The 104,174-nt window shown below is 37.1% G+C and overlaps 1 protein-coding gene and 1 long non-coding RNA gene across 8 annotated transcripts; one reads left to right on the forward strand and one right to left on the reverse strand.

Annotated features, from left to right (window-relative positions):
• Positions 1-14,421: 14,421 nt before the first annotated feature.
• Positions 14,422-26,614, reverse strand: LOC125923152 (uncharacterized). The gene is made up of 3 exons (XR_007457922.1): positions 26,361-26,614; positions 25,501-25,610; positions 14,422-14,599 (listed from the first exon to the last, which is right to left on the reverse strand). It is a non-coding gene; the product is annotated as an uncharacterized LOC125923152 (long non-coding RNA).
• Positions 26,615-26,680: 66 nt separating this feature from the next.
• Positions 26,681-89,574, forward strand: TMEM144 (transmembrane protein 144). 7 transcript variants are annotated; one of them, XR_007457921.1, is made up of 15 exons: positions 26,681-26,809; positions 40,968-41,139; positions 43,511-43,633; positions 45,607-45,706; positions 47,643-47,723; positions 53,845-53,926; positions 55,838-55,914; positions 58,122-58,240; positions 61,043-61,162; positions 62,282-62,379; positions 65,696-65,749; positions 71,712-71,917; positions 88,384-88,460; positions 88,834-88,975; positions 89,306-89,574. XR_007457921.1 is itself a non-coding variant. In XM_049631231.1 (14 exons), exons 4-14 carry the CDS (start codon positions 41,031-41,033, stop codon positions 71,793-71,795), a joined length of 1,047 nt encoding a protein of 348 aa, XP_049487188.1. In that variant the 5' UTR covers positions 26,681-26,809; positions 36,642-36,792; positions 37,475-37,608; positions 40,968-41,030; the 3' UTR covers positions 71,796-71,974. The 7 variants fall into 7 exon arrangements, 6 of the variants coding, with proteins under 6 accessions (XP_049487188.1, XP_049487186.1, XP_049487187.1 ...); XM_049631231.1 differs by lacking the exons at positions 88,384-88,460; positions 88,834-88,975; positions 89,306-89,574 and adding exons at positions 36,642-36,792; positions 37,475-37,608 and having other exon boundaries at positions 71,712-71,974; XM_049631229.1 differs by lacking the exons at positions 88,384-88,460; positions 88,834-88,975; positions 89,306-89,574 and adding an exon at positions 37,475-37,608 and having other exon boundaries at positions 26,681-26,975; positions 71,712-71,974.
• Positions 89,575-104,174: the final 14,600 nt, after the last annotated feature.

Here is a 104,174-nt window from a genome sequence, read left to right on the forward strand (position 1 = left end):
ACTGACCTCTCAAAATTAAAAGTGCACCTCAAATTAAAAGCAGACGCCAGGTTGTAACAAACAGAAGCCTCTGCTGGCTGTTTCTAAAGCAATTTAATTTTTAGTGAAGAACGTTTCAGAGTTAGATGAGAAGTGCATGAGTTAGTAAATTTGCTTGGCTGCCACTCTCCCCAAAAAAGGTCTTTTTACTAGAAGAAGACCAGTGCATTGCTTCCCCTTACAGCCACAAGAGAGATTAGTAGAGGCTAAAGTGTAGGATATTTAAAGAATGGGCTCCAGAGAGTAAAAGCCTGGCTTCTAGCCCTTCTTCTCTTCCTAGCTGTGGTCCCTTGTGACAGGTAGCCTTACCTCTCTAGCCTCATTTTCCGTCTTTAAGAGAAGACCAATGACAGCACGTACCCCATTGGTTTCTTGTAATGGTTAAAGGAGATAGCGGTGATGGAATGACAATTTGAAATGCTAGTTAGTGTTCTTTATTCCTCTAGCACTTGTTTGAACTTCTCAGAGGCCCTTCTCCTAGCCCAGGCAGCTTAACAAGAATCACCATTGCACCAAGGAGGCAGGGGGTCGGGGGAGGTATCATGGTAGATTTAGGAACACACTCATTGAATTATTGGTATAGTCAACATGTGGATATAACCAACACAGTGGACACGAATATCCGTCAGATGTAATCAGAAAACAGTTTTCATCATTCTCCCCATTGCCTATTCAAACTTGCTCTGTGGCTTAGTAGTGCTTTCCCACTCCCTTGGGTAAAAAACCCAGATATGACTTTTCTAGTCATACTTGGATTTTTTAAAATGTCTCCACTCATTTTAGTCACACACACACACACACACACACACACACATAATCTGCACCTAACCTGATCAAAATGTTTGATCCAAACAGGGTCAAAAGTTTCAAATTTTGTTTAACTTTTCCTTTTCCAGAAATCACCTGTCCCTCAAAAAGCATAGCCAAAACCTACTGAAAAGGGGGAGGGAAAATTCATCCTGGATTGCTTTTTTTTTTCCTGTTAAGACCTTCAATTCCTCACCCACATGCCCACTCACCCCACTCCGAGTCTCTCTGGCTATTCCCGAGTTGAAGGGTAGTGGGAACAGAAAAGTAGTAACAGTAGAAATGTGTTGCTACTCCATTACATTGTCGTGAATTGATTTATAAGGTCTCTGGACTTTAGTGCAGGTATATAAAGCTGGTCATCTGGTGGGCATTTGCAGTTGCTTCAAAAACACCCCTATTACTGTCTCTCCCGCTGGCTGTTGATGTCTCCTCAGTCCCTTGGGATCTGGTAGCCCTCTGTTCTGTTGAGGTCATCTCTTTTCAGGCTGTTTCTCAGCATTCAAAATGGCCAACACGGTGGCTTTCTCATTTGGGCCTGTATATATCGCCCACAAGTGGCCCGATACACACAACCACAATCTTTGGCCTCAGCAACCCCTGGCTTCCCAAGGCAGCAACCTATTTCCCTTGGCGTGGTGGAGCCTCATTCTAGAAGGGGGAAGCAGTGGCAATCTATTGCTCATGGTCACTGTTGACACTGAACAGAAAGGTATATTCTACCATCGGGTGTTATGTGGCTCAAGAGAGAAGTTTAATTTTGTTTTGGAAAAATAAACCTCAATTCCTTGAATGAGTACTGGCATGAAAATTTGTTGCCACGATATAACAGTCACATATGCCTATAACATGTGCGTGTACATATAACACTCAAAATACTTATTACTGGTATTAATATTATGTGATCAGAGAGACTGATCAAATCCTCATATGTAAAGTACTTTGTCTCTATTAAAAAAAAAATCCATGAGGAAAACAAAGTGCAAAGACAATTTTTTTATTTTTTTATTTTATTTCATTATTTCTTAATGTTTATTTTTGAGAGAGAGAGACACAGTGCAAGCAGGGGAGGGGCAGAGAGAGAGGGAGACACAGAATCGGAAGCAGGCTCCAGGCTCTGACCTGTCAGCGTAGAGCCTGACGCAGGGCTCGAACTCACAAACTGTGAGATCGTGACCTGAGCCGAAATTGGTCGCTTAACCAACTGAGCCACCCAGGCACCCCAAAAGACAATTATAAGGCAAATTAAAATTACCTGGGAAACTCTGGGGTGCCTGGGTAGCTCAGTTGGTTCAGTGTGCAACTTCGGCTCAGGTTATGATCTCACAGTTCATGAGTTCAAGCCCCGCAGTTGTCAGCGCAGAGCCTGCTTCAGATCCTCTGTCTCCCTCTCTCTCTCTGCCCCTCCCCACCCTCTCAAAAATAAGCATTAAATTTTTTTTTTTAATTCCCTGGGAAACTTTTTATACCTTTCTGGAGGTAAGAGAAGGTAGTGAGGAAAAGCAACATGAGCAGGAACTGGAGCCTGTGGTAGCATTTGATTTCTTGACCTGTATGGTATTTGTGAAAGGATGTTTATCTTGGGACAATCTATTGGCTATCCATTTATGATTTATGAAAGAGGTGGTAGGTAGACAAATAGTCTTTTTATATTTTTTATATCTTGCATATGCTCTGCCTCTGTCTAGAAAAGGAGAAGTAATAATTTTTACATATTTTTATTTACAATGAAGAGTCTATGATACTTTCAGCATTTAAAATTAAATTTAAAAAAGTTAAAGAAAAATATCATTGAGAACTTTTAGAATATATAGACACCTAGGCCCCATCCACCTCCCCAGAGATTCTAATTTAATTGGTCTGAGGTAGAGCCCAGCAATCCATAGTTTGAAAAACTTCCAATGTGCGGTTTTGTAATTCACTCTTCTAAAAGTTAAATGGCTGGGTTCAGAAGCAAATTAACACCTTTATGCAGTTAAGTGATAAGTCTTAGGTTTCATCAGCAGTAGAATAATCTTTAAATCCTTCAAGGCTTCCAGTTGTAAGAACCAAACGCAATAAAGGCTGGTTCTCCTTGAAGCTGGGAAAATTCCAGGACCAGATTGGGCAGTGCGTAGGGCTCCAGATTTCTCACTCACATTTCTCATTTCCCCACTCCTGTCACGTGTACCTTTTGCTGCTACTGTGGGCTCAGGCTCATGTACCTCCTCAGAGCCATTCAGAAAGTGAAAAGGAATATATGAGGACTCCAGTCACTGAAAACCTAAGTATTAAAGTTTTTCCTTGTTGGCCCGTGCTTGTTACATAGATTACACACCTACTACAAATGGACATTTCGTTCCTGGATCTGTGCTGACCAGATCCTTCCACTGGGTTCCTAACCCTTGCTCACAACTTTCCTGACTCTCTAGGACCTATAGCCTTCTAGAACTATAATCCTGGCTTTAGCCTAGGTTCTTGGGTACCCACTCTGTCTTGCTTGTCATACAGAATTTGCTAATACTTTTGCTATCCATTCTCCCATCCAAGTACTAACCAGGCCCGACCCTGCTTAGCTTCCGAGATCAGACGAGATCGGGCACGTTCAGGGTGGTATGGCCGTAGACTGTTGCTATCCATTCTAACACCAGGCCTGGGCATCCCCGAGCTGGCCTGTCCTGACCCTGAAAAACCCTTAGGCTTATAGTCTTTGAAATGTTGTCATAAAGGTGTTTGATTGCTACCAAGAAGTTTGTAGTTCCTTAAATTGTGCTCTATATTATATCTGCCTTTAAAACTATATGCAAAAGAAGTTACAGTTATTGTGTTATATTTGATTTAAAAATATGTGCACTTTCATCTGATGTTAGATTATTTAGTCACTCCTAAGGACATCTTTCCTGTCGACCCACATCCACTTGCTGTAGGTAGAAGAAACACTCGAAAAGAAAACTGCCTGTCTTCTCAGAGCCTGCCTTACAAATCTGTGAAGTGACGCTGAGTGCCATAACTTGACCTCTCGCGTGTGACCAGGAGGGCACCACATAGGCACATTTCCAAGGGATGAAGGGCCTGACATTTCATTGCATTGGGTATTCTCCCCTCTATCTACTGTTATACCTGGCAAAGAGGAACATGAGCCTCCTTGCCTTTTCCTGCTGTGGAAATCTACCATAATCATCCCTTTTGCCTCATTTCCCTGGGAGGATTTGTTCTATTTACATAAACTTGTGTCTGCATCAGGATGCCCCTGCCACATGACCAGAAACCAAGCAATGTTTATATGGACAGAGCATAATACAAGGAACAAATAAAATGTATGACAGCCAACCTGACATAAATTTGAAAGAGCATATTTATATGGTTCTTATTTCCCTTCTGGATAATTAGATGATTTACACATGTTATAATAGCCAGCATTTTTTTTCTATAGTTCTAAACCCCAAGAATGCAGAGTCATCATGGAGTCAGAGAAGAATTAGGTAAATCAGAAACTCCCTGAGGTCCCTCTAAAAGCCCCTGGACAGTCTAGACAATTAAGCTCCTCTTTTTCAGCCATGGGTGCTGAAGGCCTCTATTCCCTACCTCCCACCTCCACTCCCAGGCCACAGACAGAAATGAGGACAGACACGCCAGCCCTAGGTAATTTGTGGCTTGGGATAGGAAAACCAAAACCATTTGAGCCTATGTCGAGGAGTGAAGATTGGATAAAGCCATCTGAATCCTTGGGCTCCTTGCAGAAAATTATGCAGAGCTACAAATTATCTATTTTCTCCTCACCTAAGGCAGAGTTTGTATAAAAGAAAGAAGCTGCAAAGTACATTCAGTGGAAGAAAGTCCCCCTGGCTAGACTAGATTAAATTTGGCATTCTAGAAATGCAACAGGATTATAAACAAACACCTTAAAAATACAGGAGAAGAAGCTAGACAGAAATTTGGGGTCCTTTTTTCATTTGCATCTAGCCGTTCTGAGACTCAGCTGTGTCCCCCCACTGCGATTCAGACATGTGTTGCATATCTGAGAAGTCGTTGGGGTGTGAAAACTGCACACACACGTTTCATGAACTGATAGAGAAGCCGGGTTAGAAAAGACAGAAAGTGTTAATATCACATTCTCTGCCCAGCCACCCATTCCCACCTTCCCAGTCCTGTAGATTCAAGCCCCAGGAAATAACCACAGACAAACACAGATGGATATATTTTCACATCTTGTTCTGTGATATGTCGAGGCATCAGCAGCCTGCTGTGGTTTCCAGGCAAGGAAATGTGAAGCAGATCAGGGATGACCCCATTTTCCTGACCGCTTCAAGGTGTTGGCAATTTTGGGGAGGCCTGGCAGGCGGCACCCCTGGCACGGACCCTCATGCTTCACGTGGAAGGCAGCAGCAGCAACAGCAGGCTCAGCAGTGAGTCAATCACCCTAACTAGCTGCACAGACAGAAAACATCCATGAGAAGCTGGAATGTGGTAACTGCAAATGACTGGGTGATAAGCATTTGAGTGACAAACCCTGGCATTCTGTGACACAGTTGCATGCTTGTTTGAGAGGTGCTGGAGGTCTTGTTTTATGCAGGAGAGGGTAAGAGTCCGTGCAGTCCTCCCACTAAAGAGTGCTTGGTACCCGTAGGCTGCTGAGACTCAGGGAAATGCACAACAACTTACCATTTATTAAAGACCCACTAAAGGCCAGTGATATCCCAATAAGTGTTGACTGAATGAGTGAGTGAATGAAATAATGAATAAATGAATGAAAATGTTAAGATGATAAAACACAATCTCCAGACTATCGTCTCTCAGAGTGTGGCCCTGGACCATCAGCATCAACTGCACCTGGGAATTTATTAGACATGTGAATCCTTGAGCCACCCAAAACCTACTGGACTAGAAACTCTGGAGGAGAGGGTCTGCAATCTGTATTGTAACAAGCCCTCCAGATAATCTGACATATGCTAAAGTTTGAGAACCATGGCTCTAGTTGAGGAACCCCAAAAAGAACAGGGCAGGCCAGCAAGAAGATAGGAAAATGCCAAAAAAGGAAGAATAGAAAAGAGCAAAAAGTTGTCGTAAGTGTCAAAACAGCATTTGTAATTTATGTAAAGTTATGCTGTACTTTTTTCCTCTTTATGAGAGTTCATTTCCTCTTTGGCACTTCATTCCTTGGTTTGGAAAAGACAGACTGTGCTAATATCATATGTTCTGCCCAGTCAGGCACCCTCACCTACCCAGCCGGACTGATTCTAGCCCTTTCTCAAAGCAAGGTCATAGCATGTAGATACTGGGAAAAGAAGAAATTTGAGAGTGACAAAAATTCACAAACCATAGAATGAAAACCAGGAACACTCCTGGGTGTGGAGGGACTGTCTAAGGAAAATTACAGGAAGAAATCAAATCCTCTGCAGGCCATCGCCAGATCTGTACCCATAAAGACACTTTTTATAGGAAAATCACACTGTTTTCCAAAGGCGGTCCTAGGGTTCCCATGGCCACATAATGTGTAGCATAGACAAAAATTATAAGCCAAAAAGCTTTGGTGAGAAGCCTGGAATGGGTTTCTGAAACATAAAAAAATGAGCAGATACAAAGTAGTGTGACACACAGAAGAAAACTAAATATTTGTATAAGAATGAACATGTCATTTCCCTAAATATAACACACCCCAATTCTTTTTCCACAGGAAATTACCAATGCTTTGGTTTAAGAAGGCACATTATTTTGCAGTTTTTTGGGCAATAAAGCAAACTTGATTGAAGTAATCATCAGCTCAAAGGCAGCACTCCTTTTTTTTTTATCTCTGTACTAATTCCTCATAATATAGAAACAGCCAGAAATACAGTTTATGACAATAGATCTACATTTAATTCCACTGAGTTGAGGAATTTGTAAACAAAATATTCTTAGCTAGGTGCTTTTGGTAAGGGCTATTAACTGAATGTTTGTGCCCCCTCAAAATTCATATGTTGAGACTCTAATTACCAGTATGATATAAATGGAGATGGGAACTCCAGGAAGTAATTAGGTCACGAAGGTAGAGCCCTCATGATGGAATTTTTGCCCTCGTAAGAAGAGACAAAGGAGAGCTTGCCTCCTTTCTCTGGTCTCTGCCATGTGACGACCCAGAAAGAAGGTAGCCATCTGTAAACCATGTACTTGCTCTTTTTTTCTTGGAAGGATGATGCTAATGACTAAGCACTCTCTAAAGAGACCAGGGAAAGAAAACATTGATGGGATAAAGCACTGATGAATACATAATTGCAGGTTCAAGAAATAGTGGTCAGTCTTACCAAGTTACCAATGCAGCATGGTATCCAGGATTTGCTCACTATCTCCCTCTGTACGTAACAAAAGACTTCAAAATTAAGCAGGAGTATATTCTGCTAAAATTAGTCATGCTACTTTGGGTTCCAAAAAGATACTCGGTGGTCTAGCAAGTCAGGCAGCATGTAGGACCCGACCTTCCAGACTGGATTGCTTTTAAAAATTTTCAGTTCTGTCAGTTCTCCACCTTCTCGCCCATGTACCACCCTTAGAATCTGCCCACATCTAATAGACACATCTTCTACGTTCAGATTTCAAGTCTTCCCATTGTTTTCTAGATCATGCCTATACCCAGCATCAAATATGGCAATTCTAATCTGGCCAAATTTGTCATCTGCCAAGTAATGGTACTAGACTGGCTTGATTAGTTTCATAGATTATTCATTTTCATTTAATGAATAATTTACGTACCAATCCATCATAAATTTCAAACTGAACCAAAGCTTATTTTCACCTATTCTCTTATTGGATCCTGGAAAAGGCATTTTTCTTTTCCTTAAGTAAGAAAAAAAATCCTTTAAAATTGGTTGAATTTCTGCTAGCAAGTAGGTAACTTTCCCTCTCAAATACATAATTTTTTTAAATAAATGTTTAATAGATGGGTTTGGAATTTCTGTAGCTAAGGCTTTCAAATGTCTAAGAAGCATGGTGAATCTAAGTATATCACTAAACATTTGTATTACTTTTCTAAATTTTCCATGGAAAGCATAATTTGAGATTAAAATATATAACTTCTGCCTCAGCAGTATGTAAGGCTAGATACTCAAAGGCCTTCTTACTTTAAGCCTAGACCCATAATAAATAAGGAAAAACATATATAATCCACTGTTTACAAGTTTTCTAAAAAGGAAGGATTCTCAAATTTAAAACTTCCACAAATTATTATCAGTTTATATGAGGTGAATACAAAAAATCACTAAGCATGCAAAGAAGGAAAAAAAAACAAATTTTAGAATTGTCAGAATCCACATATAAATTTATTATATATATATGTATATGTATATATATATACATATACATATATATATATAAAATGTTTAAAGGAAGACAAAGTGAGCATGCAATAAAAAAGGATTAAAAATAATGAGGACATATTTTTAAAAAGTTTTTTTAATATTATTCACGGGTGGGGTGCCTGGGTGACTCAATCAGTTAAGGATCTGACTCTTGATTTTGGCTCAGGTCATGCTCTCAGTTGTGAGACTGAGACCAAAGTCAGCCTCCATGATGGGCATAGAGCCTGCTTAAGATTCTTCCTCTCTCTCTCTCTCTCTCCCTCTCTCTCTTTCTGTCTGTCTTTCTCTCTGTCTCTCCCCTACTCACATGCATGCTCTCTCTCTCAAAAAATAAAAATAAAAATAAAATACCACTCAGGTGATAAAACAAATTGTTGAAATTAAAATTTAATGGATAAAATTTTTGGCCCTGGACCCAATAATGTAGCTTATGTTGAACTAAATCTTATACCAAAAATAACTTTAAAAGTTGGGAAAACATAAAAAATTCTTTGAAAGCATTGGAGAACTAGCTCAAGTAACATTGAGCAGCAAGAATCCTTGAGAAAAGAAAGCACACAAGGTGCACTCCTCAGAATTTTTCTGAGGGCACTTTCCCAGTGTTGGCAAGAGTGAAAAGAGCTCAGGAAGAAAGCAGCATGCTGCTAGGTCTGAGGAGTCAGAGAGTGAGTTTGGGGATGCCCAAGGAGATGGGATTTGAGGAGCAAAATATTGGAGAGAAAGGAACTTCGGAGGGAGTGCCCAAAAATCTGCATTCAAATTTCCCTCAAATGGCTGGTCAGCTTCTGAACTGTGAATGTGCAAGGCAATCCTGAATAAATTAGCAAACAGCAGACAGAAAGCTCAAAAACTGAGGTAGATTTCAGCAACCAGACAGCACCAGGGTGTTAAAAGATTGTTATTCAAGATGGAAGAGACTTGAAGCACTGAGACCTAGGCATTCCCTAGGGCTAATGACCACCCCTATGAATAAAAGCAAAATGGAAATAAGCATAACAAAGCTGAAAAACAAGTCTTGACTGGATCAAGGTCATTCACTGTAACTCTTTGACTAAAAATCTTAATACTTTTTGGAAGAATATTCTATAAAGCCTCTACAGTTTATAATTGATAATCTGAAAAGCAACTGAAAATTATATGCATGCTAAAAATAAAAGAAAATGACCAATATGAAGAAAAAAGACAAGAAATAAAGAGATATAGGTGCCATCCACAGGGCCACCACAGAGTCACTACTGCTGGCCCTGATCACCTGGAGAAGCCCAGTCCAATGCTATTTGGCCACTTTTTGCACCTGGGAGCACATCTCACTTCACACTGGACTTCCTCTAGCCCAGGCTACTGCTTGACCATTCTTCTTCCCATACACCTGTGCAAGTCAATGGCTTCCTGCACCAAATGTCTCCAACAGTAGGCTGCCAGTGGTCATCTCCCCCAAAGGCAACTGAAAATTTCTTGTCAGAAGAAATTTGGCTGGAATCCCCATAGTTCCATAAAATAAGACTTGACAACTTTGTCCTTCTCTCTGACTTGCGTAAACTTTGTTTGCATCATACATTAGAAGGCCAAAAAATGGCTGCCCATCACATTTTTAGCTGCTGCGAAGTACTCCAGCTTTAACCAGGAGGTGACCTGTACTTACAAGATTCAGACTTTTTAGAAAGTCATTTGTTCACTGTAAAAAGAGATTAAAGAAATCATGACAGAAGGCAATAAACTTCATCAAGTATAGTAATCTTTATAGTATCCACATGACTAGAGCGTGCTATAGTCTTTATAGTATCCACATGACTGTTCAAAGTATAAACACATTTATTCTAAGAACTAGGTAGTAGATAAGAGCCTTTTGTAAAGTGTTGCTTATTTGTAAGATGGCATATATGAAATAGTCCTAATGAACAGTGAGGGTTAGCTAGATTTACTTAAAACAGGGAACTTTGTGCCTGTGAAAGTTATACACTTGGGCCCGTGAAATAAATACACTTCTTTCAAGTGTATTACGGTGCTCACTTGCATTTTTTTTTATTCTTTAAACATTAAAGTATGTCATACTATAAAGTACTATAATCTTGTTACTGAAACAAGAAAAAAATATTCATAACGATTCCCACTTCTGTATAAAATAAGATGTTCTACTACCACTGTTCTTCTAACTGCCCAATGTATTAACGATCCCCTGATGTGCTATGGGGCAAGCCCATGAACTGGCAGACTTTCTGCTGAAATTAATTTAAGAGAGTCTGATTACATGGTGAACAAATAGGCTGAGGAAAACCTCAGGTGATAATGTCATTATTTTTTTTTTTTTTGCTATGGTTTTAGCTTGATAATTAAGGTATATTTTTGTTTAGAACCAAATGACGTTAGTTTTTATGTTTCTGAAACTGGAAATCTTTTTCAGTCAATATTTTAAAGAAATAGAAAACCATAATTATTTTCACTCTGGAGAGCTAGTTAATGAATGCAAAGAGGTTAGAGAAATTTAGAGCTACTCATCATTTAATGGTATTTAATGTTTATTTTCAGTGTGTTTAATATGGGTAATTTCTGCAGGTCCTCTAAAAAAGGAACAATGCTTATTGATTAAACGTGGGAAATGATAGTCATTACACCAAATTCTACTTAAGACCTGTGACTGTATTACACATTATACGGTGGAGTTCATTTCTCATGCAATGTCTTATTTTTCTGAACTATAAAATAGAGACAATCGTTTTAAAAAGAGTGACAGGGGGATGCCTGGGTGGCTCAGTTGGTTAAGCATCCTACTCTTTGATTTTGGTCACGTGACAATTTCACGGTTTGTGAGTTACAGCCCAAGCCCACATTGAGCTCTGCGCTGATAGTGGGAACCTCTCTCTCCCTCTGTCTCTGCCCCTCCCTTGCTTGTGCATGTATGTGTGCATGTGCTCTCTCTCGCTCTCTCTCTTTCTCAAAAATAAACTTTTAGGGGTGCCTGGGTGGCTCAGTCGGTTAAGCGTCCGGCTTCGGCTCAGGTCATGATCTCACCGTTCGTGGGTTCGAGCCCCGCGTCGGGCTCTGTGCTCACAGCTCAGAGCCTGGAGCCTGTTTCAGATTCTGTGTGTCTCTGTCTCTGCCCCTCTGTTCACGCTCTGTCTCTGTCTCAAAAATAAATAAACATTAAAAAATTCTTTTTTAAATAAATAAATAAATAAACTTTTAAAAAAAGAGAGAAAGAGATAAAGAATCCACTGGTGATTCAGACTTTAAAATACTAAGATTAGAAAGTTAAAAAAGCAAAAGATGAACAAAAAAGATGAAGAATGAGAAAATTTCAACAGAAAATTGGAACCATTAAAAAGAATCAAATGAACATTCTTAATCTGAAAAAAAAATATCTACAATGAAAAGTATTTATTTGGGTTTAAAAGGCAGATTGGACAAGGTAAAAATGCAAGGTGTGTAAAATCAGAAACAGGTCCCTAAGAAATATAAAAACTGTCAGAGAAGAAGTTGGAAAAAAATAAGAACTGAGTGTTTAAGAGATACATTGGACACAATTAAAAGATCTAATACATAACTGGATGCCCAGAAGAAAAGAGAAAGACAATGTGGCAGAAACAATATTGAAAGAGATAATGACAGAGAATTTTCAAACTGGCAAAAGACATCAGTTCAAAGTTCCAAAAAACTCACTGAACTCAAGGAAAGATATGTCAAAGAAAACCAATAACCACCTCTTGGTCAGCTTACTAAAAAACAAAATAGAGGGGTGCCTGGGTGGCTCAGTCATTTGAGCGTCTAACTTCGGCTCAGGTCATGATGTCGCAGGCTGTGAGTTCGAGCCCCGCATCGGGCTCTGTGCTGACAGCTCAGAGCCTGGAGCCTGCTTCGGATTCTGTGTCTCCCTCTCTCTCTCTGCTCTGTCTCTCTCTCTCTCTCTCTCTCTGTCAAAAATAAATAAACATTAAAAAAATTTTAAAAACAAAATAGAGTTGAGAATTTGTAAACTGAAAGGTGGGTCAGAAAACAATATATAAACTGAAACACAGACAGTTACTAGGTTAGAAAATACATAAAGGAGTATAAGAGACTTCTTAGACATGGTTATGAGAAAGATTTAAGACAAGAATAATTTGAGGTATAGAAAGAAAGGAGAGAATCTGACAAAAGCAGTATTTGAAGAAAAAAAAAAATGGCCATGAGAGTTCAGATTCAAGAAATGCTACAAACTCCAGCAAGGATTGTTTCAAACAAACATTTTTATATAAAGGAAACAATACCAAGTTTGGATAACTGAAACATACTTGTATTTTACAGTGGAATCTTAGAACCAGAGGAGGCCTGAGAGATAAGCTGATATGACACACTGATCTTAGAGAGGAAGCAGATCGAGACCTGCACAAGCAAATGACCTAAGGAAAGGCACAGATAAGGCACAGCCAGAATCGGAATTCTTGAATTCAAATTAGACAATATGTTCACTATACAAGACCTTCTCTCTCATTTAACTTTATATGTTCAGCAGCACTATCCAAAGATATAGATCATTCTATCATTTTTAAATTATGTTTTCTTAATTAAACTCTTTTTAAATCTTTCTTGCTGACTTCCATATTACCAAACAGATTGATAGTGTAAAAAAGTAATTCTAGGTCAATCACTTACTCAGGTTGCTTAATGTTAGAAGTAGAGCAGAACAGAAATTCAGATTATTGAACTTTCTATTGCAGAGTACTTTTCATCTCCAGCTTGGTGGTGGTGGTGTTTGGTTTTTGGTTTTTGGTTTTGTTTTCTTTTTTTTTTTTAACATTTATTTACAATTGAGAGACAGAAAGACATCGAGCATGAGCAGGGACAGGGCAGAGAGAGGGGGAGACACAGAATCCGAAGCAGGCTCCAGGCTCTGAGCTGTCAGCACAGAGCCCAACACGGGGCTCAAACTCACAAACTAAAAGATCATGATCTGAGCTGAAGTCAGATGCTTCACCGAAGGAGCCACCCAGGCGCCCCAAGTGGTGGTGGGTTTTGTTTGTTTGTTTGTTTGTTTGTTTGTTTTTTAATTTTTTTAACGTTTTATTTATTTTTGAGACAGAGACAGAGCATGGACAGGGGAGGGGCAAAGAGAGAGGGAGACACGGAATCCGAAATAGGCTCCAGGCTCCGAGCTGTCAGCACAGAGCCCGATGCGGGGCTCGAACCCACGGACTGCGAGATCATGACCTGAGCCGAAGTCGGCTGCCCCACCGACTGACCCACCCAGGCGCCCCGGTGGTGGTGTTTTTTAATAGCACTTACACACTGCATGTAAGACCATGAAACTCCTGTTCTTTTACCTTCACCTTAGCAATTATTATCTTGTGACTCAATTTCTGTTTCTTTAGTGCTTTTTTTCCCAGATATATTGGGGTATAATTGACAAATAAAATTGTATGTGCTTAAAGTGTACAATGTGATCATTAGATATATGTATACATTGTGAAATAATTTACACATGCAGGCATTTGCACATGTGTGCACATGCACACACACACACACACACACACGCACACACACACAGCTTCTGTCCATAGGAGCTGGTCTAACTCAGCCGGATTTCACCTTTTTTCTGCACTCTTCCAGTCTGGGGATGTGCCGTGCTAAACTGCCAGGAAGCCTAGTTCTTAGTGTTCAAGGAAGAGATGAGAGCAGGGAGTAGTTCATTGGGGTCAAATATAAGGTCCAGGTACTTGATGGGGCTTACCAGGGCTTAATAGAAGCCAGAAAAATATAGAAATAGTTCAATGGTGCCATCAGCCCACCTCCACCCTGCCCACAGCCCAGAAACACTACCAGATTTTAGAGAGTGACCTTTAAGTTAGGACAATCTGCCAATGTGTAGCTGGGCCTGCTACTTTGACCCCAGACCCAAAGGGGCAGTGTAAGTGAAGTGCACTAAAGCTGAAGCCTCTTTAGGTTCATGCTACATCTATGTCATGAAGCTTGGGTTAAGAGAGACCTATTTTGCCAGTAGCCAGAAATCCTGGAGAGTTAGACAATCAGGCACTATGCTGACAGAAAAGTTGGATTCTGTACCTCACAATACAGGAAATAGGATTTTGCTGCACTCCTTTCTCCAAGATTAAGTTAGTTTTTACCTACTCTTTCTCCCTTTATTTATTCTTTCTCTGTACATCCAATAATTCCCTCTGCTTATTTCCATTATTTCACCCATCCCCTGGTATTGTCATTTGACATTAGTGGATACTCTTTTCGGTTTCAGGCAACAGAAAACCCAGAGACCCTAGTCAAGCTTCCACAAAAAGAATTTTATTGGCTAGTTTCCCTCAAATATCCAGAGGTAGAGTAGGCTTTAGCTCAGTTCAGCCATGTCTGGCTAAGTTTCTTTGTGGTCTTTTTGGCTGTATCCTTGGCTGACTTTCCTCCTGATCACAAGGTGGCTTCTTGAAGAAACAGCAGACTGCATGATCCCTCTTTCGCATCTAGGTAAAAAAGATTAGAAGCATCTCGCAACCATCAAACAAGATTTCTGAGCTTTGTCCAAAAGACAATCACTATAGATAAGAGTGTCATAGAGGTTTATACCCTGGTTACATGCTTATTGCTAAAACAATAGCTGCTGTAAATGATTTTGAATTGCCCCTGGAGCTGGATGTGATATCCATCCAACACAAATCCTTAATCTCCTGGCTGCAACACAGTGGGAAACAGAATGGTGTTAGATAGACAAACGAAACATCCATTATACCTATGGTGGACTTTTATTCTATCGTCTCTATAAAGCCATGGCAACCTGGAAGATAGAGACATCTCTGTGTCTTCAGGCCCTACCTCATAGCTGCCATAGAATCAGTATTCAATAGTCACCTGAATGAACAAATAAAATAACTGATTCTCCTCAGAAATCTATTTGTCATCAGCCATCCTGTAATTCTTAAAGCATATTGTATTTGTAATAATATTTGCACAACACCTTATTGTTCAATCCCGCCCTTCGTGGTTATAATTTTTACCTATTGCTTCCTGGGTGTTTCACTTTGTTTCAACACATTACTGATTATTTTTAGAGCTGCTATTAACACAGACTTCAATTGCTGACAGTCCTGTTTTCCCCTTGAGCAGTGAAGCAGTTGCCATGGAAACAGAATCCAATATCTCTCTCTAGAGCCTCACATCAATGCAATTTGATGTGGGGGACTAACATACTACCTCCTACCTGTATTTTATAAGTCTGAAGATATATTACCTCAAAAGACACAAGTCATTACTGGGTTAAGGCATACTCGATGAAGTATGGGTTTGACAGCTTGTCCAAAAGATGTATCAGAGCCCTCATCTGGAAATAATACCCTAATCAGAGTTGGAGAAAGGTTTTCATGCTTGAATCACCTAAAAATTCTAAGTCTCCAGGTAAATTTTATTTAAAGACGGGAGGAAGGATCATTTTAATTGGCAACACTCATTCAGCACAAAGTCACAGACACATAACCTTTCTCAAAGAGCCATGTATAGTGATTACATGGGCTCTCCCCCAACCCCCGGCTTCAACCTGATCCTACACAAAAAGTGAGGTTTGAAATCGAATCCAGGTTGACTGGTAGGAGAAGAGAGGAGTAATTTCCCAAGTATCTCAGCTGAGCCAGCTCCCATCAGCCAAGGGCAATCTCTCAAAAAGTTGTAGATCTAAGCCTTAGCTTCAGTGCTCTCAGCAGCTGAGGGAAGGATACATTAGCTGAGTGGCAGACTACATAGGGAACCAACAGCTTGACTGCATGTGAGTAGAAATGGTTCATCACCAGGTCCTAAACTCTCAGATAAAACAAATTTTTGTAGCGTAAAACCAAGCTTTGACTTTGTTGGCACTCCATAATCTTTTATTTTGTGGCCGGATATGTTATGATGGAATTTTCTATCCTGCAGTGAGATATTTACATAGTCCATCTCTGTAGGTATATATCTGAGGGTAATCTGAGTTACCATCCCAAGGACATGGAATGGAAGAAACCAGGATGAGGTAGATGCAGGTGAGAACAAGGCAAGCAAGAGAAACATTAAAATATTAGGTTCAACTGTATCAGCAGGAACCTAAAGCATAGAGACCTAAGCAAAGTGAGTAGTGAGTACACAAGGTACAGCCATTTAATCGTAAGGGATATTGAATCTTAGCAACAAAGAGATAACAGTGAGCACATGGATGAGAAACACAGCAAAAAAGGTACATGTGCAGACTGCAACAGCATTAAAGACTGAAATCAGCACCAGAAAAAGAGAGGAGCCAAGGGATGAGGCTAGGCTATAAGACAATAGTCAGGATCCCACCCTGATTTTGTTGTAGGATTCCAAAAGATTCTGTTACAGGATCTTTTTCTTAGTGCAATATTTTTCAGTTGGAGAAGCAAAAGACTTGTTTTTTGGATTTGCTTTGTTTTTGACTATCTGCTTGTTTGGTTTACAACCCTGGCCCTATCAAGATGACATTTTAAAGATGAAACTCGGTATAATCTACTTTTGTGCTATGCCTTCTCTTCTCTGAAAAAAAGGAAGTTTATCCATGAGCTAGATCAAGCCTAATTCTCCAAGTTCCCTGTTTTCCAGTTTTGCTCTTTGCTGTGTTAACCCTTGCCCTCATCCTAGTCTCATCCCAGCTGCTCCCAAGGAACATTCAGTTCTCATCATTTTTCTAGGAGAGAAGGAGGTCAATATTATTAGTGGAGTGTATTCTGCATACCACCAGGTTTGGAAATATTTTTTGTCAAGACATGCATAGGCTTTCTCATGCTGAATACCTACCTCCACAACAAAGCCAGCCCACACTTGGCCCAGTTCTACCCAGGACTCAGGAGCATTCAAGCTTGCCAGGTTCTCTGCAAGGTATTAGTTGGGGCTGCTTTTTTGGCTCCTTCATACTAGGCCCATTTCCAAGTGGCTGGGTATAGATCTTGTTCTTACTTGATTTGCTTTGGAAAAATTTCTGACCTTCTCCTATTCTGACTCTTTCTTGGCTGCTCTGTACCTACTTAAACTCAACCCTCCACACCTGCCCCCACTTCATTCACTATGTCCGTTCTTACTGTCATACCTATTCTTATTTTCACAATCCTACTATATTTTCCTCTCTTAGTCCATTATAGAATGGCTAGACGGGCCATTGAGCAAGAATTGAGTGAGGGAATGTCATAGAAAAAGAGTCAGAGGACAGCTTAGAGTGGGGCCAAGACCTTGTAGGCCATTGTGAAGACTTTGTCTTTTACCCCTAAGGAAATGGGGAGCCATTGGAAGGTTTTTCAGCTAAGGAGTTAGCATTGTGTAAAAATGATGGAAAAGGATCACTCTGGTTGTTATTTTAGGAACAGACTAAAATAACAGGGAGTTGGGGGGTGGGTAGGAGGGGCCAAAAGAGTGAAAGCCAGAAAAACTATCTGCTGACCATCATCAAAACAATTTAGATTGAGATGATGGAGGCTTGACCCAAGATGGCCATAATAGAGGTGATAAGATGAAGTCAGATCCAGATATATACATATATATTCAAGGTAAAAGGATTTCTTGACAGAGTGGACATAGGGTATGAAAAAAAGGATAAAAGCAAGGTTAATTCTATGGGTTTCTATCCGAAATTATTTAAACGTCTATATACTACGTCAGGAAATCATGATTGTGCCAGGCATTATCCTATGCCTTTTGCCAATCATAACTCATTTAATCCTCATAACCCTATGAGACAGATGTTATTAGTATTCCCATTTTATAGATGAGGAACTTGATACACAGGTTGCTTAAATGACTTGTGTAAAGTCCTTGTGACTGTTGTTGCCATTAACTGAGATGGATCAATGTAGGAGTGGAACAGGTTTAGAACCCTACTTTTCTACTTTTTAAGGCCTAGAGACCATTAACTGTCCAGGCTCAGTCCACCTTTGCTTTCAGCTGCTATTAATCCATGGTATCTGTTTTTCACCTACGAGGATTATACCAGGTACTCTAGGTTGGCACCAGGATTCCCACATCTGGGTCTTCTACTGGAAATAGGGTTGGCTGGTAACATTTACCAGTCCTTCAGGGGGAGGGGGTAAGTAACATTTTCTGAGTATTTGCTGATTTCTGTGATGTAAATATTCTCACCATAGCCAATTTCAAACAATATGATTTTATTGAATGTGGAATTTGGAAGAGATGCACACAATTTGCCCTCAGCTATAACATACCACTAATTGAAGTCTTGACAATAATTTTAAAGCACTAGTAACTATCTAGCAATCATAATTCGGGGCTCTCAAATGAGAGGGAGAATTTGTGATTGGAGATATAGCCAAACTAGTTGAGAAAAATAATTTATACTTGAACTAGGAGTTGAAGTTGAGATGATAAAGCAAGAATAGAATAAATCCAAGAATGGGGAATAATGAAGGGGCTATATAACTATAGGAGAGGTCAATGGTTGAAATAGCTGATTCCCAATTGATGGCACAAAGGTCTAGAGCAGGGATGACTAGGATGTAAACCTAAAGAGACTTCAAAGACAGTTCAGCCAATCAGAAGTCTCAGGAATAGGTAGAGGAATCAGAACTTCAAAAGCAGGCAGTAGCAAGAGATACTCAAACACAGTGTCAGCCAAATGAATGCTCTACAAACCATCTGTTTCTGAATCTCTGAAAGGCATTTAAAAAAATATTTCTGATGCAGCCTGGAGCCTGCTTCAGATTCTGTGTGTCCTTCTCTCTCTGCCCCAACCCTGCTTGTTCTCTCTCTCTCTCTCTCTCTCTCTCTCTGAAAAATAAACATTAATTTTTTTAAATAAATAAAAAAATATTTCTGATGCAATGTGTCTGGGTTGGGTAAGGACCAAGCTCCATAAGTGATTTATGTGTAACAGTACGTTTGAGAACCTGGTAAATAATAAAGGCAGAAAGAGTCAGGTTATCAAGGCATCCCAAGAGCAAATAAAAGACATCTGATTTGATATTGGCGTTTAGGACAAGCTTTGCAGCAATGCTTGCAAGGAATAGGACAAAGATAATACAAAGCCAATTAATGGGACACACAAGTAAGAACGGATGCGAAGACCTGAACACCGAGGGACACATGAGGCATCCTTAGCTGAAGTACACAAAAGCTCCTGTACACATCACCAAGAAGTTTTTAGCTTCTTAGCAGTGAGTGCCAAGAAAAAATTTTATTCAGAGAAACGACACTACCATTTTACCTGCACAATAGAGTGGAGGAAGGAATGCAAAAAACAAGACTGAAAGTAAGAAGACTAATGAGGCAGCAAATCAAGCATATGATGATAAAGGCATGAAGAACAGTGGTGACGATACGGATGGAACAGTGAGGTTGGTTGTAGAAATATTTTAGTGAGAACTCACATAGGATATTTGGGTATGGAGAATGAGGAATAGGCAGAAATGGAAGAGGATTCCCACATATCCAAAAGGGTGATTCAGCAAACACTTCCATTCGGGAAGACAAGCACCTAAGGAAAAGAGAGATGAAAAAATGTATATGCATCAAGACTCTTGATTGCAAATGAAAGAAAATAACTCATTTGGCTTAGGGCAAAAAATGACTTTTCTTGCTGCATGGAATCCAAGGATTAAACCAACAAAGGGTAGTGAACTGTGAGAGCTATGGTGCTGTCTTCCTAGAATATATTTTGATATCCATTCTAATAAGACTTTTATGTTTTGATTACAGCTATGTCTGACCTACCCACGCACATAGAAATAGCATAGGAACTGGGTCTGGCCAATCATAGCACCCATGCTTTTGGCCAGAGTGATTAGCTCAGAGGTAGTCCTAAGACCTGAGCTAAGCCAATCAATCAAGGGACCTCAGGAGACTTTTCATTAAAACTAACAGAGATTTTCTCCCTAGAGCTTTTGTCTTTGGGGTCACAGTTTAGGATAGATGAAAGAATGGAGCAGCTTACAACTGTCTTCCTCAGCAGCCTAGAAAAAGCCTAATTGCGGGGGTTCAACTGAGACCAAGTCAAAAGCTGAGGCAAGCAGAGATGCAAGATGGATAAAAAGAGATCTGGCAGTTCTGAAGTGTCAGTTCCAGAAATAAATAGAGGCCTGGTTAATGCAGTTATTTCACTGATCATATTAGCTACTGTAAGCTCCTTCCCAACCATATAAGAAAATAAATTCCTTTTTTCTCCCCTAAGCTAGTTAGCAATGGGACTCTGTAATACAAAGTATACTATTCTCCGTTAATACCTCCGAAAGGCCAGAGATACAACTGAGCCTCAGGGAAACTAGATCCAGGGACTGAAATATCACTAGTCCTCCCCCCTTTCATCAGTGCCTCTCTCTGGATATTGGTTTCATTCTCTGCCACTACAGACTACTTTCTTTTACAGAGTTGGAAATGTGGCCACAACAGCTCCCTAGTTTCACTTTTCATAGGTTCCATCCCTATTTTTGAACTTGGTTCTATCTCTATTTTTAAACTAGGTTTTTATCTCTATTTTTGAACTTGGACGCACAGAGAGTAAATGGCAGTTTTACTCTCTGCCTTTTACTCTCTGTGCGTCCAAGTTCAAAAATTCTAAGAAAGGATTCTAATTGACCCACCTAGTGTCATATAATAATAGATCAGTTCATTGTAACTAGGGTTTTTAAAGACTATGATTGGCTTAGTTTAGGCCAGGTTGACATCCCTAAACCAACCAAATGAGGCCAGCGGGGCAGACTCACGTAAGAAAATAGCAACGCTCAAGGAAGCTCAGGGAGGAGACAGAGGAGTAATTCTGAAAAGAATTGCAGTACTAGTTCTAGAAGAAGCAGAAACATAGCTGTCAGTGTCCCTTCCTGGAAAGATGATGTTTTAGACATTGTTGAATTTGAGGCCCAATGCAGGGCCAAAAGAAAGCCAAGGAAATGCGGCCAGTTAAAATTATCAGTCAAGTCTACAGAGGACAATTGATGGATATAATTGATTCTGATGAAACAGATCACCTCAGACTATAAACTGCAAATGTAAACTGTAAACTATATATAATTTTACCCCAAGATGACTCAAAACTCCAGTTTTCAAAACAATCATGTGGTTATGTGCTATAGTAGAGTGACATTGTGAGGTAAGAGAAGAGAAAGTGTTGGGAATCACAAAGGCAGGACCTTAGGAACAAAATATCCTAATTTCTGTCTCCCTCGTATTGGGCACGAGACAAGGTCATGGACTGGCAGAATCTCAGGACTCCAAGATTTTTGGTCTGAACAACTGGAATAAGGTTGCCACTGGCTAAGAAAGGGAAGATTACAAGAAGGGCAGAGTGGGGGTAAGTTTGAGTTTTCTCTCAGGCCTTTAAGTGGAGTTGTCAGGTAAGCTATTCAAAATATGGGACTGGATTTCAGAAGAGCAATCTGGGCCCTCCAACATTAAGAGGTCAGGGATGAAATGAGAAACCACCCAAGCAGACTGATGAAGGAGCCTTTGGAAGATAGGAGACAAACCCAGAGAATGTGGTGTTCTGGAAGCCATATCAATGAAAAATAGCAAAAAGAAAGGAAAAATCAACCATGACAGATCCTGCTGAAGGGTCACGTAAATAATGACAGAGACATAATTGTTGGATTTAGCAATGTGGCTGCCACCAATGATGCTGACAGTCTCCATTAAGTGATAGAAGCAAAAGACAAAAGTTACACTTTGACCATGAATGCCAGCAGAAAATACCAAAATTAAATTGGATGTAGTTCTGGAAACTAAAGTTACACTTTGACCATGAATGCCAGCAGAAAATACCAAAATTAAATTGGATGTGGTTCTGGAAACCAGAAGATGCATAAGACATCTCAGGACTCTTGACACTTCATGTTCATGATGATCCATAAGCCACACCCTTCCCCTATAGCCAGTGACACCATGAGAGAGAGAAATCGGGGAACTGGGAGGCTATTTGATAAACTGGGCACTATATGTGTGGCTTTTATTTTGCTAAGAGAGACCAAGTATTAGATAAAGCTTCTGCTTAAATGAATAGATTGGACTCGGCTTTTAATTAATTTTTTATTCCTTCTCATGAGCAGTGGAGAGAAAAATCAAATCTACTAAAGATAAAACTAAAGGAACTACATTTATATTCATATTGGATTTTTTGCCTGTGCTAAATGTTTCACCTTCATGGGTCCTTTTTAGTATGGTTTTTCCAGTTTTACTGAAGTATAATTAACAAATAAAAATGGTGTGTATTTAAGGTGTACAATGTGATGATTTGACGTACGTATACATTGTGAAATGATTACCACAATCAAGCTAATTAGCATATCCATCACACTTACAGAAAGAAGTTACCTTTCTGTGAGTGTGTGTGGTGAAAAGGCTTAAGGTCTCTCTCAGCAAATTTGAAATATATAAAACAATATTTTAACTAGTCACCAACTATACATGACATTTCCAGAAGTTATTCATCTTATAACTGAAAGTTTGTACCCTTTGACCAACATTTCCCCATTTTCCTTGCCACCCTCTCACCCCGGCCCTGACAACCGTCATTCTATACTGTGCTTCTCTGAGTTTGAGTTTTTTAGATTCCACATACAAGTGAGATCATGCAGGGGTTTTTTTTTTTCCCTTTCTGTGACTGGTTTATTTCACTTAGCATAACATCCTCTAGACTTATCCATGTTGTATCAAATGGCGGGATTTCCTTCTTTTTTTACGGTTGAATTCTCTTCCATCACTATATATATATATATATATATATACACACACATATATACATATATATACATATATACATATATACATATACATATATATACATATATATATACATATATACATATATATATACACACACACACACACGCACACACACACACATAATATTCCATTATATATCACATTTCTTTATCCATTCATCTGTTGACAGACACTTAGGTTGTTTCGTTGTTTCCCTATGTTGGCTATGCTGCAGTGAACATAGGAATGCATATCTCTTTGAGATACTGATTTAATTTAATTTGGATATATACCCAGAAATGGGGTTTCTGGATCCATTATAAATTTTCATTAATACACTTTGCACATCAGATGCATAGCTAATGGTTTACAATTTTTTTCAAATATATCTAATATTTTCCTTGTGATTATTTAGCAACCGTAAAGCTATCTCTTACTAGTGGTTCTGGTCCATGAAATTGAATTACATCCAATTTTCATCCTAAAGGGAGAAATCAATATGATAAGCTTGAAAATGAGACATCTACCCGAAAAATACAAGGATAGTGGTAACATAGGAAAAATAGGAGGACTCATAAGTCAGAAACCAAAAAAGTCAAGATGTAGCTGATTATATCAGTGAAGGAAGCAAGCTTAGAGAATTTTTGAGTATGCGTGTCAAGACACATAGATGTATTAGTTCTTTACCTGTGTCAGATACTGACTTGCATGTGCATTTCAGGTCTATTTAGTCAGAAAAAGGCACAAATCTCATGATATTTTGAAAATTACATTGAGAACTAATAACTCCAAGTACTGAAATCACAGATATTTTGGCTTACAACTGCCACTGTCACTTACTACAGCTGAGTGATTCTGAGCAAGTTACTCTTTGAACTTGGGTGTCCTCATCCATAAAATGGAGATAAGACTAGCATGTGCCTCCTCAAGGTGTTCTCAGTCTGGAACAAGATAATGAAGATAAGGGTCTTATGTGCCGTGCCTGCCCAAAGTAAATGTTCAATAATTATTATTTGTGTTGTTTTTATACTCCATCCGGAAGGCTTTCTTTTAGATCCCCATCAGCACCTTTCTTTCCTGACTTAGTTCTCTACCTTACTTAGAGCTCTTGCTAGATTTCATCAATGATATGCTCATCAGCACCCCCCATGATCTTTCTCCTTTGTCATTCCACCATAAGTATTATGCTGACTTTCACCTTGTGGAACACTGTTAAAGAAATATCACATGGTCAGACCAACCAGCAAGGTATGAGAGGCCATATATGTTCATTGGAGGGCATGTTAAAGATTATTTATGCAAAAGGATTTCCTTTTAGCTAAGATTTGAGTCAAGAGATTTTAAATTTCTGAAGAGTAAAATTAAGCAAAAACTTTGAATGTAGCACTATAATAAGTTTTGGTCTTCTAAAGATGTAGCCTTCAAATTACCTAGAAAAACCATTCCTTTGTTTTTAGAAAATCAACAGGTGATCCCTTTAGCTATATAAATGTAAGGCAAGTTCTTTGTTCTTGACAAAATTGTGGCACTCTGTAGCTGAAGTCAAGTGTTGTAGTTTGATCCATCATGCAAGGTAGGATCAGATTTAGATCTGTAAGAATATGGACTTCATTTCTATTATTATTATTATTATTGTTATTATTATTATTACTGGTTGACTTATTTCTCTGTTTTTTTGTTTTCTTTTTGCTTGTTATGTTTTTGAGGATTATTTGCAAGAGATGAGGCACAGAAGAGAGAAGCAGCTTTCCTGAAAGACTTAGCATGAACAGAATGCTCTAAGACCCAGAAGATATCATAGTGAGAAGAGGCATCCCCTGAGGTCCATATAGAACCATTCAATGCTCTGCTCCCTTGGTGAGCAACAGCTATGAGAACATGGCTAGGGTGCCACGTACTCATCAGTCACAGCAAGAGGAGGTCTTTCTCAGACGACTTGGATGGTAGTGATTGTTAGCCTGGGGAAGCTAACACAAGAAAGGAAGAATACGAAGATGTCACACTGGGAGTGTGAGCACTTGGGAGGCTCCCTTTGGAGATTGCCAGACATAATTGCAAGACTCTTGGATGCCGAGGTCTTGTCAACATACTGTGGGAGGCATTGTAATTTGGTCATTAAAAATAAACGAGGCTTAATCTTACATACAAAGACTGATGAGGATTTCTCCCAACATCCTTACACTACATTTTTTTTTATTAGATACAATCTCTTCAAGTGTCTTGAACAAGATTACCTGGGAAGAGACAGCGACTTAGGCCCCAATATTTTAAACTATAGGAAGTTGTAATAATAGCAACGAAGAAGGCAAAACAAAGCAAAAATCTTCTCTACCATTCATCAGTCCAGAATCAGAACTGTAGATAAAGCCAAGTGAAAATTTATCAGAAAACAACATTTCTCCCAAATATATGCTGCAGCCATAAAGTGTCATAAGAGCGCAAATATTGGAGCATCTACTGATTTCTTACTGAGAAATCTTTTTCTCTAAAATCATAGACTATCAGAAACACTTTTGTTTGAAATGATTCAGCAGTAATAAAACATCCCACTCTTGTCTGGAAGAGTTCAGCTGTGACACAGCAAAGCAGCCTTGATTTACAGGCCACGTGCAGAGCTTCAGATAGCAGGTCTCTGCAAATAACACTTGACATCTATTTTAACTTTCTTTCCAAGAAACGTCCACTTTAGAGGCACCTGGATGGCTCAGTTGGTTAAGTGTCCAACTCTTGATCTCAGCTCAGGTCTTGATCTCAGGGTTGTGAGTTCAAGCCCCAACTTGGGCTCCTCACTGGGCATGAAGCCTACTTAAAAAGGAAAAGAAAAAAAAAAGGTACATTTCACAGTCCAGAACTGATATTGGTCCCTTTACATACTGCCCATCAAAACACTGTTGCATTTACACTGCACCCAAACTCCAATCTTTGGTAAAATCCTTAACTCTTTTCCTTCCTTTGCTGAAACATCCCACAATTCCTTTGTTGTGCTGTCTCCCACATCTCAATGAGTCTGTACATCTGGCTTATTTAGTGTAAGGTTTGTCCCACATGGTCTCAGGCTGATTGGGCTAGGAAAAGAACATGTCCCACATTTTAGAGTCTCCTTTAAGCACATTGATCTGTCTGTATTTTATCCTATTCCGTAAGCAGAAGTAAAGAAAATAACCTAATTGCAAAACAAAGTATGTTTATAGATAAAAGTTTCCATATTATAAACATAGAAAGGTCTTGAGACCAAAGAGGAAAAAATCAGACTTTAAAATGAAAAACAAAAAAAAACAGAGTTGGTTTCCTTTCACTTTACTAAAATGTGGTCTGTGCCTCTTAGAGTACAACAATGGTCAAAAAGAGGGGTTTTTCTTCTTACTAATATAATGAAACAAGTAATATGACAACGACCACCGTATCACTTGAGTGACACTGAAAACTTTGAAATATGAACCTCAAAAACCTCTTCCCAGTCCTCATTCTTGGCCTATGACCTTGTTTTCTATCTCACTGAGAAGCAGAAAAAAACAAAAAGCCAGAAAAGAGTGTGGTCAAATTCCCACTTCTCACCCTTTTGCAATTGCACCGATACACTGTTCCTATCAATGACTTCTCTGCACCTAACAAGGGCTATTCCCTCTGCTTCTGTGCCAGATCCCATGTGCTTGTGCCCATGCAAGGGCATTATTTCAGTAATTCTCTTCCCGTTTTCCCTGGCAATCAGCATCTAAGTCAGCCCCCAGTGATCCTCAGCTCCTGGTATCCATATGCCATTTACGTAGTCTCCTCTCTCACTGGATCAGGGACGAACTGCGTGACCCATAGAATACTGCAGAAGCAATGGTGTGTGATCTCAGAAGCTAGGTCATAAAGGACAATGACACTTCCACCTTTTCTAATTTCTCACACTAGGGAAAAATGCACCATGTCACGAGAACATTCAAGCAGTCCCACGGTGAAGCCCATGTATAGAGGAACTGAGGTCTTCAACCATTAGCTGGACCCAACTTGACAGGCATGTGAGTAAAGCAACTTGAATGTAGACCTTCTAGGCCCAACTACATCATCAGATGACTGAAACCTCATCCAACATCTGACAGCAACTTTATGAGACATTCAGTGAGAGTCTACCCGAATTTACTCCTGAATTCGTGACTCACAGAAGCTGTGAGAGATAAGTGTTATGTAAGCTACTACATTTGGGATAATCTGTTATGCAACAATGGATAACTAATACATCCACTGTGATCAAAATACTTCAGCGGTTCCCAATTTTCCCCAAAGAAAGCCAGTCCTCCCGATGACTTCCATCCTGTTCACCACTATTACCTCTCTAACTTCATCTCCTACCACTCTCCCTTCTCTCCACCTTAGTCCCAGCCATAGTGACCTCTTTGCCATTCCTCAAATATGCCTCGGGGCCTGTGCTCACCAGTCCCTCACCCTTCCCCCACCTCATTCATGCCTTTACTCAAATGTCTCTCTCTGAGTGAGGCCTTTCCTGACTACCCTTCTAAAAATGCAGCTTCCCTACGCACACCCACACCCAACTACATTCTGCATTTCCTTCCTCCTTTGTTTTTCTTTTTTTCCCTTCCATATATTACTATTTAATATACTATATATATCACTTATTATCTGGCTCTCCTAAGGTGAAAGCTTACTTGATGCAGAGATTTTTGTCTACTTCCAATCTCTAGAGCAGTGCCTGATTTATTATAATACATACTTCATAAAGATTTATCCAATGAGCATATGAATGGTAAAGATATAAGAAAATTCAATTAATAGTAACATTAAAAATGCTTCAAACACAGACCTTTTGTGACCCACTCCAAGTTTATAAAGCTGCTTCTAAAATGTGCTGTTAGTACCTTTCTTTCCTGAATGATTGTTTTACAAAAATAGCAGTTAAGGGGCGCTTGGGTGGCTCAGTCAGTTAAGCGTCGGACTTCGGCTCAGGTCGTGATCTCGAGGTCCATGAGTTCGAGCCCCGTGACGAGCTCTGTGCTGACAGCTCAGAGCCTGGAGCCTGTTTCGGATTCTGTGTCTCCCTCTCTCTCTCTGACCCTCCCCCGTTCATGCTCTGTCTCTCTCTGTCTCAAAAATAAATAAACATTAAAAAAAAAATTCAAAAATAGCAGTTAAATGGCAAACTATCCTAACCAATTGTTTGCCTTTTTCTTTGTGAAACTCAGACCGAAATTGAAATTAAATTATAGTAGTTATATGAGTCCTTACGATCTGTACCTTTTATTTTGTTTTATCTTGATTTTTTCCTAAGTTCCTTGTTCTTTTTTTCAAGTTTATTTATTTGTTTTGAGAGAGAGAGAGAGAGAGTGCACACATACAAGTGGAGGAGAGGCAGAGAGAGAAGGAGAGAGAGGATCCCAAGCAGGCTTTGCACTGTCAGCACTGAGACTGATGGGGGCTGGATCCCATGAACCCAACCATAAGACCATGACCTGAGCCAAAACTAAGTCAGAGGCTTAACCCACTGACCCACCCAGGCAAGCCACAAGTTCCCTGTTTTTTATCCTTTATTCTTAACTATTTCATTTTATGTTCTCATTCGACACTGCTTTAAAGACATTATAAAATTAATATAAATAAAAAACAAACAAGCAAATAGTGTTTGTGTTTTCTTAAACTCAGGAGATTAAAACTATCACTGGTTTAGCATACTTACAGAATTGTGAACTTTTTAAGGAACAAAGCTTTAATTTTTGTGAACCTTTCTAAAAAGTCAACATAAGGTAATAGTTTTATTATTCAACATGATAAACTTTATTATAAAATATTTAACATGAAAAATATGCTCTGGATCAAGATAGGAATATCTATCTCAGTATAAGTCAACAACACTCAGTACCATAGTGTATTTTACCTAATATTACCTAATAATTTCAAATTATTCTTAGAAACTTTTGTTTCATTCTGTAGTAAAACTCTTCTTGAAAATTATTCGTGTTAAATTGATTCCATCTTTTCCAAAGAACCAGGAAGAGCTCTTTTAAACACTAAAGCATATGATTACAGGGGCGCCTGGGTGACTCAGTTAAGCATCCGACTTCAGCTCGGGTCACCACCTTGCAGATCATGGTTTCAAGTCCCACGTCAGGCTCCGTGCTGACAGCTCAGAGCCTGGAGCCTGCTTTGGATTCTGTGTCTCCCTCTCTCTCTGCCCCTCCCCTGCTCACTCTCTGTCTCTCTGTCTCTCAAAAATAAATAAACATTAAAAATATTTTTAAAGTACATTACATTATCTGATGAATCAGCAGGTTTTTTTCTGCCTTCACACCATTTGTAATTTCTCATTATAGAGATCCTCAAAATGTACCTTATAGGAGCCTCTAGGATCACTTAGCAACTAGGGGAAGCAGAGAAAATAACAGATTTTTTAAAGCTCTTACATCCATACATACCCCAAAGGGTCGTAAAATGATAAACGTGAGTTCTGAGATTACACACGGGAAACAGTGGTTTTGATTCTTTAGGGAAGAATAAAATAGTACTTGACAGAAGTCTCACTTTAGAAGTATTTCTCATATTTAGTGAATGGTTGTAAAAGATAAATAGCGCGCACGTGTGTGTGTATACACATATATATCACTGTCTTTTAAATTTAATGTAGTTGGTATGCTTCACCTGACTGAGGAAAAGAGTGTGGCTGCTATAAAATAATCACAAACTCAAAATAATAATATTTTTGTAGATTTTATTTTTTGGAACAGTTTCAGATTACAGAAAAAATGAGCAGATAGGACAGAGTATCCAAATACGGCCCATCTCTCCCCTCTCACATTTCCCCTATTATGAACGGGTTCATTAGTGTGCATCTTTGCATATTAATGATGCGTTGCCTCATTACAATTGATGAGCCAATATTGATACATTACTATGAACTAAAGCTCAGAGCTTATATTAGGGTTTACTCTTTAGATTGCATAGTTCTGTGGATTCTGACAAATGTCGAATGTCATATACCCACCACGAGAGTGTCATAAAGAATAGTTTTGTTGCCCTTACAATCCCTGTGCTTCACATATTCATCCATCCCCTCCTCTCCTTGAATTCTTTGAAACACAGGCCTTTTTACTGTCTCCCTGGTCTTGCTTTTCCCAGAATGTTGACTTTTAAGAGTTTTAAATATTTTTAGATAGAAGTTATTATCAGATATGTGTTTTGCAAGTATGTTCTCCTGTATGAGGGTTGTCTTTTCATTTTTTAATAATGTCTTGGAGAGCATACATTTTTTTTTCCATTTTAATAAGTCCAATTCATCAGTTGTGTATTTCACTGATTGTGCTTTTAGGGTTGTTTATGAAAGCTCATCACCAAACCAGAGTTCACCTAGATTTTGTACTATGTCATCTTCTCCAAGCTTTTAAGTTTGTGCTTTACATTTCGGCGTATGGTACATATTCAGTTGTGAGAAGTGTAAGGTCTGCCTCTAGCATTGTTTTGCACATGGATGTCCAATTCTTTCAGCACCATTTGTTGAAAAACTGATACTTTCTCCACTGAATTGCCTTTGCTCCTTTGCCAAAGAACAGATGATTATATATGTTTGAATCTGTTTCTGGGCTATCTCTTCTATTCCACTGATCTATGTGTCTATTTTTTCACCAATACCACATGGTCTTCATCGCAGTACTGGATAATAAGCCTTGAAGTTGGGTAGTGTCATTTCTCCAACTTGGTTCTTCTTCAGTATTGTGTTGGTGAGTCTGGGTGTTTTGACTTTCCATATAAACTTTAGAATCAGTCTGTCAACATTCACAAAATAACTTGCTAGGATTTTGATTGGGATTGCATTGAATCAAGCCCAACTTGGGAAGAAGTGACATCTTAACATTACTAAGTCTTCTATTCGTGAAAATGATATCTCTCCATTTATTTAGTCTTTCTGTGATTTCATTCACCAGAATTTTGTAGTTATCCCCATATAGATCTTGTACATATTTTGTTAGATTTATACCAAATTATTTTGGTGAGTGCTAATGTAAATGGAATTGTTTTAAATTATAAATTTTATTGTTCATTGTTGGTATACAGGAAGACAATTGACTTTTCTATATTAATCTTGTATCATGCATCATTTCTATAATTGCTTATTAGTTTCAGTTCTTTTTGGCAATTGTTAGGAATTTTCTATATGTACAAACATATCATTTCTGAACAAAGACAGTTTTATTTCTCCTTCCCAATCTGTTGCCTTTTATTTCTTTTTCTTGTCTTATTATATTAGTTAGGACTTTTAGTATAATGTTAAAAAGCAGTGGTGAGAAGGGTCACCCGTCTCTTGCTCCTGACGTTAGTGGGAAAGTTCTAGTTTCTTGCCATTAAATATGTTTGCTGTGGTTTTCTTGTAGATATATCAAGTTGAGGAAGTTCCCTCTCTATTCCTAGTTTGCCGAGTATTTTTTTATTATGAATGGGTATTAGATTTTGTCAAATGCTTTTGCTGTACCTATTGATAGGACCATGTGACTTTTCTTGTTAAGCTATTGATATGATAAATTACAGAAACTGATTTTTGATTGTTCAATCAGTTTTACACAGCTGGGATAAATCCCATTTGATCATGGCATACAATACTTTTTTATACGTTGTTGGCTTATATTTGCTAATATTTTGTTGAAGATTTTTGCATCCATGTTCATGAAAGATATTGGTCGGTTATTTTCTTTTCTTGTAACTTCCTTATCTGGTTTTAGTATTAAGATAATGATGGTCTCAGAATAAGTTAGGAGGTTTTTCTGTTGCTGTTTTCTGGAAGATATTGTAGATAATTGGTATAAGTTCTTCTTTAAATGTTTGATTCACTGGTGCACTTTTCTAGGACTGATGCTTTCTGTTTACAAAGCTACTAATTATTGATACAATTTCTTTAATAGATACAGGCTTATTCAGATTATCTATTTCTCTTTGAGTGAGTTTTGGCAGATTGTGTCTTTCAAGCAATTGGTCTGTTTCATCTAGGTTATCAAATATGTGGGTATAAAGTTGTTCTTAATATTCCTTATCTTTTAGCATCCAGAATATCAGTAGTGATGGCATCTTTTTCATTTCTAGTAATAGTAATTTGTGTCTTCTTTTACCTTTTTTTAATTAGCCTGGCTAGAGATTTCTTAATTTTATTTCTCTTTTCACATAACCAGCTTTTTGTCTCATAGATTCTCTTTATTGATTTCTGTTTTTCAATTTTATTGATTTACACTCTAGCCTTTTTTTTTTTCTTTTCCTTACTTTGGATTTAATTTGTTTTTCTGTTTCTGGTTTCCTACTGTATACACTTAGATTATTAATTTCAAAGCTTTCTTCTTTAATATATGAATTCTATCCCTCTAAGCACTGATTTCACTGTATGTCATACATTTCATACATAATATTTTCACTTTCATTTAGTTTGAAGTATATTTTATTTTGAGAGCTCTTCTTTGATTCATGACTTATTTATATGTGTTTTTTATATTCCAATATTTTGGGATTTTCCAGCTCTCTTTCCATTATTTATTCCTAGTATAACTTCAGTGTGGTCTGAGAGCATACTTTCTGTGATATTTATTCTTTTAAATTCGTTAAGATATATTAAATAGTCCAGAATGTAGTCTCTCTTAGTCCGTGCTCTATGTGAGCTTCAGGAGAATGTGTAGTCTATTGTGGTTGGATGAAATATTATATAACTGTCAATTAGATACAGAAGATGATACTGCTATTCAGTTCAACTATATCTTTACTGATTTTTTTTTTTTTTTTTTTTTTTTTTTTTGCCTGCTTGGTCTGTCAATTACTATGGAGGGGTGTTGAAGACTCCAACTAGAGCAGTGAATTTGTGTCAATTTCTTCTTGCAATTTTAACTGTTTTTGCCTCACATATTCTAATACTCTGCTGTGATGTGCATACATAAGAATGTCATGTCTTCCTGGAGAGTTAATCCCTTTATCATTATGTCATGCCTCTTTTTGTCCCTGATAATTTCCTTGTTCTGAAGTCTTCTTTATCTGAAATTAAAATACCTATTCCAGCTTCATTTTGATTAGTGTTAGCATGGTATAGCTTTCTCCACCCCATATAATCTGTGTCTTTATAATTAAAATGGGTTTCCAGTAAACATCATGTAGTTGGGTTCTGTTTTTATTTGCTCTATCTTTTAATTGTTGTATTCAGACTATTCACATTTAAGGTGGAATAATACCTACCCTACACTATTTTCTATTTGTTGACCTGTTCTTTGTTTCCTTTGTCTTCTCCCCCTCCCCCCTTTTTTTTCTACTTTCTCTGGTTTCATTTAAGCATTTTATATGATTCCACTTTCTCTTCTCTCTTGGCATATCAACTATACTTCTTTTTACCAGTTTTTTAGGAATTGCCTTAGATCTTGCAGTATACATTTACTACCTATCTAAATTCACTTTCAAATAACACCTTACCTCTTCACAGATAGTGGAAGTACTTTATGATAGACTATTCCTAATTCTTCCCTCCTGTCACTTCTGAAATCGCTGTCATTCGTTTCACTTGTGCTATAATCTATATGACCATATAAGCTATAACTATAATCTGTAACCACCTAACACACTGTTGCTCTTATTGTTTTGTAGTTATCTATTAGATCAATTAAGAATGAAAAATAAAAGGTCTTATTTTGTCTTCATTTCTTTCCTAATGTCCTTCCTTTCTTTATCTGAATCCAAGTTTCTGAACTATATTCTTTTCCTTCTCTTTTTTCTTTGCCTGATTTTTTTTTTTTTTCAATTTGAATGTGACATGCCTACATGCAGATATTTTCTGTTTTTATCCTAGTTGGTGTTTGAGTTTCTTGGATCTGTGACTTGGTATCATATATCATTAATTTTGGAAAATTCTCAGCCAATATTACTTCAAATACTTCTATTCCTTTCTCTTTTTACTATGGGTACTCTCATTACCCATATTTGACACATTTTTGTAATTTTCCCGTAGTTTTTGGATATTCTGTTATGTTTTATTTTAATGCTATGTTCTCTTTACATTTAAGTTTACAAACTTTCTGCTGATATATCTTTAAGCTCATTGACGTTCTCAGCTGTAAAAAAGCATTCTTTGGTTCAGTTGCAGTGTGTCTGTTTTCTAGCATTTTCTTTTGATTCGTAAAGTTTTCATCTCTCATATTACACATCTTTTCTTGTATATTAACTTTTTCCAGTAGAGCTCTTAGTATACTAATAATAGGTATTTTAAATCTGAAGTCTGAAAATTCCAAAATGTCTACTGTATCTGAGTCTCGTTCTCAGGTTTGATTTATCTCTTTAGTCTGTGTTTTTTTCTTGCCTTTTACTATTTCTTGTAATTTTTTTATAAGCTGATATGATGTATCAAATAATAGACACTGTTCTAAACAGGCCTTTAGTGTGAGGTTTTCTTTTTACATAACCAGGTGTTAGGCTGTGTTTAATATTTGCTACAGCTGTAGTTGTCATGGGTTTCAATTTCCCCTAATGTCCTTCCTCTGTCTCTTCTTTTGCCTTCATGTTTTCTTAGAAACTCCTGGTTTTTTTTCTTTTTTTTTAATGTTTATTATTTTTAAGAGAGAGAGAGACAGACAGACAGAGTGTGAGTGGGGGAGGGGCAGAAAGAGAGGGAGACACAGAATCCAAAGCAGGCTCCAGGCTCTGAGCTGTCAGCGCAGAGCCCAACGCAGGGCTCAAACTCAGGAACCACGAGATCATGACCTGAGCAGAAGTCCAATGCTTAACCGAGCCACCCAGGCGCCCCAGAAACTCCTTCTTAAACAATGTCTGTGTCTTCCAGCTCTCTCACTTGTAATCCACTGTTACTGAACCGGAACAATTTTAACATGGTGATAAGATATTGGGGAGTGGAAGCACTCTAATCTTATGTACTGCTTAATTTTAGTGAGCCGGAATCCCTGGACCCTTTTTTCTTTCTCCCCCAATGAGACACAGGAAGACTAAAAAGGGCTTAAATCACCCAATTGCTCCTCTTCCAAGCCAGGTAAAGTTCTGACAAAGAAGCTTACCTAGAAGGCTAGTTTTTATTTCAGAGAGCAGAAGGCTCTGGGCGTGTTTCATAACGCCCTTGCCTTCTTGATCCCTTGCCAGAATCAAGAGGGAATTTTTCTCTGATCCTCATGGAGAGAACCTGGCAGGACTCCTGAAGGTAAACTCATTACAGTGTGCGTGCTCCCCTGACCCTGGGTCCTCACCACTACTGTTGAAGAGCCCTTACCCATTACTGGCTCTAGTGGCTCATAAGGTGCAATTCTCTGCATTCACCTACCTCTACCGTTTTTTCAGGGAGGTGATTTACCTTGTGATCTCAATGATCTGGTAGATCTAAGAAGAGTTCTTGATTTTCAGTGTGCTTAGCCTTCTTCTTGTCCTGATGACAGAAGTGATAATGCCCAAGATCTTTAAATGCCATGGCAGAAACCAGAAGTCCTAATAGTATTTTTTATGCATTTTATCTTTGACCACATAAAAGGATGAGGTACACAGATCTCGTTGTGTCAGTAATAATATATAAAAAGAAACAGGTTTAGAGAGAGTAAGTGACTTTTCCAGAGGTAAATGGCTAGTAGATGAAGCTAACCTGAACTTCCTAGTGCTCCTCAACACAGACCTTTATGTTTAGACATTAGTGCATAGGAAACAACCTCAAAGGAAAATTTGAGTTTAGAGGATCATCCATGTTTGGGTTGGATCTGTGGCATGGTGTGAAAAGCATTGGCCCTGGGAACATCCTCTAACAAATGTCCTCAGGCCTGACTCAGCCCCCAACTCACTTTAAGATTTTAGGGAATTCGGGGGTGCCTGGGTGGCTCAGTTGGTTGGGCAGCCGACTACAGCTCAGGTCATGATCTCGGGGTCTGTGAGTTCAAGCCCCGCATCAGGCTCTGTCCTGAGAGCTCAGAGCCTGGAGCCTGCTTCTGATTCTGTCTCTCTCTCTCTCTCTCTGCCCTGTCCCTGCTTGCTCTCTGTCTCTCTCAAAAATAATAAACAATGAAAAAAATTTAAAAAAAGATTTTAGGGAATTCACAACAATGTGAGTCTCAGTTTCTCAATGCAAATCCGAAGCAAGGATAAAGCACATGATCATTGAGGTCTCTTGCAATCATGAAGTGAAACAATTCTAGGTTGGCTTTCGGCCCTATATTTTGTGGGGGAGAGCGTTTGTGAGGAAAGGGGAACTCATTTCCTCAAAAATTTTCTGAACCGCTAAATTAATCCTTTCCCTTAGGTAAGAAGCCTTAGCTTTCTTAATTCTTTCAGTGACATGATGCTTTTCCTTCCCATGTGCTTCTTACACTATCACTTATAAAAGTGAATAATGTTAAAGCAGAATTTCCTTCCAGGATAAGGCCTCCTTGGGCAGGCCTTATGCTTTCTCCCACTTGTAACTCTACAATCATTACCAACCACTGAATTGTCTCAGTTAAATGTCACTTCCTCAGAGAGGACTTCCTTGATCTCTTCGACTGGGACAGAACCCAGCACTTCCCCTTTCCCTTTTCTGAACTTATTTGTTCATATCTGTGTCACTTGCTATTCTGGAATCTACATGAAGGAAAGAGTCTCCCTAGGCCACTGCTGCACTCCCAGGGCTCTTGAGTCTAGAACAGTGCTGTCCGACAGAACTTTCTGCAATGATAGAAATGTTCTATAATCTGCACCTGTGGCTACCGAACACTTAAGAAGTGTCCAAGTGAACTACTGAATTTTTAATTTAAGTTAGAATAGCCACATGCAATTAATGGCTACATATCAGATGGTGGAGGACTAGAGAAGTCTTTCTCAAAATCTAAATCGAGATGTCAGGAATCTGTATTTTAACTCATTCTCCAGGTAATTGTTACCAGCAATAAAAATTTGACAACTATTGATCTAGAATATGATTCTCGAGGCTGGCTTCACAACAGGATCACCTGGAGGAGAAAATGATCCTCAATCCACATCCCCAGAGATTCTATTTCAGCTGGTCGGCCATGGGGTCCACGTATTAGTATTTTAAAAACTAAATAAAACAGAAAACCCCCTCAGTGATTGTAACACACAATCAAGTTTAAGAGATACAGAACATACATTCTCACAAGGTACTCAGTACCTATTAGAGAAATATACAGATAAATGGTCTGGGTGCATTTACAAAGGATTACTGATTATACTGATTACAAGTGATATCTTGTGATGTCACGAGATGTTAGTGACCTTAGTGGTTGAGATGAATTTCTTGATAGTGAAAGCAAATTCAGTTTTCACATAGCCTTTTACGATTGTGTGAAATTCCTTGGCCTTTTGTTTCATCCATGAACAGTACAAGATACTACCAAGCCCCGTGACATTTAAAGGGTGACACACAAAGAGCTCCCTGAGCAATCACCTCCTAAAATACACAAAAGTCTTTCTAGTTTGCTGGTTGATTGACAGATGGTCTGAGGACGCCTTCTCGCAGCCACGTGAGTCACAAGACCTTGCACTCCGGTGCTGGAGGAAGGTGTTTCCTAACCTGCTGCCCTCGGCTGCCTCCGGGTCTCTTTTATTAGAGCGCTTCCTCCTCCACTCGTCGGTCTGTCTGTAATTGTCCCCACAGGAAGTAGTGGCTGGCCGGGCAGTCAGGTCGAGCCGAGGCAACAGACTTCTGAGTCATAGGTGCTAGAACCCTCCCTTCTCCCGCCCAGCCACAGGTAACTGTCCCAGCAGGAAGTAAAGGCTGGCCGCGCTGGCAGCAGAGAGAGCAGGCGGGCGCAGCCGCGCGGTGGAGGCTTCAGCGGGGGCTGTGCTGGAGGGAGTTTCATCGCCAGCCCTGAGCGCAGTGAGTACACGCAATCAAAGGAAACCCAGAAGCTTTGCAGTGGAGTGTCTCGTGGTTTTTCAGAATGCGCTGATGATTCAAAAGAAAAGATCAGATCTCTGAATATGTCCTTTCCGGCGCTGCAAATGTTAGCCACGATGCCGGCAGAGCTTGCCAGGGGAGTTGAGGAAATTAACATGAAACTAAAACTGAACTCTTGGTTGAAGAATTATTGATCAGAACGTGCCAAATACTAACAATAGAAGTTTAAATTGACAAGCAAAATGAACAGAAAAAAAGTATTCACTAATAAATGAAACAAAGGTACTAAAAATACAAATGAATGAATGTAGTTTAATAAAATATCAGAGGACACCTGAAAAATAAACATTTAAAAACTACTTTTGTTTAAAAGTGGTTTGAGACTTGTTAACTCAACATGTCCGCATTAAAAAGAACTGGGAATAATGTGCTAAACGTGATGTGGCTTTACCTTTTCACATAAATTTCATTGATTTAGATAAAGATAGTGCATATTGCCAATCCTCTTTGAAATTAGATCACTTGCTTTCTGAAACATACCAGACAGAGCTGTATGCAATAAATTTCATTTATCAGCAGGTAATAACTTTAAGTAAATTAACATTGATAATGTTCGTTCAGCACTCAAAATGCAGTTCATGCACTCTGATTAGCTCCTCAAATTATTTCAACTGGAGTGAAACCTAAGAGGTTTAGGGCTGTCTATAGGCTTTCATAAAGGCATCTTTTCACTGAAATAATTTTCCACTTTTGAAAGTTAGGCATTTTCTTATCAGTGTGCTTGTAAAGGTTTTGTTTTGTTTTTGTTTCAATTTAAATGGGGGGAAAAAAACTAATTTCTTAGATAACACCAAACCATGTGTCTTCTCAGCCCCCTGATATCCAGTTCCTCTGACCTATTACTGTGCTGACATCTTAGCAGCAATGCACCTGCTTGACTCTTGAACAATAGCCCGTGTAAGCCATCGCAGGGCCAAAACTTTCTTTGCGCTTCACAGTAAGACTATTATTTTTATTGAAGTAGTGTTACTATGTCCGTGTTTCTGTATGTCTCAACATCTCTTCCTCAACTACATCCCCATGGGAGAGATTGTCTTACCAGCATTTGTTTGGGTTTGTTTTAAGAAAGCACATACAATTTCAAATAGATGTTTTTCTTACTAAGATTCATTGAGCAGTTTTGAAGCTATCCCTGTTTTCAGTGAAATTATCCGTAATGATGCCAAAGAATATATATATATTGTTGGTAGGGTTTTTTTTTAATATTCTCTGCAAGAACACATAAGGAACAATAGATGGAAAAATGAAACACCTTTAAAGTAAATATTATCACTATAAAATAAAATATCAAGGAAGGTCGATTTCAGATATACTTTATTCCATACATATCCACAAGAAGTCATCACAGCATTAAGTTTGGAGGAAAAGAAAGGCTGGATTATCTTAAATTCTATTCCAAAGGGCTTAAAGAGGTGAGGTGAACCAAAATGTCAAGGTGCAAAATGTGATTTCAGAATGGTATTGTGGAAAGACTGATTACCTCCTATGATAAAATGACTTTTTTGTGTTATTTTTTTCTCACATAACCTCGACAACTAAAAGGGTGAATTACGTTCAATAGCCTTTTCCAAATGTTATGAAAAATATCTGATTCTTGGGTATTTGTGGCTTTGGTCCTTTTCATCATAGGGAACCAGAACTTTTTTTTTATTTATTTTTGAGACAGAGAGAGACAGAGCATGAACGGGGGAGGGGCAGAGAGAGAGGGAGACACAGAATCGGAAGCAGGCTCCAGGCTCTGAGCCATCAGCCCAGAGCCCGACGCGGGGCTCGAACTCACAGACCATGAGATCATGACCTGAGCCGAAGTCAGACGCTTAACCAACTGAGCCACCCAGGCGCCCCAAGGGAACCAGAACTTTTTAATAAGCTTAGCAGTGCAGTCCAATAGAACTTTCTGCAATGGTGGAAATGTTCTATAATCTGCCTTGCCCAGAATGGTAACTACTGGCTATCTGTGGCTATCAAGCACTTGATATTTAGTTAGCTTGGCTAAGGAACTGAATGTTCTATGCTTCCTTTTAATGAAAATTTAGCTATCTATATGTGGCTAGTGGCCACCAGTTTTCACAGGTAGCCGAATAGCTGTCTCACATAGTTCTGCTGACCAGGTGAAGCTATTTTGCATCATACCACTGTTGATCTTATACTGTAGGAGATTCCTGAAGGGATTCTTCAAGGATGGAAATCTTGAAGAGACTTAAGAAATTCTTGAAGAGATCTTTCAAGGATTCTTCTATCTGTTCATTTTTTTTTTAAGTCAGAAAGATACAAAGTTTCATGAATCGCTTAAACAAATACAGACAATGAGGGCACTACTGATAAGTGCCTTTGCCTCTAGGTGATCCTGAGTATGTAGCAGCAATAGAACCTAAATGTGTCCTCAGGCTCCGATTTGCTTTTGAGGCACTGAGAGTTCTGAAAGTCTTCACATGTGCTCTTTCATTTGATTGTCACACAACTAACTGAAGTAAACTGAGCCCTGGCCCACAAATCTTTTCATTTTACTAGTCAGCCTACACAAGAGAAATTTTTTTATAATATAATAAGAATAGTCTCCAGATTTTGGAAGAAATAAGGTTTTTGAGCTCTGAAAAAAGTTTTTCTTTTGAGTTTTTTTTTTTAATTTTTTTTAACGTTTATTTATTTTTGAGACAGAGAGAGAGAGACAGAGCATGAACGGGGGAGGGTCAGAGAGAGGGAGACACAGAATCTGAAACAGGCTCCAGGCTCTGAGCTATTAGCACAGAGCCAGACGCGGGGCTCGAATTCGCGGACCGCGAAATCATGACCTGAGCCGAAGTCGGCGGCTCAACCAACTGAGGCACCAGGCGCCCCTGGGTTTTGTTTTTGAGAGAAAGAGAGAGAGAGAACGTGAACAGGGAAGGGGCAGAGGGAGAGAGAGAATCTTAAGCAGGCTCCATGCCCATCTCAGAGGCTGACTTAGGGCTCGATCTCACAACCGTGAGATCATGACTGATCTGAAATCAGGATTCAGACGCTTAACCTACTGAGAGCCGCTCAGGCGCCCCCAAAGTTTTTTTTTTTTTTTAATTGTAGATTAGTGATCAAAAAGTATCTGTTGGTAAAATAAACAAAACAACAGATGAATGAACATGGAGTGTAAACAGAATACATAATTTCATAACGTCCTAACTTTTTATTTGGAGGAAGGAATCTTAGCATGCTTTGGAAAAGCTCAATAAATATCACATATAAGTCACAATTTGCTCACAGATTCACAACTTCTTAGTTGTCTTATTTTTATTTTATTTCAGAAGCTCTTGAAAAGTACATCAAGTCTAAAGTGAACCGGCTCACTCTTGGGTAGTACTGGAACCATGAGCAATAATGGAACAGACTTAACCACTGGTTTCATCTCCTCTTCTGTGGCTGTCCTTTTGTTTGGCTCAAACTTTGTACCACTTAAAAAATATGATACTGGTGATGGTAATTATTTTTCCTTAATACGCTAACTTTATATTCTTTTCAAACGTGAAGTTCCCTTTTTCAGTCTTTTGTTTTAATGATGGCTACCAATTTTCTTGTACCTGGTGCCAAATGAATAGAGCTTAAGATACATCATTTGATAATGCTCATGCCAGTTGATCTGAGATTTAGTCAGTATAGGATAATCTTAAGATTGTGTGTCACGGTAAAGCTAGGAGAGAGACCATCAGGAAGGCTTTTTAGCCGTATCTCTTATGTTTACAAAAAAAGGAAGTTAGTGCTACTAACATACACTTGTTTCGAAAACACGAATTTCAAACAAGCTTCGTATGATAGAGAACAGTTTGAGCACGAAATGAATTTTGTGCTTAGGTATGATTTCGACTCTGCTACAACACTAGGTGAACACAGAAAACTGCACCCAGAGGAATAAAGATGCACGGTAAGGCGCAAGACGCACTTGCCCACGCACCCCTCAACATCTCTCAGCTCCATCGGCACCACACCCATTCACGTCTGGTGTTAGGACCCCCCCATCCACCAACTTCACAAAAGCTCACAAGCTGCCACACTTGCAATGCCCACTTCTATAAGCAAACCTCAAGTCTTTTTCAAGTTAAAGTGCCACGTTTATTGTAATACTTGTGAATTTCTTCACCACTTAGCCAGTGTAAAACTGTACTACCATTTTTATTAGGTTCTTGTCTTTGCTTTTCATATGTGTTGATGAAACTTTTGAGTTTTGTACCCTTTTCCCCATAAAAACTCTGTAGTGTTTATTATATGACCTTGCATAGTTCAGTGTTTCTAGACATGGCACACTACAGTCGACTTGACAGTAATGTGAACTTCAGGGAAGGAGAAGCAAGAGGGTTTTTTTTTCCTTTTTTAAAAATCTACTTGCCTTTATTATTTGTTTAATATTTGGTTACTTATTTTTGAGAATGAGAGAGCACAAGTGGGGGAGGGGCAGAGAGTGAGAGGGAGACAGAATCCGAAGCAGGCTCTAGGCTCCAAGCTGTCAGCACAGAGCCCTCCGTGGGGCTCAAACCTACCAACCGAACCATGAGGTCATGACCTGAGCCAAAGTAGGTGGCTTAACTGACAGAGCCACCCAGACGCCCCATATTTGCCAGATGCCCCGTATTGTAGCCAGGAGAAAGAACTGGAGATGTTACACTGAACGCCCGGTGGGAAGCAGTTGTGTTATCCCCTCAGTTCCTTAGACCTTGTTACTTAATTAAACAATAGAATTACAAATCTTTTTTCTTCCAGAGCCTTTCTTCTCTTTTTCTTTGGAGTTAGGATGGAAATGGAAACTACTAAAAGAAGAACAAAATATATTTGAAGGGGTAGAGGAACTGGCTTTTAGGTGTCTCTCAACAACTGTGTGATCCTGGGCAAGTCTCATCAGTTCTTTTGTTCTCAATTTCTCATTTGTGAAATGAAGAACTTGTCAAATGAAGTTCCCTCTCATCTCTGCGATCTTCCGTTTTTGTCTTAGAGGTTAACAGCCATTTTTTTTTCTTTCCCCCAACATGAAATTGAATGGAAATAGGCAAAAATCTTCCCCAGTTAGAGTCAGAGGAGCTACACTGAGTTATAACTGCCCTAGTCTTTCTTCCAGTGTAGACTTTTTCTTTAACCTTTTAATCCCTAAACGCTTGATGGTACAGAGGCGTCAGGTAGAGATATGCCTCATATCTCCATGTCATCTTCGGATAACTGGCAGCAAATGGCAACCCAGAGCCCAGAAAGAGAATTCCCTGACCCAGAACGCTCATTCTCAGGTTTGTAATGTCTGGCTTATCACAGGCATTCAACGCTAACTGTAGGAGGTCTATGTGTGGCCATACATGGCTTTATTTTTATCCCAAGGGTGGCACAAATGATCCCTGAAGGTTTAAATTACTGTTATGCTATTCTGTAATTCTTAATGCTGTGTTTTGGTGAGAGGTGGCAATAAGTGCAGCATCTGAATAAACGTATATAGACTTGGTCTTGCCGATACTCTTTGGTAGAAAATTCTTGATGTATCTAACAGGTCAAACAAACAAACAAACAAAAGAATCTTGGGCAGGAATGCACTGTATTTGGTAAGCTTCGGAGTCAACAGCCTAGGTTTAAGTTCAAGGTCTACAAACCATTAGCTGTTTAGCCAAGTTGCTTCATCTCACATTCATCTTCTCCATCTTCAAACTAGGGTTAATTATGATGCTTAGCAGTTGTAAAAGTTCAATGTGCGAAGTACCCACGTACAGGCATTCGATAAGTTGCAGCTATTCCTATAATAATATCTCTTTGATATTTCCAACCATTAAATTTATTCGAATCAGTTTGAACAACAGAAACCAATTTCTCTTATTTCCAGGAATGTTTCTCCAGTGGGTACTTTGTGCTGCCATATGGATGATTGCCCTGGCGGTCAATCTGATACTACATTGCCCTAAATTTTGGCCTTTTGCAATGGTTGGGGGCTGCATTTGGGCAACAGGTAATGTATGATATAATTTATTCTTTAATCATTTAATACCGATCAAAATGACTCTGATTCATACTAAAAGAAAATAGCATCAACAGCAATTCTGAACAATCCTTAGTCATAGATACTAGAAATTAATTTTGTTTCTTTCATTCAGATGCTGCATAAATATTTTGGGTGCATTTCTTTTTTCCTCTTAATGATTTCTTTCTTAGTTCTTGGTAGACAATTATAGCAAACATATTTCAGTTGTTCCCTATCTATTCAAGCATAACTCATATATTAGTTTAAGTGCTCCAGCCTTTTTTTCTCTATGTTTATCAGAAAATATTTTTTAATAGTAGCCTCTACTAATATATATTTTTAAGATTTGTCCTTAAATGTAGGCAAACAGGCACACATTATTATTTCAAAAGTACTGGCAAAAAAATAAAAGCAAAAATATTCCTTCTGTTGCTTTATCAATTCCTGAAACTATATAAGAATGTGTACCTTTGCTTGGACAGTCAGGATGGTTTTCTTCCATTAATATAAATACATCCCAGGAGATTTCTATTCCATCTGGCAAAACGAATTCAAAGTATCAAGGCTCTTCAGGGGTTAATTTGATTAAAAGCAAATAAATTCTAAAATGTTAACAATGTATTGGGTACCCACTTATTTTGAGTCTCTGCAGAATTAAATGATTTAGTGAAGTTCATGAGTTGGAGGACAAAAGAGTTCACTTTTAAATTTCCATTCACATGATCATGTTTATTATGTTTAATAGGGAGAGGGCAAGAGAGAAAGCATCCATCTATCCTCCAGATCTTTATCACAACTATAGTATTTATAATCACCCAGCAGTTTCCTTTGGGATTCAGTGGAGAGGGCTATAATTTGAGAAATGTTGCAGATGTGGATGAAATAGGTCATAGTAACTGAATGGATATGGGGAGTTGAGGAAAGGGAGCAACGAGTGATGATGTAGGGATTTTATTATAGGTGATGAGGAGGGTGGTGGTACCATTGACATGAGTGCTGAAAATACAGAGAGGTATGTGTCCAAAAAGAAAAAGGACAGTTCAGCTTAGGACCTTTTGAGTCTGAAGTTCCTGACATTCCCACAGTGGAGGACTTCTGGTTGGAGGCCTCTCATAGTGGTGGGAGCATAGCACTAAAACTCTGGAGAAAGTCCAGGCTAGAACAATACCACTGGGACTATGTGTCTCTGACAGCTGAAATCCTGAAATTAGGTCAAGTACCCAAAGAAGAATATAGCAAGAAGAAGAGTGTGTTCAGGGGAAAATGCTTAAGGGGCATCTAAATCCAGAAAATATGCCGAGAGAGAGCAAACAGTGAAAGAGCTAAAGAGAGAGAGGAGGGAATCAGGAAATGAAGGCATCTTGGAAGCTACGAGAGGAAACCTTTTAAAAGGCGATTGCAGGACTGAAGCCAGACTGCTGAAAGGTTAAAAATTGTAAAAAAAAAAAAAAAAAAAAAAAAAAAAAAAAGTCATGCATTTGGCCTTGAGTGACCTTCCAGAGCACAAAGCAATGAATGCAGGATTCCAAAAGACAAGTCAGTGAGCATGGAAGAGCAAAGTCTGGGGCCATATTGGACCAGAAACTTCTACCAGTGGTGGCCCTGGTTCAAGTCTAAGACTAATGTTACTGTTGACACTAATTTTATCATTGACAGCTTCTGCAAAAAGTTACAGAATAGAGACCTATGTTAAGGATAAAAAGCATTGATGCTACTAGGCAAAGAGCTAATTTAATATTTTTCTTTGTAAGATTTTGTCTTATGTTTATTTCTTTTAGCAATCATAACCATGAGTTCAATGCCAAAAATGTAGTTATTTTATTTAAAAAGTAAGGAATTGTACTTTACTAAATTTGTCAAAATCTCATAAGCTTCAGTTGAAGTTAAAAACTAATTCAATTTGTCAATGTATTTTTTTCTATTAGAAATAACATATTTTTTTCTGTATGTTACATCTACAGGGAATATTGCTGTTGTCCCAATTATCAAAACCATTGGTTTAGGCCTTGGAATATTAATCTGGGGATCTTTTAATGCCTTAACTGGCTGGGCAAGCTCAAGGTAACAGAAAACAATTTCTGTAAGATTCTCTACACTCATGTAAGACAAGTCGTAGGGATTGGGCTAGCTGAGAGGAATAATGGTTCTTAACCTCACAGAGATTATAGCTGGTAAGCCATACACATAAAATATGCTACTTATAATTATTCTTTGCTCTAACTTCTAATATCTGGTCTAGATATTGGTTATGATATAGTAAAGAATTATCTCCTTAGAACAGAAAAAGGAAGAGAGGAAGGGAACTGGTGTTTATTTTCCCTTTTTGTTGTGTGACAATTTGCTGGACACGTTATATGCATCATTCTCCTCTCATTTTTACAAAGATGAGGTAAGCACTACCTTATTAGAGAGCTACCAAAGAGGTTGAATAACCTGCTGAATATCACAGAATGAATAAGATATGCTTCAAATCCAGACCTTCTAGTCTTAAAGCACATCTTCTTTCTAGAGCCTGGGTCAGGGTCACCAAACCAGCCATTTTTATAAATAAAGTTTTCTTGTAACACAAACAAACCCATCCATTTACGTTTTGTCTATGACTGCTTTTACACTATAGTGGTAGAGTTGAGTAGACGGTCTGGCTCACAAGAGACAATCTGGCTCCCAAAGCCTAAAGTGTTTACTCTCTGGCCCTTTAGCAAAAAGTATGCCAACCTCAGCTCCAGAGGGGTCCAACAGGGTCACCAGAAGCCATATGTGTCCATTTATATTCAAAGTTAAATTAATTAAAATTTGATAAAATTAAACATTCAGTTTCACAGCCACACTACCCATATACCAAGAGCTCAATAGCCATATATGGCTAGAAATTACCCTGGTATATACAGTGCAACAGTAGAAGTGACCCATCATCATAGAAAGTTCTATTTGTGTTGCCCTTGTTAAGCATTAAAATGAACACTTAAGTGGAGTTTGGGAAGACAAGTAGAAGGGAAGATGTCAGGGTGCCTGGGTGACTCAGTCGGTTAAGCATCCGACTCTTGGTTTCAGCTCAGGTTATAATCTCACGGTTTGTGAGTTCGAGCCCCACATCGGGCTGTGTGCTGACAGTGCAGAGCCTGCTTGGAATTCTCTCTCTCTCTCTCTCTCTCTCTCCAAAAATAAATAAATAAACTTAAAAAAAAAGAAGAAGAAGCAGGGAGGATGTCATCCTTACCTTACTTTTTGTTCTCCTCTTCCCTCTCAAAGCATTATAACAACCTCAGTAATAACAAAACAAACTGACCTCCAACCTTACAAGTGCTATTTTCTTTTGCTTTTTGTTATTGCCTCTTTCACTCTTGCCCTGAATGGTTCACAGTGATTGTTGGTAATCATCGCTATAAAGTCAAGCCATGAAAAAAAAACAAAACAAAACAAAACAATTAAGGTGATGCCAAAAAGGAGTGATCTTTAACCAAGCAGTTATTTAAAAGTCTGTTTCATAAAAACTGAGAACAAATTGAGGGTTGATGGGGGGTAGGAGGGAGGGGAGGGTGGGTGATGGGTATTGAGAAGGGCACCTTTTGGGATGAGCACTGGGTGTTGTATGGAAAACAATCTGACAATAAATTTCGTATATTGAAAAAAAAAAGGCTGTTTCAATAAACCCTATACAAAATTGCAGCCAATGAATCGGCATTCAATTACTCAATCATTTATTTTGTCTTCCTTCTTCCTTAGTCTTAATAAGAAAAGAACATCCAATTTTACATATACTAACTCATTGAATCTTCATATGAAGGAAGGTATATGTATAATAATTATACCGACCATATGGGTACCCCATTTTAACATGGGGAATTGAGCACAGTAAACATAGTTAACTTATTCAAGTCACAGTTAGTAAGAGAGGGATTTAGGATTTGAATCCAGGAATCTGACCCTGAGTCCATGCTCTTAAACACTATGATGAACACATTTTCAAAAAAATGTGATGTAACTTTCTCAATTCTAGGTTTGGCTGGTTTGGAATGGATGCAGAAGAAGTGTCAAAACCAGTGCTAAATTACATTGGAGCTGGATTATCGGTAGTAAGGTACACAGTCATTTCTAATTTAACCGTTCTTCCAGACATCTAGAATATCTTTCAGAGATCTCAGTGTGTTTACATTTTTTTAAGACTGCATTTCATAAAAGTGACATGATTTGTCCTCAGATTCTTTATCTATATTCACAGATTTTGAGGACAAAAAGGGTCAGGTCTGGGGTCACAGGCCCTGTTTTAGTTCTCCAAAGCTCTGAGACTTCAGGAAAATCAGCTGCTTTGAAGCTCATTTTCATTATCTGTGACTTTTTAGAAAAATCACAGTACATAGCTCATGAATTAGAATCAAATAGCACATTATTTTGCAAACTAAAAAATACTATATAGGTGTGCCTGGGTGGCTCAGTCAGTTAAGTGTCCGACTTCAGCTCAGGTCATGATCTCACAGTTCGTGAGCTCGAGCCCCGCGTCGGGCTCTGTGCTGACCGCTCAGAGCCTGGAGCCTCCTTCAAATTCTGTGTCTCCCTCTCACTCTGCCCCTCCCCCGCTCACACTCGGTTGCTCTCTCTCAGAAATAAATAAACATTAGAATTTTTTTAAATACTATATTAATAAATGTTATGATGCCCCTGGAATAGCCATTGATTCTCTCCTCTTAGCATTACTTGCTTATTCTTTGCCACCGAGTTTCCACATTCCTGCCACCTAATCTCCTCTTCTTACCCCAGTTAGATAACTACTGTCTCATGTATGAAAACACATACTCATATAAATATGTATTTTTGGATGTAGCTGTATCTAGTGGTATGCACTATATGAATGAGGATGAAAATGACTTTAAATCTCTGTATGGCAGTGGTCAATCAATAAAACTCCAGCAGGAATTAGGTCACCTTAAATTCAGTCCCCTTTCCTTTCTCGACTCCATTTATATACCCTGTCAGTGCTTCACATAATGGATGGCACTGCCTGGAAAGATTTTAGTACTTTTTTATTCTTCAGGGACAGAACACTATATTTCTCTTCCTCCTGCAATGATGGCTTTTCCCCAGCCACATTCAGGAACAATCTCTTTGTCATTGAAATGTTGCCTAAGAGAGTGGTTCCAGGCCAATTGGAGAAGAAATAACATAGATTATTCTAAAATAGCAGATTCCTGACATTTTTGGCTAGAGGTGATTTTATGTATTTTGTACAATTCATACAGCACACTAGCTTTGAACATCTCTCTCAAAAACAATTTCTTTACACCCCCAAATTGTAATGCAGCAGGCCTTAGGTTTGACTTAATGGTAATTTCAGGCCAATTTACTCAGTCCATCAGGCATTGTTTCTCTCCATGTTTCTTCTTTCTTTAGAAAGTGCACATTCTCTAAAATTGCAAATTATTCATGTTCTACCACTTCTACACGTATGACCTTGGGCGAATCTCTTAATTTCTCCAAGCCTTGGTTTCTTCATCTGGTGTTAAAGTGGGGATAATAATTGTGCCAGCTTTGTCAGATATTTTGAAGAGGAAATGAATAGAAATATGTTACATGCTTTGTATATTGCTAGACACATGGCTAATCCTCTATAAATTGGGTAATTTTTATTATAATAATCATACTTTTATTAATAACTAGTTCATGTTCAATCACTGTTTTCCCCGTGGGCATGTGTTGTTCAACTCTGTGGTAAACTAGTCAGTGCACCTGGGGGATCACGCGGCTTGGTTTGAAGCTTGGTCTGTGGTACAGAAATGTAATGCTCTCTTCCTGCAGTGCATTCCAGCTCCCTTCTATGTTTCTTTACCAAGCAGCCCTTCTGGAAACTTTCGTTTCATCATTTTAACTCAGTTAAATCTCAAAGGGCATCCACTGAAAAATCTTGGAGTTTCATGGCCAGTATAAGGAAATTTGGAATGCAGTCACATTTGTTTGGGATATTGCTTTTCTTTTTAAAACTGAAGCCATTGCTCCTATTGTCTATACAGTCCAGTTTTTAAAGGATTGGTTAGATTATTTCTAACCTTACATTTTTCCTATATGTAAGGTAAGTATCAGTCAGGTTCTACAACCAAAACCACTCTGTGTATTTTAAACAGCAGAGGATTTCACATAGGGAATTTTTTTACAAAATTGTGATAAGGCCCAGTGAAGCAGAAGGAGAAGGGGCTCTTCCCAAAGCCCTGGGGCTCACTCTCCAATCAATACGGTTACCTCTGCCCTGAGTTACCACTGCTCCTGAAACCACCAGAGCCACCATCAAAACAAAATGGCTTCCCCCAACCTTTAAGCCTATCTGTATGCCTCCCCTTGGCAAACCTAACTGCTAATACAGTTTGGGAAGATACAGTTTTCAGCCTTCTAGTATCCATGGTTCGGGAGAGAATATACAAGGGTGGGTGATGGGAGTAGAGCTGAAACTAAGAAACAATGTTCTCTTAAACTTTAATGAAGATCCAGAAGTCAGAGTTCATAAAAAAGCAGATTTCCTTTCCAATTAAAAAATGCTTTGGATTATCCTTGAGTCTGTGCCCCGTTTTTTTCTCACTTAACTTGCTTATCCTGGAGAGTCGTGTTGTGAGGAAATCCAATTTTTGTTTCTGGCCATTACTTTTCTTCAGAGCCACAGTCCTTATATCTAACTACGGACCAAGCTATACATTTCTATCTCTACATAGATGCCCCTCAGGCACCCCTCACACCCATTCTGAAGTGAGATAAGGCACGGAAGAGGACCCTGGTGGGTCAGGCACATGGTCAGCATTCCACAAACACTAGACTTTTAGTTCTTTTCTCTCTGCCTTCAGTATTTCGCAGTCCGAATTGCTTTTCTTTTTCTACCCTTCCCTGCAGACTCTTTCCTCTTCCTGTGTTTCCCCTCTTGTAGAATGTATTAGCCACAGTTATTCAAATTCAAAACCTTAGTCATCTTGAGTTTTTTTTCCTTTCATACCCCATCCTGTATCTAATCCTGCTGCAAAATTTTTTCTTAATGTTTCACAGACTCTTCCTCTCCTTTCCACCAATTCCCTATGATATATCCACCTATATATGATTATAAAAATCTCTCACATCTACTTTCCCTAATTCCAGTTTTTCCTATTGCCGGATTAACTTGCTCGTATCTGCTATCAAATCAGTCATCATTCTTCTGGTTAAGAACCTTGGAAGACTCCCCATTGGATTCAGAATAAATCTGTCTCCTTAATCTGGCATGTCCTCCACAGTTACAGATTCAACCCTTCTTCTTAGATCAGCCTTGTCCCTGTATTGTCAAGTCATTGAGTCACGATTATTTAGCACAACATGCTGCAGACATTTCCCTCAGCCCTAAGACCCTTTCCTCAGCCTCTGTGGCCACCCTTACACATCAATGGAGATTTTCCACCTTATGTGTTGTTTTCTTGATTTCTTCCTAATTCAAATGAGTCATTCCTGAACTTCCACTGCATTTTGTATTTCTTCTATTACGGAAATTCTCAGGGTCTGTTCTGTATTATTCATACAGTTCCTTTATCCTTGAACTTCGAGATCCTGAAGGGCAAAGTCTGTTATTTTCTGTTATACCATCTCTCCCACCATCACCATTAGACTTTGCCACAGTGCTTGACACTTAATAGCTGCTCAATAAAGGTTTGTTGAATTCAGTTGTGAGTGTAAAAACAAATACACCAGTTTTACTAATAGTAAGATGTATAGGGTCACAAATCTAGGGGAACTGGAAAGGTTGAAAATTTAGAGAAGCACCCCTAGGTGAAACATATTGATTTTTTTTCCATGCTTTTGACAATATTCATAGACTTTATTGTGAAACTTTGTGTCTGGCACACTGTACCAAGTTCTGTAAGTCTGTAGCCCAAAAGACCTTGTGATCTATTTGGTTTTATGTTCACATACATAAATTAAATGTCATTACCTTGTCTTAATTTAGTGCCCTGTACCCCCTCTTGATCTAATCGAGATGACTTACCTATTTTATGACAAACACTACTCACACAAGCTAAGAACACTGATTGCTTAGTCTTGATTTTTTTTTTCTCATGCTCAAAACTCCCTCTTCCGTCCAATAGACTCTTTATATACTAACCTGTTTTGAGATTTTACCATGTTCCAAAAAGTACACTGAAAATTTTATGAATTCTTTTCTATAAAGAATTAAGTGGGTACACCCCCATTTCCTTAGATGAAAAAGTGGGTACATCCCCATTTCCTTAGATAAAAAAAGCTGAGGGTCAGAGAGGCTAACGGAATTGTTGCCGAGTCGTACAGTTGTTTGAAGAAACACTCAAAGACTTTCATTGGTACCCTTCAAGTATTTCTACCATACTGTACTGTTATTACGAAGACACACTGGTCGATACAAAGTAGAGGGTTTTTACTGTAACTTTGTGAGGAAAATGCAGTTGAAATGTCTAATGATAGCTTTGCAAATTAACATGTATGTAAGCACATGTTTAACTAAGAAATACACATTTAATTAGGTTTTATGCATTCGTTTTTACGGAGTGTTAAGTACTTTGAGAACTTTGAAGGATATCACATCTTCCATTGAATTAGAAAACCTGTAGAGAAAAAAGTTTACAAGGACTTGTGGTAAATGGTCTGGATTATGTGATGACTATCCTTAGTGTTGTGGGGATTCAGAGAAGAGGAAGATTCTGTGAGGACTGAGCTGGGAGGGAGGAGGGTTCTTCTCAAGTTCAGCACTTCAATTCTTTAGTTTGGATAAGAAAAGGGGAGTTCGTGGTGTGTCTAGCTAAGGAAGAAACACAAGCAGGAGCAGGTGGTTGGAGAGGGTGAAAGAGAAGCTGAAACAGGGACCGGTCAGGGATGAAAGTCCATGTGGAGAACTATGTCAAGTAGGTTGTAAGGAACATAATGCAGAGAGTAATAAAATTCAAAAAGGAAAGTTAAATTTGCAATCGAAAAGAATATGGAACCATTCAAGATTTTAAAGCATGTGAGAGACTGAACTAAGGAAACTAAGAAATGTTAATTTGTATTTAAAAAATAACACATTATATGCACTATTGTGCACTTAGCTACCTACACTATTTCAGCATCATATGTACTTTGAAAGCTTATCTTGTCTTAACTTTTGAACAATGCAAGCATGTTTTTAAAAGGAATGCCAAGGGGCATCTGGGTGGCTCAGTCGGTTAAACGTCGGACTTCAGCTCAAGTCATTATCTCACGGTCCATGAGTTCAAGCCCCACATCAGGCACTGTGCTGACAGCTCAGAGCCTGGAGCCTGCTTCGAATTCTGTGTCTCCCTCTCTGTCTGCCCCTCCCCTACTTGCACTCTGTCTTTCACTCAAAAGTAAATAAATAAATAAATAAATAAATAAATAAAAACATAAAAAAAAATTTTAAAGGAATGCCAAAAGTATACCAAAGGTGTCAATTTTCTGAAGTTCATTCAGTATTTTAACACATTTTAACGTATTTGCATGGTTCAAAAGTCAGTGTTAAGTGAAACATTTGTTGCAAAGATACTGGACGCGAATAGACAATGCATTATGAGAGAATGCTAAACGGGAAAAAATCATCAGGCTTATGTGTGTGTGTTTTATTTGTTAAAATATACTCTGGAGATCTTTCCATATCAGAGCACAGAGGTCAGCCTCATTTCTTTTTTTGTAGCCATGTAGCATCCCATTGTGTAACCATGTGGCCTCACCTGAGTGTGGGTGTACCGTGTTCTAGGGCCCCAGAGTCTCCTCAGTGGGGATTGTATAGTTCTGCACTCACATCAGTGGTTATCTGTCTTCTATTGTTTGTCCACCTGAGGATGCTCTTAAACTTTTAGGGTTTTGTTGGCATAATAGGTGCAAAATAGTCATTCAAGGTGGTTTTCATTCAAGGTAATTTTTTACCATGTGATTCCAGAGTTAAGTAAGAATTAAAAGAAAGATGCAGCTATTGGCTGAAACAATAAAATCAAGAGAAAAATCTGATTTGAGGGGAAATCTTATAAGTTAAGCCTCTAACTTGTTGCAATTAAGGACAATGAGAGATGTCAAACAGAATGGCGGTTCTAGAGAAATGGCAGGGCCACTGAAGAGGCAGTTTGGAAGTAATCATATCATCAGGACTAGATTTAAGCTGTTTTCTCATAAAATGCAGGCAGTTTGATATGAACCAGGCTTATGATAACCATCACTAAAATTTACTTTTGTTACAGTGCTTTCATATTTTTGTTCATCAAAAGCGAAATACCAAGTAGCGCGAGTTCTGTGGACACCACACCGTTAATGACAGAGCATGTGAGTAGAATATGAAAAACCATATGATTTGAAACATAAAATTAAGGTAAAAGGGAAGTGCATAGATTTGAAACACAGATGGGAAAGTAGTTCTTTTTTTCCTTCATCCGGGCTGTCTAAAATATGTTTTCATATTACATATTTATTATAGTTAGGTCTAGGTAGTGATCCATCAAGATTGCCATAGGAAAGCTTTTCACCAATCACAGAGACCTACTTCTATCTATTATTGGTAGATCCCAACTGGGAGATGTATAAACAAGCCCATATTTTGGAATGGCTTAAGGATTTCTGTAATAAGAAGACCCTAAAGGCTGAAGAAGAATGTGAAAGTTACTTTAGTAAGAGAGAGGAAGGAGGTCTGAAAGTAAGGCCCTGAGAGAGTAGTGGGAAATAGATCAAAGGCAGCCAGTGAAAGGATAAATCAAGTCATAGGGAAGTTGGAGTAGGACTTGATTTTCTTCCTTTTTCTCTTTTTGCCACATCCTTTTCCACTCAAAGATAAAGACAAGAAAGATGTAACAAATCACTGGTTGAGTTTGAAGAACCTAAATGAGTCTGGAGTAGCAAATCTAGATTAAATAGGGACAACATTTATAAGAGATCTGACAGAAGACAGGTTCCAGTGACCACATACACAGAAATGACTTCAGGGCGAACCCCATTGCCATGAGCCCAGACTCTAGTCCTTTCTATTTCAAGTAGCTCTCCTAGCTGCCATGGCTCCATTGCTATCCAGATGCCCTCTGAAACTGGAATCCCACACCCCCACTGACGTACTGCCTCCCTGAGGGTGCTCCCTGTACTCCTTACTTCAAAATTAACATTTTCTTCTCTCTTCCCTCTTCCCCTATCAAAACCATCATCAAATAAGGTGACTGAACCCTTAGTTAGGTTGAAAAAGTTAACTAATAATTAGCTGAAGTATAAGGGAAAGAGATTTGCTAACCCATAGACATCTCTATTCTGGAAAATGTCACAGAGAGAAGGGACAAATTGAGACTGAGTTAAGGAGCATTCCCATGTTCCTTACCTACCCTATGGATTCGGATACCTCCTGAATCTTCAAACCACTCTTCAAGCCAAGGGAGAGAACGAGAAAAGAAATGCCACCTGGTACAAGATAAATTGTAGGCTAACTGCCTTAGATTTTCCTAAGCAAGATGGAGGGATATGAGCAAACCAAGTGTAAAGATACATAAGCAGCATGATTGGGTATTACACAACCATACATTATGAACTCCTCATCACAAAAGAAAGCAGTATTGCCAAAGGAAAACTTGACTTAACACATGATAAAGAATTCAAATCTTACTTCTTATCTCTTACAAGAGCAGTAAGAGTATTACATCAAGTAAACTTTAGCCAAAAGGCAAAGATGATCCTATTCAATATTATAAATATTATAAATTTGCCTATAATTTTTATTGACTCAGAATATTAACCTAATCATGAAACATGGCTGGACATGTTTTATTAATTCAGTTAAAACAAAAACAAAAACAAAAACAAAAACTAAGAAAACTGCCTATCAATCTTAGGTATTCCGTAGAAGAGTCTGAGTTTTCCTTGGTTCTAATTTTTTTAACAGATTACTAAAATATGCAAAAGAAACACAAGCATTGTTAACTTCTGTTACTTTTGATAGGTGTATCAAAGTAGCCATGTATTAAACTGAAAAAATTTAAACAGAGAAGTTGCCAACTGCCAAACCATTCTGAATGAAAGAGGAACAGAATCAGAAACATTTGAGTCTGGAGATATCCACAGAATCAGAATGCATAATGTCAATTGTTCATATTTTAAAGTATGTTTGGGAAAGAAGAGAAAAACACTGAAAATCTTTTTGTCACCAATGTGATTATCAAGGAATGCTGTTTTTGTTTTGGTTCATGCCAATATTTTCAATAGGTGATCAACAAAATTCAAGATCCCTGTCGTGACTATTCCTGGGTGGATAAACTCTCCACACTGCAACAGCGCATAGTGTAAGAAGAGGTTCCGTTATTCTCTTTCATATTTGGGTAAAGCAAGGATTACTGGAGTGAAGTGATACTCATCTGAGTTCAAGAAGAAAATGGTAACATAAGCTCTGACTCCTGTAGTTTGATGGTGGAGAGACCTTCTTGTCCTCTGCTGAGTTTTTAGGTACAGAGGTCCTTGATCTCAGTGTTTCATGGAATTCTTAAGCTACTGCAGTATCTCTGGCCAATAAGAAGCTGACTAAAGCAATCTCATTTTGCAACAATTTTGTGCCTAAAGTAAAAGAGGTAATATAGGCCACAGCACAGAGTGACCGATATGCTCTCAGCAATCACAGTCGAATTAGGCAATACACTTCTCTAATACTGCACTGCCCAGGAGGCCTGCCGTCCGCTGGAAGTCCCTACACTCATGTGTTAGACGATTTTATAATCTCACGATATTCATTTTCAAATATAGTAGTATACTCTGGGTCCATGTAGTTCTACCCCCCATAATCATAAAGACTGAGAGAGTTTGGCTTACCATCAGCCCCTGTGTTTTAGAGTTTCTTGTGGGACGTTTTTGGATTCACAGAGCAATGTGAAAATGTGTAAGCATATAGCTTGCGATTTAGTCAATGACTGTTTTGGACCTTCTGTGGTGACACACATAAGCACTTTAAGAATATAAAGCATTTCCTCTGTTAGTATGTACACTATTCTCACAGTGGGAAAGAGGCAGTGCCTGGTGCATAACAAATGCTCGATGAATGTTTAAATCAGTTGAGTGAATGAAAGAATGAGCTCACAAATACGCTTTGGAAGATGAACATGTTGCTGTTTTTGCTTCGAAGTAAAACCGGTCTCTCAAAAAAACCACATTTTTTCGCAAAGTTTCTCCCTTCTTAAGGGATTGTTAAGAAAACCATTTTTAATGTATATTTATTTTTTAATTCTCAAGTTAGTTAACATACAGTGTAGTCTTGGCTTAAGGAGTTGAATCCAGTGATTCATCACATACATATGACACCCAGTGCTCCTTCCAATAAGTGCCCTCCTTAATGTCCGTCACCATTTAGCCCCCACCCCCATCAACCCTCAGTTTGTTCTCTATATTTAAGAGTCTCTCATGGTTTGCCTCTCTCTCTGTTTTTCCTTCCCTTCCCCTATGATCATCTGCTAAGTTTCCCAAATTCTACATATGAGTGAAATCATGTGATACCTGTCTTTCTCTGACCATTTTTGATTGTCTCATGATTGGCTAGACCTGATCTATTAGTCCAGTCTGTGCCTGGGATACCCCTTTCAGGACTATGTGCTCCAGGCTTCACCAGGACACAGGGATTTCCAGTGTGGATAGAGCTGATGGGCCCTGTGAGCTCCTATTAAAATAAACTTTAAGAATATGTTTTAAGCTTGGAAAGAAATGGGTTTGGTTTTTGTTTGTTTGGCTTTGTTGTTTGTTTGGTTTTGGGTTTTGTTTTGTTTTTTTTTTTTTTTTTTGCCTAAAACTTTCCTGTTTCATGCCATTATCCTTTGTATTAACTTAAAGGGATTGTTCCAAAATATTAATCATCTCTCCTTAAGATTATTGGGAATACTTGCTTCATGTGAATAAGGCCCAAGTCTGAGGAGTCAACATGAACCCCGTGCTAAGATGAAATATTCTCTTTTTACAAAAAGTAATGTTTTACTGCAAATATCCAAATTATTTTATTAAATCAGCATTTCTTGACCATGCCGTAGTTGACTAAGGCATAGTTGACATAGGCAAGTCTGTGGATTTCCATCATTGTTTTGAACAAGCATGCATTTAGTATTTTGTCTATCCTAGCCCTGTGCTGGGTGTTATTGGTTAAAAAAGAAGCAGAGGGCATAGCATCAGTTCACAAATCGTTCATATTTAGAGAGCCAAGTTTATTATGATGGCAATCGTCCTATCTATGTAATGACAATTTACAATGCTAATCCATTATAACTTCTGTAAATTGTGTACATCCACTATTAAACAGTGGGGGACCAAAGCTTCAGTCTGTGCCCTGATGCTGCTCTGACCCTGCAGGGTATTTCTTTGACTTTTGACAGTCATGGAGCTTGAGATAGATGAGTGATTTCTGCTTAACTGCTTGTGATTTATACTCTGAAGCATGCTTTCGTTATGATTCCATTTGTGTGTTTGTCAGAAATACTGCTGTGGGTCAAGATTAGCAGTGATGTATTTGTTTTTTAAGGGGCTGCAGTCTTGCAGTGATATCTGGAATACTCTACGGGTCTACGTTTGTGCCAATCATTTATATAAAGGACCACAGCAAAAGAAATGATAGCATATACACAGGGGCAAGCCAGTATGGTAAGAGTAAAACATTATTTTACTTTATAAATAAACTCCACACCTGTTTTTCTACTTAAGAATATAAAAAGAATGTGATTACGTAGTAAATCCTGGCACATAGATTTGATATTTTTCATTGTAAATGGTCACTAAAGATTAAAAGTAATAAAGGACTGTTTGCGTATTTTCACATGATCATCAAATATAAATATAATCAACTTTAGTCAGGATTTATATCAGCTACTTGGATGTTAACACATGGTTCCTGGCTTTATAGTAAGATTTAGAGATTATTTTCCAGTTAGTTAATCTCTGGGAAAATATGTACTCTTCTCTTAAAAAAAAAAAAAAAAACTGAAGTGCGGTACATATCACTTTAAAATGAACTAAAGGTCAAAGTATAGCCTCGTTAGAGGATATTGTTTTTAAAGCATAAAGTAGTGCATTGAAAAGCCCAACATAGGCTCCCAAGTTATCTCAGTTTCTAGTGATAGAATTAGTCTCTCTGGTATAAACTTAACACTATATGAAATAGCCTTGTACAGATTCATCAGGAGATGAAAGGGTGTCTACTGCAGAAGTCCTATCATTATGTTACAGCATAGTTTCCATCAATGAAATTATAAAAGAATGAGATTGTGGGTAATCAAGTTCTAAATTAGATGGTACTGAAAATGAATGTGATCTATGTTCAGATAAGGGAAAATTTGAAGGGCAAAAGTCATGAGGGAAAGACTGATAAAAAAAAAAGCTGGTATTTGAACAACGTTAATTGAATGGATAGAGTGAAGAAGGAAGACCGTTGTTTCTTCCTTCCTTTTTATATTCAGCCCCATGAACACCACTCAAATCTTTTACTAACTTCTGTCTTTTTTATAAGACTTTATACAATACTTTTGGTGTTTTTATTCTTTTCATTTGTAAAGGAAAAAAAAACAATAAAAATAGAGTAACATAGGATAAATTAAAAGAGGAGAAAAAAGAGTGAAAAAATAAAATGGAACCAGGAATGAGTCTAAACTCTGTGACACATCTGTACACTGGCTAGAAATGGACCATAAATTTTGCTCTAAGGTTTCTTATAGACACAAGGGAAATCAGATCAGTCCCACAAATCAGTGAATGCAAGATAAAAAGAACTAATTACCCAGGAGTACAGTTGTTCTTGGTCCTGGGACGTAATAAACAATGTACTCAACAATCTCTTTATGTAAAAGTACAATCAATTCTTAGGGATCTATCCTATGAAAATTTTTTTTTTAATTTTTTTTTCAACATTTTTTATTTATTTTTGGGACAGAGAGAGACAGAGCATGAACGGGGGAGGGGCAGAGAGAGAGAGAGAGAGAGACAGAATCAGAAACAGGCTCCAGGCTCCAGGCTCCGAGCCATCAGCCCAGAGCCTGACGCGGGGCTCGAACTCACGGACCGCGAGATCGTGACCTGGCTGAAGTCGGACGCTTAACCGACTGCGCCACCCAGGCGCCCCTATCCTATGAAAATTTTAATGTAGTCTGGTAGGAATACACCTTATTCCAATTTATTCAAAAATAATCCTATGGAGGTATAATTTTTTATTTCATTTATTTAACAAACACGTAAGTAGTACATGAACTGTGCTAGACACTGTTCCAAGCACATTACAATAACTCAGTTGACCCTCATAGCAACCTTTTGGTTAGATGCCATTATTATCCTTGTTTTACAGTTAAGAAAACTAAGAAAGAGATTAGGTAATTTGTCTGAGTCTCAAAGTTAGCAAGTAGTGGATTGAAGATCCCACCCAGGTGGTCTGTGCTTTTAAAAACTGTGTTATGTTGCCTCTTGTGGTGGTCCATAGATGTGTTGATCCAGAAGTAGGGTGTAAGATTTTAGAAGAATAGACAAACTCTTTGATGTTCAAGCTTTTCTCCTTAAACATGGCCACTCATCTTTGTCAAAATTTTAGTTGAGAGGAACATCCAATGTGGCCTTCCCAGCCAATAAGTTATAGTACACCCGTCTGTATGACTAGAGTACAACCTAATCAAACAATCAGTGGAACTGCAGTTTCTCAGATATTGGGCCACCATAATGTAATGAGATTTATAATAGATAATTGAATAAAACTCTCTTTGGGATAACTTCCTGAATATCCTTCCATATAACGTCATCTGCAACAGAGATGCTGGTCTCCAAATTGGTCACCATATAAAATTAGCACTCCCGTAATTTTTTCACACACACCCCCCAAATACAGTCTACCTGGAGATTTGCTATAGCCATTGATAAAATTAAGTCTGAATACTATTCTTTTTTTAATGTTTATTTATTTTTAAAGAGACAGAAAGAAAGCATGTGTGTGAGCAGGGGAGGGGCAGAGAGACAGGGAGAGAGAGAATCCCAAGCAGGCTCTGCACTCTCAACACAGAGCCCAACGCAGGGCTCAGTCTCATGTACCATGAGGTCATGATGGGAGCCAAAATCAAGAGTCAAATGCTTAACAGACTGAGCCACCTAGGCACCCCAGTCTGAATACAATTCTTAAAAAGAAGATCTTATTCACATAATGTTTATAGTTTCTTATTTATCTTTCCAAGATAATCATAAAAAAGTCTTTTAGACTTGATTATAATAACTAATTTACCACTTTATATTTCTAAGTTTTAAATATGTTAATTTAATTCCATATAAACAGCATGTAGAAAACTAGGATAATAAAATATAATTAATGACTGTTTACTTTTAAGGTTAATTTTGGTGGATTTGTTTTATTATTAGAACCTTAAATATATTTGAAATGAATGACACATTTGAGAGTTTTATAATATGTATTTTCAGATTTAGACTATGTTTTTGCACACTTCAGTGGCATCTTTCTTACAAGTACAGTCTACTTTTTCGCCTACTGTATAGCCATGAAAAATAACCCTAAGCTATATCCTGAAGCAGTCTTGCCAGGTAAGAATATTTACTATAAAAAAATCTTACTCTGTGAGAGTACACTCACTTAGTTTGATTAATTGTCGTCTGGAAACCAAGCCATCCTGTGTGTGTGTGTCTGTGTATATGTTCATTCCCTAATCGCTTTGACCCAACTCACAACTAAATATGAAGGATTTAAAAGCCATGAAACTGGATATGAAATACTAGTCATCACAGAACCTGAAACTTGAGCAGTGAATCTAAGATCCACTGGTTTCCTACACCAGAATATCTTGTAAATTGACCATCAGACTTTATTATTTCTTCTTCATTACCTCAGGATGTTTATTAAAAGTCAGAGTCCTATGACTATTTTTTTAAAGTGTCAACAAATAGAAATTTGTAGTCACTTAGGTCAACAAACATTTTCTCTGAAAAATAAGAAGAAGCCGTTTTAGAGTTTGAAAAAAGCATATGTTGAATAGCATGCTTTGGGCTTAATCCATTTGGCATTGTTGGTAAAAAATACATACACTTTCTCACTTATTTTAGAGTTTGCCATAATGCAATTTGGGACATAAGTCCACAAGCAAAATTTTTTTAAGAACAAAATAAAACATATGTCAGAGATTCATTTTGAATACCTGATTCAGTAAAGTCAATGTGTGCTGCTATACCATTATAAAAAATGATAAGATATGTACTGAACACTTAGCTAAACTATCCTGAAATTTATATCTGGTATTTTCTTTCAAATTCTAGGAGGCTTTTTTTTTCCCCCTTAGCTCTAAGCATCTTTATGTTTATAGTTTAGCATAAATGGTGTTCACAGAGCATGCTCAGATCCAGTATCGTCCCTTGGTCCTTCTCCACTAGCCAATCTTTACCTCAACCACAACATTAGGTATTTTATTTAATGTCAAGAAAGTGAAAAAATTGATAATTATACCCACAGCCATCAAAAGCAAAAAAAAAAAAAAAAATGACTTGGTTTCCAAAATTATCATAAAACACAGCTCAAAAATCCATGTTGGCCGACAATGTCAATGGGAATGCGTTGATATGAGCAACTTAATATTCCTGCTGTATCTAGAGCATGGATTTTTCAGGAGAGGAACGTGGCTTGTAAGTGTGCACTGTTTGTGTGTGTTTCAGGTTTCCTGTCAGGAGCTCTTTGGGCAATAGCTACCTGCTGTTGGTTCATAGCTAACCACTCTCTCAGTGCTGTGGTCAGTTTTCCAATAATCACTGCTGTAAGTAGCTAACTCGTCTTTCCCCAGTTTTGTTTTTTAAAGGTAAATCTGATTTTTCTGAAGCAACCCTAGTGAATCACTGAGGACTGTCATGGAGTTTGATTTTTTTAAGAGTACGATGTGTATAATAGTTTCATGTGGATTCACCAGCAGCCTCTGGTCTCATGTCCTTGACCACTAAGGGAACATTGCTAACCTCATTTTAGCAGGTTTATTAATCGTTGATATCCTTGCAGTTTTTGTCTGGTCATTTTACCTAATGTTATTTTGGATACATTGTAATTTGCTGTTTATAACAATATTTATCTCTACATGACAGTTTATAAATTAAAAATGCTCTTGTGTATATTCTGGCACTTGAAGCTCATGAAAACCTTGTGAGACAGAAAGTACTTCAGACTCCTCATGTGGAACTTCATCTGGTACTTTTTAAAGAAGGCTTTCAGGAAGTGCTAAAGCAAACTACTGTCTCTGGATGAGTTATATGATTAAACATCAAGTTTTGCGCTGTGCTTACGAAAGGGAGTTAATGGGGTAGCTAATTCTTTTTAACATATTATTTCCTCAGAAGAGACCATTTATTTTCTGGCACTAAATTCTTAATAGAATGTATCACATGGGGCCTTTTACAGAGGACACTGAGTAACAATAAATAATATTCCTCAAACAAATTTACAGTAGACAGAGATTTGGTTTTTCTATCACTCTTTCTTGTATTAAATTATGGTAAAGACTTAGGACAAAACATTAAAGCCTAATTCAGTGGAAATAAATTGCTGAGGTAGGTGAGGTATGGGCAGATGGTCGGTGGGAGTAATCACTGTGGCTTTTGGAGACTTGCCTGTCTGAAGGACTGTTCTCGAATCACCGTGATATAAGCAAAGTCTTCTCACCCACCAGGTGGAGCTTCCTCTGGTGCCTGGGGTTTGTTACCTGGGGAAAACAGGTGTTCCTGGGAGTTGAGGGAATTGAGCAACATTACTACTAGGTTCTTGTTTGGTTTCACTTTCATTATTCTAGTCAAAAACAACCTTTTCCACATGCAGACAAGATTCAGTCTTTACCTCAAGGATCTCATATTTTTCTTTATTTCATTTCTTGGGAGAACTAGATTTTTTTAACGTTAACTTTTTTTAGTGGAAAATTTCAAACATACCCATTACCCAGCTTCAACCATAATAAATATGATCAATTTTATTTTATCAAAAGAGCACTTTTTTTTTTAAATTCCAGGAGCACTGTTCTTCCCAGGTACATATATTTCCACTGTTATGTACTCACTGGTAACTAGATTGTGAGTTTCTTGAAAGCAGCATCTATATTATTTATTAGCAAATGATAATTAAAAAGGAAAGAGGGAAGGAAGAAAGGGGGAAGGAGGAAGGGAGGGAGGAAGGGAGGGAGGGAGGAAAGGAGGAAAGGAGGGAGGGAGGAAGGAAAAGAGAGAGGGAGGTGGGAGGGAAGAAAACAGAAGAAAAAAAACCCATGTAGCAGGAGCAAGCTTGTTCCCTCTGCTCTAAGTTTTCTCTGATAAATCTAAAAGCTGAATCAGTTTATTCAGAAGCTCGGCTTCTGAAGATAGCTCAAGCTCACCTCATTTTCAAAGGCTGATTTACAAATGTGCAATTTATATTCATTTTATGGAAGGAAAATATGCAATCCCAATTGCCAAAAAATCAGCTATATTTCTTATCCAAAACTCCTTCCTACCTGGCTCTCCTCTGCCTGAATCAAAGAGGATGTCCACACTTTGAACTGTGTTTGCATTATGTTTAGCAAAGCACCATTCCTATAACCACATCACTCCCTACAATAACCCTTAGACCACGTCTAAACTAATATTTAGGAAATCATCACCCAAAAAGCCTCAAAGGGCAATGATACCTTTTGGCATTGTCTTCTATTATGTTCTCTGAATGGATATAAATTTTCAGATTAGAGAGGATAAAATTCTTGAGTGATTGGCATGATAACATTAATATTATATCCCCCATTCTATTGTTTCCTCTTATCCTGTCCCAAGTCAGTGTGGAATTGCCTGAAGGACGCAGATGCTTCTTGTTTGATTTGGATTTTGAGGCTTAGGACCTTACGTCACTGATAAAAGACAGTTCCTTTGACCTAGTTCTCTGGCTCTTTTGATGTTGAAACTTCCAGATGCTGATAAACAGAGTAATGTATTTTTATTGCCTCGCTTACATACCGGGAGTAGAGTCCAACTTTGCTGACCCAGCCGTGTAGATGGTTGGAGTAGTGGAAGGGGAAAAACATGTTGGAATTGTTTATGTGAAACTCTTCCAGAGTTTGTGCAGAGCTTGAAAAGGAATCCTAAAAATGCTGATACAATACACCTTCTCCACAAAGACCAAATTCCATTTTTTTTTCCTTCTCAGCTATAAAAAGTTAATAAACTTTAATAGCTAAAAGTTTCAAACTGCAGTATCATCCTTCCTACCTTCTTCTCATTTCCTTTTCCTATATTATTTTATTCCTGTCTGAATAAACCTATTGCTTATTTATCTTTACATGGCTTTTGTATCTTTCCATAATACTGTCATTAGCATTCGTTGGGATTTAACGTTAGACATAGTTCATCACCGTGCAATAGTATCAGTTTAAGAATTTTTTTTTAAATATTTTTAACGTTTATTTATTTTTGAGAGAAAGAGAGCGTGGGGTGGAGAGGGACAGAGAGAAAGGGAGACACAGAATCGGAAGCAGGCTCCAGGCTCTGAGCTGTCAGCACAGAGCCCAATGCAGGGCTTGAACTCACGAACCGTGAGACCATGACCTGAGCTGAAGTCGGATGCTCAACCGACTGAGCCACCCAGGCGCCACAAAAATGTTTTAAAGTACATTATTGGCTGGGTCTCAGAGAACATACTACAGTTTCTTCAATTATGAGATTGCCTCATTCCCAAAAAAGTTATCAGTGGTTTCTACACTTACTTCTATTAATCCTATTTCTATTGTCCTAAGTTCGTTAGAAAAACATAAACTATTTGTTTATTAAAATATTATAAGTAGATAACATTAAAGAAAAGTATTACATGGCACAAAATATTACAGCATCATGAATACAATAAATATGAAAATCATAAAGAAACAAAAAAATCTTTACTTTTTACCTAATGCTACCTTGGTTAATGTTGAATTAGAGCTGAGATTATGAATAGTTTAAGCTGACAATATTGTTGTATTGTTTTCATGGCAAAAAGTTACTCAAAGCATAAGGTCATCTCTCCAATTTACTGTATGTAGAGTACACGTCACAGAAAAATAACTAATCTAATTAGAACTTTTCTTTTTATTTAAGGGTCCAGGATTTATAGCTGCAATGTGGGGTGTCTTCAAGTTTAAGGAAATACAGGTATGTACAAGAAAAGGGCAGATTTAGAAAACAGAGGTAGGTCCAGGTAAGAAAGGTATTTAATACTATGTTTAATACTATGTTTCTGTTATTTTTCTGAAAACTGTATGTGACTCCTAAGCCCAGGGCAGAAAACACATGAAAGGATTTAACAAGTGAAGATGTTCAAAATGTTATCATCCCTAACAAGGAAAGAAAATACTAAAGCTGTGATAATTATTATGAAACATATTTCTTTCCACCTCAGCCCCCAGTCCAAAAATGCTTTAGTTGACTTTATTTTCCTTTAAGAGATTTTGGTTAAATAACCAATAAAATATGATGAGAAGGAAATTTTACTTAATGTAAAATCTGGCAGATAAACAAGATGAAAGATTTTTTTTATCCTAAGATTAAAATATCCCTGAGGCAAATGGACCTTGGGAATAGATTTTTCTGTTGGTTCTCATGTCTCTCAAAGGCTCCATAGCAAACCAGCAACTTTATAAGAAAATGGTGGGGTAGCAAGGGACTATTACCACTTCTCTTTCAAGTGTAAATGATGGCGATTTAAAATTGCATTTATTAAATACTTCTAGGATGTGTGTGTGTGTGTGTGTGTGTGTGTGTGTGTCGTTGTTGTTGTTGTTTTCATTAAAAATTGTTGTAGGAGCACCTGGTTGACTTAGTCAGTGGAGCATGTGACTCTTGATTTTGTACTCATGAGTTCAAGCCCCATGTTGGGTGTAGAGATTGCTTAAAAATAAAATCTTAAAAAAATACTTTTTAATTGTTTTCAGAATTTTTCCCATTTACCTTAATTTGAGGAACATATGTGAATAGTATTTTTGTAATAGCTTTTACTAAAAAATATTTATACAAATTAGAGACACTCTGTCAAGGCATCAGAGATGTAATATTTTCTATCTTAATCTGCAGCTATAACAAATAATTTCTGGTTCTAAGACAATCTGATGTTACTAATATCTGGGAACCAAAAGGCGACCCATATACCTGGATGATCCTTAAAATGATTGATTATTCAATATTAGATATAAAATATCATTTCCTGTATTTTAAATGAAATGTTTTGATTTAGAAAACCATAATTTGACAGTACAAGATTCTCAAATTTAAAAAATAATAAATTTGTTTGGAATATATGCACCAATATCTTTTTTTTTTTATGCATAAGACAACTTAAAACATTTATAGAGCCATAAATTACTTTCATACACATTTCTCATTTATTTTAGTTAGGGTTGCTTTCCACAAAAAGTAGTTCTATGTCCAAAACATGTCGTAATCTCTTTGCAAGTATTTCCTCTGCCCCAATCAGGGCAATGATTTCTATTTATTTATTTTTAATTTTTTTTAATTTTTTTTAACATTTTTATTCATTTTTGAGAGATAGAGAGAGACAGAGCATGAGCGGGGAAGGGTCAGAGAGAGGGAGACACAGAATCTGAAGACAGACTCCAGGCTCTAAGCTGTCAGCACAGAGCCAGAAGCGGGGCTGAAACTCACGAATTATGAGGTCATGACCTGAGCCAAAGTCGGACACTCAACCGACTGAGCCACCCAGGTGCCCCATGATTTCTATTTAAAAATTGGGTGTTTATTATCTAGTATAACATACTGAAGCCTTAGAAAATCACAAGTGAGCATAGTTTATTTGCAGTTATAGTTAAAAAGAAGCACAAACCAAAAATAAATTTAAAATAAAGGATTTGAAAATTACCTTAGTTACTACTGCAGTAATAATGTAACTGAATCAAAAATCTTCTTTTCTAGTTACAAGAACCTCTTGGGAGAGAGAAACCCTAACCATTGAGCCTACTGTTAATTCCTTAGTCCTCTAAAAAGAACTAAAAGACATTCAAAGAAAGCTTTTTTTGTTGCTTATGGACACCTTTAAAACGACAGCTCAGACCAAATTTTTAATGAAAAGCCATGGCCAAGTAGGGCTTAACTGTGGAGTGCAAGGATAGTTTATAATGTGCAAATTAATCACTGTAATATAATGTTAGATAAACAGAGAAAAGCTATGTGATAATATTTTTTCAAAAGGCATGTGCTAGAATTAAAAATCAGTTTTTAATTAAGAAAAAAAACTCTTCAAAATGTTCAAATAGGAGAAAGCTGTCTGTCAAAAAAAAATAGCAAACAAATAGCTAAGGTGAAACAAAAGTTCTCTCTCAATTACACCTCAATAAAGCTGAAAACAAAAGGTCTTCTCTTTAAATTGGAAGTCAAAAGATTTCTCCATTATTGTTGTTATTCAATATTTTCTGGAGATCCTAGCCAGTGTGATAAAATAAAATTAAGAAAGAGCCAACATAGATGTAGGAAAGAAAATGAGAAAATTGTCATTTGCATGTAACATTATCTTCGTTAAAAATTCAAGACAGTCAGCTGAAAATCTTGAGATCCAATAAGATTATTTGGTAACGTGCTGAAATATAGGATAAATATAAAATCAATAGCTTTCTAATACCAATAACTGATTAAAAAGTGGAAAATGAATATTATTGAAAGCTATAGAAATTATTAAAAGATAAGAAAATAATCAGCAAGAAACATGCTAGATTTATAAAACCACTCAATTTCCCACAAAAACTTCCTACAAAACATAATATCAGAACAAATGGGGAAGCTCACCGTATTCCTGAGGGAGCAGCTCACTGCTGTCAGTAGACAGTTATTTCCAATTCACATTCAGTGTGATTTCTACAAAATTCCAACGCAATTGTCTCTGGAATTTTGAGAGTGAGTTTGGCCAAGTATGTATGTAAAAATAAAGAGAGCGAGGGCAGGGGCGCCTGGGTGGCTCAGTCGGTTAAGCATCCGACTTCAGCTCAGGTCATGATCTCGCGGTCCGTGAGTTCCAGCCCCGCGTCGGGCTCTGGGCTGATGGCTCAGAGCCTGGAGCCTGCTTCTGATTCTGTGTCTCCCTCTCTCTCTGCCCCTCCCCTGTTCATGCTCTGTCTCTCTCTGTCTCAAAAATAAATAAACGTTAAAAAAAAATTAAAAAAAAAAAAAGAGAGAGAGAGAGGGCCAAGATGAAAGCAGAGAGTGACTTTTATTGACCTTCTGGGAATTAAAAAAAAAAAAAAAAGCAGAAGAACTTACAAATCTGTCTACAAACAAAATTTAATAAGTTGATAAACTTATTAACATTTAATAAAATGATAAGTGAGGCTTATCATTCAATGCATGTGCCTAACTGCCTCTTAATGGGTGGCTTAAAGGCAAGTTTTAAATACTTTACATGCCACCGAGTTTAAGAAAGAGCTGTCAACTGAACACTGACACCAAAATCCTATCAGAATTTTTAAACATTATTCTTCTTAGAAACAAGATAAAACCCTAGAGGAAAACAAAAGCAACACATGTATCTCTATGACTTTTAGGCCCTACCAATTATGTCTTGAAGCAGTACTCAAAGACACATATTGGAAAGTCTACAACCTGCAGGAGTAAGAACTTAATCTGAGATCCAAGTACTTTTTGTGCTAAAGGGTTTAATGATTTCATTTAATCTTAATGCCATAGGGCACCAGTTGGATATTTTCTACTTCCAGTGTTCTTTTATATCTGCTATCTGTTCCTCTTTGGGAAGTTTGTTTTGTTTGAAATTTGTTTGAATTTTATATTTAGCTATTTTAAGCTAGATATAAATTATTATTTTTAGAAACACACATTAGCCACAATGTCTACAGAAATACAGGAGATTATCGCTACAACAATTTATAGGTCAGTAGCTAATCTCAGATAAAGGATGAGATGATTTGTGACCTTAGTAACTGCTTCAGAAATCCAAGTTAAAAACTTTTTGCTTTGGGGAGAATGTTAGCATGATCTTTTAAGTGCTAATATTCACCTTTGATATAGGGAAACAATTGCTGTTGCCCAAATATAATTGGTCTTTTTCTCTAGGAGACTGGGAAGTTTGAACAGATTCTTCACCTTAAAGGGAAAAATATTTTACTCTCTGAGAACATTATTCTTCTGTCTACATAGACAATAAAGGAGAGAGCTTAGCAAATAATCAGAGAGCTTAGTCCCATAATCAGGTTATAAAATGGTAATAAGTGAGGGCCCCGTATGTTGTTTTTTCTTACTTAAGTAATTGTATCAACCGTTTAATTCACAAATGACATTTGGAAATCACCTGAGTGTATTCATTCTTTGAACAAATAGGTATTGAGTGCTTGCTCTCCACCAGTACAGGTATCTAGGTAAAGGTTGCAGTCTTCAACACTGACAAGATATCAGGGAACCTTAAAGTCTTAGCAGGAGTGTGTGTGTGTGTGTGTGTGTGTGTGTGTTAATAAGCTCCTCTGTACTTAGCAAGGCTTTGTGGTGCTGTTTTCATTTGTGGAACTTGTATTAGAGGGACTTTGGGTAATATTCCTACTCACAGTGAATCAGAAAATTCAGCTGTCCCCAACTCAACTTACAAAGACTTCTCTCATCATCAAATACAGGTCAATTAATCCATTCTCTCCCAATTCTTTATTAGGTTGAAGAAAGAGACTATACGCTTTTTGGAATTTTGGCTATGTATTAATTGGCATTAATCCTAATAAGAGCTAATAATGATATTATATTATTTGACTGTCAGGAGATCTCAGTGCACTTTTAGACATAAAGTCTAAACATAGACAGAAAATCTAAAGTTAGGGAGGTGCTGGTCCTGTTTTACTTCATGATGTTCAAACCTTACCTTAGAGCACCAGGGTTTATATTTAATGTGGGATATAGACAGCCTGGCCAGTATTCAGATGGGAATAGCCTGGGAGCTTGAAACTATTTCATATGAAAAATGGTCAAAGGAGCTAAAATACTGATCGGGAAAAAAAATTGCTTCAGGAATATAAGACAGTTATTTTTTAATGTTTCAGGGCTTATCTTGTGGGAGAGAGATTAGAATCGATCTATCTGTAACCCTGGAGATAGATAGAACTTATGGTAAATAAAATATTTCTACTTAACACAGAAAGATATTTGTTAATCAGAGATGGACTGGCCACATTGGGAAGTGGTTCTCAGTGTTCCCCATCTTTAAGATCAGTGGACCTACCCATAGCTGGGCAAGGCAAACTTAGTCTCTCTGTTTCTTTCTCATCCTTCAGATCGAGCTCTATCTCTCCATCTGTACCTTGTCATCTGTCCCCAAGCAGACTTTAGTTGCCTCCTTAATGATCTCCTTGCATCCATTCTGGACCCCTGCAATCTGTTCACCATCCACAAATAAGTGTGGGCTTTATAAAATGTGAATCCCATCTTTTCACCATGTCCAGCTGCCTATGTCTTTGCCTTCCCATTACTTGGAAAAATAAAACCTCAAACTGTACATGACCTATGAGCCCCATGTATGTTTGGGCCATAGCCCTCCAACCTGGTTTTTATCCACTTAACTCATTGCATGGGTCACACTGACTTTCTTTCCCTGGCAAGTATCATACTTTCTCATACAACAGAGCTTTGCACATAAAATTCCTTCTACCTGGAGTCCCTACCTGTTTCCCTGCCCAATTAATTGATACTTACAGTTAGAAGCTTAATTCTCCACCATCCAAACCAGCCTCATTGAGATTCCTTTGTAACACACCTCAGAAACAATCATGCTTGTTTACTTATTAACATTCCTCTCACTTTGTAACATTCTTTTCTGTGATTAACTTCTGCCTGCCATATTATATAATTATCTGCATAAGGGCACATTTTGCTCAACATTTTAACTCCGGCACATGTTGATGCAAAGTGGATGTCCACATGTATTTACTGAGTGGGTGAATTAGCAAGGCTCTTGTGGGTTTTCAAGAGAATCTGAATGATTGCTTGGAGGAATAGCAAAAAGCATGCAGGTGGCTGGAGCAGAGAGTTAGCAAGGTCCCTAGCAATCTTAAGAGTCTGTGCTTTCTGCATGTTTGATTCAAATTTTCTTAATTACAGTTACATTTTTTTTATTATTCAGGGTCTACAAAACTACCTATTGATGATATTTGCATTTTGCATCATCTTGACTGGCGCATTATGCACGGCTTACTCTAAAATCTAACAGTCATAAGACCAGCAGATGGCAGCAGTGGGTAAGAGAACACCACTACGGGACTCCACAAATATGCCAAGGACAGAGTTCATTTTCATACAGCAAATGGATCTCCACTTGTCTTGGACTGGGTAAATGATTTTTTTTCCCCACAAATGTGAAAATAAAGAAAACTAAGTTTCAGTCAAGTGTAAAAATGAAAAAATCTGCTAATGAACTATTTATGAAGGGAAGACTTTCCTGGGTGACTACAATGTCTGCATTCTCATAGCACTACAGCTGAGTGCTCCTTTTACCACAATATGGACTCAATGGGCAAGGCAACTTATGCTTGTTGCATAAGCTACAAAACAGTATGGAGTTCATATACACAAAGAATTTTGTATATGTCCAAGTTTCCAACATGTTACCCTCATTAATGAAGAGAGGAAGAAAAATGTTGGGGAGAGAAATAGAAGACCCACCTTATAATGGAATTCCAAAGATATTTAGATCCTTTGCTAGAAAGGTAAATGTCACGGTTGGTCACTGAATGTTAAAAAGGCCATTTCATTATTTTTAGCCCAACCTTATTTTTACTTCAAATTAATATTGCCCAACTCTACATCACCCACTGGTCTTAGCTCAAAATGCTCTTGATTATCTCCAGATAAAATCCTCTTCAGAGAAGAAAAATTTCCCACCGTTGGGATTGTATGTATAATACATATACAAACAAATACTAGTGCACATACATAAATGCACACACATATGTATGTATGTAGGGGGAATTCTAGAGTTGCTGTAGTGAGGGTCTAGCTTATCAGAATGAGAATTTAGAGGGACCAAAATCTTCTTTGTATGTATAATTTATTATTTTTTTCTGAAATAAACTTCTGTAAAATTCTCTTTAAACTGGAGACTTTCTTCCTGTTTTAACTGGTGGTTTCCATTAGGTTAAAGAAAATAATGGACATGTTATTTATACATATGTGTGTGTGTGTGTGTGTGTGTGTATTCAGAAGAGACAGAATAGCATTCTACTTAAGTGTATGCACTCTAGAGCTAACCCAAATGGGTTTAAATCTCACTTGTTCTTCATCTTAATTGTATGACTTTGAACAAGTTCCTGAGCTTCCTATATCAGATTCCTCATCTGTAAAATGGAAAATAGTGATAATGATGATTATTGCAAGGTTCAAGTTAATTAAAATCTGTACCATGTGTTCATGAGTGTCTGGCACTTGGCAAACGTTATATAATTCTTAGTTATTATTATTATGTGCTGTTTGAGAAAGCAAATGTGTCTGTAGATTGGAGAATATTTTGTAAGAGCTATTGCCCTCACCGCCAGCCCATCCAAACAACTACTTATTCCTTTTTATGAGTGCACTTTTAAAAATGATACTGGAGTCTCGATTTCATTATTGAATTATTTAATTGTCACACCTTACCAAAACTCATTTTAACTTTAACCTGAAATACCATTAATTATGTTGATAACTTTAAATATAAATTAACATAATCATTCTTTAGCTGAGATTGCCAATTTATATGCAAAGTTTTAAATGTGAAATTAAACCATTGCAGAAGAAAAAAAATGTTTTAATCTTATTACCACTATATAGTTTCTGCTACCATACAATGCCTTTAGTGTTAGAGTAGTGTGGGGAAAAATAAGCTTTTCAAAATAATTACCATACAAAAACTCATTGTATACAGGTTAGTCTAAATAGGCAACTACTGGGGAACCTGGGTGGCTCAGTTCGTTAAGCATTCAACTCTTGATTTAGGCTCAGATTATGATCTCATGGTGGTGAGATCAGCCCCTGCTGTGGGGCTCCGTGCTGAGTGTAGAGTCTGCTTGGGATTCTCTCTGTCCCTTTTTCTCTGCCCCTCCTATGCTTGCACCCAAAATAATAAATAAACATTTAAAAATAAATAAACATTAAATTACTTAATAAACATTTAAAAATAATAAAACAAACATTAAAATAAATAAATAATAAACATTAAATAATAAATAAAGAATGAAAATAATAATAAACATTAAATAATAAATATATAACCATTAAAAATAATAATAAATAAACAGGCAATTGCCAATTCTACACTTTCTTTGCTCAACTTAGGAAGTTAATGTCTCTCTCCAAGTTTTGCAGCTTTATTTTTTCTTATCTAGTATGGTCAGATTGTTGTGTTTTAACTCTTTATTGCTTGGCTGTCTCTGTGTAGAGAGAAGGTACCACCTGAAGTAGGGAAGTAGGAGACCAGTGAGGCTGGCATCCAGATTATTAAAATTTTTTCTTAGCAGAATAAAAACTCCTAATTCCTAAAAATTCCTAATGAGTTTTATGGAGTTAATAGTACAGTATTTATCCTGAGCTACCAAATCTACATTTGTTCCTGTTGTGCTCATTTATTTGCACTTAGAGTTGCTAACCGCTAAACCTATGTGTATCGATATTGGTAGAACTGAAAAACACATTGAGTTAAAAAGGCAAGTTCTAGAACCATGTGCACAGCATGATACCATTTAGGTACATTTTCAAAAATCAAAGTAATATATATATTTTTCTATGCATGCCTATATATGCAAAAAGTCAGAAAAAATACACAAAACTCATAATAATGTTTGCTTCTAGTGAGGGTAAATGAGATCAAAATGGCAACTCTGGGGTTAATGTCAGCTTGAGCATTATCTGTAATTCTCTAATTTTTATGGCAATGAATTCATACATTGGTTCTTTAATATGTGTTAAAGAATCAACAGCAAAAGAGCTCAGAGCATGTGTCTAAATGTTAAAGTAATTAAGTCTAGATAAAGAGAATATGGATGAATGTTATGTTCCTCTTTATTTTTTTTAATATTTTTAAATTTCAAAGAAAGCATGCACACACACATGCACACAAATAAAGAAGACAGGGATCAAGACAAAGTTGGAAAATTACCCAACTTAAAAATCCCACCTTCTAAAGGTCGAATCCAGAAACTCACTTTTCCAGAATTCCTTGCAGTAGGATGTGACATTCCTGATTATGTAGCCTCCAAGGTCAGTTTTATGGTCCTGCTGGAGATTATGTGAGCTACCTAAAACACTTGCTTCAGAAATTTACCCTCATTAAAAAAAATAACCTCACAAATATAGCCTATTTTAATCAACTTTAACGAGGTATAGTTTGCATCCAATAAAATGCTTAAGTGGAAGTGTTATGAGCAAATATATACACTCATGTAATCACCACTACAACCTAGATATAGAGCATTGCCAGCAACCCATAAAGTTCCCTTATGCCCCTTTGTAGTTAATCCCCATACCCCGGCTACCAATTTATTTTCTGTCATTCTGAATTACTTTTACCTGTTCTAAAATTTCATATAAATGGGATTATATAGTATGTACACTTTTGTGTCTGATTCCTTTTATCTTACAGCCATTTTTAATCTACTTTTATGATCTAAAACAATTATAATTCATTCTCAATTATTTTCCCTAGTGGAAAAAAGCATACATGTGTATTCAAAATAACAACTAAAACAAAAATGATTAACATTTGGAATTGTTATATTTAAGTATGTGATGTGTCTTGTTCCAGAAATTCAGTTTTAAATTAATAGTATAGTTAAGAAAAATTCTCAATTACTCTTTGAATCCATCTTCAGTGTATAATGTTTATTTTTGAGGGGATGTAAAATATTAAGCTGCTTAAACTAGATCACCTACCTTTTCTACATGTTGAAAAAAAGCGTATCTTGGATTTCCTACAACTAGTAAATGGATTATAATCTCCAGGGCTGGAAAGTGTGAATTTGCATTTTTACAAATACTCCTGGTGATTCTTATCATACTTGTGCTCCAAAATTTTTGAATTTGTGACTTATACTTTACTCTTTAAAAGATTTCAAAGAACTAGGTTATTAAAAGGTAAAACAAAATTCTGTCTTTCCTTCCTAAAAAGAGAGAGAAAATTTAAAGATAAGTATCCATTTAATTTTGTGCAGACTTTTAGGAGAAAAAAATAAAATGCATAAAACCAATCTGTTTAAATGGAATTATTTGGCAAAAAAAAAAAACTACACAAAATTAAATAAAGACTAAAATAAATGAGCATTATATTATTTTTCTTTTTTGGGTCAAACCACTTACCTTCCACATAAATTATCTCTGAGGTTGGTGGCCTAGTCTGTTTTCACTCAGATTCTGCAGGTTAATAATATCTTTCTCCAGTAACAAAATCTCTAACATAATTCATGTTGACAAAATCCCATGAAAACAAACACACACACTCAAAAATCCCAATTTCAAAATGGAGAATTTCCAACAAGACCTAATGAAATAAATCACTGAAATGAAGAGGAGAGGTGGATGAGAATAGTTTCTAGGATAGAAACAGTAGGCTGTAAACTAGAGCCTAACTTAAAGCATTCATATGATCTTCTGAAGAACCTTCTAAGACACTGACTATATTTTTTCTCTTACCAACAGGGTCTTATAAGCACTGTTTCTAATTCATTTATACCTCACATTAATAAAAGTCTATAAATCTTTCATACACACCATAAGGTTTTGATTTATAAAACTCTACTCAAGTAATTCTTTCCAACAGAGAAGACTATATTGTCTCCCTTTCTTCCAAAAATATTTGAGAATTATATTGGCTTTATATGCATGTGATGGTTAAAATTACTGTGAACTCCTTGAGAGCAGTTGTTTTATCTTTATACCTCAAGGACTTAGCACAATGCATGGCACACAAGAAAAAAAATAACTTTTTTGCATTGTACCCTGAAGAATATCTTTAATTCACAGTCCAAAATTTATTAGCCAATGATTCTTCTAAAACACATTCTTAGTAAATTTACTGAATCATACCTTAAATATTTAGTGAGTGGTTTCCTTGCAGCTGAGGCACAGGCTAGGCATTGAAACACATCAATAAAGCAGCCATGGAACTTAATCAGAAAATCCTAAGAAATCAGGTAAAAATCTTTGAGGGCTGTGAAGGAAAATTTGGGGGTACTTTGAGGGAATACAGTAAGGGGAACCGATCGTGAAAAATAATCCTTAAAATGAGCCCTTAACCAAATTAATTGCTCATAGTGAAACCAAGAGAATTATAAGAAAGCTTTTTTATTTTGATATTTTTTTAAAAGAGCACAGATTAGGGGCACCTGGGTGGCTCAGTCAGTTAAGCATCCGTCCTGGCTCAGGTCATGATCTTGCTGTTCACAAGTTCAAGCCTCACATCTGGCTCTGTGCTGACAGCTCAAAGCCTGGAGGCTGCTTCAGATTCTGTGTCTCCCTCTCCCTGTCCCACCCCTGCTCGTACTCTGTCTATCGCTCTCTCAAAAATAAATAAAAACATTAAATTTAAAAAAAAATAAAAAAAATAAAGAGCACAGATTGTATCTTGCATCTTTGCTGAACTCAGCTCTTAGCTCTAATAGGTTTCTAATGGATTTCTTAGGATTTGCTATGTGGACAGTCAGGATGTCAGCAAATAAAGAGTTTTGCTTCTTATTTTTCAATCCAGGTGCCATTCATCTCTTTTCATTGTTTTGTGGGCCTGGCTATGACCTCTGCCGTATTTTGAAAAGAAGTGGTAAAATGGGACACCCTGATCTCACTCCCAATCTTAGGGGAAAAGCATTCAATCTTTCACCATTAAATATAATATAAGCTGTATGTTTTTTCCCAGATGCTGTTTATCAGGTTGTGGAAATTACCTTCTGTTTGAAATTTCTTGAGAGTTTTTTATCAAGAAATGATGCTATATTTTGTGGGGGGAAAAATTGCATCTTTTGAGATGATCATGCTTTTTGTTTTTGTTCTGTTAATATGGTGAATTACACTGATTGATTTTCAAATATTAAACTAATTTTGCATTCCTGTGGTAGACACTACTAGGTCATGATCTGTTTATTAGCCTTTCTATATATTGCTGGATTTATCTTTGTGTTCATGAGGGATATTGGTCTGTAATATCAGGGTAGTAGCTTTAAAACATTTACTGAGAATTGACACTATTCTTCCTTAAATGTTTGGTAGAATTCAAAAGTAAAGCTATCTAGGCCTTGCTTTCTTTAACACATATAGGGTGATTCAGGTCATCTATTTCTTCTTGAGTGAATTTTCTTAATTTATGTCTTCCAAGGAATTTACTCATTTCGTGAACATGGAGACGTTATTGGCACAATATTGTTTATAATATTTTTTAATGTTTACTTATTTTGAGAGAGAGAGAGAGAGAGAGCATGAGGAGGGGAGGAGCAGAGAGAGTGGTATAGAAAGAATCCCAAGCAGCCTCCACGCTGTCAGCACAGAGCCCCATGTAGGGTTCAATCTCACAAACCACGAGATCATGACCTGAGGTGAAATCAAGAGTTGGATGCTTACCTGACTGAGCCACCCAGGTGCCGCTGTAATATTTCTTTATTCTCCTTTTCATATCTGTAGGATCTGTAGTGATGTCCCTTTCTCATTCCTAATATTGGTAATTTTTTTCTTCTTTTCTATTTATGAACATTCTAGCTAAAAGTTCATGTTTTATTAATCTGTTCAACAAATTAGCTCTAGATTTAGTTGAGTTTTCTCTATTATGTTTTTCTTTCCTATTTCATTGATTTGTGTTCTTCTCTATTATTTATTCTATTTCTTATAAGTTTTTAACTTGCTTTGATTCTCCATCCCCTCCCTCTTTTTCTAAATCTCCAGCTATATATACATACATTCTACCTGCCTTGATCTTCCCAAATTCTTATTACTATATACTCAACTCAGGAAGGCTTCTGGGCTCTATTTGTGTTTCCCTTACTGCACTGCAGCCTATAAACTCTACCTAGGCAGTAAAAGTGAAAAATAATAGGGCTCAACTTGTTTCTCCTTCTAACAGGGATCATAGTCCTGTCCTGCCTATGGTCCAGTGTTTCATATATTTTACCCATTTTGCAGTTTCTTTAATGTAGAAGGATTCGCCTGGTTCTTATTACTCCATCTTTGCAAGAAGCATAAATCCTCTGATTAACATTTTGTTACATTTTAATTTCAATTTCTCTTTTGTCACATTTTCATGAACAGCAACACCAAAGAATAATTAAACATTATCCTTGCGTGAATATAGTTCCTCAAGAAATATGTCTAAGTCCTAATTTCCAGTACCTGTGAATATGACCTTATTTGGAAATAGGGTCTTTACAGATATAATTAAATTAAGGATCTCTGTATCATCTTGGATGGACTCTAAATCCAATGACCAGTATCCTTATAAGAGAAAGGAAAGAGATATTTGTCACAGAGACACAGAGAAGAGGGCCACATGAAGATGAAGGCAGAGATTGGAGTGATGGAACTACAAGCCAAGGAATGCCAAGGATTTCAGGAAGCCACTAGAAGCTGGGAGACAGGCATAGAAAGGAGTTCTCCCTCAGACCCTCTTGCCAGACTTTTTAGCCACTATAACAGTGAGAGAATAAATTTCTGTTGTTTTAAGCTACCAAGTTTGTGGTAATTTGTTGTCCCATCCCTAGGAAACTAATCCAATGAGCGTACAAGACATTGCACAAAATAAGATGCACAAATGCAACCCAAAACCTTTAGTCCTAGCAGTACTACTGCTCAGATAAAGATATTGGCTGAGTTACAAAGCAAACATAGAATAAGTAGAACAATTACATGTTGTGAGATCTCAAAAAGTGGCTTTTTTTGCCTCAAAAAGTTGAGCATTTCATCTTTAGATAGTACAGGATGGGGCATACTCTCTTCCTCCATGAAGTAGAATATGTCAAGTAATATTCATTTGTTTTTTTTTTTATTTTTAAGAAAGAAATAAATCATATGACCTGGAATGTTGTATAAAGCCTTTTAGGCACACATCTCTGTGTAGAAAAAGCTGTGACAGGAATTAGATAAGAAAAAGAGTAGGATTTTTTATTAACTTTCTTGATATTTACAGTAAGATTCTTCTAGCACACCAAGGATATCAGAGTTAACTCAATTGTTTTTTTAGCTACTGGGCTCCTTATGTGGAAGTCATCTCACTTTTCTCCTGTTGAAGACAAACTCTCTGGACGACAGTTAAACTCCTATCTTTTAAGCATCCTGAGGAAAGTGAAAAATAAAATTGAACAGAGAATTTCAATATGTGTGCTGTGACTTACTTATCACTTGTTTACACTGAAGCTTTATATATATATATATTATATATATAAAATTTATATATGTATTAAAATATATATATGTGTATATGTATATATGTGTATACATATATACATATACATATATACATATGTATACATATATACATATATACATATGCATACATATATACATATATATACATATATACACACACATATATGTATAGGAACCTATACATATATGAACCTACATATATATGAACCTATATATATATGTATGTATATGAACCATATGTATACATATATGTGTATATATATATGAACCTATATATATAAATGTATATGTATATATATATATATATATATATATATATATGAAGAAAATTATTATAAGTAATTGGCTCACATCATTATGGAGGTTGAGAAGTCTTGAGATCTGCAGTTGGCAGTCTGCAGCCCTGGGAGAGCTCATGATATAGTTGTAATCCGAGTCACAAACCTGAGAAGGAGAGCTTGATGGTGTAAATTCCTAAATTCCTGTCTGAGTTTGAAGGCCTGAGAACCAGGAGAACCAATGCTCTAAGTTCTGCTCTGAGTCCAGGTCCCCCAAAGGTAGGAGAAAACCCACATTTCAGCTCAAAAACGGTCAGGCTGACTGTGAGTGAATCCCCTCTTACTCAGCCTTTAATGAATTGGATGAGGCCTCTGACATTGCAGATGGCAATCTGTTGGACTCAGTCTACCAATTCAATTGTTAATCTCTTCCCAAAACACTCACATACACGCACCAGGAATAATGTTTAACCAAATATCAGGACACCTTGTGACCCATTCAAGTGACACATAAAATCAACCATCACATGTATGGTAGGCCATTTTGTGGTAATTAGCTCTTCAACCATAAAAAGAATTTGAGTTTAAACCCTTAAATACACTCCTTGGTATTATTTGTGGAAATTGTTTTAGAATGTGTCTGAGACTATAGTAAAACCTTGTTTATTATAGACACACAAAAGAACATGCAATTCTTAGGAAGTTTTCCTCTGGGTCGTACCTAGTCTGACATTAGAATTTCACTCACTTCTATTGAAATCAAAGTAAGCTCTAGTCAAACTAAGTAAAAGCATGGGTCGGGGGCAGTGTAGCGATAAGGAGCCTAATAAAAATATGGTTCCAACTCTTAAAAACGTTATGCATGGGGCATCTGGGTGGCTCAGTCAGTTGAGCAATGGACTTTGGGTCAGGTCATGATCTCGGGGTTGTGAGTTCAAGCTCCACATCAAGCTGCTGCTGTCAGCCTCTCAGTGCAGAGCCCACTTCAGATCCTCTGTCCCCTTCTCTCTGCCCTTCCCCATTTGTACTCTCCCATAAATAAATAAATAAATAAATCATTATATACACTCTGAGGAAGGAAACTCAATGTATTCTTTCCACATATATAATGTATCTCTAAATTGAAACCCAACATATACCTCTTAAAAATCAAAGCAGTAGGGGTCATTGGGTGACTCAGTTGGTTGAGTATCTGACTTTGGCTCAGGTCCTGATCTCACGGTTCATGGGTTCAAGTCCCACATCAGGCTCTGTGCTGACAGCTCAGAGCCTGGAGCCTGCTTCAGATTCTATGTCTCCCTCTCTCTCCCTCTGCCCCTTCCCCACTCACACTCTGTCATTCTCTCTCTCTCTCCATCTCCCTTTCTCTCTCTCTCTCTCAAAAATGAATAAACACAAAAAGAATTCTTTTAATAGAAGAAGTAAAGTAAGTTGTCATTTACTTGACTGGGCACAGCATTATGAGGTTGGTGGTCAATTCATTCATGATAAATTTTAAAAATACAAAAAATGTTTTATTATGTGATAAACTTCCATAAATTTTGAGGGGAAAACATGTTAAGACTATGATTTAGTAAGACAGAGAAGTTTTGAGGGAACTTTGAGGATTACACTTATTTGAAGCAATTTATGAAATTTGCAAGTTGATAGAACATGGATAAGAGGAGTTGAAGAGACAATAGTAAGTAAGAGCCCAACTAATAGAAAACATTTAATTGAATACGACCCTTACTTTTTTGAGGCACAATTTATATGCAATAAATGCACATGCTGATAAATTTTTACAAAGTTGTACATTTGACCTGCCATCACACAAATCAAGTTTTAAAGCCTTGCTTCTATCACCCATATCACTATTAAATTGTTAATTTTTTCTTCTGGTTTAAATGTATTCCATATTTTTTAAATTTTTTTTATTATTTATGTTTAAGAGAGAAAGAGAGAGACAGCACAAGTAGAGAGGAGGGGCAGAGAGAGAGATAAGGAGACACAGAATCCAAAGCAGGCTCCGGGCTCTGAGCTGTCAGCACAGAGCCCAACAACCAGGCTCAAACCCATGAACTGGGAGATCATGATCTGAGCTGAAGTCAGACGCTTAACCAACTGAGCCACCCAGGTGTCCCATTCCATATATTTTTTTAAATGCTGCTGTCTCTATCTCTCTAAAAATTGTAAATAATGCTCCTCTTTCTAGTTTATCATCTGCCCCTCTCCTCAAAGGAGCCTTTATTTCAGCTTAAGTGTGCTATGTGTCATTTCTTTGATACAATGCATGTCTTCACATTTCACTTCACAATCTCACTTTCTTTAAACCCTCTTGTCTTTCCTCAAAGCTATAAGCATCAGGGGTGTCTGGGTGGCTCAGTTGGTAAGTGTCCGTCTCTTGCTTTCAGGTCAGGTCATGATCTCACAGTTTGTGAGAATGAGCCCCATGTAGGGCTCCACGCTAAGAGCAGTGGATTCTCTCCCTCTCCCTCTCTCTCTGCCCTACCCCGCTGGCTCGCTCTCTCTCTCTCTCTCTCTCCCTCCCAAAAATAAATAAATAAACTTAAAAAACTACAAGCATCTTAATCTCAAGATACATTTTTATCTTTGTAGTTTTCCTTCACTGATTTAAGTAGCCGACACAATATTTTTATAAAATAGGTGCACAATGAATGTTTATTGAATGAATTGAAATAAGCTAAATCCCAAAGGCCTTGTTTGGTGCTAAAATTATCTTCTATCACATATTTAGGTTTTATATTGAGAGAAGTTTATTTGAGAAAATTTAAGATGTTAAAATTCAAGACCATTTATAATTTCACTGTGTTGCTGCTGTCTTTTAATAATAGCTCATATCCAATTAATACAGTAGATACAATTTACAAAGTTTAACAGGAAATCATTTTAAATGTTCTAATTATTGGAAAGAACAAAAGTAAAACACAGTTTCTGTCATATCTTCCTTTGTAAAAAACATGCCTTGCTATTAAAATAAGAAGAGGAGCCAGATAAAATGATTTATACATTTTGGTGGTTTTTTTTAAGCTCAAGGAACATATTAGTAAAAAAATCTGTTGGCTTCCACATGAAATTATCCAAGAAGATGTTAAAGTAAACAGCCAGGAAAATGCAGGCTTTAATTTTCTTGAAATAGAAAAATTAATATTCTAAGTAAGCTTGGAATTAAAAACCTTATATTTCTTAGAGCTGTAATGAATTATACATCTTTTGTTTTGTTTTGTTTTGTTTTGTTTTGTTTTGCTTAAGGATCAGTACTCTAAGATGTCTCTAATATTACATACAGTAACCACTAAAAAAGCATTAAGTTTAGTTGCTGGGATAAGATTCTATATCCTTATATTCTTTGACAATCATGTATGTTTCTATGTTCCTAATAGTGTTCTTTTAGTGTGCATGATAAAATAAGGCATTAAATAATTCATAGGCTACTTTCCTAAAATGAAGTAGCCTAAGAAATCCAGGAAAATGTTCTTTCCTATACATAAATTGTAACACATGTGAATACTTATATCCCAAGTTTATGAGTGGTGTCAGCCAATCAACTTACTGCTTATAGTGCCTGCATTAAAGTCGAAAACTTTAGAACTGAAACCTCTCCTAAGAGGAATCATTCAATTTTAATAATTAGGAGAAATGTTGTAGCCAAGTGAGTTGGTTAAAATGAAGTATTTACTCAAAGTGAAATGTCTGGTTGTCTCACCTTTAGTTATTAATGTATATTAAACAGTCATTCATGTAATCCATCTGTACAAATACATTTTCCATTTTGACCACCAGAGGCCAGTGCAGGTTTAATTGTGATAGTCTTTATGTTTAAAAAAAAATGTAGATTTTTTTTTTTTTTAAGTTTGGGCTTCCTTTCTTTCTCCCCCTTCCCTGCATCTCTCCTCTGAAATGATTGTACTTTGCCATATATGGATTTTTTAAATTTGAAGTAAGAAAAAACTTTTCTTATACCTCATACACACAAGTCGAATTTTCAGCGTGATGTCTGCTTTTCAGTCTTGGTTCTTTATTACATTTGACTTTATTAGTTAGACTTCATCATTTAATTTCCTAGAAGTGGAACACATCACAAAATAAATCCATTTCTAGAGTTATTTAACCAGAAGAGTGTGTTGCCTGAGAATATCCAGGGCATAGAAAATTTCTCAAAGCCAGTGCTACTGGCACTGGTAAATGTGGCTGAATAAATACTAAGCTAGAAGCCACATTATTCTCTGACCAGATGACAGAGACATCATTACTAAATCATTAGGCTGAATGGCTTCAGTTTTCTCTAAGATGCTCTAATAATTCTTCAGCTTCATTAGACATTTTAGGTCACAGAGACCTGGGACTATCTGCCCTGCTATTTTTGAAGAACTTTTTGCAACCCAGAGGCGGAAATGTTTTCCCAATAGGCTATTAAGTAATCATTTGCTGTAATTGGATAGATTCTGGATATGGATTCTTATGGGTTCTTACCATCACTGGGTGGACTGGCTAAAGAAATGTGTGTCCTCAGTTCCTATTTCCTGGGTTCAGAATGATGTTTTACTAAGGAAAACGTCTGATGTAAAGTGGGGTACCAAATGATCCTGTTTGTTTCAGCACTGAAATTCTTAGTGGAAAATTACCAAGAAGCAAATTCCATGGAGATAGGAAAGTTGGACATGTCTAAAATACTCAGATCATAAGCCGAGATATTTTCCAGAACCTTCTTCATTTCTCTTCATTTACACAACAAAGTCATTTAGAATCCTGTCTCTTCACTTGCATCATCTTAATTGTGATGCTTTTTATTGAGGACCTCAGGTCTGAAATTCAAAATCACATATATGTATTGTCTTGGTAATAAAACCATCAACTTTAATATGGGAATGTGACATATTCTTCAATAAGTGGTAAGAAAATATATGAAAATCTAAATCTCACAATATATTCCAATAGATTTTTGTGCATTTTATTTGGGAGGTGCAGGAGCAATTGGAAGGCAATATGGAATTGAACACTTCCATATAGGAGGGATTTTCTGCAGAAACCAGGCTCTCTCTACATGCTACACTATTTTATGTAAATGTGGATCTCTTCTGTGGCTGTTGAAAAATTCAAAATGCCTAATTATTTCTTAACTTCAGTGCTTTGTGGGATTGATTTCTCCTCCTGAAAAGATGTTTCAAGATCATAAATCAAAGGAAGAAAACATAATTTCCCTCAGCTTTTGTGTGGTTTTACTGGGTTCTGCAGCCCCAGCTGTTTGACCTACTATTCATTCAGGCAAACTTTTCAGAAAAGTCTCTCAGAAATCCAAAGGGCCAAAATGGCCCCATTCCTATGAAGTTTAGTTGTGTGTGTGTGTGTGTGTGTGTGTGTGTGAAAGAGAAAAAGAGAGAGAAAAGAAGGGAAAGCGAGAAACTCATCAACATAAATTGTTATTCATATTGGTTGAAGTTTAAACTACACTAAAAGAAAATTATTTAGGGGTGCCTGGGTGGCTCAGTTGGTTGTGCGTCCAACTCTTGATTTCAGCTCAGGTCATGACCTCACCATTAATGGGTTCGAGCCCAATGTCAGACTCTGCACTGGCAGCAGGGAGTCTACTTGGGATTCTCAATCTCTCTCTCTCTCTCTCTCTCAATCTCTCTCTCCCCCCTTCTCTCTCTCTGTCTCAGAATAAATAAACTTTAGAAACAAAAATAATTAATTAAAAAATAAAACTCTTTATAGAACGAGAATTTGTTGTTTTTTTAACATTATGATGCCCATGTACATTCTCACTGAAATGGACAAAGATGTAGTTTAAATTGGCTTACCAATAAAACAAGTTTCTTTTAAAAAAATTTAAAAACAAAAGTATAAAACTGAAAATTAAATTGCACCTGATTGATTCTCTCATTCTCTCCCTATCTCTCAATTTTTATCTTTCATACACACACACACACGGTCTTAGACATCATCTCTTATATTTGTTACTAAGAAATTTAATTAAATGCTGCTATTAATGTTTATACATATATATTTTGTGCTTTTTTGTGTATGTTTATTCCTACTAGAATTATTGTATCATAAGATATCTATCTTATTTTAAATCTTGATAGATATTCCCATAATGCTCAGCAAAAGTTGTAACTATATTTTAACCCTGCTAACGGATTCTTTACACACTGCCCAAATGATTTTTATCACTTTCTTAATTATTTCCCAGTGTGATTAGATTAAAATGGCATCCAAACATCCAAGTGTGTCTAAGTGTGCATTAGTTTGTGAGCAGAATTAATCAACTCTTCCTACATATACCAGCTCTTTGTATTGCCTTTTTGTGACCTTTCTTCTTGTTTATATCTCTTGACAATTTTTTCTAGGGAGTTTGGGGGCCTAAAATTAAAATTTGTAGGATCCTTTTGTGTATTAAGGGATTTAATCCCTTTGCCTGCAGTGTATTTTTTGGTAAATACTTTTCTTAGTTTATTTTTTATTTTGTTTTTTTTGATGATTACCACCCATACATTTAAGTCTTATGAGATAAAATGTATCGAGTGTTCCCTTTTAATGATATATTTTGGTCACACCATCAAAATAATTCTTTTAAATCTCTATGATTTTTTCCTAACACTTTTATTTTCATGTTTTATATTTAAAATGTTAATTCATATGGAGCTAATTATAGAGCAAGGGGTAAAGATTTACCTATAGTGTTTTTCCAAAAACCTCATGGGTTATTTCAACCCCATTTGTTGAATAATTCTGCTTTCCTTCAATGTTCTGAAATGTTTTTAATGTATGTCAAATTCCTATAGGTACTTGAGTAAATCTCTGGAACAAGAAGTCATTTTTTTGTGCTAGGACCAAAGAGTTATACTTTCTATGTCTTAATAATACATCTTAAAATTGTTCAGCATATTCACTCTTATTCTTTGTCCCTTTTGTGTTATTTCTAGTTATTCTTTATATATATATATATATATATGTATACACACATATATGTGTATACACACATATATGTATATATATACATATATGTATATATATACATATATGTATATATACACATATATGTGTGTATACACATATATGTGTGTATACATATATATAAAGATAACCTTAGAATAAGTCTATCATGTTCCAGGCAAACAAACAAACACAACAGCGACAATACATTTGTTGATATTTTGATTGGATAGCATATAAGTTTGTAAATTAATTCAGGGACAATTAACATCTTTCAAATATTTTAGTATTTTAGTTGTGCTACTGTATCATTTTATATCTGATTGTCACCGGTTTTAAATACCAGTTCTTGGGGGAAAAAACAGTTCTTGGTTTTATTTATCAGTTCTACTATTTATCTAACTTTTATTTCTGTTTTAATAATTTTAATCCTCCTTATTTTAAATCTGAGTTAAGTGTTTAATTTAGTATTTTATTCTCTTTTAGTAAGTAAAAATTCTTAACATCTATTAATTTTTCTATGAATACAGTTTTAGACAAGCCACCTAAATTTCGATATCTAGAGTTTTTATTTTCATTTTCTAGATATATTCTGCACCACCAGTTTCAATATTCCATTTTACACAAGAATAACTGAGATGGCACTTTAAAATTTCCAGATGGTTAAAGTTTTAAATTTTAATTTCTATAATTTTTATTTTTCATAAAATTAATGTAATCTATATTCTTTCTACTTACGAAATTTTATCGAATTAGGTTTTTCCAATGTTTTTATTTATTTATTTTGAGAGAGAAAGAGCAAGAGGGATAGAGAGCAGGCAGGGGAGGCACAGAGAGAGAGGGAGAGAGAGAATCCCATGCAGGCTCTGCACTGTCAGCACAGAGCCTGACATGGGGCTTGAACCCAGAAACTGTGAGATCATGACCTAATCTGAAACCATGAGTCAGATGCTTAACTGAGCCACCCAGCCACCCCTTATTGAATTAGTTTTTATTCACTAAGATAGGATCAATTTCTATAACTGCATGATGGAAGCTTGAAAATAAGATGTCATGACCATTCTCAGGTGTTTAAATGCTGCATGTACAAATTAAATCAACTTTATTACCTTTTTCACATCCTTTAAACCAAGTATTTATTTTTAAAATTTAATCTGTGAGTTAATGTTTCCTGAAAAGATTGTTTTTTCTATTCATTTCCTTTTCTTGTAGGTTTGCTTCTTGAATTCTGTGATGTTATACTATTTAGTTCAGAAGAATGAATTCCAGTTAGATCTTCTTTGCAAAAGGTAAAATTTGTCTTTATAAAGTTCCGTCTTTTGAATGCATTTTTGACTTATCTTTCGGTAACTGCTGGTGAGCAGCATATAGCTGACTTTTTGTTTGTGATCCAGTGTGAGGCCTTTCATCTAACCAATGAGTTTATTCTATTTATAGTTATCCCTATAAACACTATGTTTGGTTTCAATTCTTCCATCTTATTTTGTTACCTTTTCATTTTTTATAACTTCTCTTTTTCTATCTTTTTCCATATAATTTGTATTTTCTGACCTTCTGTCTTCATAAAGTGTATGGGCCCCTCTTTGCTTTTATAGCATGGTGTAGTGTTTCTACAAGTATGAACCACAGACTAATAGAGTCACCTTGATTCTTGTCACACAGGCAGATCCCAGGCCTCCTGAATCCAGGACCTGAGACATGGAAAAGGGATGCTTTTCACAAGCTTACCAGGGATCTTTTGAATTCCACCAAATCTTATTTTGCAAAGTTTCAAACATATTGAAAATTTGTGCAACAAACCCAGGTTTGAAAATTTGAAAGAATAGTAATAGAAACCCCTGTTACACCCCCACCTAACTCTAATGATTGTTAACATTTTGCTCCCTTTACTTGCTCTCACTCACTCTTTCACTCTCTCTCATTGTCTCTCTTTCTGTCTCTCTCTCCTGCCCTCCCGCCCTAGAGTTTCTGAAGATAAATTCCACCAATCTTGAAACAAATCCTGTCACATTATTAACGACTTCAGCTCTTATTGCTTAAGACTAGAATACTGTGCTTTATGATCACAATATTATTAACACAGCCACAAAATTTAACATTGATCCAAAACTATTATCTAATATGATATCTGTAGTTGACTGTTACACTAAAGGCCACTATGTACCTCTGAGACATCAACAAAGGAATCTGCCGCAAGCAGAGACTGGATGAGCACATGCCTATTGGGGCCATCCTCCAGGAGGGCTGCTGGTACCAGCCCCCTTGAAAATGAAGAGCCTAAGAAGAGAGGATTCCAGCCATCGAGTCATTCCCTCTAGCTGCATGAGTAAGTGCTAACAATATCAATGGAAGAACCTCCCAACCCACAGAACCCTGAGAAACAATAAATTATTTTTTAAGCCACTGAATTTGGATTTGTTGTACAACAATAGCTATCTGACATTTAGTCTGTATTTAAATTGTCCCAGTTGTCAAAATAATGTCCCTCTATATTTTCTTACCACTTTTTTGATTCACATCCATTCAAGACTTACACATTGAATTTGGTTATCAAGTTTCTTTATTGTCTTTTTATTTATACCTGTCCCCTGTCCTACCTGTTTTTATCGTTAATGACATTGACTTTTTAATTAAAGAATCCAGGCCTGTTGTCTTATAAATTAGTCTGTAATTTTGATTTTTCTGATTACTTACTTGTGAATAGCTTCCGTTTAGATATTTTCATCAGAATACAATAGGTAATGTTGTTAACATCACATTGTATCATATCCAGAGAGATGCTAAGTTTGATAATTTGGTTAAGATGTCTCCTATCATGTTCATACATTATTAAAAAATACTTTGAGAGTTTGTTGATATCCTGTTCATCCATTGGCTATAGAACCCAGTGATGATCTCTGCCTGAATAAATTATATCAGTGATTGCAAAAAAGTGATTTTGTAATTCTGTCATTAATTGTGTATTTTTTATCTGGTATTCTTCTGTGAAAATAAACTTTCACTGTTCCCTCCTTTCTTTCCTTTCCTATGGACTTGGAAACTTGTTGTTTATGTTCAATATATCAATATCTATTGTAAACACCATTGTTTTTAAAACTTCAATTCCTCAAAGTTGGCCAGTGGGAAGGACCCCTCAGTGCCTCCTTCATCAGTCTTTGTGCACTTTTTTGCTTTCTGGTGCATTAAGTCACATTGTACCTTCTCCTATGCAGACCATTAGCAATACTTCCTTCAAAGAAATTAGTTCCTTTTACGGGGAAATGATGTTTAGAAACCAAGAATTGTCCCATTCTCTTGCATACTGAAGAAATCATTTTACTTGTGTGAATTTTTCATTTGTCATTTACTTCCCACACTTCTTTTCTGCTGTTTTGTTATATCTAAAGAAAGGTCATGTGTTAGGCCTTTTTGAATATCATGTTTTTTTAATGAAGCTGTTATATTTGGTTATGCAATTTGCTCAAGAATATTGTGCAGGAGGGGCTGGAGCTAGTAAATTATAGCTTTAATTCCAGCAATCACTTTGAGAATTTTTTAAGCCTGCTGTGTTCCTGTGCCAGTGGGTTATCTCCTTGCAATTTCTGTTGTTTCCTCTTCAGAGGAAGAAGATGCTTCCAGCAACAGATGGACATGGCTCAAAGAGAAAGCATTTAGTTCATAAGTCTTCATCTGTTTATTGATCTCTGTTCTTCCAACTTTGTTTAGCAGCCTGTTTGTCTGGATTAAGAGTCTATATCAGACAAAATAAAGATGACACCTCTAACTTTTCCTTGCTCTTCTGTAGCAAAGAAGAGGCCCACACACAGGCATTACCAGCTTTCCCTGTGGCTGCCTTCACTCCATTTCTCAGTCTTTCTAATAAAGGATTTTAGTAGAAGCAACGGGATAATTTCTGCATGGCTTCACCTAAGCACAGCTCAAGTATTAGTTAAGTCTCTTTTCATTTCAAGGGACAAAAACCCAACACAAACCAGCATGAGATAAATAGAAAATTATTCATTTATGTAAATAGGAAGTGAATAAGTGTAATGGTATTCGGGCATGACTCAATTTAGAATTGGTGGGTGCTCTGTCTCTCTCCCTTCTGCCATCTCGTTCCTTTCTACCTCTGTTCCCCTAAGTTTTCCATGATTGGCTCTCAGCCCTACATATCTTTGCTTGCTTTGACTCTCCTTATTCTCATATAGGCTATCTCCACATGGTAGTGAGACTTCACAAGCAGCTCTAGCCACCTACTGTTTTCGCTCCAACATCTCTTTAGAAAAGCACCTTCTACGTCAGCTAGAAGAGAACTTCAGCCACATGCTAACCCTTGGAGCAATCACTAACCTGGGGTAATGGACTACCATGAATGTGTGGACTGTAGACTCCCACGTGAGGAGGGAGGAATTGCAAGTGGCACCCCAATAGAAAATGAATGAAGAGAAAGAAAGATCACATCCATCACAAAGGAGGGAAGGGGCACATCAAGCAAAAATAGCATGTACCCACTACAGCTCAGCTCTTACCATGGCAGTACCTCTGGCCCAGACAGGACATCTTGGGATTGTCATAACGATTTCAGATGTTACAGCATCCACTAATCCAACACATCACAGTGGCTTACTCAACAGGGTCCCTGTCTTGCTTTGAGGTCTGGTGTTCTACATCCTCCTCGTTCCAGAATCAAGGCTGAAGGAGCAGCTTCTTTCTGGAACATTCTGTTCTCATGGCAGAGAGAAAGGTGAGAAATGTAAATGGAGTGAAGCTCTTTCATAAAAGAAGTTTTAAGAGCCCTTAGAGCATCCACCTTCTCTTTTTTTCCCTAGGCCAAGAAGATCAGTAATGTTCCAAGCAGGGGCTGCTTCTTAAGCATTGGCCCTCAAATAAAGAGGACATGGGTCACAGCTACAGCCACCCTAAAAGGGATATTTAACATGAACAGAGATAAATCTTCGTTGTAAGTAGCTGTGATTTGGGGTGAATTTGTTTCCACAGCGTAACCTAGTAGGATATGTCTGTATCTCATGTGAAAACCCTAATCAGATTCATTATTCATGCTTCATTAATTTTATTCATTGTTTGGCTCTATGTTTTAACCTAAGCACCTCACACAGGACATAGTACAGATGATGTGTCTAGTAGTTATTGACTGTTTTTGTGTGGTTAGTTGTGTTTAAATTTTTTTAAATGTTTATTTATTTCTGAGACAGAGAGAGACAGAGCATGAGTGGGGGAGGGGCAGAGAGAGAGGGAGACACAGAATCAGAAGCAAGCTCCAGGCTCTGAGCGGTCAGCACAGAGCCCAACGCAGGGCTCGAATTCACAAACCATGAGATCATGACCTGAGCCGAAGTCAGTCGCTCAACCGACTGAGCCACCCAGGTGCCCTGATTAGTTGTGTGTATCGCGCTATTAGACTCACTATCAATAATCTACACTAAATAGTTTTGATATACTCTTGTATTTTTTTCTGAAAGAAGAAATACATGCACCCTGTAGACAACTTGAAAATATAGAATATAAAGAAGAAATCACACACCGTCCCATAAAACTTGGGTCATCACTGTTGATATTTTAATTATGTTTCAGTGCTTCCCAAGGATATTTTAGTTATTTGATCATATTATGCAGTATTAAATATCATTTTCTCATTTATTTATACATGAGCATTCCCTACATTGTAAAATAAGCTATAAAAACATTTTGATTAATATACAACATTCTAATATGTGAAAGCCATAACTGACCTAACCCTCTCCCGATTGGTTGTTCTCAATTATTACTATAATTAATGCTGTTATGAGCACCTTTGTACTGAATCTTGTAAGCATCTCTATTTTCTTATGTTAAAGTCTTAGAAGATGAAGTACAGGGAAAAATTTAATAAACAATTCTAAGACTTTTAATATGTATTGCTAAATTATTTTAAAGATAAGTTTTACCAGAACATATCCACAAGCATTTGCCTCACTACACACTTACCAGCATTTTACCTGACCACTATTTTAATCTTTCCAGTCGTATAATCAAAACTAAACTCATTGTTGCAATTTCCTTTCCTAATAAGCTTGAACATTTTCTTATATTTGTTAGCCGTTTTCTCTTCAGATGCCTTCTTTTGCCATAATCTTAATGTAATTGGTCCATAGGGAGTTGTATTCAAAGTTCCAACCAACTTGCAAATTAGCTTACGGAATATATCTCATTTGTAAGTAAGAAGCTATTTATTTTAGCTTTATGTTAGAATGGAACAAGAAAGATAACACACAATCAAACATTCTGTCAGCACTATCCGACAGAACTTTTTGCAATTGGAAATGTTCCGTATCTGCCCTATCCAGCATGGCAGCCACTAGCCACACATGACTATTAAGCCCTTAAAATGTGGTTAGCATGACTAAGGAACTGAATTTGTTAATTTTGGTATATTTCGATTAATATAATTTTAATTTTAATAGCCTCGTGTGGCTAATGATGTCATATTTGACATCACAGTCCTAAATTATTTACCCATCTCAGGGAATGGGTCAGCCTCGGCTTCATACTTAGCGTACTAAGTCCAAAAGGAAGAGGGGAAAAAACAAGATTGAGGGGCAAACTGCACAGTATGAGGTAAGCTCAGTATATATAGTTACATACTCATGCATTTCCCTGGGTTTTTCAATTAAAATGACCTTTTTACCCAACGTAGTCATCTTATGGTGCTTGCCTTGGACCAGTCTTTCACATCTTAATACGTAATCCTCACACTAAGTCTATAATATAGCTACTATCAATCTTTCTCCATGTTACAGACTAAATAACTGAAGCACAAACTGAAGCACAAGCTCTAGAAACATAGAGCTAATTAAGTGCCAGAGCCAGAGTTCAAGCTCAGCTAGTCTGACTCAAGAATCTATGCTTTTAATCCGTCCACTATCTTATATTGTCTGTTGGTAGAGAATCACCAGGGGTACATAGTATGTATTGTACTTAATGAAATCAAGTATGCTATTGCCTGAAATGCCTCTAATGAGGGGTAAACCTTTTATTTCACAACTTAGAGTTAACACGCTTACGATCAAATCCCTGACTAAAAGCAAGAACTGTTTGGGGATGAAAAAACTCACTACAAGAAAGGCAGTAAGCCCATATGTGAACCAAACTGGCTGTCAAATCATTTCCTAAAGTATTTGTCTTCACAGGAGACAAATCTAAAAGACTTCACAGCTTGGGCAAAAAATGGCCTTGTTTTGCTGCGACTAGGTGAGCCAAGTAGAAGCAGTGTTTTGTATTATTTGTCCTGCTCAGGAATTTTGCTCTGCATGATTTATGAAAGTTGTATTTGTTAATCATTTAAAAGCTTTGCTCTCAGGGAATTGTTTTATTAAGGTTATGTCCTTTCTCATGTGAAATGTGTGTTTAGCGATTAGAATAATGTATCAACTGACTCTTTATCTGCAGCTTTCCAAAGCACAAAATTAATCTACCTTAAATTGGTTCAACATGAAGCCAACCACAAAGGGAATCAACGTTTTCAAATGGAGACCACACTTCTTTGAGTGGAGCAATTATTTGAAGAGATGTCTACTTTTCTTTAATACATAATTCCAAAAGTGGTACTGCCAACGTTTTAAAAATTTAAAAGATTTGCAAAAAGAAGAAAAAATTATAGTGTCAGAGGAAATTAATATCACTGATTTGCAAGCAGCTTGTTTCACTGTGATCAGATATTCCTTCAGTGGCAGGAGTGCCCATGCCATACGCCTGTGCAAACAACTGTACCAGGCAGAACTTGAAAATAGCCCATGCTGTGATGATGCCCCAGCTTCTAGTTGATGGAATGACTAGTTGATGAGGGACAGCTAATGAGAATGCAAATGATCTTCCGATCAGATTTAGAACATTGCTCTGAAGATTTGCTAAACTCCACGGTTCTCGAAGACGTGGACAAGTTACAGTGGAGGTTGTGCTTGAACTCTGGAAACAGAACTTTGTATTGGAATTTTATGTTAGAATTTGCATTAGAATTAATAACTAACAGGAAGAACATACAGCTTGACATCAGAGAGACAGATGTTAAAATCCCAATCCTGCTATCTACCAGTAGGGTGGTTCTAGATAATTCAGCTAACTGCTCCAAGCCCTGGTTTCTTTATCTGTTATGAAGACACTCTACTTGTCAGACTGCTGAAGAGCACAGAAGTGGGAACAGCAAAGTTCCAGACATTTGTCACACAAAGAGGTAGTGAAATGAACACTTAAGCCTGGAAGACAAGGTGGTATCAGCAGTCACTAGAACAAAGATGAATTTGGAAAAAGTCCAAATCCCAAATTGGTTTAGTAGGTTGCAAGGGACAAAGCAAAAAACATAAACAGCTAGGATGATGCGGTAATGTCAGATGCACGTCAAAGTCACAATAGAAGAAAGATAGTGTACCTGTCAGAACTCACAACAATTTTGTACTGATTGCCTTGTGCCAGATTCCACATCCAGGACTTTTTAGAGGGTCTGAGAAACATTTCTGACAACATAAAACTCAGTTTTCATAATACAAAATAAAAATTTTAAGTATCATCCCTGCCTAGCTCATGGTTATTTGGAGAAAAGGGAAATAATGCAAATGAAAGCATTATTATGTAAACTACCATGCTGTAAGATTAAGAGCTTGTTATTATGGTTCTCATTGCTCTAATCAAGTATACTTAAGAGAAAGGCTTCACTGACATCATTATCTTAGAAAATATAAATGTAAGTAGTCATCAAATTAATAGTTATTCTAAGAGTATCTCTGCTGCATAAGTGAAACGGGATTAAGACGTGAAATCATGCACTTATGTGTATGTTGTTTAGGATATTTATGTATTCTATTTTCTCAGATGGACATTTACTTCTATTTGTTTATTTTTATAGTATATAGCAACCAAGCCTTCCTTATATGAGATCAAAGGTCAACAATAATGTATGACAAAGTTGAATATAGACTAATAATTTATAGTGACTTTTAGCTGCTTATTGTTTCTAGATACCTCAGTACTGTTTCTGGAAAGGTGTAAATGTAGTGACCGGTAAGAGTAGGCTCTAACACGTTGTAGACCTAAGTTAAACTCCAACACTGCCCCCTGTCTTCTGGGTAAATTTTGGCATATTATACCTTTTAAGATTCAGTTTCTTCTTCATTTGTAAAATGGAGAAAATAATCCCTATAGAAGTTCAAAGAATGAATGAAATAAAAGAAAGAGATCATCACCCAATCAATGCTCACTGGCATCCCCACTTTGTAGGTGTCCAGAAATGACATTGGTCTCAGTGATTCTACAACAGTTAGATTCTGGATTTCAGTCCTGAAAGTACAAAAACTCAAAGTCATAGGGACCCTAGAGAGACTGGCCTCAGCAATTCTGTTAACCTATCAAAAGACAGAAGAGACAAGTATACATTGTTGTACGTTAGTACTCTATTTTTAATGAGAGCTCTCTGCCCTGTGTACCTCCCTGTGGCATCCTGTCCCTAGAAGTGAGCTACATGGAAAGCCAGCTGAATAGAAATGTTCTTGCAGAATGAGGAATCAGAATGAGGAAAGTGGGTTATTCAATTTGGGCATATATATAACCAGTTTATCTTTCCCCACCATATGTCCACAAAAGGGACCAAACATACCTCCCCCCCAAAATGGCACTTTGGTAAATTGATTATTTTGAGCCTAAGGCAATTGAAGAAAAGCAGATGCAAAAAGGGTCTCCAATCTCCCCTTTCTACCTAAAAGTGGGGCATAAATTTCCTGTGAGAAATATTCCCTTTCCCAGAAGAGAATATTCTTATCAGTTTTTATCACTGGAGATGGAGAGCTGACACCAAGATGAACAACATCAGCGTGAACAAACCTCCAAAATAACCCTTACCTTCCATTAGTTTCCCTCTTATATTTGCCAGTCACTTTCCTACAGTTTACCGCCCTAGCACACATACCTTTTACCTGTAGCATCTCCAAAAACTATTGTTCTTTGTTAAAATGGTATGTAAGCTCTCAGGCCCATCCATTTTGTTGAGTCTTCGTTTCTTACATGTGAAAGCTCTGTGTACGTGTACAAATATTGATATCAAATAAAATGTGTATGCTTTTCTCCTACTAATCTATCTTTTGTCAGTTTAATTATCAGGCTCAGACGCAGAACCTAAGAGGGTCTAGGAAAAGTCTTTCCTCCTCGACAGCTATATTTACCATGTCATAATATTCCAGTGTGGAGGTCTCCTGATTCATTCATAGCTGGGAAATCTCAGTATTTGCCTCCATTTTTTGTTTTTTCTCTAAGTGTCCATTAATAATCAGCTTCCCTTTTGATTGGCACAGTAAATGAAGAAAGGGATATTAACCTTCAGTTATTTTATAATTGAATCTTCTGGGCCTAGAATTCTTCTTTCCTTTTAGGATAATTTTTCTGATTTTGTAGATAAGTCCTCAAAAGGCAGTCGTATTTCTCTCCCTTCATAGTTTTTTTGTACATTCCTTAGTTCAGGGTTAAGCATTGACTCAAATATCTACATCATATTACCTGGTATCTAGTAAGTATTTGATAAGTGCTAGGGTTTTTTTTTTTCCTCCTCATGTGCTTATCTTCATTTATAACCACACTCTATGTCCAAGAAATAAAGTCAGATTTTGTCTGCAATCTTATTTGTCTATCATCTCATTATATTCTCTTGAATGCTGTTAGTTAAAACCAAAACTACCTGAAGTGCTTCACAGCTGCTACTCAGTCAACCTATCAGACAAACCTCCTCAGGGCTGCAAGCATAGTAAAATGCAGGTCTCTCCTACTATTTGAATGTAGAATGTTCCTATGCAAACTTCCATAAACCAAAATGCATAAGGTGAAGAAGAAATTACCATTAATGTGTATGAAAATTTTTTGAGCATTCTTAGACCCAAAAAATAAACTTTCTTTGGCTTTTCTGATACCTTAGGACACGTCTTGCCAAAAAATACACAAAATAAAATTGAGACACAGCACAGCTGCCCGCAGACACATTTCAAAGCTCTGGTGGCTTGATGCTGAGATGCTGAGTGTAGATCCCGAGGAAGGAGCTTGGTGGGGCTGTTCTTGCTGCCCCAAGTGTGTGCTGCCTCTATACAGCTTGCTGAACTTAATTTTCCCTTTTTGTCATTCCTCTGTATAAGTGAAAATCCTCTTCAGATTTCTTTTAGTTAGCAAAAGCAGGTTAGTAATATAAGCCTTTTGTAAAAAGGAAGTGGTGAAACATGACATTCCAAACGGGCAGGAATAAACTGGTGCAGCCACTCTGGAAAACATTATGGAGGTTCCTCAAAAAATTAAAAATAGAGCTACCCTACGACCCAGCAAATGCACTATTAGGTTTTTACCCAAGGAGACAAAAATGCTGATTCCAAGAAGCACATGCACCCCAATGTTTATAGCAGCGCTATCAACAATAGTCAAATTATGGAAAGAGCCCAAATGTCTATCCATTGACAAATGGATAAAGAAGACGTGGTATATATATACAGTGGAATACTACTTTCAGAAAATAATGAAATCTTGTCATTTGTAACAATGTGGATGGAACTAGAATGTATTATGCTAAGTGAAATGAGTCAGGCAGAGAAAGACAAATATGATTTCACTCATATGTGGAATTTAAGAAACAAAACAAACGGACATGGAGGAAGGGAAGCAAAAATAATGTAAAAACAGGGAGGAAGGCAAACCATAAGAGACTCTAAAGTAGAGAGAACAAACTGAGGGTTGCTGGAGGAGTGTTGGGTGGGGGGCCGGACTAAATGGGTGATGGGCATTAAGAAGGGCACTTGTTGGGATGGGCACTGGCTGTTGTATGTAAGTGATGAATCACTAAATTCTAGCACTGAAACCAATACTGCACTATATGTTAACTAAGTTGGATTTAATTTTTTTTTTTTTAAAGCAGGGATACCTGTAGTTTCACTGATGATAGGATTAGGAATGTGGAGAAGAGTATTTTCAAAGGAGTTTTGTTTTAGAGGAAAAGCAGGAAAGAAATCAAGAGCACCCATACTTATAGCATTTGTTTAATAGTTTGTTTCTTCTCCTTCATCACTTATATTAAAAAGAGAAACGGAAAACAGAGCGTGAAAAAGATGAGGCACAAAGAGAAAGGCATTTTTAAACTTTCAAAGTCACAGGTGAAAAATACTTACTATTTTCCTCTGGAAACATTCTCCCTCATGGTGACTAATAATGGTCTCCATCACAATTTCCACCCACTTGTACAGCTTCTCTACCACCTTGGCCACCTGCTCCTACACACAAACCATGCCTTTCAACTTTTTCAGTCTTCTAAGTGAGAACGTTTTCTTTTTTTAGCCTGTGATGTATTAATTAACTAAGTAGAAATCCAATGGCTGGTATAGAGGTAACAAACTCCTTGAACAGAGGACACCTGACTTATCCACAGAAGAATAAGCCTCAAAAAAAGAAGCAAGACCTTTAAGAGTAGCTGGGAGAACTCACGACTGAGTAGGGCTTCAGCCTCCCATGCAAATACTTAAGGTGCAAATGGCTCAGGCAGTTGCCAGACGACATCAGGCCAGGGTGCAGAGGACAGATGAATTCTGTCCAAATCTGCACGGTTTGAATCAACAACACTAGTGATGGGTGACAAAATAGGTGACTTTAGTGGACCCAAACAAATGGGAATCAGCAGAGAGGAAACTATCTCCCACCTACAGAAGTATGGAGTCCTTCCTCATGCAGTCACTAGAGATACTCATTACGAAGCATGACTAGACATCGCTCTCCCTATGAGGGCAACACCTTTGAGGCTGCTTGTAAGCAAGGGTAATTTCTAAACACCTCATTTAACATTTCACGATTCTCTGGAAAAATAAAAAGAGGTCAAATTTTCATTTGGTTATTTATAAATCTAAAACCCTGGAGTGTAAACTCTGAAATGCTTATCTCCCCTCTGGAGACATTTATTTAGATTTCTTTGGGCACGAACCCAAACTCCTTTCTTTTTCTTTCCAAATAGAATTTGTTTTACATTAGAGAAATTGGGCTTCTTTTGGTCTCTCCAGAGGCTGCACTTCTCATATGTAAGCTCCTAGATTCCTAATTTGAGGTTCCCTTCCTGTAATAACAAACACCTCTTTGCACACACAGGTCTGTTCATGAGGTCCTCCTCGTGTTGCTACAGAAAGGGAAAGAACTGATGCAAAGGGAAGTGGGTAGTTACTGTTCTAAGTGATAATAATCTAGCTTGATCCAGAAATGCACAACATAGATAAATATAGAAATTAAAAGCATATCATGTTAATCCAGTTGAAGAGACAGCCAGATAATATAGACCTAGACATAAATGTATAAAATGGTAAGATATCCTTATTCATGCTATGTGAACATGTGCAATTTTCGGTAACTGGACTTGCCATGACTATTCAAAGGTAGCATATGATATAGAAAACAGTACCCAGGCACCTGGGTGGCTCAGTAGGTTAAGCAGCTAACTTCAGCTCAGATCATGATCTCACAGTTCATGAGTTCCAGCCCCACATCAGGCTCTGCGCTGACAGCTCAGAGCCTGGACTCTGCTTCAGGTTCTGCCTCCCTTTCTCTCTGCCCCTCCTGCACTCATGCTCTGTCTCTGTCTCTGTCTCTCTCTCAAAAAATGCACACACTCTCTCAAAAAATAAACATTGAAAAAAATTTTTTGAAAAAGAAACATTAACCTGAATATCATCTTATTAGCGACAGTTTAAATAAGTCCATTTTAATTCTAATATGTATTTTATGAATTGATTAGATTTAGCATTACTTATAGTCTATTTTATTTAAATATAAAATATGCTTAAGTTGCTTTTGTTTCATTATGTTTATTTTTACTGTTACTTACTACTTATAACAGGTGATGTGGTTTTCCATTTATGATAGGGCTATATTTTTTTTCCCCAATGTATAATTGAATTAAATTTTTTAACATATTTATTTATTTTTGAGAGAAAGATTATAAGTGGGGGAGGGGAAGAGAAAGGGGTTAAAGGATCTAAAGTGGGCCCCACACTGACAGCAGAGAACCTGACATGGGGCTTGAACTCATAAACCACGAGATCACGACCTGAGCCAAAGTGAGACGCTCATCCAACTGAGCCACTCAGGTGCCCTGAATTAAATTTTTAAATGATTTGAATTTAGCATAACTCAATTCAGTCTTCAAGGATAATTTCAAGTGGAAATATTTTTCCTGAAGAAAACTTTCCCCAGACACTACAGAGGAATTCATTGCTGTCTCAGTAATATTTGATTCATCCACTAATCTAATACTTACCTCACAGTACAGACTAGTTACATGCAAAGGTGATAGCCTTCTAGACATTTGGAAGCCTTTCAGAATAGGGGCCATCTTTCTTATGTTTTTTTTTTTTTAAATCACCAGAATATAACAGATATTTAATAAACTTTTGTTGATTTTTGGAAAGTGTAAAAGAGGAGCGCCTGGGTGGCTCAGTCGTTTGAGCAATCGAGTTTGAGTCCTACCCCCCCTTCTACATCCAGCTCACTGCTTCAGATCCTCTGTACCTCCACTCTCTCTGCCCCTCCCCTACTCATGTTCTGTCTTTCAAAATAATAATCATAATAAAATAAACATTTAAAAGTGTAAATGAAGATTTTTTTAGCATTTGTATTTTTACCTTTGGCAAACATACTCTAAGACACTATTGAACACATAGGAAAACACGTTAATCTTTGCAAATAAGAAAAGTACAAATTAATTTATAGACAAGAAGTCAATACCATTTGTGCACTCTGTAGCAACTTAGGCAATTTCAGGAACACTCTAACCACCTCCTCTAGATTCTATACTCTTTTTTTTCTTACCTCCACCACATACTTCATGATTATAGCCCCGTGTGTCATCTTTTTTTCTCTCTTTCTCTGAGTCTTGACGGTTGATAATAGAGAACATCTTTCCTCTGAAGTTCAGAGCCACCAATTGTTGAATCCTGATTCAGACCACTGCACTGGCCTGAAAAAATTAATATAGTTCTCATTAGGGGTGACTTAGACATTGATGATGCTATTACCCAATACTCCTTGTAGAATATGTTCCTGTACTTCTCTGTATTTTTCAGGAGATATGGCCTACTAATCTATAATTCATTATGATATGTAGTGCTCATGGCAGCAAAACATATGATTCTTTTAGTATGGTGTGAAAGATTATTTTCCTTTTAACTTTGTAAGCTTATAACCAACCCAAGTAAGTTAGTTTTTGCAAAACATCTCTGATGATAAATACTAAACCGTTCACAGAAGTAGCTCTAATGGTTGCGGAATGTGGAATGACGTCTGATAGCTGTAAAAAATTGTTCTCAGTAGTTTGAAAAAAAGCAAGTTGTATGTCAACATTTAGACGGGCTTCAGAGCTATCAGTCCACAGTGTAGGAGCACTTCCCAAAAAATGGAATACATTATAGATAATTAGTTGTGCACCATTATATTCATAATGAATATAAATAAGGCTAAAAGGAAGTCTACATGTTAAACTTTAATGCCAAAAAAAATTTCCTTTAAAATCCTGCTGAAGGTTTGGATATGAGAATAATGTATGTCATTCCTTTTCATTATTCTAAGATCAAATTTATGAAAAATCCTTTGCATTGCTTCAGTAACAACTTGACATTTTAAAATGTTTTGTCAATAATGGTATGTATAACTGCTACATTTTCATTTTAAACATTTTCACCAATTGTTTTATTTCCATCAATTTTGATTTATTCAGTATGATCTGAGTTACCGAGATTAAAAGAGGTATTTGAAAGAACAAAACATATGTGATTTATTTTAGTTTCCATCAGATTTTCAAAAACAGTAGTTGACAGCTACCAGAATGTTCTGTTCAGCTCAGTTTTTTCTTTTATTAAGCTTTTTATTTTAATTCCAGTATAGTTAACATACGGTGTTATAGTAGTTTCAGGTGTACACTATAGTGATTCAATAATTTTATACATTACTCAGTGCTCGTCATGATAAATGATAAATGTACTCCTCATCCCCTTCACCTATTTCACCCTTTCCCCCATCCACCTCCCCTCTGATAGCCACTAGTTTGTTCTCTATAGCTAAGAGTGTGTTTTTTGATTTCTTTCTTTTTTCCCCTTTGTTCCTTTGTTTTGTTTCTTAAATTCCACATATGAGTGAAATCACTTGGTATTTGTTTTTCTGACTTACTTATTTCATTCAGCATTATACTCTCTGCATCCATGTTGTTGCAAATGGCAAGATCTCATTTTTATGGCATAGCAATATTCCATTATATATATAGTCTATTGGTTTTGAATATATATATATATTGAATATATATATATAGACTAATAGACTATCCATATATATATGGATATATAGACTAATACACTATCCATATATATATGGATATATATATATATATATATATAAATATATATAAATCCCACATCTCCTTTATCCATTCATCTATTAACAGACACTTGAGCTGCTTCCATATTTTGGCTATTATAATAATGCTGCTATAAACATATGGGTGCATATATCCTTTCGGATTAGTCTTTTTGTACTCTTTGGATTTACCCAGTAGAGCAATTACTGGATTATAGGATAGTTCCATTTTTAATCTTTTGAAGAACCCCCATACTGCTTTCCAGAGTGGCTGCACCAGTTTGCATTCCCACAATAGTGCACCAGGGTTCCTTTATCTCCACATCCTCACCAACACTTGTTCTTTTTTACTTTCGCCATTCTGACAGATGTGAGTGATATCTCATTGTGGCTTTGATTTACATTTCCCTGATGATGAATGATGTTGAGCATCTTTTAATGTATCTGCCATCCATCTGTATGTCTTCTTTGGAAAAATGTGTACCCATGTCTTCTATCCATTTATTAACTGGATTATTTGTTTTTTGGGTATTGAGTTTGATAAGTTCTTTATAGATTTTGGATCATAACCCTTTATCAGATATGTCATATGCAAATATCTTTTCCCACTCAGTAGGTTGTTTTTTACTTTG

Source organism: Panthera uncia, chromosome B1 (genome assembly GCF_023721935.1).
Source record: "Panthera uncia isolate 11264 chromosome B1, Puncia_PCG_1.0, whole genome shotgun sequence".
Classification (NCBI taxonomy): Eukaryota; Metazoa; Chordata; class Mammalia; order Carnivora; family Felidae; genus Panthera; species Panthera uncia.

Bases quoted from the DNA above. Each gene is read 5' to 3' on its own strand.
- TMEM144 (XM_049631229.1), top strand. From the start codon at position 41,031: ATGAGCAATAATGGAACAGACTTAACCACTGGTTTCATCTCCTCTTCT. The intron at 53,927-55,837 runs GTGAGTAGAATA...TATTTTCAATAG, and splicing joins CACCGTTAATGACAGAGCAT to GTGATCAACAAAATTCAAGA. The intron at 58,241-61,042 runs GTAAGAGTAAAA...ATGTATTTTCAG, and splicing joins CACAGGGGCAAGCCAGTATG to ATTTAGACTATGTTTTTGCA.